Genomic DNA, 142668 nt, shown 5'->3' on the forward strand with positions numbered 1-142668 from the left:
AGGATCAATGTATCCTTGTTTCTGAAACACCCACAGTTAATTTAAGATCCAAGTGGTACCTTTTATGTTAGATGCTGAAGAACTTCATTAGCAGTTGGAAGGAGATGTGGGATTGAATTTAAAGCCACACAGGAAAGTGACAAAAGTGCTTAGTTAACTCTGCAATGTGGGAACATTTCTTCCTTAGCCCCACAGATGTCCAGTTTATGCCTTGAAGCATGAAGGTTGGTAACATTTGAAATGTAGAATTCTGACAATTCCAGACTGGCCACCAAATGAATGTCCACCGCCTCTAAATGGTTAACCTCATCAAAGTAATCACAAGTACTATTCCTGCTCCTATAAATATCAGATCCTTTTTGGTGAACCTTCTTAGTTTATTTGCCTCAATGACTTTCTGGGCTGGGGGTAAACTTTGTTTTTAAAAAAGGGTGTATTCCCCCCTGGCGCCTGAAGTCCTGATTTCTCAGCATTACTACTTAACACAAATGTGGGGAGAAAACAGACTTTCTCTTGGGGCTGACTCAGAGCCTTAATGACAGTGACTGTGGCAGAAGCCACTGCTGCTGCTGGGCAGTGCAGTGCAAGATTTCTGGAGGGTCACACTAATTCCAGACTTAGTTCCTTTCCCTGTACATGTTGTGTATATTGGTGACAGCAGGAAACAGCATCAATGCTGACATGAAATAGCATTACTGAGGGGAGTAAATTGCCTACTCAAGTGATTGCTACCCTTCCTCCTAGAAGACGCTAGTCTATCTGAATTCTGGGAGGGTGAGTCTAAACCTACATAGGACAACAGGCCTGACCCCTCAGACAAATGATTCCTTGGGATGACACATGATAAAACGGGAACAGGAGTGGGGGTCAAAGATTCAAACCAAGAGTACCCAGTGGGGACACCAAGCAGAGAACCCTGGACAGTGACCACTGCTTCAGAGAGTAATCCAAGGAGTCCGTGGATGCTCCCCAGAGGATCTCTCCCCAGATGCATGAAACAGGGTGTTGAAGTGTCCATAGCCACAGAGAACCTCTCCATTGAGCTGCCTCTTCCTGGATTGGAGATGGCCATCTTGGCCAGTACCAGGAGGAGGTTAACGGGGAGATCTCACAACTAATACTTTGTCCTGCCATGAGTGCAGGGGACTGGACCAGGTGACCTCTCGAGGTCCCTTCCAGTTCTACGATTCTATGATCTGAACTTTGTGATGCCACAGATAGGGTGTGCAGGGAGGAGTAGGCGTGGGGAAAGGTCCAGCCAGAATCCCAGCAGGAGGTTCTGGAGGAGCTGGAAGACACTAGCTTGACAGCCCTGCAGTCCGAAGGCCTCTCTTTATCCACAGCGAGGGTACAGCATGGGAATTAGAAGTGAAAGCTTCCTTTACACTGCTTCCTGCCAGTGTGCCTCTCCAGACTACTCAGGCCTGTGGTGCTCATCCTTTTCCATACTCTGCCCCGTTTTTCCATGCCAGGATCACCCTCCCACCCCAGAATCCCCTCCCAGCCAGCTGCCTATTCTCCCATTTACCACTGTGGGAAGGGTAGGGTGCTCATGCCTGCCTAACATTTGTTCCCAACCCCCAGGTTGAGAACCCCTGACCTAGACTGTTGGGCATCCTATCTCTGTAGCCCTTTCAACCCTTGGTTTCAATCCACAGGGCCCAAGCAGTGGTGGTAATGGAGACACCTGTCCACCAGAACTTGGATTGAGCCTGCCAGCTCCTCTCATTTAGGCCAAACAGCTGTCCTTTGGTGGAGACTTTAGCTACTGACCTCGCCTGACTTAGAACTGGTCACCGGGGGTGAAAGGCTCTTTCTCTTTTCTTGCTAATCTCTCGCTAAGCACCCACACCTGCTCCCTTGGCAAATCCCATAGTGGGAGCAGGAGCAGCTTTAAATGCCCATGTTTTCAGCAGCTGATTCTGGGCCTCCAGCATCTTAACCTTGAACATCCTTGACAATTGACAACATCTGCCTACTAGCAGGAGCGGATGTGCTTTCATTTGGCATTTTTCCAAGCTGTAACATCAGCCCTGGGAAAGCAACCTACTATGTCTTGTTCGTGCAGAGTCTAAAGGTCTGGTTTCCAGGGCGTAAGTGACTCTTAACTTCTCTTTTGTTATGCCTGCTTAACATCACATACATCTATAGCACAGCGCGACAACACCACAATGACAGAGATGGACTTAATCAACCACTGCTCCAAACTCCCCTGAACTTTGGGAATGTTCCCATATCGATCAGACGTTTGTGGCTTAGGCAGCTCTCTACTGGTATCTGCTTTCACTGTCACATTGCGGGTTCCTCCACTGGGGCCCAAGCCTTAAAAGGACAGTCAATCCACTGGTGAAATGTGCTGAATATATGCACTGCACTCCTTAACGAGCTGTCTGAGTTGCTGCAGCCAGCAATGTCTAATAGCAAAGCAGGCCTTTCCATATCGGAGTTCAGAACAAGTTCCATACGTTTGTCAATTCCCATAAGAATCAAACCCTGTGTTTTGAGCAAGAAACCTAACTTTAGGCATTTTAGATAGGGCTAATTTTTCTACCTGCTCAGACAAGCAAACTGTATCTGGCACTTCAAAATTGAGCTGTGGATCTGCTTTTGCACATGCCCTGAGTGTCACCAGCAAAGACCATATGTGGCAGTGGAAGTTGAAACGCAGCCCGTGATTTTGTTAATGGTCTACTGAAAATGGATTAAGGCCTGAAAGGATCATGGACTAACTTAATACATGGGAGAACAAGGCAGACAAACCTTATGTAGTAGGGCCCCTTACAATTGCAAGGATTTGGGGACAAATCTCAGAGCTTGCAACCAAAGAGGGGTTTAAAGAGGGCTGCTCAGTGATGGAGTACACCAAACCACTAAGGTGCCAGTCATGGGCCACGGCTCAGTGGCAAGCACTTCAGCAGTGAGGCCTTTTAGGGGCTAGCCGTGGTAGGTCCCAATAGTCACTCAGAAACGTGGGAAAGGGTATTTTACTAGGGCAGGCAGAAAAGATAAAGGTGACAAATACCCTCAGTACAGAAGCTTAAACACTTACAGTTCAAGTAAGCGACAGCCATGAATGTCTGGGTCCTTGGGGAAGCCCAGTTGAGAGTAGGGGTTCTTCAGGCCTAGTGCCTGGGACAGTGTATCAGATGACCTATGGAATGGCTTCAGTCCTTTTCAGGGACACAAACACCCTGGTCAGCCTTTCCATAGTTCAGGAACAAGCGTGCATCAGCCTGCCGGGCTCAGATTCTAGTCGGGCAATCTCCCCTTGAATCTCAGTTCCCCTTTGGGTTGCTCCTCTAGGCTCTGCAGGGGTACCTAGATATCACTCATCAGAAGGTTGAAAGCAAAATGTCTCTCCTTGGGATTGATGTGCTGGAGGAAAAGGCATGCAAGTCTCTGCCATTTCAGTGGGCACGGAACCACAGTTGATCTCTGTTTTGTCCCATCTGTTCGGTTTTAGCATGTTCTTGATGGATTTGGTTTATGATGAATCCTTTCTATGAAGCATTTTGTGACACTGGCTATGTCAGTTGTGAATTTTCAGGTTTCACATTGGGACCAAATTTTTCACAATGGCAACATTATCTACATCCAAGTGGCTTAATGGCCTTGCCCATGATGTGGTGACACAACAGTTGTCACAGCCAGACACAAAGCCCAACCAGGGGCCTCTAAATGTCCACCCATGAAAACTACAAAATTCAAGACAGATTGCAACTCTCACTATACGTTAAGTGTATATCTACACTATGAAATTAGGTCGAGTTTATAGAAATCGATTTTTTATAAAGCGATTTTATACAGTTGATTGTGTGTGTCCCCACACTAATGCACAAAGTGCATTAAGTCGTCAGAGTGCATCCACAGTACCGAGGCTAGCGTCAACTTTCGGAGAATTGCACTGTGGGTAGCTATCCCACAGTTCCTGCAGTCTCCACTGCCCATTGGAATTCTGGGTTAAGCTCCCAAAGCCTGATGGGGCAAAAACATTGTCGTGGGTGGTTTTGGGTACATGTTGTCAGTTGCCCCTCCCTCCGTGAAAGCAACGGCAGACAATCGTTTTGTGCCTTTTTTCCATGTGGGCACCATACTGCTTTCAGCAGACAGTGCAGTAGGACTGCTAACCATCGTCATCATCCACCACTTCTGCTGCTACTCTGCTCTCCTGCTCTCCTGATGCTATGAATCCACCTCACAGGTCTTCTATGACCGTCGTCATCCACTCTCCTGCTGGTCTCACAGGGCCGCTTCTGCTGCAACTCTGCTCGACTGCTCTTGTCTTGCCATACCATGGCAAGTGTGCAGCCCGCTCAGCTGTTGTGTTGTGTTGAGCTGCTGCTATCAAGGGTAGTGACTCTGGGAAATGTGCAGGCCATAGTGGATGGCTTTGCTGCAATGGGATTCCCTAACAGTGGTGGGGCGATAGACGGAAAGCATATCCCTATCTTGGGACCGGACCGCCAAGGCAGCCAGTACATAAACCAAAAGGGGTATTTTCAATGGTGCTACAAGCACTGGTGGATCACAAGGGACGTTTCACCAACATTCACGTGGGATGGCTGGGAAAGGTACATGACGCTCGCATCTTCAGGAACTCTGGTCTGTATGAACAGCTGCAGCAAGGGGCTTACTTTCCAGACCAGAAAATAACTGTTGGGGATGTTGAAATGCCTATAGTTATCCTTGGGGACCCAGCTTACCCCTTAATGCCATGGCTCATGAAGCCATACACAGGGACCTTGGACAGTAGTCAGGAGCTGTTCAACTATAGGCTGAGCAAGTGCAGAATGGTGGTAGACTGTGCATTTAGATGTTTAAAAGCATGCTGGCGCAGTTTACTGACTTGGTTAGACCACAGCGAAACCAATATTCCCATTGTTATTACTCCTTGCTGTGTGCTCCACAATCTCTGTGAGAGTAAGGGGGAGATTTATGGCGGGGTGGGAAGTTGAGCCAAATTGCCTGGCTGCTGATTACACGCAGCCAGACACCAGGGCTGTTAGAAGAGCACAGCAGGGTGCACTGCGCATCAGAGAAGCTTTGAAAACCAGTTTCATGGCTGACCAGGCTACGGTGTGACAGTTCTGTTTGTTTCTCCTTGATGAAAACCCACCCCCTTGGTTCACTTTACTTCCCTGTAAGCCAACCACCCTCCCCTCCCCCCTTTGATCACCGCTTGCAGAGTCAGTAAAGTCATTGTTGTTTAAAAGTCATGCATTCTTTATTAATTCATCACACAAATAGGGGAATAACTGCCAAGGTAGCCTGGGAGAGGTGCGGGAGGAGGGAAGGACAAGACCACACTGCACTTCAAAACTTATTGAATGCCGGCCTTCTGTTGCTTGGGCAGTCCTCTGGGGTGGAGTGGTTGGGTGCCTGGAGCCCCACCCCCACATTCTTGGGCATCTGGGTGAGGAGGCTATGGAACTTGGGGAGGAGGGCGGTTGGTTACACAGGGGCTGCAGTGGCGGTCTATGCCTTTCCTGCACCGCAACCATATGACAGAGCATATCAGTTTGATCCTCCAGTAGCTTCAGCATTGTATCCTGCCTCCTCTCATCATGCTGCCGCCACCTTTCCTCTTGATCCCGCCACCTCTCCTGTTGCTCCAGCCACCTGTCCTCTCACATGTCCCTCCTGTCCTCACATTCATTTTGTGCTTCCCTGGACTCTGCCATTGTCTGCCTCCACGCATTCTGCTGGGCTCTTTCAGTTTGGGTGGACTGCATGAGCTCAGAGAACATTTCATCACAAGTGCGTTTTTTTCACCTTCTTATCTGTGCTAGCCTCTGGGACGGAGATGCTAGTGGCAGGGTTGAAACATTTGCAGCTGTGGGAGGAAAAAAAGGGAGAGTAAAATTGAAAAAGACACATTGGCCATTTAAAAGGAGGGGCTGATGTTTTCGGGTTAACGTGCAGCACAAACCCAACTAAACCCCCCGCCCCGCTACCCAATTCTCTGGGATAATCACTTCACACACCCCCACACCACGTGGCTAACAGCAGGGATGATTTCTTTTCAGCCACAGGCAAACAGCCCAGCAGGAACAGCCACCTCTGAATGTCCCCTTAATAAAATTCCCCTATTTCAACCAGGTGACCATGAATGATATCACTCTCCTGAGGATAACACAGAGAGATAAAGAACGGATGTTGCTTGAATGCCAGGAAACACCGGGACCACACGCTGCCATGCTTTCTTATGCAATGATTCCAGACTACGTGCTACTGGCCTGCAGTGGTAAAGTGTCCTACCATGGAGGATGCAGTAAGGCTGCCCTCTCCAGAAATCTTTTGCAAAGGCTTTGGGAGTACCTCCAGGAGAGCTTCGTTGAGATGTCCCTGGAGGATTTCCGCTCCATCCCCAGGCACGTTAACAGACTTTTCTAGTAGCTGGACTGGCCGTGAATGCATCCCAAGTCTTTAGTGCAAATTAATCATTAAACACGCTTGCTTTTAAACTGTGTATTATATTTACAAAGGTACACTCACCAGAGGTGGCTTCTCCACCTTCAAGGTCTGGGAGCCCAGGTTGGGAGGATACTGTCTCCAGGGTGATAAACAGTTCCTGGTTGTCGGGGAGAACGGTTTCTCCGCTTGCCTCGTGTGCGCTATCTTCAACCTCCCCCTCCTCCTCATCTTCCTGGTCCCCAAAATCCTCATCCCTGTTGTGTGAGACTCCCTTGCAGGAGTCCATGTACAGGTGTGGGGTAGTTGTAGGGGCACCCCCTAGAATTGCATGCAGCTCATCATAGAAGTGGCATGTCTGGGGCTCTGACCCCGAGTGGGCGTTTGCCTCGTGGGTTTTTTGGTAGGCTTGCCTGAGCTCCTTAAGTTTCATGCAGCACTGCTGCAGGTCCCTGTTATTAGCTTCAGTCCTTCATGCCCTTGGAGATTTTTTCAAATATTTTGGCATTTCGTCTTTTGGAACGGAGTTCTGATAGCATGGATTCGTCTCCCCATACAGCGATTAGATCCAGTACCTCCCATTCGGTCCATGCTGGAGCTCTTTTGCGATTCTGGGACACCATGGTCACTTCTGCTGATGAGATCTGCATGGTCACCTGTGCTGATCAGCTTGCCATGCTGGCCAAACAGGAAATGAAATTCAAAAGTTTGCAGGGCTTTTCCTGTCTACTTCGCCAGTGCATCTAAGTTGAGACTGCTGTCCAGAGTGGTCACAATGGAGCACTCTGGGATAGCTCCCAGAGGCCAATACCATCGACTTTCATCCACACTAACCCAAATTCGACCCGGCAATGTCGATTTCAGAGCTAATCCCCTCGTAGGGGAGGAGTACAGAAATTGATTTTAAGAGCCCATTAAGTTGACAAAAATGGCTTCCTTGTGTGGACGGGTGCAGGGTTAAATTAATCTAACGCTGCTAAATTTGACCTAAACTCGTAGTGTAGACCAGGGCTAAATCATGTGTATTGCTTGGGTTGTAGGGTGCTGCGGCAGCTGGCTGCTTGAAAATATAGAAGGAACCACTAGAGGGCTCCTTAGCTAAAGGACCTGGATTCATTAGGCCTTTGTTTCAGAAGAGGAGCTGGGAGTAGATAGCTCAGGCTTCTCCAGTGAGACTTGTTAATCTTAGAAGTTCAGCATGTGTCTAATTATTTGAATGACAACAAAACACAGGGATTGTGGCATCCTTCACAACAATCCCAAGTCACTTTATAACCTTAAACTGACTGAAAGCAGTGGTAAGAAAGTACATCTAAAACCTCAATTTAAAAACCAGACCAGATACAGCTGTCTGATTTTGAGTGGGGAGTGGATTCCAGAGCCGCTGATGCATGGCTGCTCAAAGGCTCTAGTCACAGCATTTCAGGTTAGCATTTGGCATGTGCCCAATAATCATCCAATTCAGAAATGAGTGAGCAGGCGGGGGCAAGAGGACCGGAGAGAAGCACTAGGATGATGAAGTTATTATTAAGAGTCTTGTAAGTGAAGGAAAGGACTTTGACAAGGGTATGAAATTTGATTGGTGCCAAATAAAGGGTTTAATACAGGGGAGATGTGCTGGTGCTTGGGACATCGTAGTGCCAATCAGAATTTGAGCTGTGGCATCTTGCATTAATTCAGGAGATCTGGCTATAAGCAGCAGACAGAAGAGTCTGATTTGCAAACTATTGATAGAGCCTCATTCCAGTGTGTAACACCAGGGACTATGTTTTGACACTAGGACCTCTGCGAAAGTTCCAGGGGGAGGGGACAGGAAGGTTTATATATATATGGATGAGAGTGGGAGTATAAAGCGCATTATACAACAAGGTGAGTTGGATTCAAGATCAGTTTAACCCTGGGAATTACGTTCTGGAACATTTTGCATTGCTGCATTGTAAGGAATGTGGCCATTTACTGTATGTATAGGTCAATTGCCAGTTAACTGCATGTCTGTGACAAAGACAATAGACGTCCTAAGTTTAGGTTCCTAAAGCACAACCTCTCAGAGGACTAACTCCACTATCACACATGGCAGGGGAAACACCATGTACAGCAAACGTGGACAGGTCCGCCATATCCCAGGAGATGGCACCCGTACAAATGCAGAAGCTATTACATTACAGAGCCCAGTTTTCACACTTGGGTTCCTTAAGCAATATTTGAACACCTAAAATTTCATTTTAGGCACCTAAGATGGGTATTTAGCGGCCTATACTGTATATATGTTTAGGCACCTACATTTGAAAATTGCGCCTTGTATGATGCCTAGCTGGAGAGATTGAAGTAGAAGAGGCTGTTCTGTCATAAAGTAGTGGATAGTTAATTCACTGGGATATGCCATGTTCTATGTAACTTCTTGATCAGACCCCGGACACAACACATTTTACAGAACTGTAGTTGTATGACATCGAATCATAGACTATCAGGGTTGGAAGGGACCTCAGGAGGTCATCTAGTCCCACCCCTGCTCAAAGCAGGACCAATCCCCAACTAAATCATCCCAGCCAGGGCTCTGTCAAGCCTGACCTTAAAAACCTCAAAGGATGGAGATTCCACCACCTCCCTAGGGAACCCATTCCAGTGCTTCACCACCTTCCTAGTGAAATAGTGTTTCCTAATATCCAACCTAAACCTCCCGCACTGCAACTTGAGAACATTACTCCTTGTTCTGTCATCTTGTTCTGTTACACTGTGATGTGATGTGATTATATTACATGTGTAACAGACTATTAACCTTTTCAGCTCTAGCCCTGGTCGAAAATGACCAAAATGTATTCCCATCTGACAACCAGACTCAGCGGGGTGTGTGTGTGTTCAGTTCCTAGTCCACATCCCAAAACGAGCCCTATAATTTGCCCCCCATCTTGGCAGTAGAGGCCAAGCGTTGAGTGGGTCTTGGAAACTGAACTCCAGGGGGCAGCCTGGGGGAGCTTGCATTGCTGCTCCCCATGCTTTCCCCGATTCTACAGATAGATTGAGGATTTTGGCTGTCAGTCAATTTACAAGCAATAAACTCCCTACACATTCTAAAGGAAAACCCTATAAATCAGGGGTGGCCAACCTGGGGCTCTGGAGCCACATGCGGCTCCTTGTAGAGGCACCGACTCCAGGGCTGGAGCTTCAGGCGCCAACTTTCCAATGTGCCGGGGGGGTGCTCACTGCTCACCCCTCTTTAAGGTTCAAACCACCCAGGGCAAGTTCAGAGGTGATTCTAGGTGAGCGTGAAAGGAGTCTATTAGGTGTAACTCACATCTACCTGCTGTCGTTATTACAGTATACAGTGCATCAATTTACTCTTACCGGTTGGGAAGTGTGGTGAGTGTTAGGGAGTATAAATTAGTGTAAGGGAATCTAATTTATCACACCTTACACGCCAGCTCTGACTTTGGCTCTATCATTTATCATAGCAATACTGAAGTGTGTGGGCACTTACTGCTGACTATTTTAGTATTTTCCTTAGTATTTTTTAATAAGGACATTTTATCCCTAATTTTTTCCCATCAGTACAATATGATTATTCTCCATATACTATTGCCTTGAAAGTGATGTTATTAGTTTTGTTTACAATGGTCTCTTTCAGGACTTAGTACTTGTTTAGGTCCTATTCAAACAAAAACCAGAAGCATATACTTAATTTTAAGTATGCACATAGTTCCATTGAAGTCAATGGGATTATGCACATGCTTAAAGATAAGCACAGGCTGAAGTGCTATGCTGGATCAGGGCCTTAGCACAGAGGTAGCTACTATCTGATCAGCAATGACACCTGCCAATAATTGCTTATTTAGTCTCAACTTCCCTTCTAGTTCTAAAAATAGACAATATAATCAATACCAGAGGGCCTGTGACTATCACTGCTTATATAGGCCAGGAAAAGTGATTATTATCCCCTCCAAAATCAGGGTGACTATCTGGCAGGATGCTTTATCTAAGCAATCGCAATATAATTATGAAGAATTATTAGCTCTCTGGCTGCAATGTGCTCAGCGCTGTACATTGCACAAAAACAGAGTCCCTCCCCCAAGGAGTTTACAGTCTGAAAGATGAGTACATAGAAGACAGTGCACGCTGGGCAAGACAGAGCTGGGGGTGACTTTGGGGTTCTTTCCCCAACATAAAATAAATTCCCTTCTAATGGGCATCAAAGAAGAAGTGAGTTACAAGGAGGGAATCGGTACCTAGTCTTGCAAATTGGGAGGTCTGGGACTCATTGCTTCCAAAAAGAAAAAATGCAAGGAGATGGGGAAATAAACGAATGGGGAATTAAGGCTGTTGTTGCTGACACCTGGCTGTTTGCAGCACAAGACTTTGGTCTATATTCAGGGCCTGACCCTGCAAACCTAGACTCCCCTGAAATCAATGAGACTAGTCTCATGACTTAGGCACTCCTCAATTGAGGGCTTTGTAGGCTAGGGACTCAGGTCCAGATTTGCAAAGGTATTTGAATGATTTCAATGGGAGTTAGGTGCCTATATACTTTTGAGAATCTGGGCCTCTGATCATAACTGCATCTATGCTCGGCTATTCCCACCCACCGCAGACATCCCTCAATGCCAAACAAAGATCATGAAAGGTGGTAACTGTGGAGCCCATTGTGCTTTCCAGCTTTACCCCTTCTAGGAAAGGAGACTTACACAAATGGTTTCTCATCATTAGCCAGTTGCATCGCAGCACCAGTGTTTAGACGAGAGAAGTGAACGGGCAGTAAACAGCTTTAAGGTCAGGTACTTTGTAGCCATTAAGCACTTCATCTGCTACTCACTTCTAAATGCTGCATTAACTGTCTTGTGAGGCTGCTTTGAAATCCACTTTCTGCATTAGTAGCTGGCCCAGCTTTTTTTTGTCTGGTAGCTCTTCCCCCTGCAGAATTTACACTCATAGTTACTACAGAGAATTCTTTCCTGGGTATCTGGCTGGTGAATCTTGCCCACATGCTCAGGGTTCAGCTGATCGCCATATTTGGGGTCAGGAAGGAATTTTCCTCCAGGGCAGATTGAAGAGGTGCTGGGGGTTTTCGCCTTCCTCTGCAGCATGGGGCACGGGTCACTTGCTGGAGGATTCTCTGCACCTTGAAGTCTTTAAACCATGATTTGAGGACTTCAATAGCTCAGACATAGGTGAGAGGTTTATCGCAAGAGTGGGTGGGTGAGATTCAGTGGCCTGCATTGTGCAGGAGGTCAGACTGGATGATCATAATGGTCCCTTCTGACCTTAATATCTGTGAGTCTATGAGTCTTTTTTTGTTTTGAGGTGCTGCAGCATCCTCACATGAATCGACTTCCTCCCTAGCCCTGAATGAACTTGTCCACATTGATGATTTAACAAATGTTGTCCCGTTGTATTCTGGAGATTCACTTCCTGGACATAAATGATTCTGTCGAAGACACTTGATGTTTTATAACCTGGATGCATTTTCTACATGCATCCAGGAAACCAACTGGGCTATAAAGTAGAGAGAATGGCAGAGGGCCAGATTTCGATCTCACTTACACCTGTGTAACCTCACTGAAGTCAATGGTGTTGCCTGGGTGTGAATGAAGTTGTGAACACTAGACTCAAAGGACAAGTGAACATATGGAAATCTATGACGATCACACAGATCATTGGCATGGATGTGTTTGGCCTCATGGATACAGGTAGTGACTGGAAATCTCATACCACTTCCTCTGCTCAGCAGAGATGTTCCTTGTGCCAGATACAATACATCTAAGTTCATACTTCTTAACCCTATTTTATATATTTTCCCCACCGTGCCCTTTGCAAGAAGACTAATCTAGTCCACTAATAGACCTACTGAATGGCTTGGCACTCCTTCCTTGAATGTAGCAACTAATATTAAATAAATATAAATCAATGAAATTAAAATAATAGCTCCATACATTATTATTTGCATTAAAGTAGCACTTAGAGGCCTCTGCTGAGACCAGGACCCCATGGTGCTAGACACTGGACAATTAGCTCCTCATAGCAGACAGTGCTTGCCTCTCAGATTACAAACTGAATAGCCAAGGAGGCCAACAAAATGTGGGAGGGGAAATAGAGGCACAGACAGGTGAAATGACTGGCCGGAACAGAGGCCAGAGCTAGCAGACCCAAGTGTAGAACGCAGGTTGGCTAAGTCCCTAACCCTTGACCACACAAGCTCTTCTGCCTCCATACAAGGAAAGGGAGGTGCAAAGACAAGATTTTAGTCATTGGCACCCTAGGAAAATCTGTTGGAGTTTAGCTATCTAGCTGTTTGGGAATAGGTGCGTTAGACCGACACAAGAACTGAAGGCATGTCTTTGATTTCAACTCTGTCCCCAGCACTCTCCGCTGCACTCTCTATTAGCAGCATGCAGGTATTCACACCTGCTGACACTGATTTATTAGTGATATTCTTGGAGGGAGGGGAATGCTACACAAAGGTCTTCATGCTGCAGACCAAAGTAAAAAAGGCTCGTTCCTTCATATTCAGCAAACTGGAATGAAATCCCCAGGGGAAATACAGAGAGAGGAGGAAGTTCCTGGACACGGCAGAGCCCAGGAACAGTTGTGGGGTTTAGTACATAGAGAAGCAGAGCATAGTTAGTGGGGAGAGATGGGGTGGAGGGTTTTAATTGCCTTGGCTTTCTCTGCTCAGGAAAGGTAGACCAGGGCGGGGTGGGGGGAAAGGGCAGGATGGAAAGTAGCAGCACCTCTGTCTCCTGAGAGAGGCAGTGTGACCCAAATACACCAAAGTGCAGTGCTCTGGACTACTGGGTGCATTGTATTCGGGGGCGGGAGGGGGAATGGAGGATTGCATACATTGCATGGGGGAATGGGTACAGTGCACTGGTTGATGGTGAAGAGTTAAGTTCCCGGTAAGCTGCGTGGCCGCGGAGCAGGCTTAGGGCTGCGCAGGTGGGGAGAGGCACCCCTCCCCTGGCCCGGCCCGGCCCAGCCCTCCGGAGCTGCCAGGGAGAGGAGTCCTTCCCCTGGCCTAGCCCAGGCCTACCGGAACTGCTTTGGCTAGGGAGAGGCGCCTCTCACCCGGCCCCAAGCTGCTATGGCAAGGGGGCTGGAGGGAGTCCTCTCTCTTCCTGCCACAGCCCTGGGTCAACCTGCACGCCCAAACCACTCAGCCCTGAGCCCCCTCCCACACTCCGAACCCCTCATCCCCAGCCCAGAGCCCACCCCCGCAGCCAGAGCTCTCATCCCACCACACCCCAACCCTCTGTCCCAGCCCTGAGCCCCCTCCCACACCCCAAACCCCTCATCCCCAACTCAGAGCCCACCCCCGCAGCCAGAGCTCTCAGCCCACCACACCCCAACCCTCTGCCCCAGCCCTGAGCCCCCTCCCACACCCCAAACCCCTCATCCCCAGCCCTCAGCCCACCCCCGCAGCCAGAGCCCTCAGCCCACCACACCCCAACCCTCTGCCCCAGCCCTGAGCCCCCTCCCACACCCCAAACCCCTCATCCCCAACTCAGAGCCCACCCCCGCAGCCAGAGCTCTCAGCCCACCACACCCCAACCCTCTGCCCCAGCCCTGAGCCCCCTCCCACACCCCAAACCCCTCATCCCCAACTCAGAGCCCACCCCCGCAGCCAGAGCCCTCAGCCCACCACACCCCAACCCTCTGCCCCAGCCCTGAGCCCCCTCCCACACCTCAAACCCCTCATCCCCAGCCCTCAGCCCACCCCCGCAGCCAGAGCCCTCAGCCCACCACACCCCAACCCTCTGCCCCAGCCCTGAGCCCCCTCCACACTCCGAACCCCTTGGCCCCACCCCCAGCACACATCACCCCCATATTAGTGCACATAACAAAATTAATTCCCCACATGGTCGTAAAAAATTAGAGGGAACGCTGGTGGAGAGTGGGTACATTGCATTAGGAGTGGGTGCACTGCCAGGTGGGTATATTGCTCCCCCGGGGGTGGCTGCATTGCAGTGGCATTGCCCAGTGGAGGCGCACTGGAGGGGGGTATATCGCACTGGCAGTGAGTATATTGCTCTGGGGATGGGTGCATTGTTGTGGCAGGGGGCTGCGTTGCATTGGGGGGCTGTATATCGCACTGGGGATGGGTGCCTTGCACCTGCAGGGGAATGCATGATTGGAGGGTGGATGCCTTGCTCTGGGTCTGGGGGCGGGTGCCCGGCACGTGTAAGGGGATGGGTGACTAGGGGGTGGGTGCCTTGCACCGGCAGGGGGTGCCCGGTGGGGGGCTGCCTTGCGCTGGGCCGGGCCGTGTGATGCGGAGCAGCCGCTCGGTGTGGCCGCTGGCGGGGGAAGTGCTGCGCTCAGCCCCTCGCAGCTTGCCCGGGCGGGGGGAGACAGGCAGGCAGGCGCCGAGCTCAGCCCCGCGCGCCTCCCCCGGCTCCGCTCCCAGCGCCGGCGGGCTCGGCTGCCTCTCGCCTGCTGCGGCCGGGCGCGGAGCTCCCCGGGGAGCGGAGCAGGGCGCCCCCGCGCCCCATGCGGGCTCTGCCGCCCCCGCAGCGCACCGAGGACGGAGCCGGGCTCGGGGGGGGAAGGAGCCGGGAGCCCGCACCTGGAGCGCGGCAGCCGCCGCTGGCCGAGCCGGCAGCAGGTGAGAGCGCGCCGCGGAGCCGCGTCCGCCGGGCGGGAGCGGGGCTGAGCCGGCCGGGACGGGCTGGGGCAGGCGGGGAAGGGGATGGAGCTCGGTGGCAAGGCGGTGGGCTCAGCGCTTCCCGAGGGGAGACAGCCCCGCCCGCCTGGACCTCCCAGCCCCGCGGCTCAGCAACTTGGGGGACCCACCCCCGCCTTGGGGTCCCTCCCTTGCCCGGGCCCCTCCGTGCAAGCTCCGCCTGCCATCCCTAGCCCTGCCCAGAGCCCCACAAGATGGTTGTTGTCTCTCTGTGTGGCAGCAGGTAGGATCTGGGCCGCGGTTGCACTGGGTGCGCTGCTCACTCACGCTCGCTCCCGGCCCCGAAGAGCTTGCACCGCTCCTGGTTGCAGCGTGGTAGGTGCTTTACAGGCTGGGCGTGCACATTTAGGTGCCTTCTCCGAAGGCTCCACAGAGCATTATTTTCACGTCTGATCATTTTAGCAGAAACACCTAATCAACCAGTTTTCTTAGTGGTCATTCTTAGGTTTCAGAGTCAACACCCAGTATCTGACTATGGATGGTTCACACCTCTCTGCGCTAATGGGTCAAATTGAGTCCTGACGCAACAAGGGTGCAACTTCCATTGACTTCAGAGGGGGCTGCAGCCCCTGGTGCCAACCCTAGATTTGCTCCATTGTTGCTGACTGACACTGACTGCAGACAGCAACTGTATCAGGTCACATTGGGAAGGTGCGTTAGAACCCTGAGGGTAGGAAATTTTCTTTTCTCAAATAAAAGTTTAAACTCTGCGGAAACTGATGGGGCTGCCAGAGAAATGCCAGTATGGCTGAGGCTGGTTTGGACAGACCCCCAGGAACTAGAGTTCAACATACTAATGACTATAGTAGCTGTAAATGCTAATCAGTTGCCCATGTGCTGGTAAGCAGTTGTCCTGCAGAGGGATCTGAATTTCAGTGCTGGATGAAGTGGTCCCTGTGTATCTGAGATGCACCTCGCATGTGTGCTGTATGGCTAAATTAATTAATGTTTAAAAAGAACTTTAACATTTTTGACTGGAAGAGGTTATAGAATGGTAAAATAATTATTTGGATTAGTTAAATGCTGCAGGCGAGTTAGTTCTTCTGCAAAAGGGCTTTTGGTCCCATGGGCCTACTTTGCGCTTTCCTACGAAGCCTTCTGAATTGAGGAGAAACCCTGCCAGGGCGAGGATCAGGGCTATCGCTGTGCTCCAAAGCTGTCCTTTTTGGGGAGTGGAAACGAAGCATGTTTAGAAATTAAGGGGCCTGATCCTGCAGTTCCACCATAGGCAATATTCTCATTGCATTCAGTGGGAGTTGAGCTTGATGAGGACTGTAGGGGAGGAACATCAGGGATACTGTCCTGGATCAGCCCAATGGTCCACCTAGTTCAGTATCTCATCTTCAACAGTGGCCAGTAACTGCTGCTTCAGGGGAAGGGCCCTGGGTGTTTTAAATGCTGCAAAGAAGGAGCAGATACCCGGAGAAAAAATGTGGATATGACTCAGTGTGAGGTTTTCTCTCTTAACGGGATGTCTTTTTTTTTTTTTTTTTTTGTTTAAACAATTCCTATAACTCTAAGTAACTAAAATAATTTGCTGTTAATGTTGACCACAGATCACATGTATCCTGTCAATGCACATTTTAGCACTGAAGAGAAAAGGAGGTTCCAGCTCAGTTTATTTTTTTGTGGAAAGTTTTCCCTTTCCCAGCTTGTTTGTGATGGGCTACTCACCACAGACATGGCTCACGGCCATCGTTCTACCACTGAGGAAGTCAGGGACAAGTGCCCAGTTCATTGTGGTTCAAGTTCAAATTAGTAGGGCAAGAAATTCCAAAATAGGTTTGTGAGTATTCACCCAAGGCTGAAATTTACTTTCTCAAATTCAGCATTTCCGATGTGCAGAAGATCCAAGAACAAGACGCTGGGGAAAGCAGATACTGAGTGTAAGGGACGGAAGGAACGAGAGGACTTTACCTCTTTATTACTCTTGTTTAATATCTGTATTACGGTAATGTGCAAAGGCCGCAATCAAAACAGGGCCCCATTGTGGTGGGTACTGAACAAACCCATGGGATGTCATGGCCCCTGCCCAAAGAGCTTGCAGTCTAATTTCAGACAAGATGCAACAAGCAAATAATAGGAGTGAATGGGGGAAGGGGAGTCTGATGGTGCTAAGACCAAGTGATTGCATAAGGTCACTATTGCACAACTTGATTGGGTTACCCTCCCCTCGGGTATGTAACTTGCTCCTCTTCCCCCTCCCCCAGTGTTACCCCATCTCCTCCTGGTGTGTTGCTTTCCTTTTCCCCACCTCTTGGGTGTGATTCAAGCCTGGGTGTGTCTCGCCGTCATCTCTCCCAGAAGTATCACCCCTCTCACACCCATGTGGGGTGTGATAACTTGGGAGCGCTATTCCCCCCATGCTGCCTGGCAGCCACATTCTTCCCTGCTCCCAAGGCAGTTATTTTCTAACTGGCTTGTTACCTCATCTCCTCCCTGGGAACCCCCTCTCTGATCTCTCTCCACCTGGAGGTGTGCCATCTCCTCCTCTGTTTATTGAGCTGCTGCTCTGTCTCCTGCTCCCATCTCCCTGTCTGTCCATTACCCCCAGATAATAGAGGGGCCTCTGGAAATGTAGGGCTGGAAAGTTCTGTTAAAGGGACAGTGTCAACTTCATAGGCATCCAGTTTAAATCAATGAGTTGAAAGTTGTTTTGGTTCCTACATCTGCCCCTAAGGCTGCTGCCCCAGCCTGTTTTTGTGGTTTGACAACTACGCTTTCAGATTTATAAATGTGTTTTTTCTCCCCAGCTACTATATGAAAGACTCCTACAAACAACAGGAGAAAGTGACCCTACAAGAGAAGCAGGGAATGCAAAGTGGTGACAATGGGACAGAGTAAATACACTGAAAAAAGCAAATCTTGAATGATAACAAAGAATAGGAATACTGTACCAGCCGATATCAGTGTGGCCTTAAAAGGGGCTGAGCTGAAGCCAGTGGAAGCTGAGGGTGCTTGGCACCCTCAGCAGCATCAGATCCTTTTTGAAGAGCGAGTTAAAGATTGGAAATAGAGAGCCGTTGGTTTAAGCCAATTTTATCACAACATTTCCCCCAAATCCTGTAGAGTCAGGAGATTCAGAGCCGAGATTAAAAAAGATCATGTGGTCTAAAGGGAGAAATATTAGATCATTGTAGTTCAAAAAACCTCAGTGTTAGAAAGATTTGGAAGTCATCGGGCCTCAGTCCAACAAAGTTCTTAAACCCATGATGGATTAGAAGCACCTAGTTCCGCTGTCTTCAGGGGGATTGCTTACATGCAGAACGGTAGGCATGTGTTGCTGTATTGGGGCTTTTGGGCCTCATTCTATCTATGACAGGTCTCAGAGTAGCAGCCGTGTTAGTCTGTATCCGCAAAAAGAACAGGAGGACTTGTGGCACCTTAGAGACTAACACATTTATTAGAGCATAATCTTTCGTGATCTACAGCCCACTTCATTGGGTGCATAGAATGGAACTTATAGTAAGATATATCTGTATACACACACATACAGAGAAGGTGGAAGTTGCCATACAAACTGTAAGAGGCTAATTAATTAAGATGAGCTATTATCAGCAGGAGAAAAAAACGTTTGTAGTGAAAATCAAGATGGCCCATTTAGACAGTTGACAAAAAGGTGTGAGGATACTTAACTTAAGGAAATAGATGTGTAATGACCCAGCCACTCCCAGTCTCTATTCAAACCCACGTTCATGGTATCTAGTTTGCATATTAATTCAAGCTCAGCAGTTTCTTGTTGGAGTCTGTTTTTGAAGCTTTTCTGTTGCAAAATTGCCACCCTTTCTATCAATCCACTCTATCTATGGAAATCAGGGAAGCTGAGATCAGGGACCTGTCGGCCGCACCGCCTTCATCTTTCCATCAAACCTTAACACTGACCCGCTCAGCTGAAAGCTTGCTCTCGCACATAACATCACTGCTGTCATCGCTCAGGGCATTGTCCATTGATGGCCAGATGCAGCTGTTTGTGCAATACCACACAGGCTATGGTCACACAACACCCTGCCTGTCTGGATAAATTCCACACTTCAGCACTAAAAAGTAAAAATCAGCAGCAAGAAACTCTGTGATAACAAGGCTTGGTCTTTCTCTAGTTTCTGTCTTTACAAAGGGTCCCAAAGCACCTTACAAATGTATGGACTGACACCTAATGTCCTAAAGCAGGCAAAACTCCCTGAAAGCCAGTCAGCAAGGCCTTCGGGATTTGGTTCTGTGTTTACACAGCACTACTTAAATGCACCCACCTGTGTGGGGGGACAGTCGTGTGGAGAGCACACTGAACAACAGGATAAGGAAGAGGAGACGTTTTGCCTGCATAGGAAATTAATGTGCTTGTACTCTTTTCCCCACCTTTATGATATAGATAGAAGGCTGCTTGGTTTTTACCTTAAAATTGTCAGGTGCGGTCTTCCTTGTTTCTGCTGAAGGTCATCGTAGAGGGCTCCGGGAGGTTTGTCAGCCAGTATTTGAAGGAGCAGAGTTGTTAGATCTTTAAAGAGGTCATTTCAGGGTGTCTCCTACCTGATGCTAAGACATCAAAATCAGCATAATCTCTTTTCCCCCTTCCCTTCAACATTAATATTTGCAAGGGAAATGTTACGTAAAGTAGCGTGGCTTGGTTCACGTTAATACAGTCTGGTTTATGTGGCGAGAGCCCATGCCTTGGCTCTTCTCGAGGCACTGAGTACTGATGGCAAATGCGTTGACTACTATTTCTCAAGTCTTTAATCTGAGCTTTCGGGGCCAGAGGTTTAACTCTGTCTCCCGTGAATCCTGAGTATTGCAGCCATATGATGAATGTTTGGAATTAGTCCTTTTCCATTTGATCATTGTAGGGATCAGTGACACCAATATTTCTAACAGGGCTGGTTGCAATAGGACAGATGAGAGGTGCTGCGTTTAAAAACAAACTCTGTGGGTCACATTCATCCCTGTGTAACTTCATCAAAGCCAGTTATGCCAGGGATCAATCGGGTCCTATATGGTTTGTGATATATAGCTAATTAATGAACTCTATCATAATTACACTGAGGCTACGGCTACTGGGATAAGAATAGTATATTCTTACTCCTAGTGACTTAGCCATAAGTAAGTAGTGCAAATATACTTCTCAATAATCATTCATGATTCCACTCTGAAAAGTGACTTTATAAACCCAGCATTGTGGGGCTCTGGGTTCATTTTCTCTCAGTAACTCCAGATCAAGTCTGCTTGGTTTATAATTAGGAAGGCTGTTTGCCCTGCAATCACCCCCTGTGATCTGAGAGCCAAGCTGGGTACTTCCGGGCTCATGTGCCAAGAGCACTGAAGAGTCTGCATTAAGAACTCAGTGTTGATGGTGCACGAGGCACAATTGATCCAGCTCACTTTCCCAGAGCTGCCTTGGCTCTCAGGGACTCACTGGAATATGATATAGTAAAAATGTAGGGCCAGATTCGTGGGTGCACTAAGGTCATTCTGCTGGTGTAAATATGCTTTGTATCTTGACTGAGCCCCCTGACATTGGATAACGCGTGCTGGCCTGATTCTGTGCCTACATAGATCACCAGTAGTGCAGCACAGTTGAGAAAAGGGGCATGGCTGGATGGAAAGAGGGCATGGTGTAGGCATTCCTCCAAGTGCAGTATCTGGGTATATTCCTTGGTGATCCACATGTAAATCACATGGAAAACTCTAATGTAAATTAGAGCTTCTGAAAGGTTGCTCCACATGGCTGTGGTTTTGGGGACACCTGTGCAGTATGGGGTATGGAGGGAGCAATTCAGTTCACCACCACTCCCGAGTTCTAATAGTCTCTTACACTGACTCATTGTATGTCCTTGGGTTAGTTGCCTAGCCTCTCTTTTGTTCAGCTTTAGTTTTCCAATCTGTAAAATGAGGATAAAAATACATGCCTGCTTCACAGGGCGAAACGTGGTTATTGATGACTTATTGTCTGTCTGTACAGCACTTTAATTATGTTAAGCGCTAAGTATCCTTATTCTGTATGACCACGAGGGGTCTATTTCAGGTGTTAGCCCAATCTCTCATCTTGCTTAGGGCTGTTACGATCTGCCATGTGCCTCCCTGCCGGTTGCGTGCTCGTTGAGATGGACACTCATGGAAGGCATTGTGTTTGATGTGTCCAACATTAGCAAGAGATGGTGACTGTGGCATTGCATGTGAGGTTTCTGGAAACAGCCTGGTTGCCTTGAGAAACTTGGGCTAAAACAAGTTCCTGAGCAAATATTGTCTGTTTATACTGTGCTGTGTGTGGAAAGGCATTGAGTCCAGGAAGGGCAGCCGGTCTTTCAGGGAAAGTGTATCGCAGAGATGGATAGGTCACTGACAAGCCATGGGAAAGTTTTAATGCCTTGCAGCTGTGTCTATGCTATGGAGCCTATACTGGCATAGCTATGTCCTATATATCATAACCCTGTAGTGTAGAAGCAACCTGCGCCAATGGAAGGGGTTTTTCCATTGATGTAGCTATGTTGACCTACTTTGTAAGTGTAGACGAGGCCTAAGAACTCAGCAGGCAGCTGCAAAAGGGCAGGGCGCAGGGAGGAGGAAACTCTCAGCAGCAGAGAAAGAGAGGTCAGCAAGGTATGAGCTGATCCTTAATAAATGTGCTGTATCAAGTAACGCCCTTACTAAATCGGTTCTCATTTCTGGGGCTTGGCTCATCCCTGGTGTGACTTCACTGATGTCAGGCATGACGTCTCAACGTCAAAGAGATAATGTCTGGATTCATGCCTGGTATAAGCAGGTGTGATTCAGAGGAGTTGGACATACTTACATGCAACCTGGATTTGACCCCACACATCTGTTTGAGTAGCCTGCTTTATGGGTATCTGCTGATAAAAGCAAGGAACTGACTCTTCCTTATTGAGTCAACAATAAAATCCTCATCAGCCAGGAGAGCTCAAGATATCACTCTCAGTGTCTGAATGGCTCTGTACAGGGGTACAACTATACCATATACCCCAAGCACCCTACTACATGGCTAGTTAGGAACATCAAGAATGGCCCTACTCTGCAGATTGCTCCTTGCATGTGTCCCTCTCGCATCTGTTCACCCCCAGCCAAAGAATCAAAGGATACAGTCATTAAATACCTCAGATGGCGAGGCGGGGCCGGGATAGCCTGAGACATGCCTGCATAAGTCGGCAGAGAGGGCGAATGCAAGAGGAGGCTGGTGGGTAAGACATTGGACTAGCCCTTGGGAGATGTAGGTTCAGTTTCCAACTCCGCCATGCACTCTTTGTGTGAGTTTGGGCAAGTCTCTTGACAGGAGCATTGTAGAAGCACAAGAGCCATAGTAAGCCTAAGGGATTTGTGCTCCAGTCCCTTAATCTCGCCGTGCCTCAGTTCCACAGCTGTGGAATGTTTTCCTTTCTCCAACCTTGTGTATTTATATTGGAAACTTTTCGGGGCAGGGGCTGTCTCCTGCTGTGTATCTGCACAACACCTAGCCCAATGGTGCCCTGATCTCAGCAGGGGCCTCTATAAACTTGAGTTTGTGGGACCCGGGCTTGTAGACTTGAGTGTCCCTACTGCATTGTAAACCTGGACTTACAGTTGCGCGACACGGGTCTCACAGCCATGCTAATGCGTCCACACTGCACTGTGCAGACCTTCTGACTCGGGTCTGTGGCTTCCCCTGCATTCACACTGGAAAATGACAGGGCTTGGACCTGAGTCACAGTGGGATTCAGGGTCTGGCACACCCCGCAGCAGAGTCCACGGACCCAGATTCTAAGTAGAGTCAGTCTGATTTGTGTGTGGACAGGAGTGGGGCTTTGGCTCAAACCTGACTCCACAGTCTGGACTGAGAGTGTGGTGTAGACATACCCTAAGTACTAGTATTATGTGTATTACTGTGGCAATGAGGGAATGCATCCTGCTCCCTCTATGTCAGCGGTTCTCAAACTGGGGGTTGGGACCTCTCAGGGAGTCGCAAGGTTATTACATGGGGGGTCGCGAGCTGTCAGCCTCCATCCCAAACCCCGCTTTGCCTCCAGCATTTATAATGGTGCTAAATATATAAAAAAGCGTTTTTAATGTATAAGGGGGGTTGCACTCAGAGACTTGCTATGTGAAAGGGGTCACCAGTGCAAAAGTCTGAGAACCCCTGCTCTAGATAGCTATGGTATAGCCCCAGTTACCCTAGGGCAGTGATACTCAGACCTCAGTGGTTCAGGAGTCAAATTAGTGATCGACGTTACCCAAAAGAGCCCCAGGAGTGTGAATTCAGTGTTGCATTTACTGTAGTTCTCTCTCTCTCTCCATATATTATTCTCACAGCAAATAAGTTAATAACTTACTTAATTAGTTAATAACATAGTATAAGCATCCCCATTGGTTAATTATTAAACCACCCAGTGTTTTAATATAATGAGCTGGAAAGAGCCACAAGAGGCACATTAAAGAGCCGCTTGCGAGCCTCAGTCTGAGTATCGCTGCCCTCGTGTCTGAGCGCCTCGCAGTCTTTAATGTTTTTATCCTCACAACACCCCTGTGAGGCAGGGCTGTGCAATTCTCTCCAGTGTACGGATGGGGAACTGAGGCACAGAGAGACTACAAGTGACTTGCCCAAGGTCAGCCAGGGTGCCTGTGGCAGAGCAGAGAGAGAGCTGACTCCACCTCTCCCAAGTTCTAGGCTAGTGCACCCTAACCACTGCCCCCTCTCTCAGCAGTTTCATGTGCCTACATACATTGCTTTTGTGAGCAGCTGCAAAAGGGCAGGGCTTCTCTGACCCAGCGTGGGCTTCCAGCTATCAGTTAAAGTGCGGTGCTAATAACTACATTTCTCTCCCATTGCGTGGCCCCACCACCACTTAGCTGCTTCTTAGGGTGTGAAGGAACAAAATATGGACACCATGTAGAATCGAGCACGTGGGTTTATTACGCACAGCGCTGGCGGAGTGTCACCTTGCTTATTAGGCTCAGAGACACTGCCAAACAGTTGATTACAATGGATTATATGGATTTTCCATGGGCGGAGGGAAATGACGGGGTAGGCAGTCCCAAACCCCTGGATAGGTCTAGCAGCAAGACAAGATAAGCACAAAAAGAAAAGGAGGACTTGTGGCACCTTAGGGACTAACCAATTTATTTGAGCATAAGCTTTCGTGAGCTACAGCTCGCTTCGTCGGATGCAAGATAAGCACAGTAGCCAATGGTCGTCAAAAGGTTACATAATGTCTCCGCCCATGGTTTCAGGTTAACATGACACTTAATTAGTACACAGGTGTTTTCCTTTGAACAATATATAGAGTATATATAGTAGTATAAAATATATATGTTGAATTCTGATTTGGGATCCATAGGAATGAAGTAGCTCCCCTGATTGTCCAACAGGTACACACCTAGGGGTTAAAGCAAAAGGACAAATGAAAAGTATTTAGCAATAAAGATTGTCTTTTAGTTGTTCATTTGTGTTTCTAAGGCAGGCACTGGCAATGGTTTGGAGGAGAGGTGCACATCTGTGAGAGGGAGGATAATCATATCTCATACTGACATGTTTGAACCTCTTCCACAAACTCAAGGCTGATGTGTAGGAGGGCACCTCTTCTACAGAAGAAACAGGGCCCCTTTCATTCCTTAGGTCTGTTTGCAACGTTGAGATAAAGCCCTCAATTATAATTTCCACCTAGATTCTTGCTGACCTTATCTTAGCAAAAAGCAAGGTGTCCTTTGTTTGTTCTGCTTCTTAGCTAATATTGTTCGCTATTTGCTAGGCCTCTGTCTTCTTGACCAAACTCTGGATTTTGGGCCTGTAAAAAGAGCTGACACAGTCTATGTAATCAGGTTGTAACATAAACAGCATATGGATTATAGCCCTTCAGGGTGGCACAAAGTCGTTTTTTGAAGGAGAGTAAATCTTGTTGCATAAAAAAGCCAAAACACATTCTTAGAATTCAGAAACTGGACTAAGGTTGAGATCTGGTGTTGGAATTCCCTCCGAGACCTTTTCCAGTTGACTGATCAGGATCCCCTTATCCGGTTCTGGGAGAACACTTTTTATCCAGGTCTCTGGAATCCAGACTCATCACTGAGGTTTCTTTATGATCACTTCATAAAGCTACACATGAGGTTCTGGTGCAGGGGGTTGGGCTAGGGTGCACCACAACGGCAAAATCAGATGCTATGCAGAAGACTAATGCCCACTCATTGCATTTTTATATTGCATCACACTTCATAATTGGTTTACTGATTTTTATAACCAATCCCTGTATAGATCCTAAACTGTCTACACATTACAAAATATACAAGTAAGCAAAGCTGCAGCTGCAAACTTATCCCACTTACTCTGCTTACTATTTCTTTATTCACGAACTACATGTTATTTTCAAGGTCACTTGTGAATTCATGCTCTGTCCATTAATTAATCTGTTTCCCTGACTTCTGTTTTGTTTCATTGTTCATGCAAGGCCTACACCTAGAATCTTGGACTCTCTCCTTTATTAGAATCCAGATTTTTGAAGTTGCGTTGCTGACCCAGCGCTGTTGTCAGAGAAACAAGCATAAGATGGATGTGCACTTGGCTATCGTGTCAGAGAATAACTAGGAGTGTTTGTATGATGAAGTCCTAAGATAGGTGCTAGCTGTACTGAACACTCCTTAATCATGTTGAATTTAACAGAATTCATTAAGTTCCAACCCCGTCATCGTATTGCAAGAGCGGGCATTTTGCTTGTGAGGATGAGTTGCATAATTCAATAAAAGGGCTTTGAAAATGTGCCTTCTAGGATTGAAAAACATCCAAAACACAACAGCCTCTGGGAGATCTGTTAGAACAATTCTGCACTGTAGCCTTTTTAGGGGAAGTGCTAAGTTGCGGAGTGCTTTCCTTCTCTCACCCCTACGTAGTAGCAGATAAATTTGCCTAAAAAACCAAATCCTTTGTCCTTATTGAATTTGTGCCTTTGAGCAGCATCTAAACTGAAATCATTTAACTGTCCAGGAGCCGTAGTTTCAGCTTGGGAAGTGAGAATCAATGAGAATTGATGGAACTATTATGATTCATTTTCCAATTTTCTTTATAAATATTTTGAAGTGTTCTAGATGGCGATTAACTTTCTTTGCTTAGGGTTTATCACCATTCCACTGGGGTTGCAAAAGGAACCGCATATGCCTTGATAAATGGGCTGACAGATCGTAGGGTTCCATCAAGTAAGCTTCCTCCCTGGTGTAAGCCATCTGAAGCCAACAGTTACAATGAGAATGGCTTCAGCCCTTAAAGTCCCCCCGTGCCCTTAGCAGAATGCTGGTTTGTGGCAGTGATGCTCCTGAGCAGAGATTATTTTGCAGCAGGATTTTTTTCTGGGGAACTATTTTTTCCTCTTTTCTCAGTGATGGAAGAATACCCTGTCACAAAGATGCGCTAAATATTGCAACATCTCAATCCAAATGGGGGCTCCTGGGAAGCCATTTGATTGGGCCTCTCCATTTACAAGGCCCAAAGTTCAGGGTAGAACCTTGCACCCCACGGCAGTTTGGGGCAGGCGTATTGTTTAATTTGTGCCAGGGCTTGCTAGTGCTGAGTCCCGCGCCTCTGGGCTTGCCGCATCAGTTATGAAAATGGGGGGAAAAAAAACCCAAAAAACTTGAGCTCCAACTTCTCTTTCATTACAAATTAAGTGGCTGTGGGGTGGGGTCACAGGAGAGAGCATCAGTTTGTAGAGAGGGTTAGGGGCTCCGGGGTGAAGGTTTCCTGCTAAACAGAGGATGGAGCTGGCAGCGTGTCCCCAGAAATGTGGAAAGGAGAGGCCCTGATTCCCCAGGTAGTTTCAAGGCATCATCATCACAGGGCTCTGTCAGCACAAAGCCTCATGAGCTGGTTCAGAATGATGAGTGGTAAAGATCCTGGTACCATTTCAGCCGTCCCGGGAAGGACGGGGTCTCTCTGCAGCTGCAGGTTAGGTAGCGTGGTGTGAATGGTCCGTAGCTCTGTTAGGCCAGAAACACTGTCCCTATCCGCTCTGACTGCTGTCGGCCCAGCACTTAGTGTCGGAGTCCGGGGATAACCTTACACAGCCCGGAGAGCCTGGTGGAATCTGCAAGAAGCGGGAGAGAGAGCCTCTGAGTCAGATTGCGAAACCACCCCCACAGATGGCACCAACCAGGCCCCTTGTTGGCAGCCTCAGCAGAGAGGCCAAGCACTGAATGGGCCATTGACCGAACTCCCTTTGTGCCCTCAGAGCCGTCTGTGCAGGCCGGGGTGAGGTGCATCAGCAGGGTGGTGGGAGGGAAGCCAGCTGCCCAGGCTGTGCCAGTTCTGTGAATGCACAGAACTGGATTCCCTGGGGCTGTTGACCCAGCGCCATTCACCACCACAAAATCCACTTCATTCTGTTGAGGTTTTTCCTTCTCTCGGGCATGTTTTACTTGCCGTGGCCCTGACCTGCGTCTCTCCTTGCTGTTGGCTGCAGGGCTGTTGCTCCTCTGCCAGCATGCTGCACGGGGTCTAGTTTAGGGGGAAGCATTCACTTGCCCAGGAACCAGCTGGGCCACAGCTTCTAAGGTCAGCCTGGTCTGATTCTGCCTTGGTAGATTTAGACAGGGGGTAGCTCAGTTCTGGGACTGAGGGCACGGAGCAGCCCCCCTGTAGCACCTTTCCCTTGGAACGGCTCTGATCCTGGAGACAGTGATAGCGATATCGGACTCCTCTCTGCCCATCTTCTCCAGGCTTTTCTCCCCCCTCTTCCTGGCACTGTGCTTCCTTTGCTGCTGCTGGTGGCTTCTCTTGCAGGTCTAAAGATCCCTGTAGTTTGAGAGGGTCCAATTTGACTTGTCTGCTTATTAATAAACGACTCATCCTCTGCTCTTTCCACGGCCTCTGTTCAGGCCTTACTTAGGCATAACTCCCACTGACAACAGTGGGGACTGAAGCTCCCCGTTGGACCCCAGAAATATAGGGGGTCAATGGGGATATTGGTGATGTGATCCACACCCCAGCTTTCCACTACTGGAGATAGGGTTCGAATCCTAATTTGTACCACAAGAGGGAATCCGCATTGCGGTCTCGCTGCCTTCTGCATTTGTGCCTGTCACAGATCCACAGCATGGCGTGGAGCTTCTGCTAAGCTGAGACCTGGGATTGGAACAACAGAGGATGTGGGGCACAGCAGAGGTGCATTAGCAGCCTGGTATGGGGGGTGCAGGAAAGGAATAGTTGGCGGGGGAGGGCTGTGGGTCAGGATTGAGATGCATCAGCTGAGCTGTCTGGAATCCAGGGGTGGAATAGCTGGAGGAGTTGCAGGATTGAGGTGCCCTGGCGGAGCCCAGGAGTGGAATGGCAGTGAAGCTGCAGGACCAGACTGAGGTTCATGGCACAGATCTATGTGGGAAGTTAGCACAGCTCCTCCCCACGCTGTTCCTTTATCAGAACAGCACAATTAATGCTTCGTTGTCGTGAGAACTAAATTCACTCCTGGGTCTGAAAGTGGCTTTAAGAATAACACAGATTGCCTTGACAGACACTTTTGCATTTTTATGAGTTGCCACTTAGTGTCAGCCAGATTCTCGGGGGTGGGAGGGTGAGGAATGGATCTGAGATACTTGGAACCGGCAGCGTGGCTGGGGCACGGAGTGTGTCACTTTGGCACTCGCCTAGAGCCAATGGGCAGATTTGCCAGACTGCAATGCAGAGCTCTGTCCTGCAGGCTGGCTTGTCCTTCCCCAGACTCCCCACATTGCAACTCTCACCTCCGGGTATTGTTATGACAAGGCTGTAGAGAGGGTTGAAATTAGAGATGGAAAGACCTGCTAGGACCCATCAAGTTCATCCTTGTAGGGGACTATAACAGGGTGGCTTGTTGCTGGAGGCCTGGGGCTAGCCAACCCTGATCGCAGAATGAGGCACACCTGAGCTGAATCAGGTACTTCCCTACAAAGGGCAGCGGGTGGCTGCAGTGAAGGGGGAAGCCTCTGTGGAGAGTGAGGAAAGGCTCCTGCAGGGAAGACCCTGAACCAGGGGAGTTGTCCCAGGCAGGGAGGTCTGGGAGAGACCCTGTCCAAGCAGGAGACAGACTGCAAAAGCCCCAGGCAGGAAAGCCTTGTGTTGGGTGAATTTAGGAATGGCCTTTGTTTGAGGATTTTGAGTTTTGTTTGAAGTTTCGTTTCTGTGAATGAGCCCGGTCCCCAGGGAGGGGTACTTTTGACCAAGAAAAAGCCTGAAGGGAAGTTTTATTTGAACAGTCTGAGAGGGGAAACTTAAGGAGGCTGCCCATAGTGTAACCCTTAGGCCACGAGAGGCATCCAGTCTGGTTACAGGGGCCAGGGTTGTTCCTACAGCCAAGTCTCTGATGCATGGTCCAGCTTAGAGTTGGTGTGGTTTTTTTTGTTTGTTTGTTTTTTTAAGTACAAACCATGGGATTTCTATCCTTTCCCTCGGACTATTCCAGCGCTTCATAGGTCTCACCACTGGGAAATGTTTCCTGCTATTCAACCCTCACAGCCAGAAGGACGCATCTAATTCAGGGATGGGCAAACTTTTTGGTTCGAGGGCCACATCGGGGAATAGAAATTGTATGGTGGGCCATGAATGCTCATGAAATTGAGGTGGGGCTGGGGATGAGGAGTTTGGGGTCTAGGAGGGTGCTCTGGACTGGGACCGAGGGGTTTGGAGAGCGGGAGGGGAATCAGGGCTCAGACAGAGGTGCGGGAAGGGGTGCAGGCTCTGGGATGGGGCTGGGGATGAGAGGTTTGGGGTGCAGCAGGGTGTTTCGGTCTGGGATCAAGGGGTTTGGAGAGTGGGAAGGGGATCAGGGCTGGGGCAGGGGGTTGACGCGTGGGGAGAGGCTCAGGGAGTGCAGGCTCCGAGTGGCGCTTACCTCAAGTGGCTCCTGGGAGCAGCGGCATGTCCCCACACAGGCACCACCCCTACAGCTCCCATTGGAGCGCCCCCGGTGTGGTGCGGCCCCGAGCCAGGGCCCCGGCCGGAGCGGGGCTGAGCCACGTGGTGCGGCCCCGAGCCAGGGCCCCGGCCGGAGCGAGGCTGCGCCAAATGGCTCGGCTCGCGGGCCAGCTTAAAACGGCTCGTGGCCTGGATCTGGCCCGTGGGCCATAGTTTGCCCACCCCTGATTTAGTTTGACCTCCTGTGTATCACGGGAACCTCACTCAGTTACCCCTGCACTGAGCTCAGTAGCTGGTATTTGGCTAAAGCGTATCTTCCAGAAAGGCATCTGGGCTTGATCTGAAGAAACCAAGAGATGGAGAATCCCCCCTTCCGTTGATAATCTGTTCCAGTGGTTAAACACCTAACTCCATAAAAATCTTCGTTCTGTCTGTACCCTTCCTTTGTTCGGTGACTTACAGCTATCTGAAAAAAAATCTCCTTTGGCTGTGAAAGTTCATGTTTTCTCAAAGAGCTTGTCTGCCTGGGAACATTTTATTTAAACAGAGCCAGTTCCTCCAATGTGGACATCTCTAAAGTATTTTTATGGCCCCCATCTCAGTAGTATCAGCCCCTCACAATCTTTAATGTTTTTAGCCTCACAACACCCTTGGGAGGCAGGGCAGTGTTAGTATCCCCATTGGCCAGATGCGGGACTGAGGCACAGATAGACGAAGGGCTTGTCTGCACAGCAGGTTACTGCGTGGCACTCCAGGGCTTTCACAGCGGACGTGGCCAGATGGTGCACTGCAGATTCACCCCCTGGCTTACTGAGCGCTAATGCACCATGTAGACAAGGCCCTCGTGGCTTGTCCGAGGTCACATACGAAGTCTGAGGCAGGACAGGGAAGTGAACCCAGTCTCCCACGTCCCATGCTAGTGTCCGAACCACCTGACCATTTTCCTCTCTGGTTTTGGTTTGAGGACGGCTTATTTCGCGTGATTGGAAGTTGAGTAGAAACAGGTTTAAGCAAACGGAAACAAGCTACTCAGGCTGAAATACGAGTGTCCACGCAGGGGCTTGTGTCGCTTGAACTACATTGGCTTAAAAAGTTAAAGCACCTCAACCTTCTTGTGTGGACAAGGCTGTAATGCAGCGGAGAAAGTGTTTGGCAGCGAGGGTAAAATCCATCCAGCCATTGCTGAGTTACTCAGGTTTTAAATTTCAGTCAGTCAGCTGCTGCTGCTCCATGCCGTTCTTTATCTTTGTGCAGAAGGGAGAAGTAGATTTTGTAGGTTCTTTGTGCAGCCCTTCTACGTACAAATGTTTCCCTGTTCCAGGAGACATGGGAAGGGGGGAAGAATTTGGGTTTGTGCCATTGAGCCTGGAGAACTGTATAATGGCAGGAAGCCTGTGAAACTACGAAACCATAAGAAACAAGAGAATGAAGAGGGAAAAAAAAACGAGGAGTCCTTGTGGCACCTTAGAGACTAACCCATTTATTTGGGCATAAGCTTTTGTGGGCTAAAACCCACTTCATCGGATGCATGCAAGTGGGTTTTAGCCCACAAAAGCTTATACCCAGATACATTCGTTAGTCTCTGAGGTTCCACAGGTACCCCTCTTTTTTTTTTTTTTTTTGCTGATACAGACTAACACGGCTACCACCCTGAAAAGAGAATGAAGCCTTAGCAACTGAGTGGAGAACAGGTGTCAGAGCAGCAGCCGTGTCAGTCTGTATTCGCAAAAAGAAAAGGAGTACTTGTGGCACCTTAGAGACTAACCAATTTATTTGAGCATAAGCTTTCGTGAGCTACAGCTCACTTCATCGGATGCATAAAAGTGGAAAATGCAGTGAGAATATTTTTATACACACAAACCATGAAAAAATGGGTGTTTATCACTACAAAAGGTTTTCTCTCCCCCCACCCTACTCTCCTGCTGGTAATAGCTTATCTAAAGTGATCACTCTCCTTACAACGTGTATGATAATCAAGGTGGGCCATTTCCAGCACAAATCCAGGTTCTCTCCCCTCCCTCCCCCCACAAACCCACTCTCCTGTTGGTAATAGCTTATCTAAAGTGATCACTCTCCTTACAATGTGTAGGATAATCAAGGTGGGCCATTTCCATCACAAATCCAGGTTATCCCCCTCCCCCGCCCCAACAAACCCACTCTCCTGTTGGTAATAGCTTATCTAAAGTGATCACTCTCCTTACAATGTGTAGGATAATCAAGGTGGGCCATTTCCATCACAAATCCAGGTTATCCCCCTCCCCCGCCCCAACAAACCCACTCTCCTGCTGGTAATAGCTTATCTAAAGTGATCACTCTTGTGCTGGAAATGGCCCACCTTGATTATCATACACATTGTAAGGAGAGTGATCACTTTAGATAAGCTATTACCAGCAGAAGAGTAGGGTGGGGGGAGAGAAAACCTTTTGTAGTGATAATCACCCATTTTTTCATGGTTTGTGTGTATAAAAACATCTTCTGTATTTTCCACAGTATGCAGCCGATGAAGTGAGCTGTAGCTCATGAAAGCTTATGCTCAAATAAATTGGTTAGTCTCTAAGATGCCACAAGTACTCCTTTTCTTTTTGAGTGGAGAATGGATATTTAGTTAGAAAGATGTTAATACAGAGTTACAAACAGTCTAACTCCAATATCTAATCAACAATTGAGAAAAGGGCTTCTTTGTTACAGTGTCAACCCCTCCCCCATTTAAGTGTGAGAGGTCACCATAGACAACCCTACAGCAAAACCAGAGAAGGTGTCACAGGGTCCGCCCACGTTCCCGCCTTCTCATCCCTGTGCTCTTTGCTTAGGCTGGTCAAAAAAGGGGGGTCCCAACACTTCTTCCAGGTGTCTCACCCATGTCTCTTTATTTACAGTGCTTAGTGCAGCCCCAATTCCCGCAACACCGATCCCCATACTGACCCTTCTCTGTGACTTCTGGTCCCTGAGGCTTCCTGCAGTCAGTAGAGACAGAACTGCAATCCCCCTGTCTTCTCCCCTTCCTAGCCCCCCCCCCTCACTGAGCCTTTCTCTGGGCTTATATCTCCTCCCAGGCACCAGCCCAGCTGGCTCCACTTGGCTCAGCTGATTCCCCTGAGCTGCCCTTGTTAGGGTCTGCCATTGAGCTCCTTGCTGAGTGTCGGACCCCTGCACCCAGCTGCTCTGCCGGGAAGCTGGGGAGGAGCCACCCCTTTAGCAGGGCACCCAAGGGGTTTATACCCCTGCCCAGCCACAGAAGGCCAGACTGGATATTCCTAATACTTTTTTCAATTAAAAAAACAACCAAATTTTGTTACTCTTTTCAACTCTTCATCATAAAGAAGCGAAAAAGGCCACAAGACCAGTTAGAAACAATCCCTTGCAGATCATCTTTGAAATAATTCCCCCAGCTGGCTCAGAGCACACTCAGATGATTGCTACGTCCCTATTTTCAAAATGGCTGTAGTGGCTAGTGCAGAAGACTAAGGGTGTGTCTATACTGCACTCAGGAAGAGTGATTGCAGCATGTGTGGACGTACCCAAACTAATTTGCCCAAAAATTACAGTGAAGCCATGGGAGCCAGGCTAATTGCCCTTTACAAGCCCATCCCAGGCCCCGGGCATGTAGTAGGTGGTTAATCCATGCTGCCTTGCCTTTGCTGCTATTTTTAGAGCTAACTCAGTCAAAGCTAACATGGGTATGTGTGTACATGTGCTGCAGTCACCCCTCCTGATTGCAGTGTAGACAGACCCCGAGAGTCAGAGCTTCAGGAGTTGATTGACCAGTGTGACCCTTAGCAAGACACTTCACCACTGTCTACTCCAGTTTCCCTTCCTGTCTGGGATAACCCGAGCGGGTGTGAGGCTGAATTAGCATAAACCACTTTGAGATTATCAGATAGCAAAGGACAAAGTACTGGCACTGATTTCCATTCTCATGTGACGCTTGCCATTTTGCACTTGGGCATGGACAAACCTTGTGCTTCTGCCTGGATTGCTGATACTTCTTGCCAGCAGCCCAGAACACCTATGCCCTTCAGTGCTGGACTAGAATCAATGTTATGTCTGCCTGGATCCATACTTGTGAGCTGATCCATGCACACTGATTGATTGATCTCCCTCTCCTGTGTCAGGCCCACGGTCTCATCACGTCTGTTCTTTGTTGCCCAGGGGGTGGCTGTGTAGATGACACTTCATATACCATTCTCGCTTTCTGGTTAGGCATAGAACTGTGCTACAGAGAACGCCCCAACACCAGCTAAGGTGTGCCGATAAGGGAGGCAGTACAGTGCAATTAACACTCCAATCAAGCAGGGCATTTTAAAAAATCCTTTGCCCTTCGTGTTTTTTGGTGCAAGTGGGAATGATCAGGTCTCTAGTGAATTATTCTGGCGTATTATAGACCTCTTGTGCTCTCATTAATCATTTTAAACCTCGTGGTAGTCTGCTGCACTGGGTCCCAAATGGATTGTAGTTTATTCCAAATGCAGCACAATTGCTCTCTGCTTTGGGGTAGCTGGTGCAATTGTCCCTTATGTGTTCATTTGGAGAGTGAACCCTGCACTCGGCATTTTAGATGCTCACAAATTAAATGCTGTGGGAGTGGTGGAGAGAGCCCATATGATTTCAATTTATATCCCACTAAAAAGAGAGGAAACAATAGCGGCATGTTAAGCTGTTCCTTGATACAATGGGGTGAAAACTTGGCCTGTAAGGAGCTGCTTTTTAACGTGGGTGCTTTGCATCTAACCTCAAGTTTTGGGAAGCATGAGACAGGGAAGTAGAGTTTGCATTGCTTGGGATGATGAATGGAAAATGCAGACAATGAAAAGAGGGACTGGTTGCTAGACAAAGCAAAGGGTCAGATTTAGAGCTGGTGTAAGCGGGAGCCACTCTAGAGATGCTGTGGTATGTCACCTGGTTGACGCTAGGTCTGAATGTAGTGGAAGGGGCTCTGTTCTGTTACAGGCTGATATAAATCTGGAGTAACTCCACTGAAGACAAGGACGTTCCTTCTGATTTACACTGTGGTAGCTGAGATCAAGCTGTTTCATTCCGATGTCTGCCTGCCCAGTGTGCCTGAGCTCCGTGGAGGAATTACACAGCCCAGCCAGGCATCAGCAGCCTCCCCTTGTAAGGGTCTCTCCTAATTCTGAATATGGTGCTGGGAAAGCCCTGCTTTGCTAGTGAGTTGTCACCATGGTTTCCATCAGCTGAGAGAGCAAGATCAGGCTCCTTTTGGCCTTGCTAGCAGCCTTCCTCGTCCCCTGAGCAAGAGTAGAAAGTGTCTGTTCTCTGGTCATCTTGTGAACGCTGGTGGCCTGTGTGCCAGGAGTGCATGGAGATGCCACAGCAGCGCTCTCCAAGACCCCACTGGCTTTTCTCATCTGGTCACCCCGAACATGGAGTCACTACCATTAGAGATGGGCTTAAAATGAAACCCAGATCCAGCGCTGTGTGGATCTGGAGCCTTGTGTGTCTGTAATGGGCTGACCCAAACCCCCTGCAGCCTTCGGGGTGGGTTGAACCTAAATCCCAGCCTTGCAGCTCTAATTCAAGCCAAAGTAGCAGAAAGTGCTTGTCAGGTCAGATCAACAGGTGCTTAATTCTCTCCCCCCTAATCAGATCAAGCTGCGGAGAAGCCAGTCACTGTGGTTCATGCTGTCAGGCCATCTCTGATCTGCTGGGATATGCCCCCTTCCCTCTGCTCGCTGTGTCCTGGGGTGGAAGGAGCAGTTGGGTCAGAAGGGGAGGTGGGGTAAACACCTATGATGTGGAGCCTTGCTTTGCCCGAGCAAAGGAGAAGTCGGCTGCTTGTTTCCCCTCTGGGTGCAACTGACCCAGTGATCACTGGATCTCCGCTCTGCAGCAGCATCTGCTGACACACACGAGTGCGACACCCCAGGCTCTTGGCACCACATCAGCGCCAAGAAATGGAAGAGTGTGGAGTTTTCCCTTTGTAAGCCAAAGTCAGCAAATATATCACTCAGCAAAAACCATCCTGCAAGGCTGCTCTTTCCAGTCCCTCCCTCCCAGCAAGCCGCGTGCAGGCCTGTCTTGCTGACGCGTTGGGTCAATCCAATGCCAGCCTCCCTGTCTGCTGCGTAAGGGGCTCCTTTCCTCACACTCTGCCATCTCGAGGGAAAGGCCGTTTCATCAAGCACTGTGGATGGTTTATTATCTCAAGCTCTGGATGTTTTTCGCTTGCCACTGATCAGCATGGGGTGAAGCTTGGAAGGGCTCAGCCTGATAGAATGTGTGGGATACAGGCTGCAGACCAAAGTCTGCTCAGAGAACATAAGAACGGCCATAATGGGTCAGACCAAAGGTCCATCTAGCTCAGTATCGAGAGGATAAGGAATGCAGAGGAGTTAACCCTTAACTTGCTCCAAAATTAAAGCCCCTTTTATGTTTTGGACTTCTTGATGTCCGCTCTTAAAGGGCCAATACCCAGATCTAGCACAGCTTTGTTAATGTTATCAACTCTTTGGATGCAGAAGCACCTAGAGGTCCCGACCAAGATCAAGACCCCGTTATGCTAGACACATGCATAATAAGAGCTTACAGTCTAAATAGTTCAGGCAAAGGAAACCAAGGCCCAGAGACCCAGCAGGTCAGAATTGAACCCAGGTGTCCTGACTTTCCGGCCAGTGCCTTATCCACTGGGCCATGGTGCCTCACCTCTAGTGGTCTCCCATGCCTGGAGAGAGAACACAAGTAATCCCATGGGTAGACTAATCCAACCATACAGTTTGCACTGCTCTGGTATCTTCCTTCTGAAGATCTCAATGGATTTTATCCACACTTAGTTTATGAAGCCTCCCAGCCTCCTGTGGGCAGGTCTGTATCATTTTAGGAAGTGGCAGAGTGGATGAGGCCACTAGTGGTCCATCTAGTCCAGTGTCCTGGCTCTGAAAGTAGGCAAGAGGCCCTGCAGCAAGCAGTGACGGGAAAGTTTCATCCTGTTCTTCGTGTCCCCACTTTACAGATATGAATCAATAGGAGACGGATTCTGTCAACCTTATTCTCCTTCACCTGCCCACCGCTGTGTGGTTGTGGAGAAAGAGCTGGAGTGGGCATTGGCACTCAGGACTCCTGGGTTCTCTCCCTATCTGCCTCTGACGTTTTGGGTGACCTTAAACAAATCACCTAAGTTTTCCACTTGTAAAATGAGGCGAATAGCACTTATCTATTTGTGCAGAGCAGTTTGTGGAGCTTTGTTCACTATAAAGAAGTTTGAGAGTGTCACATCGGAGGTGGGCACTTCATGCTGAGAGTGGGGGTTGGGTGAAATCTCATTGAAGCCGGTGGGCATAACTACCACCCTTCATTCAGGATAAAGAAACAATCAAGCCCCTTTATGGACCACGTCGCTGAAACAATAGAAACCACCACCCAAAACACAGGCACATGGCAAAGCTTGAATAGAAGCTGACCCACGGGGCTTTCGTGGGACTGACTGCAAACACGGGCTGGGGCGTTGGTTGGTGAAGGAGTGTGCATGTGTCTGTGTGAGAGAAGCAAGCAGCAGAAACACAGAAGGACTCAGAGAAGGTGCAAAAAAGCCCCAGACACAGCCAGAGAGAAGCCCTCTTAGTGTCGGTGCCCTGAGGGAAAAAAAGCAGAGGGCGAGTGAGTTTTTGGGTGAAGTGCTGGCTGAAAGAGGCTTGGATCTGCGTACAAAGGAACTGTCTGCAGCTGTTTGATTCCTACTGTGTCCAGGGAAACAGGACTTTGTGCATCCTTTGTAGATTAAAAGGATTGCATCAGAGAAATACTTGACTCCACCGTCCATTTCTCCTCCTAATAGAAACAATCAGTGGTTTTCAAACTGGGGTGCGCCAGCTCCTAATGGTGGACAATGCACGGTATTAAGACTTCGCAATCTAATTAGGGTTGCCACCCATCTGGTTTTTTTACCCAGACAGTCTGGTTTTTGGCTTCTGTGTCAGGCTACCATTTTACAGTTGCTAGTTGCCTGGTTTTCGGGGACCTGGCAACCCTAAATGGTATCTCAACCAAAAGTCTTGTTACAACAGGGCAGGGTGTGGTGCAGGGTCATTAACCCATGCCAGCCCTTGCTCAGCTGGGGCCGCTTCCTTCCTGCAGGCAGGCTCCTTGAGACAATCCAGCGAGCAATGGAGGGAGGGGGTGAGTGGAGCAAGCGATGGGGTGTAGGCCTTGGGGGAAGAGGCGGAGTAGGAGGTGGGGCCTGGTGGAAGAGGTGGAGCAAGGGCCCGGGCCTCAGGGGCCTGGTTACCAGCATTCAGAAAGGTGGCAACCCTAAATTTAATCATAGGTTTATTATGTTCTTATCTCAGAGGGGGGTACGTGGTAGACTAAACTATTTGGAAAGTGATACACAGTTTGAAAACCACTGTGCTAGGCCCTGGAAAATTGGCTAACCCCTTTTTGATCCAAGTGGTAACATTATTATTTCCATCCCGTGTCTCATCACTTGGTGTTTAACATTCTAGTTACTCGTTAACAGAACCACAGCTTTCCGGATTGTTTGGGGATGAAAGAAACCCAGTTTGAGATGGAAATGACTGTTCAAGAAGCGTTACGGTTATAGTCAAGAAGCCTGACTATAGAATTCAGAGGGATCTCGTTCCATTCTCTCATAAACAGCCAGTACGTGAAGTGCATTACTTTCCTGTGGCTCACTGAAAATGTAAAGCGCTCGATGGGTGCTGCTGGGCCACCCGTTTACCCTGCAGCACAACCGCACGTGGCTGTTTCTAATCAGATCAGTTCTCAAGGGCAACTAGTAAAATGCCTGAAGAAATCAATGGCACACGCTGGAGTTAACCAGCTGATAGAATTAAAACTGAAAAAATGCCCGTCCTGACAAGAAACAGAAACAATGGCATCAATATTTAGCACTTTTCATGCCTGGATTTCAGAGCCCTTTTGTAAAGGGTATTGTTATTCCCATTTGATGGATGGGGAAACAGAGTAGGGAAGCGACTGATCCTGCAGCAGACCTGGGGTTGGAACCCAAGTCTCTTGATTTTGAGTCTAGTGCTCTAGCCACTGGACCAGGCTGTTTCACCAGCTGGGCTGACACACTGACCATAGGCTCCGACTTCTATTTTTCCCAGGGGGTGCTCCGTCCCAAGGCTCTCCCCCCACTCTGCCCCTTCCCCCAAGGCTCTGCCCTCATTCCGTCTCTTCCTGCTCCCACTCTGCACCCTCCCCCCGAGGCCCTGCCCTCGCTCTGCCTCTGCCTCGCCCTGCTCCAGCCCCGCTCCACCCCCTCCCTGAGGTCCCCGCCCTCCCACTGTTTGCTGCTCTCTGCCCTCCTCCAAACCTCCCCCGAGCCTCCAAACAGCTGTGGCTGGTGGGTTGAGCACCCACTATTTATTTTCCATGAGTGCTCCAGGGCTGGAGCACTCATGGAGTTGGCGCCTATGAGACGTACCGTGTTAAAATGACGTCTGGTGGCCTCTAGGAAACATACTGAGTGAGTGTTGTCTACACAATGCCCAGAGATGTGGGGCCAGGTTTTCAAATGCTCAGCACCTGGAATAGGGAATGGAATTTCAGAAGAGCTCAGCACGCAACACCCTCCCAAAGCACTGAGGTCATTTGACAATCTGGCCCCAATTGTGGGTGCTGAGGCCTTTTGCAAATTCTGGGCCTAATCACTGCCCATAATGATAGGCAAGTTACTGTAATCACACCCTGAGCTGCATTCTCTACAGTGGTTCATAGAATATCAAGGTTGGAAGGGACCTCCAGAGGTCATCTAGTCCAACCCCCTGCTCAAAGCAGGACCAATCCTCAACTAAATCATCCCAGCCAGGGCTTTGTCAAGCCTGACCTTAAAAACTTCTAAGGAAGGAGATTCCACCACATCCCTAGGTAACGCATTCCAGTGTTTCACCACCCTCCTAGTGAAAAAGTTTTTCCTAATATCCAACCGAAACCTTCCCCACTGCAACTTGAGACCATTACTCCTTGTTCTGTCATCTTCTACCACTGCGAACAGTCTAGATCCATCCTCTTTGGAACCTCCTTTCAGCATTTGAAAGCAGCTATCAAATCCCCCCCTCATTCTTCTCTTCCACAGACTAAACAATCCCAGTTCCCTCAGCCTCTCCTCATAAGTCATGTGTTCCAGTCCCCTAATCATTTTTGTTGCCTTCCGCTGGATGTTTTCCAATTTTTCCACATCCTTCTTGTAGTGTGGGGCCCAAAACTGGACACAATACTCCAGATGAGGCCTCACCATTGTCGAATAGAGGGGAGTGATCACGTCCCTCGATCTGCTGGCAATGCCCCTACTTATATATCCCAAAATGTCATTGGCCTTCTTGGCAACAAGGGCACACTGTTGACTCATATCCAGCTTCTCGTCCACTGTAACTGCTAAGTCCTTTTCTGCAGAACTGCTGCCTAGCCATTCGGTCCCTAGTCTGTAGCGGTGCATGGGATTCTTCCATCTTAAGTGCAGGACTCTGCTCTTGTCCTTGTTGAACCTCATCAGATTTCTTTTGGCCCAATCCTCTAACTTGTCTACGGCCCTCTGTATCCTATCCCTACCCTCCAGCATATCTACCTCTCCTTCCAGTTTAGTGTCATCTGCAAACTCGCTGAGGGTGCAATCCACATCATCCTCCAGATCATTTATGAAGATAGTGAACAAAACCAGCCCCAGGACCGACCCTTGGGGCACTCCACTTGATACTGGCTGCCAACTAGACATGGAGCCATTGATCACTACCCCTTGAGCCCGACAATCTAGCCAACTTTCTATCCACCTTATAGTCCATTCGTCCAGTCCATGCTTCTTTAACTTGCTGGCAAGAGTACTGTGGGAGACCCGTGTCAAAAGCTTTGCTAAAGTCAAGGAACAACACGTCCACCGCTTTCCCCTCATCCACAGAGCCAGCTATCTCATCATTGAAGGCAATTAGATTAAGTTGGGCATGACTTTCCCTCGGTGAATCCATGCTGACTGTTCCTGATCACTTTCCTTTCCTCTAAGTGCTTCAGAAATGATTCCTTGAGGACCTGCTCCATGATTTTTCCAGAGACTGAGGAGAGGCTGACTGGCCTGTAGTTCCCAGGATCCTCCTTCTTCCCCTTTTTAAAGATGGGCACTACATTAGCCTTTTTCCAGTCGTCCGGGACTTCCCTGGATCACCATGAGTTTTCAAAGATAATGGCCAATGGCTCTGTAATGACATCCGCCAACTCCTTTAGCACTCTCGGATGCAGCGTATCCGGCCCCATGGACTTGTGCTCGTCCAGCTTTTCTAAATAGTCCCGAACCACTTCTTTCTCCACAGAGGGCTGGTCACCTCATCCCCATGCTGTGCTGCCCAGTGCAGTAGTCTGGGAGCTGACCTTGTTCGTGAAGACAGAGGCAAAAAAAGCATTGAGTACATTAGCTTTTTCCACATCCTCTGTCGCTAGGTTGCTTCCCTCATTCAGTAAGGGGCCCACACTTTCCTTGGCTTTCTTCTTGTTGCTAACATACCTGAAGAAACCCTTCTTGTTTCTCTTAACATCTCTTGCTAGCTGCAACTCCAGGTGTGATTTGGCCTTCCTGATTTCACTCCTGCATGCCCGAGCAATATTTTTATACTCTTCCCTGGTCATTTGTCCAATCTTCCACTTCTTGTAAGCTTCTCTTTTGTGTTTAAGATCAGCAAGGATTTCACTGTTAAGCCAAACTGGACACACATGCAGCTCCATCATTTTAGTATTAAGGTGACAATGCATTTTTCATAATAATTGATATTTCTGGATTGAGGGGGTGGGATAAGGATATTCTTGCTATCTCAGATCCTTGATAATTCCCACCCCTTTAGCCTCCTACTCCTTTTTAACACCCACTTGGCTTTGCTTCTGCATTTGTATAGCATATTTAATATAGGAGCAAAACAAGTTTTATATATACTAGTGAAATAAATGCCTTATGACATCAATTAAAAGCCTTGTACAGAGAGAATCTAATCGTTCCAAAAGCTCATATGAGGGGAACAAAGAGTACAGTATGAGTGAAGATAGACAAGTAATTGTGTGACAAGGTGTGTGGAAGGGGCTTGTTGGGGGGGTTCTGGGTGCAATGGTAATGGGACTCTGCAGGGGGGTTCAGGTGAAGGTGCTTGAGGCTCAGGGGGGTGAGGGGGAGTGTCTGCGTGTGCGGGGGGGATAGAGCTTGGCAGAGGGATCTGGGTGTGGGGGACTCAGTGTGGGATCCTGATGCTGGGGGAGTGAGATTCAGTGGGGTGGGGACACAGGTGCAACTGATTGGGGCTCGGTGGGATGGGGATCTGGGTATAGGTGGCTCATCAGGGTGGTCCAGGTGCACGGGAAGTGGGGCTTATTGCGGGGTTCTGAGTGCAGGGCAGTGAGGCTCGGCGGAGGGTCTGGGTATGAGGGGGTCTGGATACATGGGGGGTTGGGCGGATGGGGGAGCAGTTCCCTGTACAGGGATCCTTCCCCCTGTAGGTGAGGAGTGATGGGTGCAGGGTGGGGAGAGTTTGCAGATTTTCTTGTAGCCAGGGGAGAAATCGAGGGGTGGGTCTGACCTGGCCCCAAATGCCATGCAGGGGAAGAGGAAATCCTGTCCTCCCTAGCCCAGACTAGCAGTTGAGCCCGGCACAGGGTAGAAGCCACCAGCCGGGTCTTCCCCAGTTCCGCCTCCTTCCCCACAGTGATTTACCTCTGCTGGCTGCCCTGGGCACCCGAAACATACTGTCAAGGAGGGTTGCATGACTGCTCTTGTGACTTCCCTTTGCTTCCCCATCAGAAAGTCATTTTTCTGTAGGGAAGCAAAGAAATCTGCAGGGGACATAAATTCTGCACATACAGAGTGGCGCAGAATTCCCCCGGGGTGATCAGATTTATTGACTACAGAAAGATAGATTTTAAATGATTATAAATGGTAGGCATAAAGGTCAGAAATAGTTACCTTAAGAAATAAAAATAGAAACATGCATTTTAAATCCTAAACTTTTAGTGTAAGCAAGAGTTGAATCATACAGGTTTTCTCATCCTGACAGATGATACAAGCAGGTTACAGTTCCTCAGTACATAGGCTGGGGCTACCTTCCAGCCTGGATCCAATCTTTCCCAGTTCAAAGTCTTTGCTTTCCAGATGTTCTTCGAGGTGTTGAGTTGGGGGGTGGGTGGGGGGTGGGAGAAGGAGAGAGAGGCCAAGAAATGATCTCACTGTCTCTCTTTTATATTTTTTTTCCAGCTTGCTGGAAAGATCTTTTCTGCGAGATGGGTTAGTCCACCCCCAGTTTGTGTGTGCCTCCTCCGAGAAGTCTCTATGATAGTGGATTGTGAGTTGATGAATGTTGATGGGTCATTAACGCTGTCTTGCTATTGATGGATGCTCCTTTGTTGTAACTGGAAAGGCTAGTTGTGGGTGTTCCCAACCTCACAACGTATTTCAGTAACAAATATAGTAATGCTCCATAACTTCATATACAGCACATGATACTAACATTCAACAGATCAAGACTTTTAAAATGATATCTCACGAAGTATACTTTGTACAAAACATATAATCATATCACCATGGTGAATATGGGGGTTCCAGGGTGCTACTGTGAGGTGCAGAGAGCCACACCCTCCCAGCAAGCATTCACATGTCTGTTTTTTCCCCCCCAAAATACTCTTACTATATTTCCTCAAAATACAGTTGCCACTCATGACTCACAAATTGTAGCAACATGCAGCCACACAGTCCAAAACTTCTTTTGTCTTAAGTGGGGGTTTGTGATTAACTTATCCTTAGTTATGTTAACTGAAGGGTGAGTTCACACCCATCAATCTTAGTGGGGCCTGTGATTCATCCAGTCACGAGCACCTCTCAGCATAAAAGTAAAAAAGCAACAGAAGGAAACTGGGCGGGGGGCAGAAGCTGTAATTTGGGAACCCCTTGATCAAATTACCCCAAATTTGGACACCTACCTTTCTCCTGTGCCCTCATGAGTCTAACTTTAAAGCATGTACAATGGCAGGAATGGAAACTTTCCAGCTGGTTTACTGGGTTGGTGTGTGCACACTAAAAAATATACGTGCTATGTACTACCTTGGGTAAAACTTGACAGATTGAGTCTATTTTGAGCTAAAAGAACAGGAGGACTTGTGGCACCTTAAAGACTAAGAAATTTTATTTGAGCATAAGCTTTCGTGGACTACAGCTCACTTCATCGGATTTTGAGCTGTATCACATCAATAGTTTGATCTCTAGCTCTGTGCACACACGCGTGTGCACACACACAAAACCCCACTAGAAACTATTTTTGCAGGGTGGTGTATCTCTCCAGAACCCCTAGCAGAAATGGCCCCAAATGTATGTCACCAACCCTATCCTGCACCCTCCCGAGGCACACCAACTGTCAGAGGAATCTGACTGAGCATGTTGATTTTAGAGGGCTTAGAAAGGTTGACCTTTAAACGGAAGTCATGATGCAACCATCACTGAAGTGGTACTGCCGCACTGCTATAATGTGGCCCTAAGCCTCTTACTCACTTTTGAAAATGGAACTTACAATGCCAAGTCATTGAGACCCTTTGTGAAATTTTACCCTTTAACACCAGACGGGACCATTATTTAGGTTCTTGTCTGAATTTCTGCTGAACACAGGCCATGGAATTTCACCCAGTGATTGCTGTATCAAGCCTATAACTTCTGGTTATAGCATCTTTCTCAGAAAGGCATCTAATCTTGACTTCAAATGATGGAGAATCCACCATATTCCCTGGTAAATTGATCTTGTGGTTAATTACCCTGATTTTAAAAATTACCCTCATTAAATTAGTTAATTACCTTGACTGTTAAATGTTCAGCTTATTTTATTTAAATTTATCTAGTTTCAATTTCCAGCCTTTGGAACTTTATTATAATTTATCTGATAGATTGAAGGACCTGTAGTGTAAGAAATGTTCTCCCTGTGTAGGTACTCTCTGTGAGCAGATTATCGCATAACCTTCCATCGATAAGGTAAATAAATTGAGCATTTTAAGTTTCTTGTTGTAAGGCAAATTTTCCAGACCTCAAATCATTCTTAGGGCTCTTTTCTGATTGTGACTAAAGATGGGCCTAAATCAGAACCCTTAGATCTTAATTTCCACATACATGGGAAGAATTTGGTTTTGTATCTGGGTCACAATCCAAGGTGAAATCCTGGCTCCACTGAAGTCAGCAGTTTTGCAGTTGACTTCATTGGAGCCAGGGTTTCACCCCAGGCTCTATGGCTCAGAGTTATGTCTGTTTAGGACATTGTGGTAAACACATGATCAGAGTGGGTGTATCATGTCAATATATAACTTGGAGGTGTTTCAGCCATATTTACCATTTTTCCTGTTTGTGTTTTATATGTTTGAAGGCTATTTGCTTCACTTTAACAATGAAAAATATATTTGTATTAAAATCAGATGCAAAATAGCTCTCTGTGCTATAGCATAACTTGCTTTTAATTTATCTTTCTGTGTGCATAAGGCTGATGTTGGTTGTTAGAGGTGGAAACTTTTTTTTTTTTACGTGACTGAAGAAATCGATCCTGCATAACAGAGTTAGCTTGGAAAAAATACAAGCTTAGAATAAAAATTTTACTGTGATTTCAAGACATTTAAGAGAAGCGAATTGTCCACGGGAGTAATTGCAAGATCTGTGGAAACTCAGCCAATCATCATGCATATATTTGTATACTGTAATCCTATTGGTTCAAATGCTGTAGGGATTGTCTTGGGATTTCCTCGCACTTGGTAAAAAGCCTGGTTTCATGAAGTATAACTTTATCCAAGGGAGAGTGTTCTTTTCACTGCACAGTACATGGAGTTCTGTTATACGTGTACCCTTTTTTACAGCATTTTGCTTACCTGTTTGGAGCAGATTTTTTTTTTTTTTTGACAGGAGAACGAAATAAGATATGTATTTTTAATAGTCAGCAATATAGTATGGGTGGGCAAGTACAGTTTGTGCCTAGTCTGGTAAATTTCTATTCTGATTTTACAAGGCTTACTGGCATCTTTGTATCAAAAAGCCAACATGGGCCAAAAGCTGCTCCCATTTACAAATTGAGTGTAAATCAAGAGTAACTACTGAAGCCTCTGTATCCATCCATCCCACACTCATCACCATGGTATCTGAGCATCCTCTGCATTTACACTGGTGGAACTGAGCAACACCTTTGTCCCAACATCTGTCAGTCTCTTTCTGTCCTTCCCCACAACTGACTGCAATCTTATTGGTTAAAATGATTAGTATGCAAATTAACTATTGATGATCTCAAGGGAGGAAGTGGAGGAGTAGAAAAGTGGTGGAGGGTTGGATTGATTTACCCCTCATGTCACAATTAGCCACTCAAGAATATATTGTTCATAAGGTAGCAGCAGAGTGAGACAAGGGGAGAGGAGAGGCATAGGATTTCAGGGGCTTGGAGACAGGCAGTTTGGCTAGCGATTAGAGCATGGAACTGGGATTTAGGAATCCAGGGTTCTGCTTCTAATCCCAACTCTGCAACTGGCCTCTGGGTGAGATCTGTAGCCTGTATTATGCAGGAGTCAGACTAGATCAGTGGCTCTCAACCAGGGGTCCGAGGCCTCCTGGGGGGCCATGAGCAGGCTGCAGGGGGGCCGCCAAACAGGGCTAGCATTTGGCTGGGGCCCAGGGCAGAAAGCTGAAGCCCTGCTGCATGAAGTTGAAGCCCAGGCCCAGAGCCCTGCCACCCGGGACTGAAGCCAAAGTGTGAGCAATGTAGCTTCGTGGGGACCCTGTGGCATGAGGCCCCAGGCAGTTGCCCTGCTGGCTACCCCCTAACTCCAGCTCTGGCTTTTATATGCAGAAAACCAGTTATTGTAGCACAGGGGGGCTGTGGAGTTTTTATAGCATGTTCGGGGGGTCTGAGATAGAAGAAGGTTGAGAACCTCTGGACTAAGATGATCATAGTGGTCTCTTCCTGCTTTACAATCTGTGACTCTACGAAAGGAGGAAAAAGAAGAAGCAGGAGAGATGGGGAAGGGAGATCAGATGAATATCAGAGCGAATCCATCGATCAAACCCTGCTCATACATGAATATTCCTTTGTTTTCTTTGCTGCAGCGTACTGCTTTACCTTGGCACTGTTGCAAATGCAAAATGCCTAGAAACACACAAGTGGTTTCCAAAGGCTAATGGGTCTGTGGCTTCTGGCCTCGCCCCGGATTTCTGCTTACATTGCCAGAGTTGGACGGCTGATTATAGGTTACGAAAACAACCACACATGCTAAGAGCTGTGGCCACGCAGCTGGGCTGGGTTCAATTAAATAGGGCTAGGGCTGATGGAATCATGGAAGCGGCTTCTGTTCTGTGTAGATGGGGCAGTGTGTGAAACGCGGAATCCCGCTCCATCCATCTAGGAAGGTGGCTAGGTGAGGAGAAGGAAGTGTTTATACCCTGCGGCTGGCACGTGCAATTAAAACCTTCCTCTCCTGGGGCTCCTTCGGAGAGACCTGGAGGGGATGCAGAGTGAGCCGGAGATGCAGATGGTGACTGGGTTAGGCTGAGGCATGAACTGCTGGAGTCTCTCCCGCTGGGAGGCTGTGTGGAACAGTGAGGAGGAGCGTTTGCTGGGGGAGAACAGGCAGCTGCCCTTGGCTGCGCTGACTGTACTTGCCTCCTCTTTGTCAGAGAGAGGAGAATCCTGTCTGAAATGATAGGGATGGGGCAGAACTAAATCAAAGTAGTAAGAGATGGGGAAGACCATGTGGTCCATCTCCCAAGAGGGAGGTGTAAGGACAATGGACCTTGCTCCCCTCTAGAAAGTGTCCTGGTTACAAACGTGGCTTTTAGCCCCCAGAAGTAGTGATGGAAGAACTCTCTGTCTGGCAGGAAAGGTGCCACCCTGAAGTCCTCTCTTTATCTGCAGAACCGGCACATGCTGCCCTGCCACTGTCCCTCTCTGCTGGGTGTGTCAGCTAGTACTAATCACATTGGTGGATTTTGCCGAGGGGACGGGGGGGGACAGACACACATGATCACTAGGAAATGCACTGGCACCAACAGCTCCTGTCTGTAAATAGGCTTCAGATGGTGATGATTTTTACTCACTGCTGACCTGAGCTAGGCTTGAACCATCAACTGGAGGCTTTATAGCCCCTGAGCCGTCCACCCACCCATGACCTCTTTTTCATAACTTCTCAAATATCATATTAATCCACCTCCCCGTGAGTGGCAAAAGAGTCTTGGCTGTGAAGAAGCTCACAACTAGTTAAGTCCTGTCCTAATGCAGTGAAAATACTGATAGCAGTGATATGGGGTGGGGTGGGTGGCAGTTTTTCCCATTCCTACTCGCTGCTAGCAGGATTCTCGGCACAGAATGGGGCAGGAGCCCTGAGTTTGGCAGGAAGGGAGCTCAGGGCTGAGGCAGCTTTGAGTTTTTAATATGCGAAGGATATTTGCTTCTAGTGTCAGAAAAGGAGGGCCACAGATCAGTGGTGCCTGATTCTCCCTTGAGGCCAAGCGCATATGCACTGTGAAGAGCAGGATGAATCAGTGGAGAGGAGAGGGAGGGATGCAGGTGAGGGATGATTGCTCTGGAGCTGTGAAAACCTGGTTACTACGTTTAGGGAATAAACCACAGCTGGTGCCTGTCGGGAAACGGAAGTAATTGAATAAGTGGCAATAACAGAGAGAGCAAAAGGCGGGCAGCAAGATTCAGCTTGTCGTATCCATCTAGTTTTTTTATCACTCAAAGGTCTTGTCAGGCCTGGTTTTGATTCCCAGAGCTGACGAGTGTCTTTGGAGTGTGGCTGTTTCAGGGGCTGGGTGGGTGATGGCTGCACGGGTAAGTGTTACACAAAGGGGCTTCCCAAGCACCTCCGCTCTCACTCCAGAGCTGAGCTCCCTGTTCCTGTCGTCTCTCTCTTTTGACTAGGAAACTGCCTCCGCAACTCTTCTCTCGGCCTTCTGTGAGAGCTTTAGCTATGTGGAAAGGCATTTGGAGTCTCTCTCCCTTGACATCAGTGCTGGGGTGATCTTTCCCCTCTGGTTTACTACCCTACTTCCCTTTCTGCACTGACGCCTTTGGTGGTAAGATTTCCTGTCAGACTCTGTCATGTTTGTTAGCAGTTCTTTCTTTCACAAGACTGTGTGGGAGCTGCTGGCCAGGCCTGGCTCTTGGCTGGGCTGTCACAGAGCTTGTACTTCCTCAGGAAAGCTCCCCATAGTGGGAGCTATTAGAAACTCCAGAGTTGTAGGGCTTGTCTACATGGGGATGTAGCCGGGAATCGCTATCTCGATTGCTACCTTCCTGTGGGAAGTAGGTTAAGCGAAACCACCCAAAGGCACTCTCTAGTGCAGAATAAGAGTGTCCACATGGGGAATTAGTGTGGAATAGTTATTGCGCTTTAAATTCACACCCTCGCCTGTTTTGCAATAGCCTCCCCATGTAGACAAGCCCACAGAGAGTGAACACAAAACTGGAACCATTTGGAAATAGGAGGGAGGGGTATGAATGTTGCATTCTAGGATATGTCTGGGGGAAGAGAGGGTAGTGCTTGGCTGTGAGGTGGGATGCTGAGAAATGTAGAGGGGGAACATATTTTAACATGCTGTAATAAATACAAAATATCCAGCTTTGCAGACAAGGCTGCTGTTCTGTCTGGGTGACTGTGGCAAGAAGGGTTCTGCCAACGTGGGTCTCATTTTAAGTCAAGTCACTCACAATGCTTGACAAGATAATTGCTGTGGATTATTGTGCCATATGCATTTGGGTGCGAGAGGAATATATGTGACCCCTGTTTGGGTAGCAAGAGGTTTTCTGTGGAAAGTTTGAGTGCCTGACAGGCCTGGGAACTTCCTGAGAAGACATTTGTGGTGATCTCTGAGCATCTCAGACATTTACATATTACATGAATTGCTGCTTTAAAACAGAAGTTGAATGTTCAGAGCAAAGGGTATTGTTCATCTGAGCCACACCCCAGGAGCAGATGCAGTGCCAGGCCCCTGTTTCAGAAGCTGGCCCATTACATGAAAAGCCTTTCAGTCAAGTGTCTTGGATTAGGAACATTCTGCTTATTATGGTTGAGAATGCATCATGATGTCAGAGAGGGCTAACCGTGTCATGGGGATGTTCAGGAAGAATATGGGGAAGAAGGAGACTGAATACCAGTTGCTGGTCTAACGTATGGTTGTTTGTGTTGGGTAGTGCCTACATGATGGTAGACCCATGATAAAGAACCCATTGTGCTGCATGATGCACCGACATATAATGAGAGATGAAGTGTTTACAATCTCAGTAGACAGGTCATGGAAAGGGGAGGGAATAGGGTTAGAACAGACAAGCAGAGTGAGGGTCAGCAAATGGCGAGGTAGGTCCACCGTTTTAAAAAATTCTTTGCATGGTCCTGGATGAGAAGGGTTCGTGTGGTGAACAAATGTGGAATTTCCCTGGGGAAGTTGCTTCCTAACCTCTATCACTTAGCGGCTGCTTTATGCCCTGAAGCATGAGTGTTTATGTAGCCCTTCTTTAAAAAAAACAACGATGTGACCCAACTAATGTAACTCTGGATGTCCCTGTTATCTGTATACATTTCTTATCCATTTTGTAATCCTGCTAAGGTCTTGGCTCCAGTGGTAAATTAATTCCATGTGTGAATAATGCATTGTGTTAAAAACAGAATTTCCTTCTATCAGCTTTAAATGCTCTGCCTTTCTGTTTCCCTGAATGTCACCTTGTTCTTGTAGTATGAGAGAGTAAAGAGGAGTGGCCATCTACTGTGTCTGTCCCGTTCATTTTTTTCTCATGCCTCTGTTATGCTCAGCTGAGCTCCAATTGCCAGTGATGATGCCAAGGTCAGAAGGGACTGAACTGGTGGAACAAGTGTGACACAATGCTGATGTCTTCTAATTAATTATTTTAAGTTCCTAAAGGGGGCGAGATCTGCAGCTGGTGTAAATCGGCATGGCTCCCTGGAGGTTGATGGCGTGGTGGTGAATTATGCCCACTGAGAATCTGGCCCCAAATCAACTTGTTTTCCTGATGATGTGTCTGGCCCTGTTGCTCCTGGTACAGAAATGAATTCCAGATGGAATGAATTGTATGTTCTGGGAGCATCAAGGGTACAGGGGAAGGTGCAGAGCCCTTTAATCTGCTCACACAACAGCACAACTGTGTATACTACAAACTTGCATTGGGATGCAATGATGTGTTCTCCTCCCCCCAACCCCCCAGCTGCGGGGGCTGCTCCATCGCCCAATCTTCCTACAGAAACTGCTCCAAGCACTCCCAGGTTCCTAGGAGGCCTTCAAATAAATCTTGACATTTTAAAAGGCCATTTCCCTCCACCCTACATGTCGGCAGTAATCCGAGGACAAACGGCCCCATTTATATAAAAAGGGAAAAAATCCACCCCAGTCTGCAGAATAATGCAGGGGGCCCTTTCCAGCCCCCTGAGGATGCTGCTGGAATCCTCCTGCATACAAAGAGGTGATTGATGAACTAAGTCAGCCCGGGAGGAGATGATACGTGGGAAAAAGCTGAGTGGAGAGGCTCTGAAAGGGAAGCCTTTCCCGTAAAAGAGCCACCTCCTGGGAGGTCAGTTGTCCCTTAAACTATTGTGCCTGGTGCACCCAAAGAACGGGACAAAGTCTGACTAGGCTGGGAGAGGAAAAGGGGAATCCTCTGCTGTGTTGCTTGCATAGCAACACATGACCCCAAAGGTCACAGTAATAGCACCAAGAAGGCATTAAAACCCCACTGGGTGCAAGGGTTTTTGTGTGGCCGGCTGGCTAGAGCAGCAGTTTGGGAGTCAGAACTCCTGGGTTACGTACCCAGCTCACCCAGAATCACACAGTAAGTCAGTGGTAAAGTCAGTTCATTGCTTTGGGGCTGTTTCCCCATGTGCATAATAGAGGTAATGAGGCTGACGTGCTTTGCACAGAGCTGGACAGTCCTGTAGAGTGTGGTTCATGCAGGGCAGGACACATGAGCCTGATCCACTGGCAGTTAGTCCACTGGGCTTACCCATCCTGCATCGCCTGGAGGTTTTGGTTGTACAGACCCTTCTGTCCAGGGCACTCCCCCGCTCCCAGGCACTAGTCCCCTTTTGGAAAGTGCTTGGAGATTCCCAGTTCGAAGGTGCTACAGTAGAGCAGATGACAGGTTTCAGAGTAGCAGCTGTGTTAGTCTGTATTTGCAAAAAGAACAGGAGTACTTGTGGCACCTTAGAGACTAACCAATTTATTTGAGCATAAGCTTTTGTGAGCTGTAGATAAATTGTTTAGTCTCTAAGGTGCCACAAGTACTCCTTTCCTTTTTTAGTAGAGCAGATGGTTACTATTCCATCAGGCAGGCTGTGTCCCTTCCCCCTCACCTGAGCCAGCTCTGTGCCTGCCTGCTGTTTGGATCTGTATATTGCAGGAGAAGGAAGAGCCTTGTAATTTCCCTGGCTGGGTGGGGAGTGGAGTCCCAGTGTGGGGAGACTTCAGGCTTTGCACTTTGTGTGTTGGCATGATGCCTACTTGCTCAGCTCTCTCCAGGCTGCTCCCAGCGGCAATCTTCCTGCAACCTGCCGTCCAAGTGCTGGGCCGGAGCAATTAGTTTTCCTCCAGGAAAAGCCAGAGCCAGGAACTGATGAGGCTTTAATAACAACAACAGGAAGTCTCCTCCCCACACTCCCACCTCAAGTGCAAAGACTTCGGAGGAGAAAAGCCATTTCAGGAGAAAGCCTAAAAGGATGTGATGCTTGAACCCACTGCAGCTTCTTGTTTTGCCTGTACTAGCCACAGCTGTTGTCTCCCTAGCTCAAGGCCAGAAGGGACCATTGTGATCATCTTAACCTGGTCACCTGCATAACACAGGCCACAGAACATCCCTAAAATCATGCCAAGGGCAGATCTTTTAGAAAACCATCCAATCTTGATTTAAAAATTGTCAGTGATTAAAGAATCCACCAGGCCCCTTGGTAAATTGTTCCGGTGGTTCATTACTCTCACTGTTAGAAAATTACGCTTTGTTTGCCGTCTGAATTTGTCTCGCTTCAACTTCCATAGTGCAATGTGATTTGTTTCAGCAGCCGTCCCCATGATGTGTGAGACGGGACTGATCTCCCCGGAGCCCTCCAGCCCGATGCAGTACTACGGAGAGTCCTCCGACACCTACTACCATGTTGACCGCTGGCAGAAACTCCGGACGGCCGTCAGGAAGCTGGAGTTCTGGGAAAACTTCAATGCTGAGCTGATAGGCAGCGGCTTCTTCTCCAAGGTTTACAAGGTAAAGCAACGGGTGGCTTGACATAACATGAGAGGAGCTGCCCTGGGACGTGGAGCAGCTGTCAGCATGCAGGTGTGCGATAAATGTATCCATGCGGAGAACTCCTCCTCCTAACGTCTTTCTTGGCAGGACTCTGCTCTGCTGTCTTACTTGCCAGACTTTCTCCCTCTGACCTCCCCCTGCGAGACTGCTTGAAGTTGGGGAGGAGAGGAACCTCCCCCCACATTGACCCTATTTTCCCCCTTCACAGAAGCTCTGAGGGGTCGCTGTGGTTTATGGTGAGGGGGAAGACGGTCTTGTGTCTGACGCATGGAACTGGAAGCCAGGAGTTCTGTCCCTGACTGTGCCACAGACTCACTGGGCATAGGCCCTGAGTTTTCTTTTTCCCCAGGAGTGCTCCACCCCCTCCCTTGCCCTGCCCCCCCGTTGCCCCTCCTTGAGGCCTTGCCCCGCCTCTTCCCAGCCTGCTTGAGGCCTCGCCCGCTGCTCTCCACCCTCCCCCGAACAGCTGACCAGCAGCGGCTGCTGCCTGAACAGCTGGGCTGGTGGGTGCTGAGCACCCACTTGTTTTTCCCCATGGGTGTTTCAGCCCCAGAGCACCCACGGAGTCACGCCACTGAGTGACCCTGGGCGAGTCGCTGCCTCTCTTTCTCAGATTCCCCCTGGAGGAGCCTAGTTTGTCAGTTGTTGCCACGTGCTCTGAGATCCTCAGATAAAAGGGGAGCCGTAGAGGAGATAAGGGTTGTGACTGTGTGCTGGCCTGTGCAAGTCTGGAAGATATTTACGCTGTGTGCAGATTTGCTGTTGAAAACAAAACCAAAGTGCACAGTGAAAAAGAATCTAAAATTAAATCCCACACACTTCCCAAAGTAGCAGCCTCCCACTCCCTTTGGAAGCTCCAGCCCATGCGCTTGTCTCTTGATGCATTGTCACAGTGCGTTAGACTAGCTGTCGTGGTGTTATGGGCCGGTGGGTCATACAGAGCAGTCAGATTGGGATGGGTTATTTCCCTCTCCCAGCCTCAGGGCAGGAATCCCATAGATCACCACAGGCTGGTCTTTGATGCCTCGTGAGGTACAAGCGGGTGACACCGAGTGACGTACCAGCGGGTTACTGCTGTGTTCTGAACGTAGGAGCTTCTAATTCACTTCCTGCATCAGGCACAGCTGAAGTGGGAGGCTGTTGAAACCCCTCTCTGTGCAAATTCCTGGGTGCTGCGTTCCGTATATCACCTGTCCACCTTCTCCCATGACAAAGTGCTTGGAGCGTCTCGTGCAGGGGGTGTGGCATGCACATGACAGTGGATCATGTGTAAAATAATGCTTAGTTTGGGGGTGGATGATCCCCCCCCCCCTTTGCCTAGTTAGCCTCCATATCCATTGCCTTGTGGCACCCGTGCGAACAGCCCCGGGGGAGGGCAGGGGTGTAGTTTCTTTAAGGGAATGGGGCTCAGACCTTCAACTCCAGGAGAGGCTGCCGTTTCCTTTCCTCTGCTTCTTTCGGAGTGCCATCTTCCAGCCAAATTTGCTTCTCTACCACTTTATTTTACAGTAGCCTTCCAGCATGCTGCAGCTCCTAGTAGTCCTGTGAATGGGGACGTGACACCTACATTGGATGGAAACAAATCGCCAATGGGTTCAACAGTTTGTTCAGAGTCATTCTGGTGTGACTCTTTTCCTTGGGAGTCTATAGAATGGCTAGTCCTGGGAACAAGACAGCAGCCTCTGATCTTCTCCATGCAAGTGCAAGATGCTACCACCAGATCAATGGGTTGACCTATATAGACACTTTGGGCCAGATCCACAGCTGGTGTACGTCAACGTTGCTCCGTTGAAGATAACGGTGGCATGCTGGTCTACACCAGCGGGGGATCTGTCCCTCAAAGTGTGGAAAATGTAGCAGTTAATTGGAAGTATAACTGCGTGTTGACTTTTCAAGGTGCTAACTTATCTTACATCCATCACTGTGGTATCTGGGCACAGTGTCTGTATAAAGTTTTGGTGGATTTCTGGTTGAAAGAGAGAGGGAGGGAGGACAGATTGAGACTTGTTTTAAAGGGTATCTCCAGCCCAAATGGTACAGTAGCTCTTTTCAAGCCTATGCAATGCCCCTCCCCACTTCCCACAAGAGCCTTGGTTGAGTAATCACTCATCCCCACTTCCACTGAGTGCCTACTGCCTCTTCTCTCTCTCTCCTGCCTTTCTTTAGCAAATTGCCGTAGTAACAGTTGCTGTTTCTATTGTGCGTGACATTTCCAGTCTGTCCTGCTGCTGAATGGGATTCCAGCAGTAGGCAGGTTGGAGACACACAGCTTGAATGAAGATAAAACAACTTTTGTTAAGCAAAAATATCAAAAAATAAAGGTTGAATGAGATGTTTGGCTCAGAGACTGGGAATGCAGAGAAGGACGGGCTCGGCTATTGTCCTACAGAGGGACTTGACATTTGATTGGAGACTCGAGTTGTTACGGTTACTAAGCATGTGGATTATTTGCATTCCCAATTCCCTGTCTTCCTTGTAGGTCTAGTAGTCTCCTCTGGACCCTGTGTCCTGTAACTGTGGCATGTTTGTTGCTCCTGGTTTTAAGTACCCTTGAAGATGACACTTTGAAGTTCTTTACTGGTGGTCGCTCTCCTCCAAAGAGCTTTACGCACATGAATGCAACCTCACAACATAAAAAACCCCACATTTCTGATGTGGGCACTGAATCATAGAATCATAGAATATCAGGGTTGGAAGGGACCTCAGGAGGTCATCTAGTCCAACCCCCTGCTCAAAGCAGGACCAATCCCCAATTTTTGCCCCAATCCCTAAATGGCCCCCTCAAGGATTGAACTCACAACCCTGGGTTTAGCAGGCCAATGCTCAAACCACTGAGCTATCCCTCCCCCCTGAAATGTTGCCTGTAGCATCTGTACTGCTGTCATTTATCTCTCACCTGTGCGCACAAGCAGGTAACTGTGTAAGCAAGGTGGCTAGAGAGAAAGGCTCGACTTGGATTTCATCACGAGACAGACTTGAGAGATCTGGGTTCAGTGCCCAGCTCTGACCTTGACTCGCTTTGTGACCTTGGAACAGGTTCCTTTCCCGCTGAGTGCCTCAGTTTCATCATTTGTGACATGTGGTATTCAGGCTCAGGGTGAATTGATTCATGAATAGTTATCGAGTACTTTAAAATTCCATGATGATGACACTAGTTAAAGGCAAAACCATGGATGGATTTTTGCTGGTCCGGTGTTTAGATACAATTGAAGATAAGACTTTGAACTTCTACAGCTCCTTTTGTCGATGGACCTTAAATTAAGTAAGCCTCACAACTCCCTCCTCTTTTTTGATGAGCAGAGTTTAAACTTAATCTCTCTGTCCTCTGACTTAGGCCCAGCACAAGCCCCTTTATCACTTTTCAGCTTGTGTTCAGTGGCGGGAAAGCCCTGGAAATACCTTTCCGTCCCTCTGATCCTCAGGCTGACCCAGGGCAGAACTGGACCCAGCATAAATTAGCAGCCAAAGGGCTGCTGTAAGATATGGTGGGTAGGGACTGCTCTGCTGGCAGGGGATTGGGGAGCACTGTGTGCTCCAGCCACGCCCTCAATCCACCTAGGAATGTCCCCTCTGTCAGGTGGTGGAGAGCAGTTGGCACAGATCTGCCTATGCTGACTGTATACCACCTGGGGATTCCCCTTATGTCAGGGGAATCCCTGAAAGCTGGTTAAGGCAACTCCCCATGTGCTTTGGGATCAGGCCCATAGAAAGGCAAAGGATTATTGATGTCCCAGTCTTCTGAGTCTCGGGGACCTGGGTTCTGATTCAGGGCTAGGTCTACATCTAAAGCAGGTCTGGTGGTCTCATGCTAGTCATTGTCTCCTGCATTTCCACCTCAATAGCTCCTACGCTTCAGCATAAACTAATACTGTGTGTAACAGGAGAAGCAGACAGAAGGAAAGGGGAAGAGGAGTCATGTTATTGAGCAGTAAAGCAGCTGGGAAAGAGCCAGGTGTGACCGAAGTGAGGTGGGCTGTGCCAAGCTCTCCTTTACCTTCCTTATGGTGCCAGCACTGACTCAGCTTTGGAGAAGGAGAGATGGGGAGGAGCAAAGGAATTAAAAATGAATGACAGTGGAAATGGTACCAGCTTATTAAGCACTACGTTGCAGTCCTAACAGCAAAATTTGTGTAATAAAGGATGTTACCAAGTGTCAAGGTTCCTTCCCCACTTTGAACTCTAGGGTACAGATGTGGGGACCTGCATGAAAACCCCCTCAGCTTATTTTTACCAGCTTAAGTTAAAACTTCTCCAAGGTACAAACTATTTTACCTTTTGCCCTTGGACTTTATTGCTGCCACCACCAAGCATCTAACAAATATATAACAGGGAAAGAGCCCTCTTGGAAAAGTCTTTCCCCCCAAAATCCTCCCAAACCCTACACCCCCTTTCCTGGGGAAGGCTTGATAAAAATCCTCCCCAATTTGCACAGGTGAACACAGACCCAAACCCTTGGATCTTAAAAACAATGAAAAAACAATTAGGTTCTTAAAAGAAGAATTTTAATTGAAGTAAAAGAATCACCTCTGTAAAATCAGGATGGTAAATACCTCACAGGGTAATAAGATTCAAAACATAGAGAATCCCTCTAGGCAAAACCTTAAGTTACAAAAAGACACAGAAACAGGAATCTACATTCCATTCAGCACAGCTTATTTTATCAGCCATTTAAACAAAACAGAATCTAAGGCATATCTAGCTAGATTACTTACTAAGTTCTAAGACTCCATTCCTTTTCTGTTCCTGGCAAAAGCATCAGACAGACAGAGAGAACGTTTGTTTCTCCCCCCCCTCCAGCTTTGAAAGTATCTTGTCTTCTCATTGGTCATTTTGGTCAGGTGCCAGTGAGGTTATCCTAGCTTCTTAACCCTTTACAGGTGAAAGGGTTTTTCCTCTGGCCAGGAGGGATTTTAAAGGTGTTTACCCTTCCCTTTATATTTATGACAGCAAGAAACCCAGTCCCTGGTGACTCACCCCGTGCCAGCAGGTTTGAAAGGCTGCTCTGCAATTCTGCATCGGATTGAAGTGGTGTAATGTGTGTCTAGAGGACTTGAACAGCTTGGCCACCACAATGCATCTGTTTAGGACAGAGGAGGGTCGGGAGGAATCTGGGGCTGCTCAGAAGCCCGGGTGAGTGTGCTGTGGCATGTCTCCAGAAGTGCTGCACAGGCATGGAAGATAATTGGCACCATTGTCAGTTTTGCACAGAAAATAAGGGTGGAATTTGCATAATGGGTCCACACGTTTCTGTTCAGCTGCCGTTTCTCAGCACTCTAATGAACTAATAACCCTCCCCAGAACTATATGGTAGCTCTTCTTAAAGCTTTTTAGAACTTGCAGCTTGTGAGTCTAAGAACCCCTCACTGCCAGCTGACAAAGGGTTTGCTGTACTGTCAGGCCTGACAAACCCATTACACCGAACACTGTCTTTCATAGTGTTTATCCAGAAAATGTCTTGTGAGGTATTAAGTGAAAGCCAGTAACACCCTGGTCATTAATATAATCATAAAATACATATATTAACCCTATATGAGGAATTATCTATACCTACTGATATTATGCTTTTAAGTCAACAAGGCAGAGTGGACAAACAGGTCTTCTGCCAGACAGAAGTATGTCTATGCAGCTATACCCATCTCCATGTAAACGAAGCATTGTGAACTAAATACAATGGGAGTTACATTTGGAAGCAAAATGGGAAAAACAAACTAACATGGTGATGTGAAGGCAGCCTGGTGCCAGCACACCAGAGAGCCAGCAACTGGAGAGAAGAGTTCTGCCTCGGGGTGCACTTGAAAAGGATATATTTCAAAGGTTCCTGGACTATAAAGAAGAAGAAAAAAGAACCCCCTTGTTATCGAATTACCGACGAAACCCCTTGAAGGGTGTAGGGGATTCATGAAAATCTAGATCTGTAAACCCACAAACTCTGCAGAAAAGGTTTTAGGTGAGAAATTGCTTTAGATAATACTAGCTTGCTAGAGTGAAGTTCTAGGCTTGGGGAAGTGGGTTATCTTTATGTTTTATTTGTAACCCTTGCCTTTTCCTTTATTCTTATTCCACAGGCACTGGAATCAGTGGATCTCTGTTCTTTGTTAACAAACTTATATTTGTTTTCACCGTAAATAGTTTACAGCCCTGTGTTGTTATAAAGGACCTGATCCTGACTTGCAGCCTTCCAGCTTTTGTACACTGTCTCTTTGGGGACAGCTTATCTGGTGATTACTGTGGGTGTCCCGGTGACAGGGGCTGGACACTGCAGGGGGATGTTTCTGGAGCGTTCAGTGACTGGGGTGCACCTAATGTTAATCTGCAAAGCAGAGTAGGGCTGGCAGAGTCCTGAGAAGAGGGCAAGAATCCTGAAAGGCGGGTGTTGTCCAGGAGCCAACTCCCAGCTGCCCCAAGGTAAACTCTCTCACTCGGGTGGCAGGGGTGTAAACAAGGTCACCCACAATCCTGGGTGCCCCGAGAAGGTGTCACGCAGCTGTGGACTTCTTAAATGCTCTCTATGCCTTTTGCACAGCCACAGATTTCAGGAAGCCCACAGCCTCTGGAGTAAAATGTCATTCACTCTGTATGTCAGGGCGGTGTGTGTGCACTGGTCAGTTACCAAGTGCAGTAAGGAGATGAGTAGCAGGGTCGGGGTCGAGCCGGGTTAGGACACCAGGAAGTCAGGGTCAGGTACCAGGTAAGGTTATAGACAAGTAGCAGAGTCGGGGTCAAGCTGGGGTCAGGAGCCAGAGTTTAGGGTCTGCAGCAAAGCATGATCAGGAGTGGAAGCAAGCAGATGGTCTGCATCATTGCTCAGACAGCTCCCCAAGATGGCTCCTGGTTTATACACCAGGATGAGCCAATCAGTGGGCTGCGAGGGCCCTGCTGTGCGGTACTTCCTGCGGTGCCTAGCTTTACAGGGTCCTCTAGCAGAAACCCAGCCTAACCTTCCAGTGGTGATGTGGAAGTGTTGGCAGCCCAGAACCCCATGGTCCTAGGTACTTACAGTGCATCTCTAGCCATATACTGTAATGACGGTGCATGTAATAATAATGCACATTGTAAAGTTTGGTTATAGATTAGTAAATCCCATGGTTGGGTAATGCCTGATCCAAAACTTCTTTGCAATCCATTTAAACACAGAGGCAGGGTTATTCCTGTCATGGACACTGGGTATTTGATTGCATTATTCTTGGAAGGGAGCAGCACCAGAGTTAACATTGCCCCAAGACTTATTTATCTTGCAGCCCTAGTTATAATTAGCATTCCTCTCTCAATCCAAACTGGATTGACGTTAGTCTCTTTGTTCAGGCCACCTGCTATGGAGTGGTAAGGTAACCTTATCTGTAAGGTAGCTTGCGCAGGTAGCCGTATCACACATGACGTTTTGGGGCATTGAATGGTGTCATGGTGCCAGCTCATTCTGTGTTTAAACGGTTTTGACCTTTGAACAAATGACTAAAAGGGCAGAAAGTTAAACAGCGCGCCTGGGGTCACCCTGATAGCCCCAGCAGAAATGTCAAGAGACGGATCAAGGCTGTACCAGCTGATTTCCTCCACCTAACAATTACCTTGGTTAAAAATAAAACATTAAAGGGACAGTTGGCCAGAGGTGGAGTTGGGCAAGAAATAGTTTTCCCATCCTGCAAATATTCTAGAGAGTTCTGAATTTGTCTTGTCTTGAATTGTGATGAAAGGTTCCAAGCTTGAAAATATTTGCAAACTGAAACACTGGTTTGTTGGTTTGTTTGTTTTGGTTCACTTGAAACATTTTGTTTCAACAATTTTTAAATATTTTGTTTCAATTTTGACTTTTTTTCTTTTTTTAAACCTTTAAAAAGGTCAGAATTAGCTTAGATATTGAAATGAAAAGTCATCTGGAACTGGAAAACCAGGGTACTTTGTTTAAAAAATGTCAAAACAAAACATTTGGTTGATTTAGAAACTTTTTTCCTGCAAATTTTTTTGAGTTGGTAAATGTGTGGCACCTGGCCCTGTTGAATGAACGGTTTCAGTTTTGACAAATCAGCATTTCTTGAAAAAAATCAGTTTGTTAAATTCCCAACCAGCTCTAGTCAGCAGTTCGCTCTGTGACTTGTGGGTCCGGCCCAGGATTTAGGCAGACCCCTTGTAGTGACACTAGACAGCACAGTCTCTGTTATCAACCTGGGACCGACAGAGCCTCAGAGAACCACAGGGTCTGTCAGTGTCCAGCAGCCTCAATGAACTGTGTTCATCACAGTCAAGCCCTGTTTCTACCACCGGGGGCAATAGAGGTCCCTGCTAAAAATGCCTTATTTTATCTGTTACGCTTTTAAGGGTAAGTTAATGTACTATTTTTGTGTCTGAATTTGAGAAATGGCTGCTGGTGGGAAGCCCTGGAAACCAGTTTCTCTAGCTATTTACTGAGGAGGTGCGTGGTAAAGTAACCTTGCCTTGAACCACCTGCTAACATGCATCTCTGAGGGTGGTGGAGAGTGGGAAGCCCAGATTCCATGGTTCATTCAGTAACTCTGTGGTGCATTATGATGTAGGCCCTGATCAAGCAAAGCTCGTGAGCACATGCTTAACTTTAAGTGCAGAGTAGTCCCGTTTGGGTCTGCTGGATCTGGGTGCTCTGGAGCTTGGACCGGATACTTGACAGCTCTGCGCCTTGTGCAGTAATTTACACCTGTGCACAGCGGGTATAATCTGTGTGGTAGCATTTTAGCCCTCATGTCGCACAAGGTGTAAGGCAAGCGGGGCACCAGGCCTTGTGTGATCTTGGGAAGGATTTCCTTTCCTTGTGGGGGCTGGCGTACGTTACTGGGATAAAATGCATCTCACTGTGTCATTTTTCACATTGCTCCAGGTGACTCAGAGTGCGACCTGCAAAGTGATGGTGGTGAAAATCTACAAGAATGACGTGGACCAGGAGGTGATAGTGCGCGAGATTAGCTTGCTGCAGAAGCTCTCCCACCCGAACATTGTCAGGTGGGTGGTGCCATAGGAGAGGCAGTGGCTAGGGAAGAGGGCCTGGTAGAGATGTGCCAGGCCTGGGTTTTTAAGTCAAGAGTCAGAGTTGGAATCTTTGTATGACAAGAAACCTAAACCTGAGTTTTTGTCCTGTCTCGTAGGTATCTTGGGATCTGCGTGAAGGACGAGAAGCTGTACCCAATTCTAGAGGTAAAGGCTTGTTGCTGGGACACTTCTTGCTTTTAATTGTGAGGGCAGTCAGGGTCATAGGGGATGAACTCTTGCAGTCTTGCTTTCCAGAGGAAACATGTGTAAAGCACAGGTAACCCACACGGTCGCTCTTTGTCTGTCTCCAGTGGCTGGGTCACATAGAGATGTTCCCGAATCTCCTACTGCCATTGAGCTAATAGAACTGGTCTTTAGTTCTGGTAGTAGGAACTCTCACTTTTAGATCCAGAGATCCTGGGTCCTGCCCTGGCACACGGGTGGTGTTGCTCACAGATTGCATAAGGCACTTTCACTGCAGGGAAGGAGACAGCAGAATTGCACTATAAATGCAGCCAGTACGTTTTCTATAACACAATGATAGGGCCCAATCCTGCATGGCGTTCTCGGACAGAATTCACATTTACAGCATTGGGTGTCTTGTCTGACTAAAGAGGGCAGGATCAGGCCTACACTCTGAATAGTGTCTTCCAGAGAAAACAGTGTCTCAGACTCGACTCACACAAATGACGCTGAAAGGGGGTAGGCTGGGGAAACCAGAGCTGTTTGGAGTGGGCTGAAGAGTTGAGAGTGAGGAGGAGCTGCAGAGAAGAAGCCTCTTGCACCGATAATGTTGAGGGGCAGAGAGGAGACCGTTGCCAGATGAGTAAGGAGGGGAGGTGACCCGGTAGAGCAAGAACCTGAAGGCAGTAGAAACACTGCAGCATTCGACAGCACTGACCTCAAACACTATGGACAGGCTGTTTGGGAAAGGCCCCCGGGTGCTGTCGCTCATGATCCAGCTGCATCAGCAGAGGTTGGAGGGGGAATATTGCATGGCCGCACCCACGCACCAGTCAGAGCGCCGAGCCCCACGCTGAAATTCACTCACTCAGGGTTAAACGACAAAGGCAAAAGGGCTCCTGCCCAGCATGTGTGTCTTTGCAGTTCCCTACGGCACTGCAAAGCGAGAGGCCCTTGAGTGGGTGTGGAGTGCTGGGGCTCTCGGGGGTAATCTGGTGCTGCATGCTAGTACTTTCCCGGTGTGCTGTTGCAATCTTGCAATGTACAGTAATCATCGAATATCAGGGCTGGAAGGGACCTGAGGAGGTCATCTAGTCCACCCCCTGCTCAAAGCAGGACCAATCCCCAATTTTTGCCCCGATCCGTAAATGGCCCCCTCCAGGATTTAACTCACAACCCTGGGTTTAGCAGGCCAATGCTCAAACCAAAAACCCCCTGATTTGCTTAAACTGCAATAGTCCTTGTGGTGGAAAACTCTCGGATGCTGCCACAATCAATTACTCTCTTTTAATGGGAGTGGTTGTACAGCACCCAGCACATTGCTGCCCTGATCTTGGTTGGGGCCACTGGGCGCTGCTGCAGTACTCACCCGCATCACGCGAGAGGGGCTGATGAGATCAAGCAATTCCCAAACAGAGATGAACGGAGTGTTTGCAGAGGCGGATTTGCAGAGCCTCCATTCCAGCAGAACCTGGCCTCCATAGACTCCCTGTTTTGTCTCATTTTTGCAGTACGTTAACGGTGGATGCCTGGAAGAGCTCCTGGCCAGCAAGGAGATCACCCTTAGTTGGAAGGAGAAGGTGGACTTGGCTTCAGACATCACCAGGGGGATGATCTACTTGCACTCCAAGAACATCTACCACCGGGATCTCAACTCCAAGGTGGGCTGTGCTCAGAGGTTGACATTCACCATCCCCGGGGAAAGGGCTGGGCCTGTGTACCACTTACTCGCACGGCCGAGGCACCACGTAAATCCCACTTGAGCCCACAGGGCTCAAGTGGGACTTATGTGGTGTCTTGGCCACGTGCTGATCCTCTGCACCAAGGGTGAGTTGTGAAAGCTTCCTTGACACAGCCTGTCATTATGGCATATTAGTTACGTACCAGGCAGGAGATCCTGGAAGAGCTAAAAATAGACTCCTCAAAGCACGGTTATGTTCAGAAAAGCAACTCGGGTAGAAATGGACGTGCCGGGATTTCCACACTTGTTCTCCCGCCATGGTTGCGAGATGTCCCCTGTCCAACTTGCGAATCAAACCCAGGGTTCTGTCTCTAATCACGAGCTCCGCAAGGGAAAAGAGAAGCGACCCATCAATAACAGGGAGGGACAAGATGCAGTGAGTTAGTTCGCCCTGCCACCGGAACTCTTTCTGTTTTATATGTGTAGCTGTGACAGTTCCCACTTGGGGAGCGTGGCCTACTGGTCACGCCTGCAACTCCTGGCTGCCAAGGGGGTTGTGGGGAGGGGAGCTTGGCCCCTCCCACTCCACCGGACTCCGACCCAGGGCCCTTTGGGCTACCAGTAGTCTGGCAACCAAGGCTGCTTAAGGCTGTCCTCCCCATGCTTCTTCCTCTCATCCCTTACATCCCCTGGGTCAATTTAGTCCAAGGCTTTCCCCTAGTGGGGAAACCCAAACCACAGTAGGTAAGAGGGGGTTAGCACTGTCCAAGGTCCACAGGGTACTTCCCTCTCTAGTTGTCTCCGGGGTGGGTCCCCCCCTTCCCTCAGGGAGGGCCCCTTTGGGCAGCTGTATCAGAGTCTTACGCTTCCTTCTGCTCTGCTGGAGCTGTGGGCTGCAGGTCTGCTCACCTCTGGCTCTGCCACCCAAAGGAGCTAATTCCCGGCCTTTTAATTCCTCCAGCAGGTGGAGCAGCTCCCGGCCCTGCGCTTGTCCCTGTCCCATGGCTCCACACCTGGCTGTGGGTTGGGCTGCCAGCCTCCACTGCAGCCTCCTTGTGACACCGCTCCTGACCCCTGCCTTGGTCAATGGCCGAAGCTCCATTCCTGGCCTGGGGCTGAGGCTGGGGGCAGGTCCGGAAGTGGAGTTGCACCCAGCTGCGGGTCTGGCTGCTGGCCCTCGTCGCGGCCCGGCTGCAGCTCTGCTCCCACCCCCAGCCTTGGCCCCTGGCCATGGCTCCGCTCCCAGCCCCGGCCCTGCTCCCAGCCCCAGCTGCAATCCCCTTACCTGTGTCTGCATCCCTGAGCCACGTCTCCCACTGGGCAGGGGCGCGGACAGGGGTAAGGGGGGGACACAACCCTGAAAAGGTTTGGGGACCCCTGCAGTGGAGGCTCGTGCTTTCAGATCCAGAGGTCCCAGGTTTGATTTCGCTCCATGCTGATGACCTCCACAGGGGCATCGCATTGCAGCCGTCACCAACGAAATAACCAAGACTCTGGTGTCGGGAACTGGTGGAACAGAATCTCTGCCTTGTGCTGCAGCTGTCCTGGCCCTGCAGTACTGGGCGTGGAGAGCAGTTCTGGGCTGTGCCATCCTTTGCTGTTTTTCTGCTCATCATCCACACTTCTCATTAGACATGGTTTCTGTCTGCGGCTGCGTGGGGTGATTGTGACGCTCGAGGGGCCTGTTTCTCCATTGCATTATTATGGGCCGTGTGGCTCTAACCCTGGCAGATTGATCTGCAGGGAGATTCCTCCAGTTAGGGCCAAATCCACCCCTGGTATAAATCCATTTACATCAGTGGAGCTTTGCTTAGGATCACTTTGGCTCTAATGGTCCCCTTGTTGGGAGGCTGAGCAGAGACTGAGAGACCTGCAGGCTGAATTCCCTGCTGGGCCCTAGAGATGGCCCTTGTGGGTCAGGGTGAGAGATCGGTTCTCACATGGCTAAGCACAGCAGTGGGGTTCAGCAGACGTGGGGTCTGTTCCCCATTCCTCTGCTCCCCCCCGGGTGAGTCACTTCCCCTCTGTTCCTTTCCTCCTCTCTAGAATGGGGATAATGATGCTCAGTGGATTCAGGGGCAGGAGGGTCTTTGGCTGCATTGACTAATGGGTGCAAAGTGCTTTGAGAGCCCCTGGCAGAGGCTTGAGAGAAGACGCCAGCTCCCAGCATTATCGTCAGACGCTCTGGCAAGGGCTGGGTGCTGCCTGTGTGTCAGTAATAATAATAGTATCTAGTGCTATAAAATGATTTACAAAGAAGGGTCAGTGTCATCATCCCCATTTTCCCCGGTGGGGAAACTGAGGCATGGGGAGAGGCCATGATTGGCCCAAGGTCACCCAGCTGGCCAATGGCAGAGCCAGGAATAGAATCCAGCTCTACCGAGTCCCAGTCCAGGGCTCTAGTCACTGGATCGCAGTGCCTCTCATAGAGGGCTCCATTCTCCAGGGCTGTCAAGCCAGCCTCCCTCACCTCTGCAGGTGGTCTTACAAAATGGTGAGCCTGGGGATGAGCCATCAAATTCATCCGCTTTGCCTATCAGCCCAAGTTCCCTTAGAGCAGCAGTTCTCAACTAGGGGTCCGAGGCCCCCTCGGGGGCCGTGAGCGGGTTTCAGGGGGTCTGCCAAACAGGGCTGGCAATAGATTCACTGTGGCTCAGGGCAAAAAGCTAAAGCTCAGCTGTCCCGAGCCCCACCACACAGGCCTGAAGGTGAAGCCTGAGCAGCTTAGCTTCGTGGGATCCCCTGTGGCGTGGGGCCCCGGACAATTGCCCTGCTTGCTATCCCCTAATGCCGGCCCTGGATTTTATATGCAGAAAAACAGCTGTTGTGGCAGAGGTAGGCTGTGGATTTTTTATAGCATGTTAGGGGGTCCTCAGACAGAAAAAGTTTGAGGACCCCTGCCTTGGAGGGGAGGGAGGATGGCAGCTTTATAGAAACACAGTGATGCCACCAAGACAGTGATCAGATCTCCCATTGACTTCAGTGGAGCAACACTGATTTACACCAGCTGAGTGTCTGACCTAGAACCCGGATCTGACCAGAGTCCACTGAGCTTTTACTGAAGCAATTCCCATGATCCTTTGCAGTCGAAGCTAGGCACGTAGTGATCTGTTTGCTGGTACTGTGTCGTGACTCCTCCATTGATGTTCCCTGAGCGTCTCAGCGGAACCTTGAAATATTGATGGATGTGGCCAGCCACGCATTACAAGGCTGAGGAATATCAATACAGGATGCTAGGTTGGCTTCATTATCCCCACAGCTGTTTGCCCAGCTTAATCACCAGCCATCAAAACACAAACTCCAGTGGGAAACAGCCTGGCAAACAGGTTCAATCTGCCTGTGGCTTTCCTTGCTGATGTCCTATAAAATCCATTGAAATGTATTTTCCCGTAAATGTATCTGCATGTTGCATTAACTCATTGTAAAATCAGAGCCACCCCGGTCCTGCTCAGAAAGCCAGTGCACGTTTCAGAATGTCACTGCACATCATGTGTGTCTCTCTGCAGTTGTTTGGCCCTGATAGGAATTTCTCCGTTTCCCTGCAGTGCTGACAGCCTAGGATATGGGAGGGTGGGGAGGGGACGCAGGCATTAAATCCACTCGATAGTGACATCCAGCCATCTGAAGCAGCTGTTTGTTTTTTCCAAACCTGCCTTACTCTGACCAGACCGTCCTACAGAATTTGACAGAGATGAAACCAATAGGTTTCTGTAGAAATTGAACAGGATTCTATAGGAATTACTCTCCAAAGCCTACTGGCATAGGGTTTAATAGAAAATGATCTGCTTTCTAGAGGTTGCATGAACCATTCTATAGCAGGGATTTATTTCTCTGCTCAATGTGTAGCATAGTCCAAAAAGTCCTATAGAAATGTTCTTGTTTTCTGTCCAATTCGATGGGACTTTGCCACAAGATGAGGGGGGTGTATGTACGTACGTGTATGCGCAACTGTGCAGTTTGAAAAACCCAAACCAGGTCCGATTCTATCAACCCCCTCACAAAGTTTAGTTGTGGGGGGAGCTGTCCTGATTTTAGACTGTCTCCTCTATTTACGGAAACTGAACAAGGCTTCCATTTAGATGCCTAATTCTCATTAATATTTAAGGGATTTGCGCTTGCATCTCCCTTAGGTGGCCTTGAAAATCTCAGCCCAAACCTCTCATGTTCCCAGGGTCACTGCTAAAAATGAGTCCTTCTTTTAAAAGCAGCAAATTCTAGGCAAATTCCTTTCCCTGTGTGGGGTGGGAGGAGAGATTTGGAGAAAGTGCTTCTTTCCACTGAATAAATTCTCTTCCACCCCTTTCATCTACCTCCTTCTTTACCCGTCTTTTCCATCCCACAGCGTCCTCTGTGCTTTGAAAAGGCTCCATGTGAGGGGAGTGGGGAAGGATGGAGATGCAAGGAAGGTCCTTACAACTCTGGAAACCATGCTGGTTTCCTGTCACTCCTGGATGGACGGACACACACACACACACTTTGAAGTTGACAGGCCAAGCAGCTCTGGATGGGGCGTGGCTCATGGGTGTGACACGTGGGTGTTGAGAACATGCCCCCACTCGTGTTGTTCTGCAGCAGGAAATGTTCTGCAGAATGGCTCCTTTCCTGCTGGGTTAAGATAAAGAGAAACACAAAAGCCATGTGCAAAGAGGGGTGGCAGAACAGGACCTGAGCCTAGCATACTGGCCATGGTATGGCTGTCTCTGCAACCCCTTGCCAGGGAACTCAGAACTGGTTTTAGGAAGATACCCTGCTGTGGGGGATCAGAGCCCATCTCTTTGGGAGGGGTAAGCACTGAACAAAGAGCATTATGACAGGAGAGGCAGTCTGGGCTAGTGGTTTGTACAGGAAGTGGGAGGCAGGAGCTCCTGCGACCTAGTCCTCGCTCTGCCATCAACTCGCTGTGCAGCCTTGGACAAGTCACTCAAAACACTCTTGGCGCAGTTTTTCATTGGGCGAGCACAGCCCCTCTGCGGGTGGTGAGGGTCAGTTCAGGTCTGTCTAGGGCTGTGTACATGGTGCTGCAAGCTATGGCTGGGACCGGTCATCCGAAAGGCTCCATCCTGCATGAGCATCCCGAAAACATTCTGTCCTCTCCGCCCCGTTGATGCTAATGGGCACTCTGTGCCTCCCCAGCGCAGCCGAAAGCTGGTCTAGTGCATGAGGTGGGTGCGTTGCAAGAGGGGCGGTGGGGGTGGGCGGGATGGGGAGAAAAAGGCTCAGGTGCTCGATAAGTGGGAATCTCAGACGAGCAGCCCTGGGGGACTTGTTTCAGAACTGCCTCATTCGCGTGACCCAGCGGGGCCGGGAAGCCTTGGTGACGGATTTCGGTCTGGCCAGAGAGGTGGTGGAGCTGCCCATGAAGAACCCGGAGAGGAAGCTGTCCCTGGTGGGCTCCGCCTTCTGGATGGCCCCTGAAATGCTGCGGGGGGAGCCGTACGACAGGAAGGTACAGTTCTGCCTCCCTGCCCCTCGTGTGTCCACAAGGCCCAGGTCAGGTCCCCCCGTCGCTCTCCAGAGCCTCCTGCACAATCAGTAGTGTTAGCTTCTCTTCCAGATGGTGGCTCTGTGATGTTGACTTGGTTATGAGTTTATGGGTCCCTGGCAGGATCAGCTCCACACCAGTGTGGTCCGAGGCCTGGCTGAGTGTCGCCAGGCATGGAGAGGTTTCTGGTCAGACCCTTTAGAGTGAGGGCACAAGTGCTGTGCTGGAGAATCTTTCTCCCTGGGATAGGTGGGAGAGGACAGGAAAGCTCCACTTCCCATAATGGGTATTGCTCTCCCTTCTTTCATCCCAACTCTGCTCTCTCCAGCTCTCCAATGAGTTAGGGAGCCATGCAAGCTTGCCTAGGAAAGTTCCTTTGGAGACAAGAGGTTCTGATGCTTGACTGGCCTGGGTCAATTACGGCTGCTTGTGGGACGTGTTCTCCTTACTTTGGAGAAAGAGCTGGTGAAGCCTCTGTTAAAGAAAACACTTGAGCAGGCTGTTTGGTAACTACACATCTATGTAACTATTGGCACTATAAAGGTGCCAGCAACATTGAACGAAGCTTTAGGGACAGGAAGGGAAGAAGAATATCATATGCAGTTATTCACATCTGAATTAGCTGAGGACACTGGGGTTAACACCCCTCCCTTTTGCAGTGTTTTGGGTGTTTATCTTATAGATCTGCTCTAGGAATTATTTTGAGGCAGTTCTATGGCCTGTCTATACAGGAGGTCAGACTAGATGATCACAGTGATCCCTTAGGCCTTAATCTGTGAAAGAGGTGTCACTGGGTGTTTGGCCATGTGCAGTGAGTCCCTCTGTTTTATGTCTCAGCTGAAAGACAGCACCTCCTGCAGTTCCCTGCGCTGTATGTTGAAAGGAACAGAGCAGCTTGGTGAAGGCAGGCAGAGAATGAAAGGCAAGGGATTGTTCTCTTGTCACACGTTTCCCTGCCCACACCCTTGCTTTTGGGTGACCTCAAAGCAGGGTCGCTCGGTCTGCCGTCCTCTTTCTGACCCTTTGCTTCTATACACACTAGAGCCCCCCCTCACTCTGTATTTCTGCCCCCTCTTGCAGGTGGATGTGTTCTCATTTGGCATAGTCCTGTGTGAAATACTGGGCAGAATCCCCGCTGACCCCGAAGTGCTTCCCAGAACGCAGGTAGTTATTACTGCAGCTCAGGTCTGACCGGTGTATCCTGCATGCGCTGAAGTTAACACATTGGGTGCCTGTGGTTTCTTAGACACACACACACACACACACACAGACACACACACACACACGTTAAAAGTTTTCCAATAACCAGTTTGTTGTGGTGGGTTTTGTTTACATGTCATTTAGTTGCCACCTACATTTTCGGTGGGAAAAGCAACAGCTTTGATCAAATGTAATCAGTTTTTCTGAAGTGCCAATTTGGTTCCCTATGTTTTCATCTCAAACCTCTTTTCCAGACTACTGTTTTGAATTGACGTTTCAGCTTTTAAGTGGAACGGTCAATTCAAAGCACAAATAGTCGTTCCGTATCGATGTTCTGAACTGGAACGCTGCGGCCTTTTGCGTGGAAAGGGTGAAATATTGTTTCCATTTTTAAAATGGCGCAGTCGTTGGTTCGGTTCAACGTCGCCGAGTCAGAAATGCTCAGGCGTGACTTCCCTTTCCACGCAGTTCTTTTCTATTTCAACGGCTTTGTCCAAACCGACGTGGCGCTGTTGGAACTTCCCCTGGGATGGAAATGCCCTTTCTCGAGCCGCCCTGCTTAGGAGGGAAAGAAGGAAGGAAAGAACTCAAAATAACCTGAGACTGGGGAGAGACTAAACTCTCCATCTGCGTGCATGAGAGGAAGGGAATTCTGTGTCAGAAAGTGGTGGCTCAGAGGATGACACTTCAGACACAGAAACAGCGAGGTGCTGCGAAGGGCTGAGCTCCCGCTGAAAGCCTGGATTTCACGTTGACAGTGAGTGCTCATCACCTCCCAGGATGGAGCTCACTGACTGGCTGCTACTTACTCATCTTCAGCTCAGGTGCTGACATGGTGGCCCCCGTCACCACGGTGCCTAAACACCTCATCATCTTGAATGTATTTGTCCTCACCCCTGCACCCTGCGCAACAGGGCAGCGCTGTCATGTCCATTTACAGATAGGGAGCTAAGGCACCCAGAGATTAAGGGCCAGATTTTAAAGGTATGTCGGTGCCTAAAGATGCAGATAGGTACCCAGTGGAATTTTCAGAAGTGCCTGCTTGGGAATTAGGCACCTAAAAGAGCATTTAAAACCCCCACGAGAAGCCTATCTGGATAGGGAAGTGAAAATCTGGCCCCAAGTGACACAGGAAGTTTGGGGCAGAGCAGGGATTTGAACCTGGGTCACCTGAGTCCAGGTCTAGTGTTCTAACCACTGGACCATGCTTCCTTGTAATTTCTGAATCCATTTCAAATCATTTAGGCTAGAGGAACAGCGTTGCCTAAGGGTGAGCACACATGGCTAGGAACTGGGGGAGTCTGAGTCTTTTCCTGGCTCCGCTACTTATCAATAAATTGGTTGGTATGTGTGTGTGCTTAGCCATTAACGTAATGGCTATGATAGAGGGGTTGTGAATCTTAATCCATGGATCAGTGCTTTGAGATCCTTTGATGCGAGGTGCGAAGGAAGGGCATAGGGGTTGGTTTGTGATCCGACTCTTCCATACCATGTCTCCTGCTTCTCACTGAGGTTCACGTGGCCACTGGTGGGGTCGAGCTTCAGGGACTGGGAAGTGCCTCCAGAGGGAGGGTAAAACATCCGTCAGGTAAGGAACCTGGCCAGCCACCTGGAAAGAGCCATATCCTGAGCCCTGCAATTGTTCTGAGGCGTCACAATCCCGTTCCTCGGTGCAAAGCGCTTTCCCACAGCCCACGCCCCGCCCAGTCAGACCATCTCCTCCCCTTCGCCTGTCATTGACCCAGAATCTCATTGTCTTTCTTCTCCACCAGGATTATGGCCTTGATGTTGCAGCTTTCCAAGGAATGATCAGTGAATGTCCCAAGCGGGTTTTGGACCTAGCCGCTAGTTGCTGTCGGGTAGGTTTCTCCCTCGGTTTCCTTTCTCTGTCTTTCAGTTTTACCATCTCACTTGCTGTGTGTGAGAACTCAAACTGCCCTTCAACCCCAGTGGGGACTGAGCCCTTCCCCTTCGTCACAGCCCTCTGCCACTTGAGGGAAAGGAGTGACTCGGGGACCTGGCAGCAGAGGGGAGGTTTTATCCTCTATGTAGACTAACCGCTACAAGAGGACACTTAGCCAGTGTGTGACAATGGCAGAGTAATGAGAAAACTTGAGGGAATCTGGCAACACAGGGGCAGGTTTTGAATCCGGGTGTCATTGTCAAACTTACCCGCTGCACCAAATGGTTTTTGCACTGGCAGTAATGGAGGAAACGGAATGTATTTTCCCAGGAGTCTCTCTCAAAATCCCCTCCCTTCTCTGTGCGGTGACTTGGTCCCACAGCAAAAAAAGGTTAGATGGCCACTGGCATACACAGATGTCTGATATACAAATGGCAAGGATGCAGATGGAGAGACAGGACCTAGAGGATGTGGTCGGCCTGCATTGCTGACTTTACAAATTTGTTCTCCGGGGCCCACCGGTCACACCACATCATCTTTTGCTTTTTCATTTTCCTATAACTTCTGGTTTTTAAAATAAAATGTCATAGAAATAGCAAAGATGCCTCACTGTGCTGGCTGGAGCAGCTCTGTTGCCAGGCCGTACGGGGCAGGCTGGAAATGAGGCAAAAACTCACCACATTACTCGCAAGGAGGAAGAAACAAAGGCAGTTTCTCACTCAGGCAGACAGCAGAGAGTTCTGTGACTATATTCCAACTAATTACTTTGGAACTCAACGGCAACAAATTAAAAGAAGCTGCAGCAACAATCCTCAAGATGTGTCATTAGTTTATTCTAGAATCAAAATGGTGAATCAGAGTTGGTAGCTGGCTTCAATTCACGTGTCTTCAGCTCCTGCGTCTCTAAGGCTGACACGAGGAGAAGTGGCTGGGGATGATTCAGGTGGCTTGCAGAGAGCTGGTCTGTGTCATACAAGGTGGAGGACCTTCCCGCAGGCCTCACGCTGCACAGCACTTCAAAGGGACAGTCAAGAACTTGACGATGCAAAACGCCTGCCATGGCCAGGCCTGCTCAGGATGAGATGTGTCGGGAGGGATTCAGGGGGAGCTTATCAAAGACACAAAGGGTGGCCAGACACTCGACTCCCACTGGAAGGCAATGGGAACTGGGCACTTGCCTGCTTTGTGGCTTTGAAAACCTCCCCCTCAAACCCCCTGGCCCTGCACATTTTGGGTTGGATTCTGGTCCAAATCGTCAAAGGCACTAGGCACCTAATTCCCATCGATTTCAATGAGAATTAGGTGCCTAAATATCTGTGAGGCTCTGGGCTTCTGTGCATGAATAGTTTCAAGGCCCAGTCTGAGAAACACGACTGGCCTTATTCTTCTCCGTGCAGAGGAGAGGCAGCTTGCACATCCCCCGCTCAGGTGCCTCTAGGGCCCCATTCAGCCACTCAGCCCTGGTGAGTGCAGTGCCTTGGGCAGCTTCACTGGCACCTCTGCTGCCATGGCAGGGGCACGGCGTTACCAGCATGCATGACCTCTCCTGACCCCAGACCTGGAACATCCCCGGTCCTAGGGCTTTTCCAGCTCGGTGGCTCCGAAGCCTGATGGCCCTTTTGCAGGTCCTTTGCACTGGGTTAGTGGTGCAAAGGGCTGCCATATGGGGTGAGTTTCCCTGAGAGAGCCAGAGTCTCCCCTCACACTGGAGTAACACCAGATGCAGGAGAGCGGAGAACCAGGAGGGTCTTAAGCTTCAGTGTCCTTGACGTTGTTAGACCCCTATGCAAATGCCGTGCCAAAGTCAGCTGTAACCAGGGGCTTGATTCTCCATAGAGCATCTGCGACACATCATGCAAACAAGTTCAAGGCAAAATGGATGAGCAGGTGGGCTTGGTTCTGTGTTAACGTGATAAAGCTGCTAAGAAGTTACTTCTGACAAGAGGCAAAGAGGGGACAGCATAGCTGGGAGGGAGGGTCGTGCTGATGTCCACATCTCAGACACCCTCACACCTTACTCCTTTTGGACACTGCTGCCTTGCAAATCAGGTTGCAGAGGGTCTCGGGACTTCCCACCACTCAGCGTCCAGGGCTGTGCCTTGTGCCTCTCCTTACTTGTGCCTCTCCTTACTTGTGCCCACAAGTTGCTTCCATGCACCCTCACCCTGGAGCACAGCGCCCCTTTGCTCCTTGCTGTGTGCACCATGGGAGGACTTGCAAGGTCGAGACCCCAGTCAGGTCTGCAGCTTTGATGTCCCACTAGCCTAGCTTGCAGCCCCTGGGAGAGTCAGCCCTATTTTCCCCATGTCCCCTCCCAGCAGAAAATTCCCTTCAGCCTCTTGTTCCTCCTCCCCCTTTCAGGTGGAAGCATTTAAGAGGCCCTCTTTCTGTGAGCTGCTGGATGAACTGGAAGACGTAGCAGAGAGTTTGGAGGCTCTAAAGGATAATCAGCTGTCTGGATGATTGCCCAGGCTCTTCTGAGCCCTGATGGAGTCAGACTCAAACTGTAAATTACCTGTACATCAGAAAAGGCGAGAGGAGAAAGAGCGCAAGGGTGAAAAAGCAAAGTAATGCCCTGGTATTTATTTAATTGTATTCTCTTTCTCACATAGAAAGTGTGGCTTGAAAAATACAAAGGTGGACTTTCCAAGGGTTTTTTTCTAGCTGAAGTTTTTAACAGAAATAATTCCAACACTGAGCAGTCTTTGCTTGGTTGTTTTTGTTTTTTAAAGAAGAAGATACTAATTTCTGATGTAAATATAGAAGGTGAGAGATTCTGGAGGGGACGCTTGATAATTGAATCTCAGCTGGGGATGCTCTCTGAAGCCCAGGATAGAAGTGTGGCTCTCCCCACCCCCGCCCCCATAGTCCTACCTGTGTCTCAGCCCTCCAGCCTTCATCGGAGCCATCTCTGGAGGCTGTGGATTTGGCGTTGTGTAAAGGGGAAGGGGAGGCATGGCAGATTGTGAGCCAGTAAAGTCGCCTTATAATACATAGCCTTAAAACCGTCCTCCAGTAGCCTTGAGAGGAGAGTACGTTCTGTAATGTCTCTGGTCATGTGACCTTCCTAGAAACCGGCCAGCGTCCAAGCACGCTTGTTGTGCTCAGAGCATTTTGGGGGGCTCATGTAGACAGAGGGTGATGGTTTGGGAATCCTGATTGGCTGCTGAGGAAGTTAAAATTGCCTGTTTGTGGAACATTCCACTGAGACGGGGGTATTTGCTTGAAAAAATATAAACGAATGAACCAGTATATACCTTTGGAAAAGCTGCATCAGGGATGCTTGCCGTGTCACAGGCGTGTCCGTGCCAACAGAGAAGTGCTTGCCGTGTTACAAGCGTGCCCATACCAACAGAGGTGCTCACTATGTTATAGGCGTGTCAATACCATCAGAGGGTCTTCGTGTGGTACAGGTGTGTCCTAGCTTTCTTACAGCAGATGCTAGACTGTCTGGGTTTATTCCCATGGCTCCCACACCCCCAAGACTCCTGTGACAGGGTCGCACACCATACAAAAACATCCCAACAAGCTCTGAGGCAGGTCTGTCAGGGGATTGCTAGTCACTGGTGAGGGGCCATGATTGGCAAGCAGGCAGGATAACGCCGACCGCCTCCACACTGGGGAGATCCCTGTGAGTTCCTGGCTGTGTTCGCGTCTTGATGCCCCTTGTCGTGGTGGGCACTGGGGCGTGCTCTCCGTGATGCAGGCAGTCGGGACAGGGTGTATTGGGGTTGGCAGCCCTGGCCTTCGCTGATTTGGGATATGCTTCAGATCATATTCTACTGCATCACTGTTCTGGGTCCATCCCCAGCTGCCCTCTCCAGGGGCGGATGCGCTCCCCGACAGGCAGGTTCAGACTCTGATACCGTAATACCCACCTTATGATTCCGCCTTATCCTATTAAAGACTAACCACTCCCTGAAAGTAAACCCTAGTTTATCAGTGCACCTAAGCAAGTGTCCTGAACGTTGCTAATGGGACCCCATCATCAGGTTCATGCAGGCCCAGCGCTTCGGGCTCTCTCTCACCTCTGCAAAGCACCCTCCCGTAGCAGTTTCTGAACTAACGCTGCCGGGCAGATGTGTTGTCCGGGGGACAGACAGTGCAGCGCAAGGCTGGAGACAGAGGCGCGCTTTGCAGAGCTGCAGGACAAGAGCCGTCTTTGTTGGACCCCATTGATTTGTTAGTCGGGGATGGGGAGGCTTTGGTTAGAGAACTCAGGCCACAGCAAAACAGCTTATTCCCACCCGAAGCGAAGGAGGAATTTGCGGAGGCTCAAGTCCTGAGGCATTGTGGGGATGCATGAGCATCTGATTTATGGGCTCAGGAAGAGAAATGAAGAATGTGCCAGTCATCTACCCCCTGTGCAAAGCTATTTCCTCGTGTGTGGGTGTTTGTGTGTGATGACACTGACCCACCTCGCAGGGTGTGGTGTCCTTGAATCAAAGGGCTAATGTGCTTTGCGGATGCTAAGGTCCAAGTGTTATATTTTCTTCTGGGATCGGATCCAGCAGAAAGAGGTTAAATACAGTTAGGGAAATAGTTGGAGGAGATGGGGTGGGCTGAGATGGGAGGGATTCCAAATTAGGGGCAGGAAGGGGAGGGGTTAATTAGAGTTAACTAGCAGTAGCAGAAACCCTTTTCTAGTGCAAACTTAAAAAAAAAAGGCAAGTGATAAATCCAGCATCTGACTAGTTCTGGGCTTCTCCTAACACATGGTAGGGTCTTGTATACGAATGATTTCTCAGCAGCAGGGCCAGCTCCACCACTGGTTTAAAGTGGTGTACTTCGGTTGAATTTCACGGAGTTGCACCAGGTTACTCTGGCTGAAGCTCCTGCCCCTAAGTTGTAGCTCTTCGGGGCAGGGCCTGTCCGGACAGTAAGGCTGAACACAAGAGGACCTCAGTCCTGCATGGAGCCCGTAGGCGCTGCTGTCACACAAATGATGAAGCATAAGTGGGGACCAGTTCACACACTGCGGTGATGTGCTGTAACCTGACGCACAGCCACTTCTTATTGTATATTTCACACTTGGTAAATGTCCTGACCAGTGTTTTCAGATGTTCCTTGGTTCTGGCTGCTCCCTGAAGCCTGTAACAATGCAGCAGCTCAAAGATAGAGACTTTGAATGCTGGTGGAGTCTGTGTCCTGCGAAATACAAACAACTGTGTGGGGAAATGGCACTGACATCTGTGCAAGTGAATGTCTGCAGTAATAAGGGACAGCGTTGTAATGGTTTTGCATTCTCTCAAGGGACTGCAAGGATTTGGAAGTCTGCAAGAAATATACTCAATGCAGCAAAGATGCATCTTACAGTGAGAGATTTACTAGTTCAAACATGTTTCTGGAAGATTATTTGTTGCTCCATTTTCCTCTGTATCGCTGCTATGCTTTTTGTTATTTGCTGATGAGTTTATACACAAGGATCTTCTTGCTTAAGAGTTACAATATGCTCAGCAAATATGGATTTCTGTGCAGCGGGCTCCGAGGAGCAGAGTCTTAAGGAGCAGCAGGGTGAGATTCCCTAATTATTCTGCCGAGGAAGGAGACCGTGGCTATTTGACTCGCTTCCCAATTTGGAGTGTCTGTACCATCTGAGTGGAAGTTACAGGAGCTTGTGTTTTACTGCCTGGCAGTACAAACACCATTGATATGCACTGTGTATCTTCAGTGTGAGCCAAGCACCACCTGCGTCATGGCAAAGTGCAGGGTGGTAGAAGGCAAATAGCTAGGTTTGCATTGAACTATTAAAAGGTGATGCATGGTGGGAAAGGAGGAGACCTGCTGAGGAATCCCACTGCCCTCTTCAAAGGAGCCAGGCTGTACAATCAGCTGTTGTGGGGGGCAGGGGATGTACCTCTTAATCTTTTGAGGGCCAAGTACGGTGACGTGGAGCAAGACCCACAGCCCAATCTAGCATCCATGTGTAACTCCCATTGGCTCAGCGGGAGCTGGAGTGGACCCTAAATGAGGGACATAAGGGTATATCATAACGTGGAGAGCCCTGAATGAAATAGGGCCTGATCCAAAGCCAGTGAAGTCATTGGATCAGAGTCCCTTGGAACATAGGACGGGAAGAGACCTCCTGGGTCATGGCGTCCAGTCCCCTGCTTTGTAGGCCACCCCACCGTATCATCCCCATCAGGAACTTATCCAGCTCCATCTAAAACCAGTTAGGTTGTTTGCCCCACACTGCTTCTGTGGGAGATGAGCCACAGCCTCCCTCCTCTGATGGGCAGAAGCCTTCTTCTGTTCTCCAGCCTAAATATGCTCCTGGATCGTCCACCGCCATTTGTTCTTGAGCCAAAATTGTCCTGTAGCTTCGGTAGCTCTTCTCCCTCCCTCGGATTTCCCCCTCTCCTCTCCCCATGTATTTATTGACTTCAGTGGGCTGTGGTTAAGGCCCTCTATTGCTTTAATAACATTAGCAGAGACCTTCCCCCTTTGCCTCCTCTCCACAGCATCTGGAATGCCAGCTGCGTGAGCCCACTCCTCTGTTGCAAATACTGAACAATAACAGAGGAATCCAATTTGGCATGGAAGGCAGGCACTTTTGGGGCTAAAACAAGGTAGGGCCCTGCTAATAGGGAGTGCTGCAGGGCACGGGCACTGGCCTGCTTCTGAAGGTACAAGTTGCAGTTTTCAAAGGCCGTTGTGGGATTCAGTGCCCAAGTTTCATTGAATTCCGGACAGGATGGAGTTCGGAGGCCCAGCTCCATAGATTGGACAGATCTGGAGCAAAGCGGGATGTGGGTTGCTTTGTATTATTTGGCTTGGCTTGGCTGAATGGGCAGTGCTAGTGATGAGTGGTCTCTGCAGAAGAGCTAGCTGGATTCTCACGCCTCTGACCTCATCTCCCAGGATAACCTCCTTGGTGCATGAAGAATGATCCTCTAGCAATAGGTGTGTCCCATCTAAGACAGTCTACTCCTTCAGTCCTTCCAAGTGCCCGCTTGCCATGTGACTGGCTGCTCTGTAGAGCGCTGGAGCAGTCGTTTGTGAGGTGAGCCCGCTCTCCAGTTATTTACTGCAACCCCAACCAATCCCAGCAACCCCTCACCCAAGGCTCCGGTCACAGTGAAAGTTACAAAGTAGAACATAATTGCAGAGTGAATAGAAACTTTGTTGAAGGTCTAGTAAAGTATTGTCGACTGCTTTTAATTGTATTGTTCTGAACAGTAGCATCTTTTCATGGATGCCTGGAAAGGAAGTACATTGGTTAAAGGGATATGTTTGGTACACACTGAGGCTGTACGAAGCAGAGGCGTCCAGCTGGTGTCATTGGGAGCGTGAACCGGACAGATGTGTAGCTGAGTGCAGTAGGCTAGGCCTGTCTGTGGCTAGGAGCTGATAATGGTACTCATTTAGTTCTGGAGAGCTGAATGAGGGAGAGGTTGATGCCAGTCAGGTCCTTTCTAGACAGCAGGGGTGAAATTGTGGTTCCACTGAAGTCAGTGGGAGTTTTGCCATTGCCTTCAACAGGGCCAGGGTTTCTCCCCAGACGTATAAAGAGTTAAAGTTTGAGATGAGCCAAAGCAAACACCCTGGGGAATTTCCACCCCAGATGTGAAGAGCATTGCTGGGATCTGTCTCGAGGAAGCTGGCTTTGATCCCTCATCCTGCTCTTTGGGAACGTCCAGCTCAATATTTGAACTTCCCAGCTCGGAGCCCTGCCCCTGAAATCAGGGAGTCACAATGCTGGGGATCTGTGTAGCTCTGCCGTTGTCCTCCAGGTTGCATTACTCACCTCCCAGTCACAGTGAATCACAGGCTCAGCACATCTGTTCCCCAGCAGGAGCCCACTCCTCCAGCTCCCTTTCTCTCTCCTCTGACAGACTCTCCACTCCACAGAAACGAGCGAGGGTACAGACCATGGTGTATGTACGGTATCCAACAGGAGAGTGTTTCTATCACATAATGTCTTTTTAAAAAATGCCACTTTGGAATAAAGTCCAGTGCTTCTTTCCCACACAATCCTAGGCTCTTGTGTGTGTTTTGTTCTCCTGGGTCGATTGAGTAGTGTCACAGAAAGTCTGTGTGTTTCCACTCGCAGTCAGCTATGGCATCTAAACAGATGGTTCATGCTCTGTTTATCTGTGTAATTGACGCTGTAAATCTTTACTTAAATTGCACTTGCAAAACAGCTTTAACTGTGAGATGACCAGATCTTCCACTGTTCATCCTTCTGTAATGGGGCCAGCTGATTGGCACTAAATCAGACCCTTCGCTTTAGTTTAGGAGATAGAAGATCAAGAAAACAACACATGTGATGTGCTAAGACAATCAAATTGACACTTGCATCCTGGCAACCCGGGCTAATCCAAACAGACCCAGCGACAGTAAAATGATTTTCCTTCCTGATCACATTTATATTTCATACTTTCTGACTCATACATTGCAAACAGCAGCATTAATTGCTTTTTCAGATGCAGCCCACTCACAAGAACACCCTGTAAAATGAGGGAGGATGTGTTTTGTTTTGAAACAAGGTTATGGACTCGCAGGGTTCTCCTGTGTCCAGCCAAAACAGGTGGAGTGGAGGTATAGCAGCCCCCTGGACCAACTTCTCCAGCCCCACTTCATGAGAACTCTCATTTGTGCTAAGTGGAAAAGACCATGATTTTAAAGCACCCAATTCTCATTTACCGCTCATGCAGTAAGGTGAAGTAGTAGTGAAAGGAGTTTACACCCTGCCACTTGCCAGAACTGTGTAAAGGAGCCCTAGTCTAAATGAGCATCAGGCCCTCAAAAATGGAAGCCTAAAATTAGGTTCTTAAATCCATGTTTAGGCGCCTAAGTGCAGCAAAGGAGGAACCAAGAACCAAGGGAAGAAAAACCCTTTGATGTTTCTGCAGCCATTTTCTAAATGCAAATGATCACATGATGATCACAAAGCTGATCTCACTTGATTGTTTCCCTGCCATTGCAGTGGCCTCGGGTGTTGGTGCATCTTGGTTCTTCCTATTCTCTGCCTGTGGCACATATTAGTCTATTTAGTCTACATATCTAGTAATATGTTTGGTGGGCTGTAATCAGGGCTTAAATTCTCAGAGCGTATTTCCTGGGGCTTGGCGCTTCAGCCCTGCGGGAGGCCCTGGTGCTTGTGCCCTGCAGGTTTGAAAATACTTACCAGAGTTCTGCTCCAGACAGCTCTGGCCTGTCTGTAATACTTCGGACTAATATCAGTGGTTAGCTTTGATGCGTGAGTACTGGGTATGGTTGGTGGCCTTTTCAAAACCACCAAGCACCCAGTAGCTCCCATCAGGCTCTTGTTTTGGAAAAATCTTGGCCTAAACCTTTAGATTGGAATGCTGGTCCCATTGAAGTCATTGACTTCCAGAGAGGCCCAGCATTGGGCCCTGGCAATGGAGAGTCATGCAGACCAGGAATGCTCAGTGTCTGAGTGAGCGAAACCCTCTTGAGTTAATACTGGTGAAAATCACTGAGTCCGCCCATGAAAGCTGCCCACATACAGCCTGTTTCAGAGTAGCAGCCGTGTTAGTCTGTATTCGCAAAAAGAACAGGAGTACTTATGGCACCTTAGAGACTAACCAATTTATTTGAGCATAAGCTTTCGTGGGCTACAGCTCACTTCATCGGATGCATAAAGTGGAAAATGCAGTGAGGATGTTTTATACACACAGACCATGAAAATATGGGTGTTTGTTCATGGTCTGTGTGTATAAAACATCCTCACTGCATTTTCCATTTTATGCATCCGATGAAGTGAGCTGTAGCCCACGAAAGCTTATGCTCCAATAAATTGGTTAGTCTCTAAGGTGCCACAAGTACTCCTTTTCTTCATACAGCCTGTGTGCAGAGTGGGCCAAACTGAACTCCAAGGATGAGTCTCTTAGGTGCAGTGGCTTTGCTGCGTAAGCCGAAAAGTGCTGGGGCTAGAGACCTGGCACGGCATTCATTACCTGTATTTTACTTATGCATACAGCTCTGTCTGACGTGACAACTCCTGCTTCATCCCAGGGGGCCTGGGGATCTGACTTGAGCAAAAGGAAATTCAGGCTGAATGTAAAGCAGCTTCCCTATCCCTGGACATGTTGGACCATCTCCCAGGGGCCATGGTGGAAGTCCGTCTCGAGTCACTTAGAATAGACAGGACAAAGGACAAGAGTAGTGACTGTAGGGAATAATCTTGCCTTGGCCCTCGGGCTATGGACTACGGGAGACCTATTAGGTCTTTTTCACCACTGTCTTCTATGGCAGGGAGGATGTGCAGTAACAAGGCCTGAGTCTGCACCAATGGCCTGCCCTGGACAGGGATTTGCTACATCACGAGAGTAACCCACTCATCGTCCTGCAGCTGGAAAGCCGTGGAGATGTTACCCACTGGTCTGGGTTCGCTACGTGCCCGAGGCACTCAGGACAGTCTGACTGCCCTCAGCTGGAGAGCCTTGTCTTTTTATCACGCTGTAACAGACTCAGCCGCTGTGGGTGTGGCATGTAACATACACTGAACGGGGTTACATGCTTCTGGGCATAGGAATCTTATTCCAAGCATCTGAGGCTCACGGGAGTCTGAATCCCAGCCTAGCCCAGCCCCCATTTATGTGATGGCTGTTATCTTGGCCAGAGCCAAGGAGCTCTGGAGTTACAGGCATAGTGGGTCTCTACAGTTCAATCTAAAGAGCCAGGCTCTGTCACGGGGCCTGTAGCAGACCCATATCCTTCACTGGTCAGGCACACAGGCAATGCAAACACAGTGGGTCACACCAGCCAGCATTTTCCAGTGGCCTGTTTTTGGGGCCGGGAGAAGATTGTGATCAGCTCACGGCTTCCTGGGGGTGGAAGCAGCAATTGTCCAAGCACAGCGGGAATGCCCATGTGAGCCCGCAACCCTTGGACTCAGCTTCAGGGAGCCATCAGAGGTGTTCTTCCCCACGGGTGTCTCCCACAGCCTAATTGCATTCAGAGCCTGGCTGCAGATGCTTCAAAGGGTTTTTCTCCCCTCGCCTCTTGCTTGCTTCTCTCCAGCACCTTCACAAGGAAGAGGGGGTTCAACATTGCAGATGCTGGAGAGGAGGGAGGGGGGTGGCCAGGCTGCAGGGCTGCCGTGCTAATTGAGGAAATGGCTGGGATTATTTATTGTTCTCTTCCGGGCTGGTGCTTTTCCCAGCAGAGCTATGGCAGGAGGGAAATGGTTGCTTGGGGCTGAAATTGATCCTTAGAGGAAGGGATCCTCCTGGATCACAGAACCAAAGTGGGGGCAAAGCCACATGCTGGTCCCTAGAGAGCTAGAATTAAAACCAGCTGCATGGTTATGGGGAATGCTCCTTTTAAAGGGGATGTGAGGGCAACCTTGGGTTGCGATGTTCGCTATCTGGACCGGAGGATTACATGCCACAGTGTTAAGTACTGCTTAGTGTTTATGGGCGTGTCACAGGCAGGCTGGAGGTTGAAGGGGAGTCAGGTTCAGACTTGCCTGTGACCTAGCAATTAACTGCCAGCTGATCCTAATTAAGTGGCTTAATTACCATGAGTGACCCCAGCTGTGAAAGGGTCAGGCCTACACAGAGACGAGAACTGGGGGAGAGGTTCCCTTCTCTCTAGGAAGGGTCTAGTGCAGTGGTTCTCAAAACTTTTTTTACTGGTGACCCTTTTCACACAGCAAGCCTCTTGAGTGCGGACCCCCCCCTATAAATTAAAAACACATTTTTATATATTTAACACCATTATAAATGCTGGAGGCAAAGCCGGGTTTGGGGTGGAGGCTGACAGCTCACAATCCCCCATGTAATAGCCTTGTGACCCCTTGAGGGGTCCTGACCCCCAGTTTGAGAACCCCGGTCTAGTGAATGCAGGCTGAAGACGGCCCAAGGATGTAGTTAATCTGTCGTGGGCCCTGGAAAAGGGTCAAGGCTCAGGGGGGCAGTGCTGTGGATCAGCATACCCGAGGAGGGACAAGGCCTCAGAGCCAGAGGAGCGACTATATCAACCACAGGCTTCTGGGAAGTCGCACGAGAGGCGTGGAGGTAGGAAGCAGCCCAGGGAAGCAGCAGCACAACCGAAGAGAGAGGGACTGACGCGTGCGCGTCCCTGAAGTGGGGCATGAAGCTGAAGTCTGCAGCCCTGATGCACGTGGAGCAAACACCACTCGGTCTGAGCCAGGGCTGCAGACTTGGCTCCTATGACGTGTTTGCGCTGTGCAGCCTGCCTTTTGCAACCTTCCTCGGCCCATCCTCCTCTTTCCCCTTGTGTCATTTCTACCCTGGGACTGCAATAGGGTGACCAGACAGCAAGTGTGAAACATCAGGACAGGGGTGGGGAGGTTTAACAGGCGCCTATTTAAAAAAAAACCCCAAAATCGGGACTGTCCCTGTAAAATCGGGACGTCTGGTCACCCTGGACTGCAAAGTCTTTGGTGCGGGAGCTGTGTCTTCCATGTTTGTCTGTGCAGCACCTAGCCCATCTCTGGCGCTACTGTAATAGAAACATAATTAAGCACAAACTCAGCTTTGGGAAGTGGTCACTCCTTTTAAATTAAGTGGACCATCCTTGTCATCCCTAACTCTCAACCTAACTGGGTTTAGATGGATCGTTCTACATTTTCATCTTGCGTATACTGCAAATAAATAAAGGAATAAAAAACCTGCTGGAAAGTGATCTCTGCACTGCCCCCCTGCTGGATTTGCCTTGATTTACTACTAGCTGTATTTGTGTCAAGGTGTAAGAAGGGACTTAGGACCAGCAATGGTGATGAGTGGGAGAGATGGATCAGGCAGGTAGAACATCTTAAACTGAGAGGGTTGTTGCATCTGTCTTCCATCTCTTCTAACCTGTATCTCTGCCCCCTGGTGGGTGATGCAGGTAGCAGAAGCTGCAGTATTTCAGGGGTAAGTGAGGCAAATTTTCAGTTAACTGATCTAACTAACAAGAAGAAATAACATAAAACGAATCCAGCAGCTGTGCTCTAGTCTGGCTGGATTCTAATCTCATCACCAACTGGTCTTTGTCGGTGAATGGCAGGATGAACCCTGGCCGTGCCCTGTCCTGTGTGGCAACTTTACACTTCCCGGGGAAACTTAATTCTGTAAAGTCCAGGAGCCTTCCTGGTATGGGAGGTTGCTAGGGAAGAAACAGCTAGGAATGCTGGTTCCAGTCCAATATACAGTGGTCAGCTGCCCTTGAATCCCGTATGGTCTTTAGGTGGCTTTCACAGTTCCTGAAGGTCAATAGGTTTGTAATAATCTGCCTGTTCCAGACAGGCCAGGGCCGCCCCCAACCTTCACTGTCTTTCAGTGCATCAAATGCTGCACGTAGTGCCTTCTGGGATTTATCAGCTCTTGGGGTAGGAGTTCACTGCCCCTCCCCCCCCGCAAAGCAGCCGTCAGTACCTCCCTGGGGCCCCCAGGTCCTGCAGAATCAGGTTCCCGAGTACTGGTGTGTTATTACTTGTAGTGCAAAGGAGGCCTAGACATGGTCCAGGACCAGTGCTAGGCACTGACAAACACAGAACAAAAAGGTGGTCCCCACTCTAAAGAATTTACAATCTGAGTTTAAGACCAGAGATAACAGGTGGAGACAAACAGAAGGGGGAGCACAAAGAAATAATGAGACCATCGGGATCAGCAATATGACCAGCCATCTCAGCACTCATAGAGCATCAAGGTTGGAAGGGACCTCATCTAGTCCAACCCCTTGCTCAAAGCAGGACCAAATCCCCAATTTTTTTTGCCCCAGATCCCTAAATGGCCCCCTCAGGGATTGAACTCACAACCCCAGATTTAGCAGGCCAATGCTCAAACCACTGAGCTATCCCTCCTAGACTGCAATACTAGTCCACATAATTCTTATTCTTAATAAATAACTGTGTGGGTTCTATACACATATATAATGAAATTTCAGTCCCTGCCTCGAGGGGCTCGTGATCTAAGTATATGCCAAGAGATAGATAGGGCGACAGAATGGGTGAGCACAAGGTAGCAATAGGCCAGTTATGATTTGCTTAGTAAGCAGCAGCCAGACACCTGAAAAATCACTGCTCTCTGCTCCCAGTGTAGGTGAATCAAGTCATGTTATCGGATTAGAGACATGTAATATTAATCATATGAGTGTCAATGGCGCTTCACCCAGTTTACACCAGTGTCAGATCTGGCCCCCATCTTTGCTACTTTCCAGTGATTTCAGAGCGTCACCACCCCGGTGTTCAGTATGATCTACCCAAGGCCTGATCCTACCCTGCTGGAGAAAAGGCGGATTTTGCTAGTGCGTTGAATGAGGTTGGGATTGGAAGCCAACAGCAGAACGCCCAAATGTCACTGAAGGAGCTACAGTGACATCTGCTGGCCACGTGTGGTAATTACAGTTCCGAGGTCCCACATACTGGGAGAGGGGCATAGGTGGGTTTTCCAGCACAGTTACCTCTTAAGAATTTTGCAAAGACCTTTTGTGAAAAGTTTTGCAATGGCAAAACTCCCATTGACTTCAGTGGGGCTGGGATTTCACCCTCAGTTCCTGGGGATGCTCCATTTCTCCAAGTTTACTAGGACATTTATCTGCACAAAGAACTCCAGCTCCGACCTTACAACTTGTCATCTCCTGTGTGACTAATCCTCTGGTCCTCCCTGAGTGCCAGCTACTTGAGGAGCTTGCAACATTTTAAAGGAGGTAGTGGACCAAATTTTGCTCTTAACTACGTGGGTGCAGCCTCTTTGGCACTGCGCAGCTGCTGTTGCAGAACTGCCACGAGTAGCTTTTCCTGCAGCTAGTGGAGTGGGGTAATTTAAACCCCATGCCATGGAAAAACTCCCCCCTGTGTAACTCCACTGCTCCACAAGGCTGCCACATTGAAGTTGCACATTTAAACTAAAAAAAGGAGTGTAGCGGGATGGTCACCCGCTTCGGCCTTAAAGGGCTTAAAACAGCCCAGGAGAGGGCTGTGGCTGGGAGCAAGCAGTTCCTGGGCTGATTGGGGGAAGAAGGCTCAGCTGGCCCTTATAAGAGGGCAGTGTGCCAGGGGCAGACGGAGTCTTCTCTAGCTGTGGAGGGAGATGGGCCTGGCTGCTGGGGAGCATACCTGGGTACCTAAGGTGAAGCAGGGCTGGGGAAGGCCAGAGGAGCTGGGAGGCTCCAGACTAGAAAAGCCCCAGGCTGCAGGCTTGGCAGATGGCCTAAGACAGGGTAGTGGGGTTGCAGGGGGCAGCCCACGGGTAGGCAGAGGCAGCCGGTCCAAATCCCCCTTGCCTGTGATGATTGGCTTATACCCTACAGTCTGCCCCAGTGTGTGGGGGCTCAATGGTGACTGGCAGTAGCCAAAGACTGAGGCGAGGTGGGGATAGTGGGTGGGGGTTCCCTGGGGAGGGGAGACAGTGGGGGTACTGCCAGGGGGCAGCACCCTGGGGAAAAGGGGCACTGGGGTCCTGGAGGGACATGGGGGCCAGCAGCAAGCAGGACACCGGCCTGCAGGGGGCGCTCTGGAGGCTGGAAGAACTAATTCCCTGAGAGACCAGAAGGAGGTGCCGCAGGGGTGAGTTGCTGCACCGTGACAAGGAGAAAATGCAAAAGTGACAGTTCTCAGGCTAATGTTATTTCTCTTTGCATTTTACTCTGGATTTGCAGGGTTAAATGAGAGCAAAACTTGACCCAGGTACTTAGGCTGTAGACCAGTGGTCCTCAAACTTTTGAGGGTTATGCCCCCCCCGTTGGCTGTGCCCCTCTTGCCCCCCCTGGGATTGCAAGTGGGGCTGGATGGTTCTCTCTGCCCCCCGTGGGGGCTGGTCTGGGCCTGCCAGGCCCCCTGAATGTTCCTCTGCACCCCCTAGGGGGCATGCCCCACAGTTTCGGGACCTCTGCTGTAGACGGGATACAATTTTCAACAGCACCTAAATGACTTCACAAGCTCCAGCTGGCCGCAAATGAGGTCAGTGCCACTGGGAGCAACAGAGGATCCTGGGGCCGGGTCCCTACTTTTCCAGCTAGTCTCTTCTCCCTCCCTCCAGCAGGGAAGCAGCAGCAGCAGACCAAAACAAGACACTTCACTGCACCTGTTCCTCCCTCTGGGGAGAGGATGAGAGAACAAGCGGCACAAGACAGTGACAAGCAGCCTGACTGGTTACTACACTGATGAACACACTTTAAGAATCTACACAGAATAAACGAATTTTGAAAATTTTGCTCAGAATCCATATCATGCATATGAATTAACACGAAAGCATCTTAATCTTTGCCTTTCTTGCTGCCTCTCTTTGCATTAATGGAGGTCCCTGAATTGAAATGCATTTCGTGCTCAGAAGAGTATGTTGTGAATACTGAACACCTCTTAAAATTCTCTTTGGTAAACACTCCTCTGTGATCCAGTAACTCACCAACATTACCATGAAGAAAATCTCCCAGAATCAGCTTGTATTTTCTCAGATGCTCCTGAAATTTTGATGGAATCATACTTGGCAAAATAGTCGATGTTTCCAAAGTCACTGAGCAGTTCGTAGGGTCCTACAGGAAAAATATAAGCAGAGTTACTGCATAGGCTGATGATAATCTGCAAACCACTCTCTTTCTAGCAGGCTTCATAATGGAGAGCACTGAGCCCATGCAGAGATTGTGTGAGATTCCTCTATCCCAGCAACAAGGGATTGTTTCAGATTTCCAGGAGCCCTGCAGAATCTCAAGTCTTCAGAAGCCAGTTTTCTAGCTCATCTGAACGCCTGCTTCTGACCCTGCCCTTGTCTCAGTGCTGGATGTTATAAGGGCTTTAGGAGCAGGGCCAGCCCTAGGTGCTTTTTGTTGCCCAAGGTGGGAAACTTATTTGACACCCCTATCCCCAAAAGGTGCAAGCAATCCCCACGCCCCCTAAATGGGCATTTTGGCACCTCTGAATGCTGGCACTGAGAGCAGCTGCCCGATTGCCCACCCCAAAGGCCAGGCTGGCCCTATTTAGGAGTCCGAGAATGCAGCCATGCCTTTTAATGTTGAATGTGGACCTACCAAACCAGTTGTATCAGAAAGAGCGTTGCTGCACAGATGTGCTAACCCAGTGGTTTTCAAACTGCGGGTCGTGACCCAGCACTGGGTTGCGGAATGTAAGGCACTGGGTTGCGGCGGCTCCGGTCAGCACCGCCCACCGGGCTGTTAAATGTCCCAGCAGCAGCGCTGCCCGGCTAAGGCAGGCTAGTCCCTTCCTGTTCTGACACCACGCTGCGCCCCGGAAGCGGCCAGCAGCAAGTCTGGCTCCTGGAGGGCACGGGGCTCCACGCACTACCCCCGCCCCAAGCACTGGCTCCACCGTCCCATTGGCCAGTTTCTGGCCAATGGGAGCTGGGGAGGGGGCGGTGCCTGCAGGTGAGAGCCACATGGAGCTGCTTACGTGCCTCTGCCTAGGAGCTGGACCTGCTGCTGGCTGCTTCCAGGGTGCAGAGCGGTCTGCAGTGCCAGGACAGGCAGGAAGCCTGCCTTAGCACCCCTGCTGCACCGCTGACCAGGAGCTGTCTGAGTTAACCCTGTGCCCCAATCCCCTGCCCCAGCCCCCCCAAACCCGGAGCTCCTTCCCGCACCCCAAACCCCTCATCCCTGGCCCCACCCCAGAGCCTGCACCCCCAGCCCAGAGCCCTGACCCCCTCCTGCACCCCAGCCCAGAGCCCCCTCCCACACCCTGAACCCCTCATTCCCGGCCCTACCCCACAGACCTCACCCCCGCACCCGAACCCTCTGCCCCAGCCCTGACCCCTCCCACACCCCCAAACCCCTCATCCCCAGCTCCGTTGGGTCGCAGGCATCAACAATTTTCTTCAACTGGGTCACCAGAAAAAAAGTTTGAAAACCACTGTGCTAACCCATTGCAAAGACAAACAACACAACCAGCCATTTCATGTAGCCTGTGTCCCTATGACAGGGTTTCCTCCCTTAGGGTGGACTTCATCCTGGTGCAGTAGGCATAAGCCCTATTTAACGTGTATTTTGAAGGTTCAAGTGGTGCATGGCCCTTTTGCTGGTCTTAGCAGACGTGAGAACTCAGTTTCTCTGCTCCCATGTCCTGACTCTTGTTTTCTTTGCCTCAAGGCTGTGTCTTTGTGCGTGTGTGTGTGTGTATGTGTTTGTTTTCCTTAGAACTTTGCCCCCTCCCCATCCCTTTCTCATTCTCTCTGCTGCTGCATTTCTTACATCTTCAAAGCAAGATTTCCAATCTGTTTCTATTGTTTCTAGCAATCCCGTTTTGCAGAGGTGTATATACATCACTGAGATGTTATACCTGAATTGTTAAGGGTGAAACGAACAGTATAGAGATTCTCACCTATTGTTCCAGGAAAGCCAGGGTCTCCTTTATCTCCTGTTGAAAAGACACAACATCTGTTTCTCCCACTATCCATACATGATCATACCCTCCTCTGTCAATTCACATTACTCCATTCAACATTTTCTAGTCTGGCAAAAATGGGACCTGTAATTCACTTCTGGTGCAGCCCTACTGGTGGAAGCTAGCACAGGTGTTTTTGGAGCACTGTGTCACTTCGCCTTCAGCATTAGATAGTACAGTGGTAAAAATTCCCCGAGCCTGATCTACCCTAAAGCTACTGTAACCCACACACCTCCTGGGTGTGCTGGTGTGTCCCATCTAGTGGCACCGAGACCACTTAGAGAGATAAAATGAGTCTGCTCTTCAGCCTTAGCTAACAGCCAGGTGGCTTTTAGTTCATGTGGTAGAGACTCATGCACTAAGCTCCAGAGGTCCCCGGTTTGGTCCTACCTGCCACCAACCAGGGTCTGTTGGAGTTATACCGGTGGACCTAAAGGCTCCATTTGCATTAGAGTAGGTGCAGACTCTATTCCCTTCTCTGTAGCTTTTACTTTAAAGATCCAGCATGGGAAGATCTGTCCTCAAATGGCCAACCCCATCCCACAGTGGGGATTTTTTAATCACTCCCATTGACTGAATTTTCCGATCACAGCACAGAATTCTTCCATCTGTTTCCCAGAGACAGACAGAAATGTCAGCCGTCGTCTCAGGATGGACTGCTGACCCATTCTTACCCTTCCACAGTTTTGCAGGGAGCTGTAACCATAATCAGTAGCTAGTACCAGATTCAATACAGAGAATTATCCAAAGAATCCTACTGCTAGGTCCTGGGAAGCCTGGATCTCTGGTTGCTCCTATGGAAATATAAGGAGAAGGCGCTCATCATAATTGATTCATGTTACTTAATAATTTAGATTTCTCAAGCCACTTCTCCAGGCTCTAGCTGTTCCACATTATTTAAAAAACACACAGCGGGCCAGATTCTCTGCTGGTGTAATTTGGTGTATTGATAGAAGTCAATGGAGCTGTGCCAGTTTTCCCCAGCAGAGAATATGGCTCATTGACTTCAATTCGATATCTAAAAACCTCATGCAATTCATTTACTCAATGGCCTGTCTCCTAATAATAGCAGAAAGCAGCAGAGCTAGTGGAGAGAAAATTGCTTCTCCATCTGGGGTGTCACTGGGGCGTGTTGCTCCTTTGTAGATTTTTGGTGTGCTTGTTCTTTGTTTTTGTTCGGGTGCCTGGAGGCCTCTGGGCAACAGCAGCTGAAGAGGGTGAATAATTATTATTTCAACTTTTACTAATAGAGGTCTATATTTTTCAGGCCTCAAACATTTTCAGCACAGAAATGGATGCAAAGGCCGCGGGATTCTGAGCCGGTACCCTTGCGAGCCCCTCCATAGGTGCCGAATCTGCTGATGGAGACTATTTGTGCCAGGAGCATCACGCGTCTCTCACAGGCTAGCTGGTCCCTGTGGATAGACTAGGCCCAGCGTTCCTGGACCAGAGTGGGTGGATCCAATCCAGCCAATGAAAGGGGGCGGGGCTACACCTGGGCCTATAAAGGGCCGGTAGTGGGATGGATTGAGACAGGCTGTTCCTGGGAGGGTCCCCTGGAGCAAGGGCCAGGAGCTCATGGAGACCACTCTGAGGCTGCTGCCCCAGAGAGGGAGCAGAACTGGGAGGTGGCCAGAGGCCCCTACAAGCGGTGGAGCTGAAACCTGAAGGTAACGACTGAGTTAAGACTGGTTTTCTCTTTGTGGGCTTGCTTCTGTTAAGAAAATAAACCTCCCTCAAAGAGACTGGGCATGGCAGCACGTACACTGGAGCTGGGGAGCAGCTGTGCTTGCTGACAGCATCCCAGGGGGGACGAGTGCCTACAGAATTCGGGTGATACCTCCGGGACCCCAGGAAATGCCCCTCGACAGCTTTCTGGGAGTGCGCCACAGTTTCATCCCATGAGCCCCACTCCTAGCCCTGGCTTCTTGGGTGGGAGTCTAGGCACAGCCTGATCCTGGCCCGCAGTCTTAGATAAAGGGAATCCATTTTTTCTTGAATTTATTCAGGAAGGATTGGGGTGGGGGTGGGGGGGTTAAATAGGCTGGGAGGGTCACGGCTTGTGGACACACTAGGCATGTGCGTTCACACAAGCTGTATTTGTCAGTCTGGGAGCTGGATGGACTGAGAGAACCCTGGAACCAGTGTGTCCAGCAGCTGAAATAAAGAATCCTCTTTGTAGTCGTTATGGCCTGTCTTCTCTCTACCTGCAGCGACCCCCCCACCCCCGAGGGCCATGGGAGATGATTGTTGCAAAAGCTGTCTGAACTCCAGATTCTAAGGCATTCACCAACCCAAACTGGCAAGTCTGTGCTTTACCTTTGGCACCTGGCGGTCCTGCCTTTCTGGTAATGCCCTGCATGCCTATTTTGCCCCCAAAATTAGCAAAATGGAGGTTGTGTGTAAGAAATCAGTAGGGCTGCTTTCCAGCAAAACCATGAGCTGCCCTGCCAGAGAGGGTGGAACAGCTGCCACCGAGGGTACAGAGCTGGTGTGGAAGCCCTGACCTCCCACTTATCTCCTGGGATCCACTGGCTCCTAGAGGATCTGTGAGGCTCAATGATTGGAGAGAAATCTGCATGATTAAAACCCTCTGGAGTTTTTGTCCCCTTTAGCCCCCTCCCATGGGTCCTCTCACAGGAGGAGGTGAGTGGGGCTATATACAGGCTTTAAAATTTGGCCCAATGTTTATTTGTACTTGGAGAGAGGTATTCTAGGTATTGGAGGTCTATAGCAGAATACAACAATAGTTCCAACTCTATATGCACCCACCCACGCACCACGGTTCATTCTCATTCTCACGCCGCTGTTGCCCCACAGCGGTAGAGACAATTCCTTTCTGACCAGGAGCTTTCAACAATCGGAAAGCTCGTAATCTCTCGAAAGAACTCCAAGGGCTGGAATCCTTTAGTCTTGTAAGTGAGTTCACTCCACCAGGAGGTCATTGAAAACAGATACTGTGGCAGCAAAAATAAATGGACATTTTTGTGACTACTAAGAACAGTTGTAGCTAGGCAGGTTATCGCATCTTATGCTTCAGGGCATCTTCTGATCCCCTGCTGGAGGCAGGCAGGAGTCACCACCACCACCACCACCATGGATAGCATGGCATCATTATCTAGGTGTATTATATTTTCTTTTCCCCATACGTTCCTCTGAAGCATTATTTTGGCATTGTTTATATTCTACCTACACCATAAATGACTTTTTTTTAAAAAAAAAAAAATCAGACCCTGTGATTTATTGACTGATGGTGAGAAAATGCCATTGACATATGCCTGGTAAATATGGATTCTGTTAGCATTCCCAAATGCCACACTAATTCCAACCCCCTGACAACTTCCTCCCTGCGGACTTTTTGTTAAGTTCAGAGATGGGCCTGACCTGAAAAACAGAGATCTGGTGAAGGACCCTCGCATACTTGTTGTGGATCAGGCCAAGGGCCTGTCCTACCCTTCAGGACCTGCCCATCCTGCTGACTGAAGCAAGAAGAGTTTTCACTTGGCAGGTGTTTAAACCGGAGCAGGAAGTGGTCTGGAGGGTGTCAGAGGAAAGGTAGAAGGACTTTCTCCTCCAGCTCCTAGTTCTATCATGAGAAGCTGGAACTTTAAAGGGACAGAGTTAGTAGCTGAAGCCAGAGCTTTAGTGAGACAATGTTATAATTTAACATAGGGTCATCTTTTTGCTTAATTTTCTGAGTTTGATGCTGCAGCCCTGGGCCAGCCTTGCATTGCGCAGGGTCTGTTTTGCTTCTGCTTCAGGATGTCCTACGTCTCCACCAATGTTCCCTCTAATTTTTGACAGGCCCTGTGTACAAAAAATTTCTTCTGTGCAAAGTTTTGAAGCAGAGTTCAAATTTGTGCACCATGAGGCAAATATGCCCAAGCAAGTAAAATGCTTATACATTTAAAGTTTTAATTTGCAATTTGTGATAGTTTTACACCATGTTATTTTATAAATTAATAAATTTGTGATAATAGTTTTACACCATGTCATTTTTAAATACTTAGAAAAAGGAAATTTAACCATTCTTCATGAAGCAGAAGTTAGTTTTAAGCATTATGCTTTATGATCTTTTTTTATAGACAATCACGAGCATATATCAAGCACATATTAATCATGATCATTATCAGTTCATAGGCTTCTGCCTGTTGGTGTCCACTTTCACCTTTCATTCTATACACATGTCTGAAAAGATTTTGATAAACATATAATAAAGACAATTTAATAAGTATGCCATTATGTCAATTTACATGGGTTTTCAAATAGAGACATCATAAGTAAAAAAAGAAAAACAAGAGTTTGTGTTTTAAATTTAAAATTTTCCTAAAAAATATCAATAAATGATCATCACCCAAGAATAAGATATGTAAGTACAAATGCATTTTAATTTCCTTATTGGTCAAAATGTCAAAGACTGCTAAACTAACCTCACTGTTTTTCCCTGCGATCTTTTTCATTTGCCCATTGAGTATAAACTCTGTCCAGATCTATCAGTCCGCCATCCAGCTGGTAACTCTCAATACACATCAGCATGTCCAAATGATCTATTTGTAAATGATTCCAGTTTGTTTTTTAGAGTGTTCTTTAAGCTAAAGCCACGCTCACAGTCTGCACTTGATGCTAGGAATGTTCCTCCAATATCCATCAACTTTGCAAGATCCTGAAACCGTTCGTTCTGGTGAGCAAATGTCACCATATCCGGGAAACTTAAAACCAGTTGGCTTTTGATTCTTTCAGCTACTGCAAACTTGAAGTCATTGTACTGACTGACTATAACAATCTCTTCAGCAAGAAAGTCTTTGTATTTTGAACATAGGGATCTGACCTGATATATTCCAAAATTGAAGTCACACTTAACTATTGCTGCACTATCAAAAGCGGACCACTCCTGGACTTCATCCTCTGGAAACCTGTCTGCCAAATGTGCACACAAGATGTGTATGAAAGTTATTATGGAACTGGTATCAATTTCATTATTTTCTCGAGAGCTCATATCTAAGAGAGCCTTAACTTTGTCACTCCATAAGACTGAATCTCCAAGGTACTGTCTTCTGATCTTGTTCAGTTTACCTCGGGCAAGGTGAAATGCTTCAAGAGGTGTAAGGTGTAAGGCCCCGTTTCTGGAGCAGCGTGGATAGTGAAGTCAGCGCCGACAAAACATCATTCAAAACTTCTAAGGTTATTCGGTAGTCCATGGTATTCAGCTTTTTGTGGCAGTATTTAGAACCTGGATCAGTATCTTTGTCTTGCTCAAAATATTCCAGAAGAGGATTATAGTTGCAAATAATTGCTCGAAGTGCAAAGTGCCTAGATAACCAGCGCACCTCACTGAGTGGCCTGAAAGCCACTGACACACATTCAGAAGCATCCACTATTTCCTGAAATTTGCATTTTCTCCTGGATGACTGACAGAACACCGTGTAGACAGTTCTCATTAAGGTTTCGATGTCTCTTGTCCACTTGACCTCTTTCCATGCATCGGAAATCCCCAAGTCTTCCCGGTGTGCAACTCAATGTTGCTAGACTAAGTGTGGAATATCACGTTTCAGCTGAGCCGCCACGCCATTGAGTTTGCTCAACATCACGGAGGCACCATCAGATGTGAACATCACCATTTTCATTACATCAAGTTGGTGTTTTTTATAAAACTCTTTGATTGCAGACACTATTGAAACAGCATCACATTCTTGCAATCGTAACAGTTCACCAAACAAAGTTTTTATAGTCTGCAGAATTTATGGATCTATATTTAAAGTAGAGTATCAAGTATCTGTTAATGGATATATCAGTGCTTTCATCAACAGCTAGAGTATGAAACCTTGCCAATGCTATTTCATGCATGAGGTCATTTTGGACAACGCAGTTGATAATTTCAAGAAATTCAAAAACATAATTTTTACTTCTCCAGCTCGCTGGTATGCACACATACTTTTCCATATGGTCATTAATATCCTGAACAGAAAGCACTGAGCTGTTCATTTTAATAGCCAACAACGCACAGTCAATAAGTACCTTGATTTCTTGTGTTCAAGATTAATTTGCCTCCTCTGCTTTTCAGCTGCACTTTCAAGAATCATGCTAAGCAATCCACTCTGTAAGGAAGGGTTTTTGTTACACCATCTATATGAGACTTACTTGACAGATGACGCTTTAAGAAATCCAGCTTCCATACATTGTTCCACATTCTTCCTGTTGAAAATTCTCCCGAAGCGCTGGCATCTCGACAACATACACAAACCACACCGTTGTCCTCATCATATGTCGAAGTTGAACAAGCATTGCACTATGTGACTTTGGTGTAACCATCTCTATAGTCTCATCCAGGCATCCAGATTTAAATGAAGTCGCTGTTCTTTTACCCTTTAGGCGATTAGACAGTAACATTTTGGGATTGATTTTTTTTACCAGATTGATTTATTTAAAATTAATGCTTTTATTATATGGCTACTATTTCAATGCGCTTAACAGCATGACTCGACAAAAGGGCAAACGGGAGATCATTCAGATCAGGATACCGGCAGTTTGTGCATAGCTCCGATCACGTCCATGCATCTGCGGCAAAAAAATGTGGGAAAATGGTAAAACATCACAAGTAAATGTGCGAAGTCCAACGCCTTTGAAAGATTTCAATCACGAAAACAACAGTTACCTTTGTTCATTTCTGGGAAATCTTTGCAGTTCCTTAGCAACTACGGCCAGGCTTTTTGACTTACTCGCACATACTTGAGTTTGTACACAGCCAAATGAACAGACTGCAAGGAGATGTGTGGGTCCCGGCCATCCCAACGTGATCAACGTTCCACGTTTAAAATGCTGGTGGGGAAGGGTACGATTCATTGCCCTCCTTTCCCTTTCCGCCCCGGCCAGCTAGTAGAATCTGGCTGTGTTGATAGATGGCGGGCAAACAATGTCAAAAGTCTCCCGTAAATGATATTTTGGCCTGGCTCCGATGTAGTATTTCATTTTTTGTGCGTGTGGTGTTTCACCGTGTGCATGGAGTTTAGGATCTGTGTGTGCACGCACACGTGCAGAGCTTAGATGGATCAGTGGTCTCCACTGGATGTGCAATGAACACATCTAGCACCTACCTGGGTCGCCCTCCACCATGTTCCCTAGAATCAGTTTGTATTGCTCAATTTCTCCTCAAATGTTGAATGACTCGTACTTGACAAAATAGGTCTTGTTTTCAACATCTTGTCCGAGGTCAAGCAGCAGGTTGTTCTTTCCTGGTGAACACAGGAGCAATGTGAAATATTCACTACGTGCCATTAACACTTTGCACGATGCTGGGTTTATTTGTGGCGACACTTGCCCACCTAGGGACCAGCCTGTCACCTGTGTGCTCACTCTGCCTTTACTAGTCCAGGTTCAGTCCCCCAATCTCACATTCCCCTTCAGTGAAAAATCTTTGTTCCCCCACTAAAGAGATCTGAATCTGTAGCATCCATCCTGCTTTGGCCTCCTCCAGCACCACTCTTTGGTAAACCAGCAAGAGGCAAAGGCAGCTCCTGGCCTGGCTCTCCTGGGACTTCCCGTCACAGTGATTAGGCTGGAGTTCTGGATCTGAAGTCTAAGGGAGGCAGGAGGGAGCCATCAGGAACAAGGGGAAGGGCAGGGGGAAGGAACGGAACCAGAGACAGAGCTGAGCTGTCTGGGAACGCTGGGTGCCCAAGTGTGTTTGGAATCTCACAGCTGGGTTAGGGATATTGCTGCCAGCTGACTCTCTTGCCCATTGAGGGTCTGATGAGCTTTTCTCTCATTCCCAGAACTAGAACCCATGGAGAGGTGTCATAAATAAATATAAAGGGAAGGGTAACCACCTTTCTGTATACAGTGCTGTAAAATCCCTCGTGGCCAGAGGCGACATCCTGTTACCTGTAAAGGGTTAAGAAGCTCAGCTAACCTGGCTGGCACCTGACACAAAGGACCAACAAGGGAACAAGATACTTTCAAATCTTGGTGGGGGGGGAGGCTTTTTGTTGTGATCTTTGTTTATGTGGTTGTTCTCTCTTGGGACTGAGAGAGGCCAGACAGAAATCCATCTTCTCCAACCCATCCTAATCCAAGTCTCCAATATTGCAACCAGTAGAGGTAAGCCAGGCAAGGCGGATTAGTTTATCTTTTGTTTTATGTGAATTTTCCCTGTGTTAAGAGGGAGGTTTATTCCTGTTTTCTGTAACTTTAAGGTTTTTGCCTAGAGGGATGCTCTGTGTTTTGAATCTGAAATACCCTGTAAAGTATTTTCCATCCTGATTTTACAGAGATGATTTTTACTTTTCTTTTAAGAACCTGACTGATTTTTCCATTGTTCCAAGATCCAGGGGTTTGGGTCTTTGATGATTTTGTAACCAATTGGTTAGGATATTATTCTCAAGCCTCCCCAGGAAAGGGGGTATAGGGCTTGGGGGGGATATTTTGGGGGAAGACGTCTCCAAGTGGGCTCTTTCCCTGTTCTTTGTTTAAAACGCTTGGTGATGGCAGCATACGGTTCAAGGACAAGGCAAAGTTTGTACCTTGGGGAAGTTTTTAACCTAAGCTGGTAAGAATAAGCTTGGGGTGGGGGGTCTTTCATGTGGGTCTCCACATCTGTACCCTAGAGTTCAGAGTGGGGAAGGAACCCTGACAAGAGGGATAATGATTTCAGGGAGTGATTGGCATTTTGGAGGGGTTATTTCCATGAATGATGTGACATTGCCCAGTTCAGGAATACCCAGGGACAGTTTTGGGGGAAATCCAAATGCTGGATATTTGCTCTTCAGGCACGTTAAGCCCATCTTTACATTGAACCCATCTTGATTTGAACCAGGAGAGAGACAGATTTATCTGTCACCAAGGGCAGGGAGACAGCTTCGCAGAGACTGTGGAACCAAAACTGCATCAGAGTGGTTTCCTTATCATGGGCTGTTCACACATGAATATTGTTCCCTAGCCAGAATCCAGAGAGCCAGCTGCCAAAACTTTTCTAGGAATTCCAGTCATGCAAAAAACCCACCCACACATCCTCCTGTCTCTGGAATTGGAAACCTGCAGTCACATTTTTGTGTTAGCTTTGTAGCAAAGCAGTTAACTGAATATTATGGGTTGGGGAGCCATGCTCCACTCCTCCCCCACTGCCCCTTTAGTTAGTGGGAGTTTCCCTGTATTGTTACTTAGCTGAACAAAGCAGCACATTCCCAGCCTGCTGGGCTGTAAGTAGAGTGTTGTGGTGGTCTTGTGCATTGAGTGGTCCCTTTCCACAAAGTTTTAAATGGAAAAACTCCTCCCAGGGCAAGTTTTCAATGTAGGACCCCTGAGGAGGGGAGAAGAAAATCCCTGAGGTTTTTATCCCCGCACTTTCAAGAGGGGGAGAGAAATCAGGCAACATCCACAAGCCACCATCAAGGGAGACATATGTCAGCTGTGCCTTGGCCTCCTGGGAAGGGCAAGCTTGGGGAAGAACCTACAACATGTCATTAGCAGCAGGCCGGCCTGCAGAATGATGCCCACCCACCGTTCCTAGTGTCCGCAGCAGTGAACTCCATCTGAGTTCCATCTAAACTGAGAGCCTCTTCTATAAACTGGCTGGAAAAGTAGCATTGTGGTGTTCCCACAGCCATTGTCTCTGGGACTCCAGATTACAGCAGGGCAGGAAACGATTTTCTGGTCCCACGAATATTTGAGAGTTTTGGACATTTTTTCCCTTTTCGCATTAGGATGAAGCTGAAGCCGCGAATGCTTTCAGTTTTGACAGAGAGGTTTTCGTCAGAAAATGCCAGTTTGTCGAAAAATTCCCAACCAGCTCTGCTTCAGCTCAGCGCTGCTCAGTCTGCAAGTAAAATCCGGGACTGCCGGCCCAGCACCCTTGGGCTGGGATGTGAGGGGTTCTTTGCTGCTCACCCATCATCAGCAATAATAAAGATTTTGCAGCAGGCTCAATTCTCTCTTCATTTGGAGAGGAGTAACTGAGGGCAGAATGGGGCACTGGACCTTGCTTAGAAGTTTTGCTGATGATGTATGAGAGAAGAGCAGTTTGCGTTTCTCTCTCCCATGGGCGCCTTGGCTCTGAACTGCTAAGAGTGCTCGCACTTGGTAGTAATTATTTTGGGCAATAAATCCATCAGATCTGACTGCGAATGGACAAAGGGAGGACCTGTGCTTGAAAAGAAGAGCCGGTTTTTAGTGTTACTCTTCAGAGCGTAACCTACTTAAGAACTAGCTTCAAGCTATGGATTTGCTTGTATTTTACTTTCCTGCTGGAGCTGTAAGTTCTGTACATAAACCCACTGGCCAGGGGCCTGCACCGCTTCTGGAACAGGAATGTGTGCTGACTAAAGATGGTGCATGATGGTTGTTCATACCTATAGGTCTTCCCCCATCATCTGTCTGCATGTCACCAAATACAGCCACGGTAGCACAGCCCTTGGGTAGAATGTGTACCGGCCAGTCAGGCCATTCCTTCTGGCTAAACGCTACTGGCAGCTTCTAGCTCCTGGATAGAACAAACCCACAGATGATACTGTGGCTGAATGGCTTTGAATCCATGACAAAATGTGTAGAATTTATTATTTTGACACTTGTGCCCTTGTTGCAGAAGGAGAAGAAGAGATGAGCTGGATGAGGGGAGATGTTTATCATGGCTGAGATTTCCAAACGAGATTATGAGCATTCGATAAGACACATAGGCCCAGACCTTTAAAGGTAGTTAGGTGCCTAATTACCCTTGAGTATCCCAACCGACATCCATAGCATTTTAACTAAGTGTATGGCTCTAACAAAACGGTACCATCCATGCTGAAGTGAATTGTTCTCTGTCCGACTGAAAATGTACTGGACTCCTGTTGCTTCTGCCCATGAGCCTGCTCTCTAGCAGGAACTTGCAGTCTGCTGCTCTCCTTCAGAGTAGCTCTGAAAGTCACGTGTAAGACGGTTCTGCCAATGAGTCAGAAACCCAGTTAGCTACACTAGGTCTGTGCTTACAAAGGTTCAGGTGAAATGCACACAGCTACGGCATGCACGCGTGCTGGGAACGACTGGCTGAATTCAGTAACCACTGGGCAATTAAAGGAAACACTCCCCTTCCTTCCAACTCCGACTCCTCCGTGCATAAAAAGAAGTACAAGCGAGCTGGATTGGAGCCATGAAAGGCTCCCATGCAAATTATTGCTGCAAAAGTCAAGAGTAATATGAGTGAGCCGTGGGCTGGAGGTGAGTGTGTGTATACTAAACTGGGCAGACCATACCCTATGACCCCAAGCCCTGTCCCAGAAGGCCCTTCCTGTAGGGTTGCCAACTTTCTATTGGCACAAAACCAAACAGCCTAGCCCTGCGCTGATGCCCCCCCCAACACTACATTCCCCCTCCCTTGGTGGGTCGCTCTCCCCCCACCCTCGCTCACTTTCACTGGGCTGGGGTTTGGGGTGCGGGAGAGGGTGAGGGCTCCAGGGTGGGGTCAGAAATGAGGGGCTCAGGGTGTGGGAGTGGGCCCTGGGCTGGGGCAGGGAGTTGGGGTGTGGGAGGGGGTGAGGGCTCCAGCGATGAGGGGTTTGGGGTACAAGAGGGGGCTTGAGGCTGGGGAGTGGGGCCGACGGATTTGGGGTGCGGGAGGGGGCTGTGCATTGAGGCAGGGGGTTGGCATGCAGGAAGGGGTGAGGAATCTGGGGTGGGGCCGCGGATGAGGGGTTTGGGGTGCAGGAGCAGGCTCTGGGTTTGGGTGGGGCTCAGGGTTGGGGCACGGGCTTACCTTGGACGGCTCCTGGTCAGAAGTGTTGTGGAGCTAAGGCAGGCTAGTTTCTACCTGTCATGGGGCACTGTGCTGTGCCCCGGAAGCAGCCAGCAGGTCCGGCGAGGCTGGGGGGCAGGAGGTACAGCGTGATGCCCCAGGACAGATAGGGACTAGCCTGCTTGAGCTCCGCAGCACCGCCGACCGGACTTTCAACAGCCCAGTCAGCGGTGCTGACCGGAGCCACCAGGGTCCCTAACTTCCTGCCCCACTGAACACAAGCCAAATGAGAACTTACCTGTGTATTTTCTGTAGTGTATGTTGTATCGGTAACAAAGTCCTAGCAGTGTGAGAACTCAATACCACAATCAGCTACGGAGGGTCAAATGCTGCTCCTAGTTACACTGCTACAAATGTGGGCTAATTCCACTGGCTTCAGCAGAATAATTCCAGCTTTACACTAATGTAAATGCCAGCAGAGATTGCTTCTGTACCTTCTCTGAGCAACAGGGAGAGACCACGTGTGATGGAGTGAATTTAATTTGGACAAATTAGAGGGGCTCTATGGTCTATATTTGTGTCTTGAAGGAACTGGGCTGAGTTTGCCTGAAGAATTGTTACTTTGCATTTCTTTCATTGTGATTGGGGCTGATACATTCACACTACTTAAGTAATTTTGTTAAACAAAAGAAACTAGATTAAACAAGACAAGACACTTCCCCTTTGCCAGTGGCCTGGGGCCCATCTGCTCTGTGCGTGTACCAGCTGCAGGTGATGGGGGTGCAGATGCTCCCTATCTAGCTGGGCTATCATTGGGGATTAGCAGGCTCAGAAGGAGCAGGTGTAACAAGGAGACCTGGGGGAAGCTGGGCAAACCTGCAAAGCCAGAGAGACCTAGGTAGGAGAGAGGATGAAAAGGCATCCAGTCTACAAGAGATGATGAGCAATTTTTCTGGTTCAGGAAGACTAACCTGACCAGATTCAGAGGCTTTGATTGGGAGTCCTGAACTAGGATCTTCAAGAACAGTTTGTAGTAATTGCTCCTTCCCTGAAATCTTATTAAAGGAAGAAATCTTATTAAATCTTATTACTTTGATTGGGTTTTTTGGCTTCTACTGGCTTGGATCCTTTATAGAGAATATTTTAATGCCCCAATTGGGGCAAAGTAAGGCAGGGCTCACCTGCAGAGCCAGAGCTGGCGTGCAGGGGATGGCTCATACCCTTTTAAAACGTGCTAGAAGAGAGATATTTAGGCCACCCCACAACTTGCATGTATAAAGCCAGGCACCCTAAAGTGTATTTGGACTGCAAAAGAGAAATGGAGAGGATTTTGCAAGTGCTCAGTTCACACAATGCCCTTTCATTGCAGCAGGAGTTGTAGGTGCTCAGGACCTCTGAGAATCAGGTTGCTTGGCCTTAACATTAAATTAAAAAAAAGTCAAGTAAAGATCAGTTACAGATAGAAAAATAATCAAGTCAGGAAAAAACTTCCCCTAGGATTGCATAGACAATCCAGGAAGTTTTTGGAAAGCGTAGGGGACAATTTCCTGGTGCAAGTGCTAGAGGAGCCAACTGGGGGGGGAGCTTTTCTTGACCTGCTGCTCACAAACCGGGAAGAATTAGTAGGGGAAGCAAAAGTGGACGGGAATCTGGGAGGCAGTGACCATGAGTTGGTTGAGTTCAGGATCCTGACACAGGGAAGAAAGGTAAGCAGCAGGATACGGACCCTGGACTTCAGGAAAGCAGACTTCGACTCCCTCAGGGAACGGATGGGTAGGATCCCCTGGGGGACTAACATGAAGGGGAAAGGAGTCCAGGAGAGCTGGCTGTGTTTCAAGGAATCCCTGTTAAGGTTACAGGGACAAACCATCCCGATGTGTCGAAAGAATAGTAAATATGGCAGGCGACCAGCTTGGCTTAACGGTGAAATCCTAGCGGATCTTAAACATAAAAAAGAAGCTCACAAGAAGTGGAAGGTTGGACATATGACCAGGGAGGAGTATAAAAATGTTGCTCAGGCATGTAGGAATGAAATCAGGAGGGCCAAATCGCACCTGGAGCTGCAGCTAGCGAGAGATGTCAAGAGTAACAAGAAGGGTTTCTTCAGGTATGTTGGCAACAAGAAGAAAGCCAAGGAAAGTGTGGGCCCCTTACTGAATGAGGGAGGCAACCTAGTGACAGAGGATGTGGAAAAAGCTAATGTACTCAATGCTTTTTTTGCCTCTGTCTTCACTAACAAGGTCAGCTCCCAGACTGCTGCGCTGGGCATCGCAACATGGGGAGTAGATGGCCAGCCCTCTGTGGAGAAAACAGTGGTTAGGGACTATTTAGAAAAGCTGGACGTGCACAAGTCCATGGCGCCGGACGAGTTGCATCCAAGAGTGCTAAAGGAATTGGCGGCTGTGATTGCAGAGCCATTGGCCATTATCTTTGAAAACTTGTGGCGAACGGGGGAAGTCCCGGATGACTGGAAAAAGGCTAATGTAGTGCCAATCTTTAAAAAAGGGAAGAAGGAGGATCCTGGGAACTACAGGCCAGTCAGCCTCACCTCAGTCCCCGGAAAAATCGTGGAGCAGGTCCTCAAAGAATCTATCCTGAAGCACTTACATGAGAGGAAAGTGATCAGGAACAGTCAGCATGGATTCACCGAGGGAAGGTCATGCCTGACTAATCTAATCGCCTTCTATGATGAGATTACTGGTTCTGTGGATGAAGGGAAAGCAGTGGATGTATTGTTTCTTGACTTTAGCAAAGCTTTTGACACGGTCTCCCACAGTATTCTTGTCAGCAAGTTAAAGAAGTATGGGCTGGATGAATGCACTATAAGGTGGGTAGAAAGTTGGCTAGATTGTCGGGCTCAACGGGTAGTGATCAATGGCTCCATGTGTAGTTGGCAGCCGGTGTCAAGTGGAGTGCCCCAGGGGTCGGTCCTGGGGCCGGTTTTGTTCAATATCTTCATAAATGATCTGGAGCATGGTGTGGATTGCACTCTCAGCAAATTTGCGGATGATACTAAACTGGGAGGAGTGGTAGATACGCTGGAGGCCAGGGATAGGATACAGAGGGCCCTAGACAAATTGGAGGATTGGGCCAAAAGAAATCTGATGAGGTTCAATAAGGATAAGTGCAGGACCCTGCACTTAGGACGGAAGAACCCAATGCAGAGCTACAGATTAGGGACCGAATGGCTAGGCAGCAGTTCTACGGAAAAGGACCTAGGGGTGACAGTGGACGAGAAGCTGGATATGAGTCAGCAGTGTGCCCTTGTTGCCAGGAAGGCCAATGGCATTTTGGGATGTATAAGTAGGGGCATAGCCAGCAGATCGAGGGACGTGATCGTCCCCCTCTATTCGACATTGGTGAGGCCTCATCTGGAGTACTGTGTCCAGTTTTGGGCCCCACACTGCAAGAAGGATGTGGAAAAATTGGAGAGAGTCCAGTGAAGGGCAACAAAAATGATTAGGGGTCTAGAACACATGACTTATGAGGAGAGGCTGAGGGAACTGGGATTGTTTAGTCTGCAGAAGAGAAGAATGAGGGGGGATTTGATAGCTGCTTTCAACTACCTGAGAGGTAATTCCAGAGAGGATGGTTCTAGACTATTCTCAGTGGTAGAAGATGACAGGACAAGGAGTAATGGTCTCAAGTTGCAGTGGGGGAGGTTTAGGTTGGATATTAGGAAAAACTTTTTCACTAGGAAGGTGGTGAAACACTGGAATGCGTTACCTAGGGAGGTGGTAGTATCTCCTTCCTTAGAAGTTTTCAAGGTCAGGCTTGACAAAGCCCTGGCTGGGATGATTTAATTGGGGATTGGTCCTGCTTTGAGCAGGGGGTTGGACTAGATGACCTCCTGAGGTCCCTTCCAACCCTGATATACTATGATTCTATGATTCCTAGCCCCCCACATGGAAACTGTAGACTAGAGGGTTAAATTGATTTTAAATGGGTTAGAAATAGAGTTCTCTGTTTACTTTTTACACTATAATTAGGCTTGGCAGAATTCAATTTTTATTTTCTTATAATTTTGACATGTATTTATTTGGTGTTTGTTTTAAGCATTTTATTTTCAATTGTGGGAGATTTTGGGGAGGGTTAGACAATTAATTATTTAATGACAATGGATGTTGAGAGTCAAAAAGTTAAAGCTTTATAAAGGCTAAAACACAAACTGTCACAATATATACAGTAAATATCCTTAAAGCAAACTGGTAAGTTCTTAAGCAACACTTTTCATACTTTGCCTATCTGTACATTTTGATGATTAGTGATCAGAATATTTGTCAGTTTGTGTGTACAGTGAAATTGATATTTGTTGACATTTACTGATAAAAATCTAACCCTGTTCAAACCCTAATTATAACTATTAGGCCAGATTAATTCCTAAACAAGGAAATGTCTGTTGTCAAAATGTTATGTCTGCTATTATTTCAGATGCTGCAACATTTGTTACTCCATACCAGTCCCGTACTGAATTCATAGTGGCATAGGTACACGTCACAGTCATCTGCTGGAGGCACCAGACACAGAACACAAGACGGATGTCTGCACAAGTACTTGAGATAAGGGAAAATAGGCTTACTGGTTAGCAGTGGAAAAGCTTTTATCTTCTGTCGGCCTTGAGCCACGAGAGGGCAGAGGTACACATGCACATTAGCCAGATTCTTGCAGCACAGTTAGATAATTTCAGTTTTAAGAGACAGAATTAATTACAGACATAGAGCACTCAATATTGCAGGCAAATTTGGTGCAGGTTTATTGTGTATACTACGTAGTAATGATTCAAAAAGGAAACAAATTCCAGCTTATGCGAAATGGGCTGGTGGGTCTCAGTGCGGTTCCTAGTGGACAGGTACATTGCAAAACAACCATCATAACTAGCCCTCTTACGGCCAGTCTCAGCAGCCAGGGAAAGGACTGAATAGGTTATGGAGACTGGTACATGTAGCTTTGTAACTGATGCATCCGATGAAGTGAGCTGTAGCTCACAAAAGCTTATGCTCTAATAAATTTGTTAGTCTCTAAGGTGCCACAAGTCTTCCTGTTCTTCTTTTTACGGATAGCCTCATAGCAAGAGTCCAAGGGTCAATTTACCTTGCAGTTATAGTTCAGGGGAGTGTCAGCCACTGTTGAGAGGATGTTAGGAAACTAGCCCCCAGCTTCAGAGGCCGCCTAACATCCCCAGCCTGTGAGCCACTCAAGCACTCTCCTCTGGGCTTTGCCAGCCCTTAATTTGCCTTCCAGATTAACAGTAGGTGAACCCTAGTCCCTGAGTCCCTTTGAAGAGTTCCCCTGTAGTGTCCAGCCCTTTGTGCTCTAAACACTGAAAGAAATACCAGCTCTCTGCTGTCTCCAAAGGAACAGTGTACACACCAACTTGTAAGCTTCAGCTCTGGACCAGCACTTTTCTTGATATCACAGCACTGAGATATAGTTATAGTGAAAACAAAAATATGTTTATTATCAAAGATTCAAGTGATAGTAAAAACATTGGAAATAAAAGATTACACAAAACCAAAATCATAACACACTTTCTAGAGACTAAATGTAACTACTAGGATAGTTTACTGTCTACAGAAGTTTTATTTCACCCAAAGTATTTGCAGCATTTTCAGCGAATGTTGGCTGAGATTCTATTTTCATGAATGTACATGAACTGTCCTCTACTTCCCAGATGCAAGATGAGGGGGTGTCTTCTCTTCCTCCTTTGTACACCCACAAAGTTCATTGACTTGGCCTCAGAGACAGGGTAACCACCCATGGCTTGTTTTTCCTGTGTGGTGCATTCCTGTTGACTTCACATCTCTTCATTAACATCTGACTTTATATGTAAATAGGCATCCATTGTCTTAGTATACAATACTCAATTTATATCCCAAAGGAGAGATACATTACTTACCTTCTGTCTGGAAGAAAATCTGTTCTCCACCTCTGCTAGTGACTAATGCCTTGATACAGACTTTAAAAACATATTTTCAGTATATATACCTAACTCCTTACATAGTATCTGCACATATCTTTCACAATTATATTAATGACCAGTGTGATCCTGGCTTTCCTTGAAGACCTCACATGCCATTCTCTGGCATACCAGAATGAACATACTAGAATCAAGATATTTTTGTAATGCCCTTGCCAGTTGGCATTAGGGAGTTCTTGGGTCATACTACCTGTTGGATTTTCCATACAAAATGGATCATTAAAGGCTCTCTTAGGCTTGTTACCCAAGCATGCTAACTGCCTGATGAACAGCAGTGTGAAGGTAATGCCAAATAAATTGGAAGGGATGGACTGTCAAGGGAAATTAGTGAAAGGGCAAATGGGGATAGTCTAGTCAAAAGTCATGATGGCCAAAGAGAAGATGCACTTAAAGAGGCTGAGGGGCTTTCTGGTTGAATCATTGTCTCCTCATTTATTGGACTGAGGCTGTGAGGGGCTAGAATCTGAGAATCTCAGGGTGCCAAGTATCAGCCGTGTTAGTCTGTATCCACAAAAAGAGCAAGGAGTCCGGTGGCACCTTAAAGACTAACAGATTTATTTGCGCATAAGCTTTCGTGGATAAAAAAAACCTCATTTCTTCAGATGCATGGAGTGAAAATTACAGATACAGGCATAAATATATAAAAGTATATTTATGTATCTGTAATTTTCACTCCATGCATCTGAAGGAGTGAGAATCTCAGGGATTGCAATTGGCTCTGACTGAGGGAGGGATTAACCATTTGTGTTACTCACTGTTGGAATTCATAATGTTGTCCCCTGGCCTGCTCATCCTAAAAGCAGGAAGTAAAAAACTTGTCCCCGTGGGGCTGCCAGGACGGCTGTGTCTGGCTGCAATGTTCAAAGGAGCAACAGGGCTCCCTGTATGGGATCTTTTTTATTGTCACCCAGTCCCTAGGCAAATTACCACACTGAACTCAGCTGGGGGGCTGTTGAACTTCTGCACAATGACACGGAGAACAATTCTCCACTGCTGGAGGATTGGAAAGGAGGATAGTTAAGGAACTTTAACCATAGTGATAGGATATGTAACTGATTGGTGCAGAGAGATGGGAGGTGGGAAATAAATACATATCTCATGAACGTATCTTGGAGAATGAGGCTTCCACTGCAAGTGTGAAGGCTGCAATCCAGGCCAACACACCAGGGACTGAAACAGGGACTTCCAGCGCTAACAGCACGAGCTGCTATAGCTTGAACTAATGAGCCAAGGCTCCCCAGTCTCCTGTCCTCTGTGGGTTGGGCACTGAGACAGACCTGTTTCACACACGCACCAGTAGGTTACACAAGTACACATTGTGAAGTGGTTTTCAGTGAATATTCACTCACAGTCCCGTTCTGAATATTCCTGAGAGTAAACTCATTCAGTATGATATTCAGGGAAAGCTAAAGCAAGAGAAATGAATTCCCTTCTAAATGCAATAAATGTCTGTGAACAATTTTTTTCTCATTTTCTTAATTTCCTTATTTTTGAAGAGTTTCTGCTTTTTAGCAGAAGGTGGTGCTGAGCTCACTTTGCTAACCCAGGCACTGCAGGGAATGTGTCAATGATTCTCAAATGTATCAGAGTTTAACAAAACAAAGAACAAAGCCCATAATACAGAGTGGACAAAAGATACAATCGCGGTTACTTTTCCATATCACCGCTTCCTCCTGTATGTTGACATCTACTCACAGCCTTACATAATCTTCCATAAACAATGCCTGTCAGCATATTTGTAGTTCTTTTTCATTATTAAAGTAGGGCTGTCAAGCGATTAAAAAATTAATCGCGATTAATCGCAAGATTAAAAAAAATTAACTGCGATTAATGGTGTGATTAGTTGCACTGTTAATAATAGAATACCATTTATTTAAATATTTTTGGGTGTTTTCTACATTTTCAAATATATTGATTTAAATTACAAAACAAAACACAAAGAGTACAGTGCTTGCTTTATTTTTGATTACAAATATTGGTGCTATTAAAAAACAAAAAAAAGTATTTTTCAGTTCACCTCATACAAGTACGGTAGTGCAATCTCTTAATCATGAAAGTTGAACTTACAAATGTAGAATTATGTACAAAAAATAACTGCATTCAAAAATGAAACAATGTAAAACTTTAGAGCCGAGGTTCTCAAACTGTGGTCTGTGGACCACCAGTGGTCTGCAAGCTCCATTCAGGTGGTCTGCGGATAGTTCCCTCTAAGGTGTGCGCTTGAGTGGCTGCACACGAGAGAATGAAGGGCCACCCACCTAATTAGTGGAGCCGCGCAGGTGTGGCTCCTCTAATTAGGTGCTTGGACCCTGGAGAAGACGCACATGTAAAGTGAGGTGGTGGCCTTGGGAATAGGGGGTAGGTGGGAAGGGGCAGTGGGGTGAGAAGAGGGGGTGGGGAGAATTTAGGATGTGCAGGGTTGCGGCTGCCAGAGAAAGAGGCGACTTTCCCCAGCTCCAGGGCTGTGGCTGCCAGGGAGAGATGGCCCTCCTTCCCAGCCTCTGCTCTGTGGCTGCTGTGGCGGGGGAGAGACCCCCTCCTTCCCAGCCCCAGCTCGGGGGCTGCCGCGGCAGGGGAGAGAGGGCACATCCATCACATTAGAAAGGTAAGACTACTGATATTAAAATATGAGTTGTGTGCTTTTATTTGTAGAACAAAAAATGTTTATTATTATTAAGGGGTTTTTTTATATAGTGCTTTCATCCAAAGTACTTTACAATACTTAGTTAACAGTACAAACAACATTTGGAAAGATCATTAAGTGGTCCGCCGAGACCCTCACCAATTTTCAAGTGGTCCACGAAAAAATAAGTTTGAGAACCACTGCTTTAGAGCCTACAAGTCCACTCAGTTCTATTTCTTGTTCAGCCAATCATTCAGGCAAACAAGTTTGTTTACATTCACAGGAGATAATGCTGCCCGCCCACTTGTAGTTTACTATGTCACCTGAAAGCGAGAATAGGAGTTTGCAAGGCATTGATGTAGCCGGCGTCACAAGATATTTACGTGCTAGATGCGCTAAAGATTCATATGTCCCTTCATGCTTCAACCATCATTCCAGATGACATGCATCCATGCTGATGAGGGGTTCTGCTCGATAACGATCCAAAGCAGAGTGGACCGATGCATGTTCATTTTCATTATCTGAGTCAGATGCCACCAGCAGAAGGTTGATTTTCTTTTTTGATGGTTCAGGTTCTGTAGTTTCTGCATCAGAATGTTGCTGTTTTAAGACTTCTGAAAGCATGTTCCACACCTGGTCACTCTCATATTTTGGAAGGCACTTCAGATTCTTAAATCTTGGGTCGAGTGCTGTAGATTTCTTTCGAAACTTCACATTGGTACCTTCTTTGTGTTTTGTCAAATCTGCAGTGAAAGTGTTCTTAAAATGAACAACAAGTGCTGGGTCATCAGCCGAGACTGCTGTAACATGAAATATATGGCAGAATGCGGGTAAAACATAGCAGGGTACATACTATTCTTCCCCCAAGGAGCTCAGTCAAAATTTAATTAATACATTATTTTTTTAATGAGCGTCATCAGCATGGAAGCATGTCCTCTGGAATGGTGGCTGAAGCATGAAGGGGCATATGAATGTTTAGCATATCTGGTATGTAAATACCTTGCAATGCCAGTTACAAAAGTGCCATGTGAACGCCTGTTCTCACTTTCTGGTGACATTGTAAATAAGAAGCGGGCAGCATTATCTCCCGTACAAGTAAACAAACTTGTTTGTCTGAGCGATTGGCTGAACAAGAAGTAGGACTGAGTGGACTTGTAGGCGCTGACGTTTTACATTGTTTTGTTTTTGAGTGCAGTTATGTAACAAAAAAAATCCACATTTATAGGTTGCACTTTCATGATCAAGAGATTGCACTACAGTACTTGTTTGAGGTGAATTGAAAAATACTATTTCTTTTGTTTATCCTTTTTACAGTGCAAATATTTGTAATAAAAATGATAATATAAAGTGAGCGGTGTACACTTCGTATTCTGTGTTGTAATTGAAATCAATATATTTGAAAATGTAGAAAAACATCCAAAATATTTAATAAATTTCAATTGGTATTCTATTGTTTAACAGTGTGATTAAAACTGTGATGAATCGCAATTAATTTTTTAAATCATGATGAATGTTTTTGAGTTAATTGCGTGAGTTAACTGCGACTAATTGACAGCCCTATAGTATAGTCAATAAAGTGCAGCTACTTTCCTGAGAATTTCTTCTGCTCTTCGGATCTTGAGCACAGAGGGCAACCTTTGTGAGGCAGACAGTTGTGGCTAGGGGCTGGATCACAGAGCTACAAACCAGTGTCTACCCATGACTCTTTTTGATTCAATACGTATAAATTTGGACAAATCATCTAAACTACATCACTATATCAATTTCTCTGTCTGTAAAACAGGGATAATGATACTCACCTGCCTTTGTCAAGCCCTTTGAGATCTTCTGATGAAAAGAACCCAGTATTTATTTTCATTTGTTTTATGTTACTAATATAATAATCCCCACAAATGACCGTGAGGGCCATGGTGCATAAACCAGTAAGAAAACTAGAGCAAGGCAAAAGATGTAATCATACCACACAAAATGTACTTTACATGCCTCGTTAAACATACTTTATTAATTTATTGTGACATATGCAGTTTTCTTTTAACCAGTGAGGATTATGCTTCATAGTATAGAATAGCACTACTGTAGAGATAAAGGGGTCTTAGTAATTTAAGACTTAACTCTAAAGCTCTGGGTGCCATCCTGGCCCCACTGAAATCAATGGCAAAACCTCCATTGACTTCATTGGTGCCTGGATTTCACTCCTGGTGTTCAGTCTTTGTTGGGAAGTGGGGCGAGCTTAATATCCTTCGTGTAAATGGTAAACGGTGTAAATATCCTTGGTGTAAATGCAGATTAGCATGGGACAAATATCTTGCTTTCTCCAGGCTCATGATCTTAAAAAAAAAAAAAAAAACAACTGGTTAAAAATTTTTGATCTTCTGCAATTAACTGCAGATGCATCATCATGCTATGAGCTCTGATGCAATGATGAATTTCATCACCAAGTGCCAAATCTTAAAACCTTCACTCAGCTCTTACTTTGGCAAAACTGTCACTGAAGTCAGAGGGATTTTCCTTTAATTTAGCAGGAATGAAAAAAGGGATGTCAGGATGTGGCTCAATAATTGTGACAAATGCGCAGCAGCAGCTCACAGCTTGGCCGCTGCCCTGCCGGCAGCACTGGCTCTGCCTTGGTTCTAACAGAAGTAGAATGGAACGGGCTGGGCATTCACACTTGAACAGAGAGCTCCTGACAACATGGTTTTACAAAAGGTAGATCGTGCCAAACCAACCTGATCTTCTTCTTTGAGAAAGTAAAAGATTTTTTAGACAAAGGAAACACAGTGGATCTAATTTACCTAGATTTCAGTAAGGCGTTTGATACCGTGCCACATGGGGAATTATTAGTTAAATTGGAAAAGATGGGGATCAATATGAAAATTGAAAGGTGGATAAGAAATTGGTTAACAGGGAGACTACAGTGGGTCCTACTGAAAGGTGAACTGTCAGGCTGGAGGGAGGTTACCAGTGGAGTTCCTCAGGGATCAGTTTTGGGACCAATCTTATTTAATCTTTTTATTACTGACCTCGGCACAAAAAGTGGGAGTGTGCTAATAAAGTTTGCAGATGATACAAAGCTGGGAAGTATTGCCAATTTAGAGAAGGACCGGGAAATCATAAAGGAAGATTTGTATGACCTTGTAAAATGGAGTAATAGTAATAGGATGAAATTTAATCGTGAGAAGTGTAAAGTTATTCATTTAGGGATTAATAACAAGAATTTTAGTTATAAGCTGGGGACGCATCAATTAGAAGTAACGGAGGAGGAGAAGGACCTTGGAGTATTGGTTGATCACAGGATGACTATGAGCTGCCAATGTGATATGGCTGTGAAAAAAGCTAATGCGGTCTTGGGGTGCATCAGGCGAGGTATTTCCAGTAGAGATAAGGAGGTGTTAGTACCGTTATACAAGGCACTGGTGAGACCTCACCTGGAATACTGTGTGCAGTTCTGGTCTCTCATGTTTAAGAAGGATGAATTCAAACTGGAACAGGTACAGAGAAGGGCTACTGGGATGATCCGAGGAATGGAAAACCTGTCTTATGAAAGGAGACTCAAGGAGCTTGGCTTGTTTAGCCTAACTAAAAGAAGGTTGAGGGGAGATATGATTGCTCTCTATAAATATATCAGAGGGATAAATACCAGAGAGGGAGAGGAATTATTTAATTCCTCAGTACCAATGTGGACACAAGAACAAATGGATATAAACTGGTCATTGGGAAATTTAGACTTGAAATTAGATGAAGGTTTCTAACCATCAGAGGAGTGAACTTTTGGAATAGCCTTCCAAGGGAAGCAGTGGGGGCAAAAGACCTATCTGGCTTTAAGATTAAACTCGATAAGTTTATGAAGGAGATGGTTTGATAGGATAACATGATTTTGGTAATTAATTGATCTTTAAATATTCATGGTAAATAGGCCCAATGGCCTGTGATGGGATGTTAGATGGGGTGGGATCTGAGTTACTATAGAGAATTCTTTCCTGGGTGTCTGGCTGGTGAATCTTGCCCATATGCTCAGGGTTTAGCTAATCGCCATATATGGGGTCGGGAAGGAATTTTCCTCCGGGGCAGATTGGCAGAGGTCCTGGAGGTTTTTCGCCTTCCTCTGTAGCATGGGGCATGGGTCACTTGCTGGAGGATTCTCTGCTCCTTGAAGTCTTTAAACCACGATTTGAGGACTTCAATAGCTCAGACATAGGTGAGAGGTTTTTCGCAGGAGTGGGTGGGTGAGATTCTGTGGCCTGTGTTGTGCAGGAGGTCGGACTAGATGATCATAATGGGCTCTTCTGACCTTAGGATCTATGAAACTCAACGTGACCAGGAAAAGGAAAAGGTTGGTATTAAACATCAGTGTGTTTGCTTGGGTGCTTCCAGCTATGGGCCTCATCCGCACACACTGATGTCAATGGAAAGACTCCCATTGACTTCACTGGGCTTCAGATCAGGCTCTAAGGCCCAGATCCGTTAGGCACCTAACTTCCGTGGAAATCAATGGGCTTAAGGCATCTAACTACCTGGGAGGGTCCATTCCCACACATTGCTGGAGAGCGACCTCCCGCTGCACTCTCCTTCTGCTAAACCGGCCTGAACTTCATCTCTGAGACTTTGTAGGAATAGTGAGCCCCTTTGCCTGTTGCCCAGATGACACTATCTGTGTAGCTCTTGTGGGGCCCCAGCAGGTACAGCCCATTCAGATTGGAACCGTGACACTTGTTGTACCACCAGCCGCCCTTGTACAGCAGAGCACAGTTCGCCGAATGCATATCATTGTCATTGTCTTTGGTTGTAAACGTCATATTTTTATGGCCAGACAAGGAATCACCTGTTAAAACATCAGAAGCAAGAACATGGTTGTGTGTGTACAAAGCACTTTCAGGCTCTGAGAGATGTCCTGGTCCCCTGCATTTGACTATTAATCAAGTCACAGGGATTCTCTATTCCACACTTTGGCTATACAGCTATGGTTCCTTTTGTTTAATATGTAGCATGCCTCTAATAGCTCCTTTCCCTTACCAAACAATATTTAAAAATAGGAGGCTAGCTGTGGGGGAAAAGACCCAGCAGGGCCTCACTTTAGTAAGTTCCCCCAACCAAACATCCTCTTTCTGGACGCTGGAGGACCAAGAATTCTGAGTTCAACTCCAGTTAACATTCACAAGTGTGGTGAAAACATCATGCTGATGGCCTGCACTGGAATGTCGCATGGACTTTCTTCCCACCTCCCCTTTCCGGTAATCTCTGAGTTGGTAGAACTGCCAGAGATACTCTGTGCTTTTGATGGTTGTTCATGATACCTCCCTTGTACAGAAAGTGCAGAATGGGCCCCAAACTTACCTGCAGTGCCTGTAAGAAACTTTCCTAGGTTCAGTCTGTATTTGTCAGATTGTCCTGAAATGCTGAAGGTCTCATAGTGGGCAAAGGATTTATTGTTTTCCGTGTCACTCAGATCGACACGAAGTTCACAAGTTGCTAGAGACAAAACGGAAACAAAAATGTCAATCACGTTCCATTGAACATTCTGCCTGATCTTTGTAAGGAGGGGTTGAGACATGTCTGTCCAACCCCAGGAATACAAGCAGATGAATCACTTTATGTGTCCTGTATCAGAGGGGTAGCCATGTTAGTCTGGATCTTTAAAAGGGGCAAAGAGTCCTGTGGCACCTTATAGACTAACAGACGTATTGGAGCATAAGCTTTCGTGGGTGAACACCCACTTCGTGAAATGCATGTAGTGGAAATTTCCAGAGGCAGGTATAAATATGCAAGCAAGAATCAGGCTAGGGATAATGAGGTTAGTTCAATCAGGGAGGCTAAGGCCCTCTTCTAGCAGTTGAGGTGTGAACAGCAAGGGAGGAGAAACTGCTTTTGTCATTGGCGACCCATTCACAGTCTGTGTTTAATCCTGAGCTGATGGGGTCAAATTTGCAAATGACCGAAGCTCAGCAGTTTCTCGTTGAAGTCTGGTCCTGAAGTTTTTTTGCTGTAGGATGGCCACTTTTACATCTACTATTGTGTGTCCAGGAAGGTTGAAGTGTTCCCCTACAGGTTTTTGTATACTGCCATTCCTAATATCTGATTTGCGTCCAATTATCCTTTTACGTAGGGACTGCCCAGTTTGGCCGATGTACATAGCAGAGGGACATTGCTGGCTCATGATGGCATATATTACATTGGCGGACGTGCAGGTGAATAAACCTGTGATGGTAATGGTGTGGCTGATCTGGTTAGGTCCTGTGATGGTGTCGCTGGTGTAGATATGTGGGCAGAGTTGGCATCAAGGTTTGTTGCATGGATTGGTTCCTGAGTTAGAGTTACTATGGTGCGGTGTGTCGTTGCTGGTGAGAATATGCTTCAGGCTGGCGGGTTGTCTGTGAGCGAGGACTGGCCTGCCTCCCAAGGCCTGTGAAAGTGAGGGATCGTTGTCCAGGATGGTTTGTAGAGTTCTGTTGGTTTCTTTCTTGGGCTTGTCTTGCAGCAGGAGGCTTCTGGGTACACATCTAGCTCTGTTGATCTGTTTCCTTATTTCCTCATGCAGTCATGTTAACACCACCCTATACCGAAAACCCACCGACCGCTATGCCTACCTTCATGCCTCCAGCTTCCATCCTGGACACACCACATGATCCATTGTTTACAGCCAAGCGCTGAGGTACAACCGCATTTGCTCCAACTCCTCAGACAGAGACCAACACCTACAAGATCTTCACCAAGCATTCTCAAACCTACGATACCCGCACAAGGAATACCCGCACAAGGATACCCGTTCACCCACGAAAGCTTATGCTCCAATACGTCTCTTAGTCTATAAGGTTGCACAGGGCTCTTTGCTGCTTTTATGTATCCTGTCTCCAAGGAGATGGTCTGGCGGAGAACAAAAACCAGAAAAGAATCCATCAGTGATTTTGTTACCAAGGGATGTTAACAGGTGGATATTGTCATTCCCCAGCCAGAATTCCGTCAGCTGGTTCCCGAAACCCTTCTTGTATGAATCCCAGTCACGGAAAAAATCCACTGAACCATCTGCGCGTCTCTGGAAAACCTGCAAGGAAATGAGAGGGTGAGAGGTGGAAGACTGCACCATGGTTTCTATCCATCATAAAGCAGCTGCCTGACATACCATTACTTCATACCTGCACATGAACCCACTATACTTCGCATTCACGTAATGCTTTCCAATATATCTCCCTGCAACAGATCAGTCCTGCTCTACAAAAATGGGTACCACTACCTTCATCTGTAGAGAAGGAGGAGGCTCAGAGATGGGATGTGACCTGGCCAAGTTCAAAGAGTGACTCTGGCTCCCATCAGCTCATTTATCTGGGCAAATCCATGTCTATCTACTTCTTTTAACTACACGTTAGACTGATGGAGCTAACTCTTCAGGCCAGGAAGTGTTGAAAACCCCCTCTTAGCTGGTAACCTCTCTGCTCCATGCCCCATGTCTCTTTCACTCTGTGGCTTGAAGAACATAAAAACCCTTCAGTAGTTGGGATACGACATAGTTACGGCCTTGCAATCTTTTGCCATCACATAAAGGTCTTTCACGCCTTGGCCAGACTGTCAGGTGCTGAGAATGCTGTGTAGGCAACGTGCTTAACCTCTGGGGTGTGTCTGCATGGCTCCAGTGACGACTCAAGCTAGCCATCCGAGCTCAGACCTTGGGGGTCCAAGCTGCCACCTGAGCCGCTACGTCCACACTGCTAGTTTTAGTGTGCTGGGAGCTGTTCCCAGCTACAGTGTAAACATACCCTGGGAGCGCCCACGCCTCCTGGGCTGATGTAAGGAACGACCAGCTCCAAAGGAAGCCCGGTCAGCAGATAAAGAAAGCCAGGTGTAGCCCTCCCAGCCACTAGAGGGAGACATGGTCACATGTACTAGGCAGGTTATTACACCTGAAGTCACCTGTAGAGTCTTCCAGGCTAGACAAGACCTAAAAAGCAAATGTGAATAAACCAAAACCTAACAAATACAGAAACTTCCAGGTTTCCACAAACTCAGTTTCTCCTTTTTGAACTGATGGGCTGGCCTGGATATGAAATCTGTGATGACATATTTGGGGCATAACTGGATGAATTATTTCAGCTCTGTCTCAACATTTCCTCAATTTAGGAAAGATTTACAGCTGTCAGCAAGTGGCAATCCTCACACCTCTGATTAAAATCAAACGTGTTCTCTATAACACCCTCGTCCCCGCCACACTCCCTCTCACTTACAGTCCAGCCTCCACCGTCTGTATCCATGTCACAGAAGACAGTGATGGAATCATCAGCAACTCCTGGGTAGATGGCGTACCAGCCGCTCAGCGTTCTCCCTTTGGCTAACAGCTCCTTGCAGTTTCTGGGTCCTAGACAAAATGGAAAATTAACCATGCATTGATTGAAAGCGCGGGACTGGATCTGATTGTGCAAGGGGTGGGTGAAGAGTCAATGTGATCTTGACTGATATACTGGGGCCTTCAGAACTAAAAGCAGGCACTGCTATGCTTTGAGCTAAATGGTCAAGGCCCCTGACACCAGACCCCTACTCCTATCCTGTGTGGATCGGTCACAGAGGGGGACCTGTAAGACACACTCACCAGGGGGTTAACTCAGCAGAGTTTAGACAGCTGATTTGTTTCATCTTTTTTCACTAGGGAGAAGCTGTGCCTGGCCCTGGCAGGTGCGTAAGGGCAGGGGAAGGCACCTGGACCTTCATGCCCTACTCCTAAGCCCTGTATCTGCCCCCCTGTTCCCTGAGCAAAAGGGCTGCTCAAAGCTAATGCCAACAACGTCCACAAAAGGTGTGGAGAAGAGTGGGGTTAGGGCCCTGGCTCTGCACCTTGTATCCTGCCAGCCATCAGTGGGAACGGGCTGGCATGCCCACACAGGCTGGAGGAGGGTCCAGGAGGCACCTTTCATGAGGGCATCAGGGACTGCTCCGGCCACCTTAAATAATATTATGAGTTAGTGGGTCTTTCTGAAATGCGACTCAATATTACTCATGCTGTGCCTTGGGTAGGGGAGGCGGTGTGGGAGCAGTAGTTCCTACACTGAAGCGGGAGAAGGAAGTGTTGTGGTAATAGGTTGTTTTGTTTTGAAATGGCGGCTATTTGAGAGGTTAACCATCCTCCTGAGGGATTGGAGACAGACTGCAGCTCAGGGCGGACACAGCTGCTACTGTCAGTGAAATCATTCTTTTGCTATATGGGAGAGTGCAGAGGTTCTTACCTGTTGTTTCTGGTTCTCCGGACTCTCCTTTCTCTCCTAGAATGGAGCACAGGTTTAAATACTTGCAAGAGTTGGAGATCACACTGTAACCTCAGAACTCATGGGGCGTCAGCCTGACTTGCTGCAGGAAAATACACTAATGCCATGCATCTGAAGAAGTGGGTTTTTTTTACCCACGAAAGCCTATGCCCAAATAGATCTGTTAGTCTTTAAGGTGTCACTGGACTCCTCATTGTTAATGCCCTTCCAACATCTCCAGAGCTGCATGAATTTGGCATAGATGGTACAATACAGAAAAAGAGGGCAGAAGAGGAGCATTACATTTAGAAGCGTGTGAAGTACGTAGACACTTTTTTAAAAAAAAAAAGTTAATATTTGGGGGTTTATTCTCCATTTGTAAAAATTTGATTCACTTGGGTAAACAAGATGAAAGTAGCTTGGTGCAGAATTGCTCCTGGCTGACTGTTCAGAGACTTCAGGCAGCCAGATGCAATGGGTAACATTTTCAAAAGCACATACAAACCTTACGAGCCTACGGCCCGTTAAAAAGCAGAGCTGGCCGGAGCATGACAATTCCATTTCGTGGCAACTCTGGAGATTTTGAACTTTGTTTTCATTTCACACTGGCATGAAAACAAAACCTTTTTTGTGGAAAATGAAATTGTGTTGAGATGTCCATGTTCCGATTGAAACCTGGGCTCTTCTATTCGAGAAGGTTTTTGGGTGCAGGGCTCTCTGGTTACTTCTGACAAGAGAGACTCTCTCCCATACTTTATAGCCTGGTGGTTAAGACACTGGAATGTGGGAGAAGGGAGTTCAAGTCCCTGTTCTTTTTGAGACAGGATGATCTGGGATGAAAAACTCTGCTCTGAATCAGCCAGAGGAGAGACTTGATCCTGGCTCCCCTACATCAGGGTTTAAATTCACCCGGAGCTATTCAGAGCTCTGCTCTGGTAAATATTTCTGGGCCCCTGTGCACCTCACGGGGCTGAAACCCCGAGGCCCTGTGCCCCCCCCACTCCTGTGGGGCTAAGCCCCGAGACCCCCCCGTCGTCTCAGCTGAAGCCCAGAGCCCTGCCACCAGGTCAGAAGTCCTGAGCTCCCCGCACCACCAGCCCAGCAGCTGAAGCCATCCTCTCCCCAGGGCCTGGAGGTTTTTATAGCCCGTTGGGAGAGGGCACATGGGGGGCTCTGGGAAATAATCTACGAGAATTTGAGCTCTGTTCCACATCACAGGCCAGTGTGCTGATCACCAGCCTCTGAGAGTCTTGCTCTCTAGAGAGCCGTGGCCCGTTACTAAAACTTCATTTTGGTGAAAATATTCCAACCGATTCTATTCCTTAGGTGCTTTTGAAAATTGGACCTGATGTTCCTTCAAAACCCAGAGCAAGTTCTAGATGCAGTAGCTGGTTGCAAAGAAAGATGAGGGTGAAACGGTATTTGTCACAAGCCTCAGTCACTGTCTCCCTCATGCACAGTATTGGATTAGCTGAGCATGAATTCCTGTAAGTGCTAAGAAATATTTGTAAGTACCTGCAGGCCTCTTTGAACTAGCAGGCACAACAGACCTATTGCACCTTACATGCCTGTCACTGTGGGTATGTCTACACTGATGCGATTTGCAGCTCCTGAAGACGTATTCGTGCTAGATTTCACCGAGCAGCTTGCTGACAATAGCCGTGAGGACGTAGTGGCACAAGATTCAGCATATGCTGCACAAGTTTGCCTGACCGCTCTGGCTACCCACATTTGTAGCTTAGACCGTGCTACCATGTGTTCACTTCTGTTGCTAGCAAGCTAGCTAGATTAATGCTAATGTGAGTACAGCGACATGAACTGCAAATCACGCCCCCGGCTGCACTGTAGCCATCCCTGCATGTCATTAAAGTACAGAAGGGCCACAGCTTTGCAGTGAGAAGAATTATTTGAATTGATCAATCACCTTTCAGTCCAAGGAGGTTAAACAGTGGAAAGATTTATCTGAAGTGCAACAATTTCAATGGGGGGCTCAGAACTGAGGTTCTATTGGGGTAAAAGTTTTCCCAAATGTAACCTGAAGACAAGCATGTTCAGAAGCTGTTACTGTGATGGAATCCAAGTGACTAGTTCTTTCTTTCTTTACCTTTCTCCCCTGCTGGTCCCATCTTTCCAGGGATCCCTGGAGCTCCCCGTTCCCCTACGAACAGAAGAGGGTAAATATTTGACAGCGCAAGCCCTGACCAATTCAAACATACCAGCTAGAAGTGAACTGAATCCCCACATCTGCCATTTCTGATTTGAGTCATTAGGCTGCAACTTAGAGTCCAGAGAGAGGATCCTTCCGCTGGATTTTCACATCACATCAGTGTCCGGTTGGGGTATCCATCCCAGAGAATGTATCAGACCCTGCTTCCACTAAGCCATTGTCATGGGTGCAACTTAAATAGCAGCTAGCTCTTAGTTTTAACAAATCTCTCTGTATCAGCGTTTCTCAAACTGTGGTCCGTGAGAGTACTCCAGGGGGTCCATCGGCCCTGCTGATCAACTCCTCCCACTCCCTCCCTCAACTTCTCCCCCTCCCTTCCAGAGCCTTCTGCACTCTGTACAGGAGGCGCTGGGGGGGAAGGGGGAGGAGTGGGGTTGGGGTGCGCTCAGGGGAGGGAGCGTAAAGAGGTGGAGAAGAGGAGGGGCAGGGCTGAAGCGGGGGAGGGAAGAGATGGGGTGGGGCCTTGGGGGAAGGGGTGGAGTGGGGATGGGGCGTGGGGCTGAGCGGGGAGCTTGAGGGGGTCCGTGAAAAATTTTATATCAAAATGGAGTCCTCGGGTTTCTAAAGTTTGAGACCACTGCTCTATATGGTCAAATCGTTTATTGGTATATATGAGTCCTGGCAGATAGATCTGTAACCAGCGGTGAGGGAGGATGTCAGTCTGTTACAGCAGCAGAAAGCAGCACTTGGCCCTTTGGCTCCTGCTTTACCAGCTCACACTCTGGAGATCCCTGGTGTGCTGGCCAAGGTGGTGGCCATCAAAGATACGCAGCTGGCCTCCCTTCCACAGCCCACAGGCTACCATTTTTCTGGTCAGAGGAAAAAGAAATTGACAGTGTTTCAGAGCCAGCTTGTTAATTCTGGCCCCTCCATGTGGAGTTATAGACTGGCATAGTGACCAGCCTGTTTGAGGCACCTTTTCCTCATGTTGGGGACTCATAAGGATCTCCACAGGCTGAACTATTTTAACGTCACTCATTCACTTTTCTGCCATCCAAGGCAGAGTCTCCCTCAGCCCCTGGACACATACCTCTCATTCCTGCATGTCCAGGGTCACCTTTGGGCCCCATGGCACCAGGAATCCCAGGGCAGCCCTGGAGAACAGTGAGCTTCTCTGAACCGCTGAGACCCACTATTTTCACATCTGGAGAAAGAAATGACATGTGAGAAGGTCCATAGGACTGAAACTTTCTGCAGATCCCTGAGAGAAATAAATCCTGCAAATGAGAATCTCCACAAGCTAGCTTTCTTTTCTTTCCTTTTCTTTTCTTAAATACAAAAACCACAGCCTCAATTTAAATAGCCTCTTAATTCCTCAAAACTTTCATGAATTTGCATGTATTAAATTAACCACCAGAACAGACCGTACAGCAGACACTGGAGAACCTCAAAAAGGATTTTCAAGTGACACTAAAACTGGTGGATTAGAGAGGGATCACACTGCCATGTGATCTGGATAGATGAGAGCAGTGGGGACTGCAAGCAACAAGAGACGATTCAAAGCTTGTAAATGTGAAGTCAGTGGGAGTTTTGTCATTGGCTTCATCGGGAACAGGATTGTACCCCGACATCTGGGAAGAGGAAATCAAGAAAGCTACACAAGATGTGACCAAGCAGCCTCACCTACTGCGTTAAACACAAACCACAGTCATTGCTTTCACCTTGTTTTATTAATACGATCCCAGGGACTTTTTCCTACAACCATGTACTGCTGCAAGAAAGATAGGTAACCAGGGTTCAGGACGCTGGGAGGAAAGTGTCTTTGAGCAGCTCTTAAGAAGTGTGAAATAAAGGAACATTTGAGAAATGCCAGAGTATTGTGCATGTGTGAATTTCTATAAACTTTAGAGATTTTCTGACTTTCACATTAATTCCAAAGATCTGACTAACATCTCCCTAGGAGCAAACCAAAAGTAGCTATGGGTAGAGGTATCTATTCCCATTCTAGTTTACTTCTTATATCAGACTTATTCTGTTCTAGTCCTTACATCAGATCTGTTCCATTCTACTTTATATCATGTGCATCATATTCTGTTCCTTTTATGAGGTCTATTCTATTCTATTCCTTATATCATCTCCATCACTGTAGTACCTGAGCTCACTGGACAGAATCAGTAGAGAATGGAACATGGCAAGATTTTCATTTAATCAGATTATTTTTTAACTGGAGAATGTTGCTGTTCGAGGACTGCCAAAGAGTAAAATCAGGGCTGATGTAATAAAAAGCATCTCATCTTGTGAATGCCATTCTTCTCCAATCTAGTAGCTGGGGGTTTCACAGCCCCTTTGCTCCGTCTCATACTATGCCATGGAACAGCCCAACAGCAATGGAAAGGCATTAGTTATACAGTGCATATGTGAGCCATCTTGTTTCTTGATTAAAAGTGATTTAATTAAGGAAGAAAATAAGAAGGGCTAATATTAAACTTCATATTCTAACTGATGAGGAATTTTGTGCATTCTAAATTCTGCATCTTAAAGTAGGGACTAGTCAGATCCATGTTATGAAAAGGTAACAGGTTTGTCTGTGACTCACCTGGGCAGGTGTCCTGAGCCTCACAAACCGCTGCTGCTAGGCAGAGTACGGCGAGGAGGGTTTGCTGGGCAGCTCTCCTCATGGCTGGTGCTGGTCTCGGCAACGGCAGCTTCGCTCGTCTCCTCATCTTCATGCTCTGTTAGCATCTCAGCCCTGGGAGCCTTTCATATCATACGAAAATACAATAAGTAAACTCCACCTCGGAACTGTAATCTCCCTTACATCCCAGTTTCCACGTTACAGCTGTAAAATGGTTTCCCCTTGGCTTGTTGTGTGGACAGTTTCCCAACTTCAAGAATCTGATACGAAAGTTTCCTGTCACATTGTTCCTCCTGTGTGACTCAGTAAATATTTTGGTGCCAACGGGTCTGCTTCCCATTAATTTTACTTGCTTTCCTTTAAGTGTTGGTGTCAGCAATTCTTCATTTAACTCCTTTATACCAAAGGGTTGAGATTATTTTCCAGCTAGAGCTTCATTCCACTGATGTCAGGGTGAAAGATCAATCTGGCCAAGAAGGATATGCAATTATTGTAAGCATTGCAAAACCTCTGAAAGTATGGTTTACACCTGCCCCAAGACAGCAGAGTGATTAGATCATTAAATCCTGAGAGGATTTCACAGGGTTGAACACATGTTCACATCCTGGTTTTTATTTGCTACCTAGTGCTTTACACAGTGAAGAACTGCAGGTTTGATATTGTTGTACTCTTCAGATTGGTCTCCATTCTAACTACTTGTTTGTTGTTAAATTGTTCCATGATACTGCCTCTAGACCAGAGGAGGTTTTGATTTTATGAAGTTATCAGTGATACATAGTGCATGACATCAGAAGCCTATTCTATTCTGTTCTATTCTTATACCCAGTAGTGCATTATGTGGCATGACTGACATCTCTCGTGTGTGGTTTGTTCTCTTTTATCCCTTCCCCAGGGGAGACTGTGTGCAGTGGAGTGGTTTGGCAGTGTGTGGGGTGTTGTGGGTTGTTTATTAATGTTCATGGTATTCCAGATTTATATTAGAACAGGCAGGTTGAAGAAATGTACCTTTTATTTGGAGTGGAGGCTGATGATGATCACGACGATTTTTAGTGGGGGTGGGGTGGGGATTTACCCAGTCTCGGACTGCCCCCAGGGAAGCTTTTGTCTTCCACATAGAGGAACTTTACTGCTGTCAGTCTGAGAGGCTTGTAATGTACACCTCAGTGTGTGTGTGTGTGTTTAAACTCAAGTAGCTTCCTCTTAATTGTTGTATGAGGGGACAAAGTTGAACTGAATCTCAAATAATGCTCACCAGTTGTTGCTGGTGCCCCAGCATTTCCTTTATCTCCTAAAGAAAGAAGTTTCAGATCTTGTGTTACCTGGAGGTCACATCCTGATCTGAGTGTGCAACCCAGCATTGGTACTAAACCCAGGCTTGGGCACATGAATGCTGATGTTTCCTTTCACTACTCTATTAAAAACATATAAATAACGTTTCCAGGGTGGCACATTTGCCCAGAAGGCACAGGCTGTAAGGTACGCTTGCCTTTTAACCCAAGAGCTATATTAAAATGCCCGTTATGTGAAGCATATTGGGAATACATGTCAGAAAAGCAAGATTTCAGAAGTTCCTTCCTTGGACCACGTGAAATGACAAGTACTGTTATTACAGCCCAAACCCTGAAGAATCTCTTGGTGCATCACAGTGAAACTGATACTATGGCATCCCACTCAAGGATACAGCCTTGGGATGCTGTGTGACACATTGGATGGATCTAAATGAGATGATAAGAAGAGATGGGGAATAAGGAGTATTCAGGGAATAACTAAAGCAGCAGATGACTCACACAGGACACAGAGCAAAACTGTCAGCAACTCCCCCCAGCACTGCATCATCAACAGGAAGAGGTCGCAGGGGAGCAGACAGAGCACAAGCAGCAGGGTATGGAGGTATTTGGAAAGCAGCTACCAATCCCATGACACTGAGTTCAGAGGCTCCTGTGCATTTCAAGTGCGGTCTCAATTAACAGAACATTCAGTGCCATCTTTTGAAAATTCTAATGAGCCATTCTCAGTCTCACAGATGCTCCCTGGGGTTTGTGACAGCTTGTCTTCTCTCTGTCCCTCTAGCCTAGAGCAGATGGCAAGTGCAGGTCATCTTCTCCTAGGACGTGCATTTGCATATGGGGGCCAGCAAGTGGAACATCTCTTCCACGCCTTGCTGATCTGCCTGGTTCCTCCTTTGTTGCTCTGTTTGTGCCTCCTTTGTGGCTCCTGTCCTCTGGGAACAATCCTCAGGTAATACAACCGCTAGGTAATCATTGCCTTGCCACACCTATCCTGTGCTGCCATGCTCCCTGTCTGGCCTCAGCTCAGCAAAGCACTTGAGAACGTGATTAGCTTTAACCAGGTGCTTACTGATGTCAGTGGAACATAAACATGCTTAAAGTTAAGCAAGTGCTTCTGCAGGTTTGCCGAATCAAGGACTCTCAGTGCGAGTAACATCAGAAAAGCAGGTGCACCCTCCCATGACAGCGCTAACCTGTATGTCCAGGGAGGCCAGCAGCACCTCTTTCTCCTGGTGAAAACCGGGAACTATTTAGCCGAGGTGCCGTGGCAGAGCTCTGAACCCACTCACCTGTGTGGGAACAGGAGGGGCCTGGATAACGTCTGGCAGCTGGCTACAGATGCAGGGCTGTTGCTGGGAAAGGCTGTGGTCGCTCCCTGAGTGGAGGGAGTTGGGAAGCTGGCAAACCTGACTGGGGGAAAGCCAGATATGTAGGAAGAAGCCCAGGGAAACAGCAGCAAAAGGTAGGATTGTATTGGACTGTGGCTGCTTGTTATTGGGTCTCTGGGCTGGAACCCAGTGTAGAGGGCAGGCCTGGGTTCCCCTACCAGCTGCCGGGAAGCGGTACAGGGTGTTGGAGGTGCCAGCCAGCCAGTGGGTTTGGAAAGATGGTGAATTCCCCAGAAGGGGAGGACATTAGTGACCTGGCTGGAGGGCCAAGCCACGAAGAGGAGACTGCAGTCCCTGGAGTGAGAGGGGCAGCAGGGCAAGACTGCATAGGAGAAGACATCACCGGAGTGGGAGCACTAATACACAGAAGACAGCCAGCAGGAGGTGCCATGAGCAGTGAATAGATCCTGTGACATAAGCGTAAAAAAAAAATCACAAGAATGTTGTGATTATTCCAATCCCAAATCTGACAAGCCCCAAAAATTCAGTGTTACGGTGTCATAGATTCCAAGGCCAGAAGGGACCATCGTTATTGACTGTTCTGACTTCTTGTATAACACAGGCCAGAGAACTGCCCCACACTAATTCCTAGAGCAGAGCTTTTAGAAAAAATCCAGTGCTGATTTAAAAATGGTCAGTGATGGAGGATCCACCACAACCCTTGGGAAATTGCCCCAATGGTTAATAATGCTCACTGTCAAATATGTAGGCTTAACTTCCTGTCTGAATTTGTCCAGCTTCAACCTCCAGTCATTGGATCGTGTTACACCTTTCTCTGCTAGATTGAAGAGCCCCTTATTAAATATTTGTTCCTCATGTAGGTACTTATACTGTGATCAAGTCAACCCACAACCTTCTCTTTAAGCTAAATAGATCGAGCTCCTTGAGTCTATCACTATAAGGCAGGGTTTCTACTCCTTTAATCATTCTTGTAGCTCTTCTCTGAACCCTCTCCAATTTATTAACATCCTTCACGAATTGGGGGCACCAGAACTGGACACAGGATTCCAGCAGCAGTCGCACCAGCGCCAAATACAGAGGTATAATAACCTCTCTCCTGCTACTCAAGATTCCCATGTTTAGACATCCCAGGATTGCATGAGCTTTTTTGGCCACAGCTTCACACTGGGAACTCATGTTTAGTTGATTATCAACCATGAGCCCCAAATCTTTTTCAGAGTCACTGCTTCCCAGGATAGAGTCCCCCATCCTGTAAGTATGGCCTACATTGTTTGTTAAATTAACCGAGTGCAAAGCTGTGATTATCCCAAGGGCATCACTTAGAGGTGGTTAAGAATTTTCAGTCAAAGCCATTTTTCAGAAGAAAACTGGGTTTTCAACAAAATAATTTTTTTGCAAAAATGTGTCTGCTTTCAGTGGAAAATCTTGAATTTTCATTAAAAAAATGGAACATCCCCAGCGGTGCCCCTGTCATGATGCACTGCTCCCCTCACCAAGACAGGAGATTGTGAGGCCTCATGAGAAATGTAGTCTGACCAGCGAGTCCAGCCAACAGAGGACAGTGGGAGTATGAAACATCTGAACCAGAACTCCCAGGAGGCACCGCAGTGGCATTTCAGAATTAAACTACTGTATATCATTTTTTTGGCAGAAATATTTCAGTTTTTGATTTTTTTGGTAAGAAAATATTTCAGTTTTTGATTTTTTTGTCTTCTCTCAATACTCAAATACTCAATGAGTGAATACTCAAAATTTTCTGTGGAAGAAAAGCCATGTTCCAACCAGCTTTAGTATCCATTGCAAACAGCACTGTGTAGACATTTGTATATGCTAATGGCATAATTGTCCTTGCCTTTGAAACCCAGTCTCACTGCATCTTTTCCATCACTAACTAGTATAAGTGTACATTTTAGGTCCAGTGTGTCCAGGCTCTGGGTATGGTTAAAGCAGCAAATAAGAGGAGACAGTTGTAAAGAGAATTGGAGACACCTTATACTTGTTATTTAATATGGAAACAAACTTAAAAGAACCACCCCCTCGGTTCTTCATCATCCAACTAGTCTTGACCTGATAAATTCTCAGTTCTGTGTTTGCTTGGTAGGGTCTAGCCAGAAGGTCCCTACATATTTTAAAGCCCGCTTCCCCTTTCTAATGTGTCTTTTCATCCCATTCTGTTTCCTTGCTTGTTTTACCTTCTCGCTAATTAGTTCCAAACAGGGTCAGTGTGGAGATTAACTCAGCTTTATTATACCAGCCCTGAAGCAGGCTCAGGAAAGCTCTGGCAACTCCTTTGGAAAGTGCGGCAGAACCTGGGGGAGAGAGCATGCTGTTTTCTTTAGCGACCAAAGTGAAGGCCCAGACGCCAGCAGCATCACAGAGCCATGGGCTTCTTTTTCTTCAGTGTGCTGCATACAGTTGGTTCAGTTCCTGATTGGTAAAAGGTGCACAATTCACAGATGTCCTTATTCCTGTTCTGGGAATGTCCCAATTTAGTCAATTCTCAGAGCCGCACCTACAGTCACAGGATATGAACCACCCAACCTTTCACTCCCACCTTGATACATATCACCACTATACGGTACAATTGATTGATGTTGCGTTTTCGATGGTCAAACATATTAACTTTTGGAAATCAGAGCAAACACTTCTACATGAAACCGGATGGAGAACACGCATTCTGTACAGGCACAAGGGAAACTCATACCAAATAAGGGCCCAGTCATGCCAATGCTTATCAAGCATAGTACCTACTAATGTCTGCAGTCACACTGAAGTCAGTGGGACTACGTAGGTTAGTACGCAGGCTGCATGGTACTAACTGTGTGCAGCAGTGACCCCAAGAGAGAAATGGGAGGGTTTTTATTTAATTTGGCCATTTTAACTTGACATTGCTATATAGCCAAACTCCGGTTGAAAATGCCTATATGGCCATGTCCTCCATCCAAGACCCCACAGCAGCTGAACCTAAATCTTACAGCAAAGTCTCTGGATTCCACAGTGCTCTGTTGCAGCAGACTAGAAATTTGGTGGCAGTTTCATTAAATTAAGAATGGAGGCTTTTCATGATTTTGGTATGAAAATGAACACAACGATCAATACAGCTGCCCTGTTGTTAGTTTTGACTTTTTCTTCCCCCCCTGCAAAATCAGTGTGTTGGTTTTCAACAAACTCTGCATTTAGATTACCTGGTTTCACATGCATTTAGCCTCTGATGTGTTTACTTGTCCCAAGAAGCTTGGCTGGATTTTAACACTCCAAACTTTCCTTAATTGGAGGGCATCTCAGAACACCCTTCTTTGACCAGCTCACTCCCTGCCCCAGGCCAAGACATGCACGGCTCAGGATTCCCCAGGCAACCCAAATGAAAAAAAGTTTTGCCAGCTAATAAAAAGGAAAAAAGAGAATGTAAGTATGCAAATTCACTGATCCTCAAACAGGCCCAGAGTTACCTGGGAACCCTGCTCCGTTCCCTCACCCATCTCAAACCACTCATGACTCAGCAACAACACCCACTTCTGCCTCCTTTCCTGGTCCCCATCACCTTGCATCCCGAACCCCAAACTATCCCTTCGCACAGCATCTCCTCATTGTCTCCTCACCCCACCGCATTCCCAAGAGCAGCACACGAGTGGGAAAGAGCTCCACATGCCCCAAAGGAGGAGATGCCCTGGATTCCATGCCAGGCCGCATCTTGGATGGGATGCGGCCTGTAGCTGTTGGTCCATGGTCTTCACAGGTGCTGGGCTCTTAGCCTGTGTGGATCCTCTGGTGTGTAATAAGGTTCGAGCTCCGGCTGAAGCTCCGCCCACAGTGGGCACAGGCGTAGGGCCTCTCGCCTGCGTGGGTCCGCTGATGCTGGAGGAGATTGGACCTTGCGCTGAAGCTCTTCCCGCACTGGGCGCACTCGTGCTGCCGCTCCCCCGTGTGGATTTTCTGGTGCTCGCTCAGCTCCGAGTCGCGGCTGAAGCTTTTCCCGCACTGGGCGCACTGGCGGGGCGCGTCGGCTGCGTGGAGCCTCTGGTGCCTGATGAGGGCGGAGCTCATGGAGAAGCTCCGCCCACACTGGGCGCACTGGTAGGGCCGCTCGCCCGTGTGGATGGTCCAGTGCTGCAGGAGGTGGGAGCTCAGGCTGAAGCTCTTCCCGCACGCGCAGCGGTAGGGCCGCTCGCCCGTGTGCGTCCGCTGGTGCTGCACCAGGTGGGAGCTGACGCTGAAGCTCCGCCCGCACTCGGCGCACACGTAGGGCCGCTCCCCCGTGTGGATCCGCTGGTGTCGGACCAGGTGGGAGCTGACCCGGAAGCTCTTTCCGCACTCGGCGCAGTCATAGGGCCGCTCGCCAGTATGGATCCGTTGGTGCCGCAGGAAGGTGGAGCTCTGGGTGAAGCGTTTCCCGCACTCGGGGCAGGCATAGGGCCGCTCCCCTGTGTGGGTTCTCTGATGGACAGTCAGAGACGAGCTCTTGTTGAAGCTCTTCCCGCAGTCCGTGCACGTGTTTGGTCTGTCCTGGTGGGCGAGGCCATCGCCCACCTGAGCAGATTTACCCCAGCTCTGCGCCAGTGGGTTCCTCCGCCGCCTTCCTGACCTGCACCGAGTCTCACGGGCTCCTCCCCACTCAGGGCTCTGGGATCTCGTGGGTAAAGTCACAGGAGGCTTCACCATCTCAGGGGCTTCATGCAGGGGCTTCTGCTCCTCATTCTCTCTCGGCGTCCCATCACCTGCTGGAGTGAAAAAGGAATCCAGCCATGATTTGCTCCCTGCACTGAGGACAAAGAGAACCTCAGGAGCAGGAAGGGCAGTGGGGCTTGTCATGAATATTAAAAGTCACCAGAACTAAACTCCACAAAACCCTTTCTCTGGGAGGGGGACTTATGGTGCCTCAAAATCCCACCTGAGCCATAGATAAAGGATGGGCCAGGGGAAGGACCCCTGTTTCATATCAGTTTGGACGGGTGGGAAGCCCTGAATGTCTAGGATATGGTTACTGCAGTGGAGGAGGCGGGATGACAGAATGGCGAGGTCTTACAATAGCTTGGATGGAATTCCACGATTCTTCTCCGTTCATTGAGTTTTGGGATTGGTGCAAGCTTACTCCTCACCTGTGTGGGCACAGCTCACAATCACCTCATGGCCTTGCATATCTGGGACCCACAGCTCTTCTCCTTGTTCTGTCTGGGATCACAGCCGGTTTTGGAACGGGCAGTCCTGCTCAGGGGAAAGGAAGTGTGTGAGATCAGGGTTTGTCACACGTTTGCAGAGCGTTTGTTACAAAAATGGTGCATGGTTTTTAAATGATGCTTCCTTTCTGATGGCAGGTATAGCTCATCTCAACAGAGGGGAAAATGTTCTTGGAGGCTGGTGGCGTAGCTAGGAATGGAAAGGTGAGTGGGCAGGCAATGACCGACTCACGCTAGCTCATTTAAGATGACATTGTGACATGGGCTAGCTGCCCGAGTCTAAGCCGACCCCTTGGGGCTGAGTTAGGGAAGAAGCAAGAGAAACTAAACTGGCTGAAGGCAGTATCTAGTATTTAGCTGGGGATTGGTCCTGCTTTGAGCAGCAGGTTGGACGAGATGACCTCCTGAGGTCCCTTCCAACCCTGATAGTCTATGATTCTATGATTTACCCCCGATGCACACACCGCTCCGGGAGTGAAATGTGGGGGGAGATGCAGCTTGTCTCCCTTGAGGCTGAGGAGCTGCCCTGACACCTGCACAGGGAGCAGGAGTCAGCGCTGGGAGGGCTCTGCTTCCAGGGGGTGGCTCTCTATCAGTGGGGGTAGGGGGGGGAGTGACCAGGCTCCCAGCTCTGTGGGGAAGGGTGCTCTAGGGGCATGGGTAGGGCAAGTCCCCACCCCCTGTGGGTGGGTGGGATGAAGCCATTCCCAGTGGGGTATCAGGCCCCACTCTCCAGTGTGTATGTCACTGTCCAGTCTCTGTCCCGGCCCGGTGTGTAGGGGAGGCCCCAATGGGGGGTTGGAGCGTGAGCCTGTCCTGCACTCACCCTGCAGAGGCAGCCCCTGTCCCATGGGGCTGGGCCTGGCTCCCTGCCCTGTCCTGTTGGCTCTTGCTGCTTGCAGGTCTGGAGCAGCCAGCCGCAACCTCACATGGTGCGTGTGCAGGTGGGGGCCTCCCTGCTCCCTTCCTGGCCCTGCTAGATGCGGGGGCTTCGCCTGCCGAGCTGGGCAGGAGCGTGGGGTTCCTCAGAAAATGACAAACCAGAGGTGCTGGAGTGCAGTTCAAGTGCTGGAGTGATGCTCTAGCAGGGCTAGAGCCCTGCTCATGTTTGGGTAGGCCTGGGTGCTTCGTGGGTGGGCCACAAACTGTAAGAGGGTGGTGGGAGCTCAGAGCCAGCCAACCATATTCCCAGGTACAGCTCTTCTAGGGAGATCCTGTGGTAATACACCCAGGGCAATGGGTGGCTGAGGAGTCAAGCACGGCCCCTAGATGGAGGTTTGTGGAGACCCTGCCTCCAGGCTGAAGGAATGGCTTGAGGCTGGAAGGGCCAGAAGAACTGTACGTTCCTAAGAGTGGCAATATTATTTCAGAACTCCTGGCTACACCAAGTGTGGGACACTGAGGCAAGCGGACTGCAGTGCCATGCAATGAGGTGGCATGCCCTGCAACCAGACCGTCTGGGAACATCGCCTCTCTGCTGGCAGATGCGTTGTGCTCCCTTGTAGGAAATGTGGAGCCCTCCCACTGAAGGGGACCTGACGACTTAAGCAAAAATCAAGTACGAAGCCTGTTGCTTGTTCATGGGTGCTGGGACTAGAGGTGCGGGGGATGCTGCCGCACACCCTGGCTTGAAGTGGTTTCCACTGCATACAGGATTTACAGTTTGGTGCAATCGCTCTCAGCACCCCCACTATGCAAATTGTTCCAGCCGCCCTGTGTTCATCTCCACATCTGCAGAGCGACCACGGACAGGCCGGGTGTGGAGAGGACACGGGAATGCTGTACAGCTGAGTGACTGCTCAAGCACGACACTCCTGTCCTCACGGAAAGCTCTGAGGGCAGGGAAATTACCCTCCTATTTTATTGATCAAGTTCTGGCAGTGTCCTCAGCCTGATGCAAAACGTAGAAGTGAAGTTAAAGAGCTCACAAAGAGGCAGACACAACGCAAAACCGGGACTTGTCAGACCAAAGGTGCAGCTGGTCAGACAGCCTTCCCGGATGGTGGCCAAACCAGTTGCTTCAGGGAAAAAAACAGAAAAATCAGGGGGAAATCCTTGAAGTCATGGGGGCAGGATTTTATCCTGTCTGTAGAAATATTAAATCCTGGCCATTGATGAACAAAACGCCATACAACAACAGAATAAAACGAGCCACTGCGGTGACATTGCTCCCCAGGGCAGCATATTCCCTCAGAAGTGTGTTTACTATGAAGAGGAAGGGAACTGGCTTTGATTTTTGTTCCCCCCTCTGGTTAAAAGGAAAGCAAACTGGCCCAAGGATGATGCAGTTGCGAGATCTGGGAGCTCATATCTCGGAGCTCTTATTTCGCCTTCTGCCCCTTTCAGTCTCTCTCCTTTCCCAGTGGCACTCGCCCTCCAGCTGGCAGGTTGATCCCTGTTACATTTCCAATGTGATCTCTCTGCCCAGGCTAGGACAATAACAGTGAGTCTGTGCAGTGAGTGGATCTGGGGCTCAGGCACACAGGGGACAGCAGTGGGGTAGGGGGGAAGTGAAGGCAGTTACAGATACTTTCCTGCCTTCTCTTTCAATTACCTGCAGTTCCTGGCTCAGAAGACGACTGTAGAATCTGTTTGCTTCCCTGAGACAGTAGTTACAGCCAGGGACGGGGCCCATTTTTGGTTTGCAGGGGCACTTTAAATCATGCCTCTCAGCAGCCCAGGGCCCCCTGGACATGGGAGATCAGCAGCTCCTTGCTCTGGGCTCCTGGACAGAAGGGAGCTGGAAAAGGGCCTTTCTCACCCGGGAAGCTCATCCTTAAAATCCCGAGGACAGGCAATGCAGAGGCAGAAAGAGAAGCAGCCTCCTGTCTTTTCCCAACAGCCATCACCCTCTAGTGGCAACAGCTAGGGGAACGCTTGTGAATTTTGCACAGGTGGCGAGCAGAGGCTGTGAGCAGTTCAGCGGAACCCGCTCCCACGGAGCGTATGCCGGGGTAATCAATTATTTGTTGGCAAGGTCCAAATTTCTTGGCCAAGGTATAGTCAAGAGCCAGACTCCAGAGAAAATAATACAAAAATAATAACTAATGATAAGAAGTAAATAAAAAGATTTCGAAAGCATCTGGCAGGTAGAGTTGCCAACTTTCTAATTGCACAAAACCAAACACCCTGGCCCCGCCTCCTTCCCCGCCCCTTCCCCAAGGCCCTGCCCCCACTCACACCATCCCCCCTCTCTCCGTCGCTCACTTTTCCCCACCCTCACTCACTTTCACTGGGCTGGGAGAAAGGGTTGGGGTGCGGGCTCCGGGATGGGGCCGGGGATGAGGGGTTTGGGGTGCGGGAGGGGGCTCCCGGCAGGGGATTGGGATGCAGGAGCGGGTGCAGGGTGCGGGCTCTGGGAGGGAGTTAGGGTACAGGAGGTGGCTCAGGGCTGGGGCAGGGGATGAGGGGTTTGGGGTGTGGGAGGGGGTGCAGGCTCTGGCTGGGGATATGGGCTGTGGGGTGGGGATGAGGAGTTTGGGGTGCAGGAGTGGTCTCAGAGCTGGGGCAGAGGGTTGGAGTGCAGAAGGGGTGTGGGATCCAGGAGGGAGTCTGGGTGCAGGAGGGGGCTCAGGATTGGGGTTGGGGGGTTTGGGCTGCGGGCTGGCTCCTAGGTGATGCTGACCTCAGGCAGCTCCCGGGAAGCAGTGGCATGTCTGTCTCCTAGGTGGGTGGAGCTTACCTCAGGTGGCTCCCGGTTGGTAGTGCAGCAGGGCTAAGGCAGGCTCCCTGCCCGCCCTGGCTCTGCGTGGCTCCCAGAAGTGGCTGGCATGTCTGGCTCCTAGGCAGAGGAGCCAGGGAGCTCTGTGTGATGCCCGTGCCCACAGGTGCTATCCCCACAGCTCCTATTGGCTGCGGTTCCTGGCCAATGGGAGCTGAGGAGCCAGCGCTCGGGGTGGGGGGCAGTGTGTGGAGCCCCCTGGCAGCCCCTGTGCCTAGGAGCCACAGGATGTGCTGCCACTTCTGGGTGCCATGCGGAGCCAGGGCAGGCAGGGAGCCTGCCTTAGCCCTGCTTTGCCACTAAGGAATGGCCCTGCCAGGGTCCCTTTTTGACCGGGCATTCTGGTTGAAAACTGCCCTACTGGCAGTCTGAATTTGGCCCATGGTCTGCCTATTGATTCCCCCAGCATATGCTATGCTCATAGGTACTGAAGCATGCGTGTCTGTCTGGAGGACAGAACAGAGAACCCAGGGGAAATTCCTCCTAACTCCCAATAGTTAGAGGTTGGCTTATGCCAGGGTTAGGCAAACTTACTGACCCTCTGAGCTGCATACAATAATCTTCAGAAATTCGAGAGCCAGGTGTGCCTGCCAGGCTCGGGGCTTCTCTGTGCTGCAGGGTGGTGGGGCTAAGGACTTCTGCCCTGTGGGGTGGGGAGGTCTTGGGGTTTCAGCCCTGCAGGAGGTGCCTGCAGGGACTCCGGGCTCCTGCTGAAGGAGAAGCCCTGAGCTCCCTCCCCACCCCACTCTGGTAAGTGGAGAACTGGGGAGAGGGGTGTGGAGGGCTCCGTGAGCCAAACTTTAACTGTAAAAGAGCTGAGATTTTGCCACCCCTGACTTATGTCCTGAAGCATGAGGGTTTGTACCATTTCCAAGACTCCTGGTTTTAGGGGTTATTATTTTGTTACTACATCACAAGATATTCTTGTTACACATATAACAATCCTTCTCTAAATTCCGCAGAGCTATCTATTTTTACACCCCCACTAACATGGTATCTGAGTGCCTCACAACCTTTAAAGTATTTATACTCTTTGAGGTAGGGGAGTGCTACTATTCCCATTTCACATGTGGGGAGCTGAGGCGCAGGGAGATTATGACCTGCCCCAGGTCACACAAGAAGCTTGTGGCAGAGCAGGGAACTGGGAATTGAATCCAGATCTTCCAAGTCCTAGGCTAGAGCCTTAGCCACTGGCCATCCTTCCTTCTCTAGTTTTTTTAAAACTTCTATAACATGTTGTGGCAATGAGTTCCACAGGCTAATTACTCATTCTCTATAAAAGTAGTTCCTTTTATCAGTTTTGAACTGACCACCTGTCAATTTCCTTGATTGTCCCCATGTTCTTGTATTATTGTGTACCTTCTCTAGAACATTCATTACTTTTTATATAGTGTTTTCTCTTGGTTTCTCATGTCCTTGTTTAGAAGATGGGGCTCAGCTTCCATTGTTAGGCACTAGCCATTGTTTGTTTCTCTTCCTTTTGCTGCTGGGTCAGGGTGTTGCTGCTCTTGAAATTCAGGATGTGGAGATGTTTGGAGACTTTACAATCTAGTTTAAATAAAAAAACTCATTAAAAAACTTTTGAAATCTAGCTTGTTACTCTGTTTCCTTGCCCCCCCAACCTCCGTTCTCTAGCTCCAGGAGAGAGGATGGCTTATTTGTCCCTTATTCAGTCCCCCTGAGGGGCAGGCTACAAGAAAACAATTCCTAATGATGAGGAGACTTTGGCCATGTGGAATAGTCTCCCCCTCAAGAGAAGGAGCAGTCGCCTCCATCACTAGGGACATTGAAAATCTAGGTAAAATTGGATAAAGCCTTGGAAAATAGGCTATTGACAATTCTACACAGCCCCCCCAGGAGATGGGAGAGAGGGCCTGAGAGATTCAGAGGGGAACTGCCGCGGGATATACCTGGGATCGGGGGAGGCTGAGAGACAGAGAGAAGCTTGGCAGAATTCTTTTTTTTTTTTTCTACAGTTTTAATGGATAATATTGATTTTTATTTTTAAGCATTGTCTTCGATTTTTATCCATCTACATTTTCACAGTTGTAGGGAAAATATACGTGGCGGGGACTAGACACGAATTGTTTAGTGACAGCAGACACTGAAATTCATAAAGTTAAAGGTTTGTAACCACTGAAACACAAACAGTCAACATCAAGTGTCAAGATACACGACGTAAATATCCTTAAATCAAAGTTCTCAAGTAGCATTTTTTGTACTTTGCCTTTCTCTACATTTTGATTACTGACGGAAATATTTTCACGTTGGTCTGTGTCCGGTGAAATCGATGTTTATTGATGCTTGTGGTGTCGTAGCTGTGTTGGCCCCAGGATATGAGAGGGACAAGATTTTCTTCAGGACTGTGGTGCTCCAAAGCTTGTGTCTTTCACCAACGGAAGATATTACCTCACCCTCCTTGTCTCTCATTTACTGACATTTACTAATAAAAATCGAATCCTTCTAAGCCTAGCTATAAAGAACCGAGACTTTGTGGGAGACAGAGAGAGGGTCAGTTCAGAACAAAGCAACCCCATTTAAAACCATCAAGAAGGGCTCAACAGGAGAGATATTGACAGGAATCCCCACTGATTGTTACCTCCTGACCCCCTCAGACATAGCAGCCTCTAACAGAAGCGAGGAGGGGATTTGGCCGGGAGATCCAGCACTGTTTCATGGGGATCCTGAACTAAAAAGGACACTGGGCTCACGGGAACCTGATCTGATGAGGCTGCACAGCCCTGGAGAACAGAGCTATCCCTGCCCCATGCTGTTATTTCCCCTCTGATTTTCTATTCGTTAAACAATGAGGAAAGGATCCTGGACTGCTCTGTGGGGGAGGCTGTGTGTCCAGGTTTCTGTGGTGATGACCACTAGAGGGTGATGGTTATTGTGGCAGGAGAAGCTGTTCCTGTCTCTCCTCTTGCTAGGCCTGTGCTTTGGATACCAGGGGCTGAGCTTCCTGAGATGTAGCTGCTGCTGCCTGTAATTTGCAATTGCAACAGCCCCTGCTGTGCCCAGAGGCCCGCCTGAGCTGCTCTGGGAGAGATCTCACAGCAAGGTCCTGTTCCTAGCCAAGGTGGGGACTGTCTCTGGCTGTCACTAGTCTCCTAGGGAGACACAGGACTCTGCAGGTAATTGGGAGAGAGAACTCAAGCACTGACTGGCGATGGGCAGGAAGGGGACTATGTAAAAATGGCCGTGGCCTCTGCTGACACACACAGGCTCTCAGTTCTGTTAGCACTTGCTGGCGCTGATGCAGGTCCGAGAGTCCAGCGCTTCCAGGGGTGGAACAATAACCCCGGCTCCCAGCCAGAGGCGGTGGACAGGGGAGGAGAAATGAGGCTGAATTGCTCCCTCACCTTTCCCTACCCCAGGCTCCTGCTTCTGTCTAGTAAACATGCTGATGGAACAGGTTGCCTGCCTGGCAGGGGAACATCACCGAAAAAGCTTCTTTTTATTCTGCCTTTTCATGGGCTGGTAAAGGGAGGGTTTAAAATATTTTGCTGTTCTTAGCCCGGGCGAAAGGTACCAGATCTGCACTATCATCAAGTGATCAAGCATTTTACCAGCCCCTCACATCCTGCAACTTTTGCATGCAGACAAAGACTGTAGAGAGGACTGGGCTTTAAAATGTTCAGGAGCCCATCCTGATCTCTCCCCATTTGCCCTCAGTGCCCTGACAAGCTGAGGAATAACACCCACCTTTTGATCGTTTCAGGGGGACAGAAAAGAGAAATGGCTGCGTTGGAGCCAGCTCAGGTAAGGCATTTTCATGGGGCTGGGGGGCTTGTTATGCAGGGAGAGGACTAAATACACAGGAAGGTGGAGGAGGGGAGAGAGTGCAAGCTGCCTGCCAGGATGTGTTCAGGACAGGGGCTGACTTGTAGGATCAAGGAGATGATTAGGGGAAGGGAGAAATCCCTGAGCTACAGCATTTGGATCAAGTCTTAGCACTTTCCTCTCTGTGCTGGGCAAGGGCTGCTGGGAATTGTTTCTGGCAGGATGAGTGAATAATAGAGCATCATTAAGAAGTTTCTGATTGAATCTCCCAGTCTTGCCAAGACCCAAACGTGAAGCCACAGATCCCAAGATGGGGGCAAATTAATGGAAAAGTGCCCGGAGCTCAGGACACAGCCACAAAGAGTGTTTTCTGCCTCTGGGCTTCCCAGCGTTGGCATGTTGGAGTTCAGTGACGTCTGAGGCTGGGTATGTGAGTGCGAGGTGGGCTTACACCTGGGGGAAAGCAGGCCTGCATTGAGGGTCCCGTGAGAACGTGGTGCCAGGTGAATCTAACCTGAGCTTTAGGTGAGCTATTGCCATGCCGTGCCACAGAGCATAAGGTATGGGACACTGGGGCACATGGCTTGAGCGGCAGGATTGTTCATGAACCAGCAGGTACTGAGTGGGCAATGCTTGTGATTTCAGGTCCTGGTGACATTTGAGGACGTGGCTGTGTATTTCTCTCGGGAGCAATGGGGCCTTTTGGATGATATGCAGAGGGCCCTCTACAGGGATGTCATGCAGGAGAATTACCAGACTCTGGTCTCACTGTGTAAGGATTCAGCTCTTCTCGGTTATTTGAAGCTCTGTGGTCGCTGACGTGCCAGGGGAGGCTTTGGCTCAGGCCCCAGGCCCTTTAGGGTACGTCTACACTGCAAAGAAAAACCTATGGCGCCAAGTCTGAGAGCTTGGGTCAACTGACTCAGGCCCGTGGGGCTAAAAGGAGCAGTGTTTGTGGTCTTGGTGTTTCCAAGCTCATGCTTGAGTGTCCACACTGCATTGTAACCTAGACTTACAATTGCAAAACCCAGGTCTCACAGCCATACCAACGCATCCATACTGCACCATGCAGACCTTCTGACTCGGGTCTGTGGCTTGGCCTGCGTTCAGAATAACAGGGCTTGAACCTGAGCCACAGCAGGACTTGAGCTCTGACCCACCCCACTAGCAGGGTCTAGGACTCAGGTGCTGAGTGCTTGCTGATGTGAGTCAGACTGATTTGTGTGTGGATGGAAGCAGGGCTTGGGCTGAAACCAGAGTCAGAGCTTGGGCTTAGTGTGCAGTGTAGACGTACCTGTAGATGTCTGGGGATCCAGCCAGGCCTGGAGTGGCAGAGAGAGACCCCAGACAATACCTTTCAAGTAGCCCATAAATGAGCGATCAGTTTGCAGGGTGGGGAGGGATTGAGCCCTTGTGGGTATTCCTCCCTGCCCCCTTATAAGCAAATGTTATCCACAGAGATTTAATTGTTACATTCTCACTGGCCTTTCTGTTACAAAACATGTTTAAAACATGACCCACTCTCTCCCCTTTGGGGTTTTCTTCCTTCTTTCCTTTTTGCCAGCCTACTCTCAAGGGGACGTTAACAAAATGAAAAAGGTGTGATATTCAAAATGAGGTATAATTAGGCTAGGAAATCATTAAGGCCAAGGACTTAGGATAGGACATTTATATGCATAATAAGAATAAAAACATAAAACTATTACTGATAAAATTTTCAGGGGACACAAAGATTGGGGAAGTTGTAAATAATGAAGAGGACACGTCATTGATACAGAGCAATCTGAATCCCTTGGTAAGCTGGGTGCAAGAAAACAAGACTTGTTTTAATGAGGCCAAATGTAAAATTATACATCTAGGGACAAAGAATTTAGGTCACACTTACAAGATGGGGAGGCTTTGTACTGGGTAGGAGTGACTCTAAGAAAGACTTGGGGATCATGGTGGATAACCAGCAGAACATGAGTTCTTGGTGCACTCCTGTGGGGAAAAGGGTTAATGCGGTCCTAGGCTGTATAAATGGGAATATCAAGTAAGCACAGGGAGGTTATATTATTTCCCTGTTTGGCACTGGTGTGATCATTACTGGAATACTGTGTCTAGTTGTGGCATCC

At 48.3% G+C, this 142668-nt stretch overlaps 3 protein-coding genes and 1 pseudogene across 3 annotated transcripts; 2 read left to right on the forward strand and 2 right to left on the reverse strand.

Annotated features, from left to right (window-relative positions):
• The first annotated feature begins 14954 nt into the window (after positions 1-14954).
• Positions 14955-75166, forward strand: LOC144276163 (dual specificity testis-specific protein kinase 1-like). Its single transcript, XM_077836073.1, has 9 exons — positions 14955-15001; positions 52932-53128; positions 62013-62134; positions 62278-62326; positions 63856-64005; positions 69298-69471; positions 70588-70671; positions 72480-72566; positions 74972-75166. Exons 2-9 carry the CDS (start codon positions 52940-52942, stop codon positions 75071-75073), a joined length of 957 nt encoding a protein of 318 aa, XP_077692199.1. The 5' UTR covers positions 14955-15001; positions 52932-52939; the 3' UTR covers positions 75074-75166.
• Positions 75167-115786: 40620 nt separating this feature from the next.
• LOC144276011 (ficolin-2-like) lies at positions 115787-125332 on the reverse strand. The gene is made up of 8 exons (XM_077835810.1): positions 125200-125332; positions 123694-123807; positions 122541-122594; positions 120419-120454; positions 119426-119556; positions 118122-118251; positions 116547-116681; positions 115787-116034 (listed from the first exon to the last, which is right to left on the reverse strand). Exons 1-8 carry the CDS (start codon positions 125330-125332, stop codon positions 115787-115789), a joined length of 981 nt encoding a protein of 326 aa, XP_077691936.1.
• Positions 125333-131623: 6291 nt separating this feature from the next.
• On the reverse strand, positions 131624-133012 carry LOC144276194 (uncharacterized). Its single transcript, XM_077836131.1, has 2 exons — positions 132973-133012; positions 131624-132594 (listed from the first exon to the last, which is right to left on the reverse strand). The coding sequence occupies exons 1-2, from the start codon at positions 133010-133012 to the stop codon at positions 131624-131626; spliced, it is 1011 nt and encodes a 336-aa protein (XP_077692257.1).
• A 7497-nt stretch (positions 133013-140509) lies between these two features.
• The window catches only part of LOC144276269 (uncharacterized), a 5520-nt pseudogene continuing 3361 nt past the window's right edge, over positions 140510-142668 (forward strand).

Source organism: Eretmochelys imbricata, chromosome 16 (genome assembly GCF_965152235.1).
Source record: "Eretmochelys imbricata isolate rEreImb1 chromosome 16, rEreImb1.hap1, whole genome shotgun sequence".
NCBI classification, from domain to species: Eukaryota; Metazoa; Chordata; order Testudines; family Cheloniidae; genus Eretmochelys; species Eretmochelys imbricata.

Bases quoted from the DNA above. Each gene is read 5' to 3' on its own strand.
- LOC144276011 (XM_077835810.1), bottom strand. From the start codon at position 125,332: ATGAAGATGAGGAGACGAGCGAAGCTGCCGTTGCCGAGACCAGCACCA. The intron at 119,557-120,418 runs GTAAGAACCTCT...CATTTTGTCTAG, and splicing joins CGGAGAACCAGAAACAACAG to GACCCAGAAACTGCAAGGAG. The intron at 118,252-119,425 runs GTAAGTGAGAGG...ATTTCCTTGCAG, and splicing joins CAGACGGTGGAGGCTGGACT to GTTTTCCAGAGACGCGCAGA.
- LOC144276194 (XM_077836131.1), bottom strand. From the start codon at position 133,012: ATGCAAGGCCATGAGGTGATTGTGAGCTGTGCCCACACAG. The intron at 132,595-132,972 runs GTGAGGAGTAAG...TTTTCACTCCAG, and splicing joins TGTGAGCTGTGCCCACACAG to CAGGTGATGGGACGCCGAGA.
- LOC144276163 (XM_077836073.1), top strand. From the start codon at position 52,940: ATGATGTGTGAGACGGGACTGATCTCCCCGGAGCCCTCCAGCCCGATG. The intron at 64,006-69,297 runs GTGGGCTGTGCT...GACTTGTTTCAG, and splicing joins ACCGGGATCTCAACTCCAAG to AACTGCCTCATTCGCGTGAC. The intron at 72,567-74,971 runs GTAGGTTTCTCC...TCCCCCTTTCAG, and splicing joins TAGCCGCTAGTTGCTGTCGG to GTGGAAGCATTTAAGAGGCC.